Here is a 118861-nt window from a genome sequence, read left to right on the forward strand (position 1 = left end):
TTAAGCAGCCCTGTGAGCAGGGGTCAGGGTCCGAGTCAGACTATGCTTGTAACTGGAGGGTTGGGGGTTCAAGTCCCAGTTGTGCCACCCTGGTGTTGTACCCTTGAACAAGGTGCCTCTCTTGAATTGGTCTAGGAAAATACCCCCCTGTATGAACATATGCTGTTTCAAATAAATGATGAAGATGCTTGTCATTCGTCAGTGTTCTTTCAATTATTAAGATTTCCAAGAGCAATATTCCCAAACCAGCCTCAGTCCATTATACCACCTCAAGCTTGATAAACTTCTGAACAAACATTCACTGTTTGCTGTTCTATGGGCATAAATTCTACACACGAACCTCAAAAGTTCAGGCTTGATCAGCAATATGTGACACTTTCTCATAATCTCCTGCTGTTCATTTTCTAGGTTCTGTTTCTCATTTGAGCCTTTTTTGCTTTATTACCTTGCTAATTACCAGTTAATCTACCAATTAATAGCAATTACCATTGTTTTCAGGTCTTCACTCATTGATATTTATAGTCAGGTGTCTGAATCTGCTGTTAAACTGGGAATTTCCAGAGATGTTCAGCAGCTAAACTGACTGTGTGCTTACTAAGGGAGACAAATTATAAGGAAAATAAATTTGTTTAATAAAAAAGTTAGTTCAGTATTACAATAAATGTGAAATCCCAGCCCAAAACAAAAGATCTTGTTTAAAATATGGACATTTATTTGAGTAGTGGAATCTTCTATTGCTCTTCGATATACAGTACAAGTAAACGGGACATGTAACCTGTCTAAAATGTTCTTTGGGCAGAGTTCCCTATACTCTGTCTGTGATATAACTATTGTCATATCTTCCCATAATTAACCTTCACACCAGAATTTCTGAACTAGTGGTACATACAGTATAGGTATATAGTGTAATATGTATATATACTGTAGTAGTTCAGGTGGGGAGCTGCGTCAGCATGCGTAGTCTGTAAAGGAACAAGTAACAGGTTTATTCCATGCTGAAAAGAGAATAGAGAAAACACAACATTTCGGCTGGGAAGGCTTCACAGCCAAAACGTTGAATTTTCTCTCTTCTTCTATACTGTAGTATATGTACAGTATATTCGACATACAGTATATGAATTCATACAATTATATATAAAAGTCATTTTCTCAGGAACTGCAGTATTTGCCGATACTTTGTTAAATTTGTTCCCATCAAAAGGAATGCATGCCCCCAGTACATACAGTAATTCTGATAATTATACAGTATATGCCTTGACATCCATCCATTTTCTAACCGCTTCATCCAATATAGATGTCCTGACATGCAACCAAAGGATGGCTCAATTTAGCTGACCTTTATAAACTACAATACCCACAATTCTCCAACAGACGCAACTTATTGGACGATACTGTAGCCAGTCAGGATCAAGGGATGTGTGTACATGAGCATCTTTAAACATGGCGTCTGCAAAGCAAGGATGTTGTGTTCACCTGCTAATAACATGCCTCTTTTTCTTGATACTATGTGTTCATTTAGGAGGAGGACAGAAGAAGAAAGAGGTACAGACAGATGTTTTGTATTTCCGTATGTTTTAAAAATAATAAAAGGGAATAGCAAATAGCACCACCCTTATTCATTGTGATACTGATGCTGAGTGATATGCAATGACGGTGTTTTATTTTATTTCACTCCTTTATCGCCATTAATATGTCCACTGTTCTTCCACAAAATTGTTCGCTTCTGTTTCATTTTTAAACCTCCGTGTTGAAATCTTGGTGACACAAGTACTGCATTTTGTAAGCGTGTGCTGTATCTTCACACAGCAGTTGTGTTCGGAAAAACTGAAGATAAATCCACGAGCTTTATTACAAAACAAAGCCCTGTTTAAAGCATTGCATTAAATCTTTGGGTGGCAAAAAAAAAATATTAATCTCTAAGCATAACCAAAGCCTGAGGCCCATCATTGCTGATAAAATATTCATTTGCTAACTGCTAGACCTTGTGGGTTAACTTACTGTAAATATGGACGCTTTCCTAGTTTGCATTGAAATAAAAATCATAATTCCTGTGTGTGCAAAGGGAAAGAGAAATGAAGAATCTCACAGTGATGCTGACTAACGCAGTCTTAGGTGTTGGCAGCTTTTGTCAACATTTTGCTGGTGTACTGGAGTTTGAAGTTGGTCGTTTTTCAAGGATATTCGTGGTTGTGCTGTATGTAAAATGCTCCTTATTAACCATTTCATTAGAGAACGCTTTCCATGAAGCACTGTGCTTTTTTATGCTCTTATCCTTATAGCAAAGGTCCTGATGTTTCCAAATTTGTGTCCTCTTGCATTGTGGTCAAACCTGAAGGCTGGTGTATTCTACAGCCTTTGGTGTCAGCTGAATGACAATTGCAAGGACAAAACAAAAGACAATGATACATTTACTGTACGTACGTTGAACGTTCATTTTTTTTAAGAAGGCAAATAGGATAAAATAATCCATCCTTTTTAAAAAAAAACATATACAAATGTAAACATAAATTATGGCTATTATATTCATCTTAACATCCACAGGTAATGTGTGCAGTTGCCGTTTAATGTGATAAAGAAAACGGAATAGGGTGCATATCTTGTGTATTTTTTATTGTTGTCATTCTGTAAAGCGCTTTGAGAAGCCACCTTTAAAGGCGCTAGATAAAGTAAAGTTTATTATTATTATAATTGCATAGTTTTATCCATAAAAGCCTAATACGCCATAGCCCATATCACAAGTTAGGGATTTTAAAATGCACAGACGTTACAGTATTTCAGATCGTCAGAAGGTGCCTTTTCTATTTATCTGTGACTGATTCTGAAAACAAGGGGACTGGGAAGATAAGGGAGAAGGAAGGGATTTTTATCTTGGAATGTTGTGCATTTTAACAGGTTCATCCACATGCTTCGAGCGATGCTTGACAGTCCGAGTTATTTCCATATGGAACATGGCGGCCTATTGCACTACTTTCACCCGCTCCATCTTCTCATCTCTGCTACAGAGTTCTCCATGCTGAGAGCAGGCTCAGTGTTCAGACACCTGATATATTCCGTCTGACAGTTAAATACTGTCTTGAAAACACCTCCATGATTTATGTTTTAATTTAGAGCTTTTCCACGTGTAGTATGGTAAGCAGCAATTGAGAGAAGGCAATACATTTATTATTATGCTTTCCACTGAAGCAGTGGGGGTCTTGCAGAGGGAGTGATGAACCTTAATGGAAATTATTTGCGGCAGGTCTGTTTCCTTACACTTTCAACAGCTTTTTACTCAGTTCTCAAGACTCAAGTCGCAATATTCTTTCTGAAATAAGTAGAAATAACATGTGAAAGGCGTTATACCAATAAAAAATAACTTGAAGGGCAAATAGCATTCATCTGATATCATTTGATACAGTATTTTTGTTCCATTTGGCATTCTTAGTAGCACAGTTTCTCCTTGTCAAGAGATATTTTTTTTGGTTTGTCTGCTCAGTGAAGCCATGTATGCCTAAGCATATAAACTTTGGTTTGTCTTTTAGAATGCACTTTGTCATAGGCAGAGGGCTGCCTGAGTTCACTTTTCCAATGGGAAAAAAAATCCAACAACCCACTCTTTCCACACCATGTTCTTTGTGTCTTGAGGTATGTAAATTAGGACACAAAGTAAAAAAAAAACAACTCTTTACTGAACATCAGGGACTGAAAGGACAGTTCAATATCTGCTTCCAAGAAAATATAATCTTTTAGTGACCTCTGTAGAAGCCCCAAGTCTCTGCGGGGAAGTGGAGGGGCAGGATATTGAATTGAAATGTGATAAAGCAGTGAAGCAGCACTTTAAATTTTGCTTCTCCTTGGTTGCCATCACCTTTGTGAGTTCCCAATACTCATAACCGGAGAGCCCTGGGAGTCCTGGGACCTGCAGGATGAGAGACAGTCTCTTTGCATTAGAATGTTTTTGCTGTTTTCCATGAAGGGAGGTGTCAGCAATGGAGTAAAGTGCTTTTCATGGTGGGAAAAAATAATTTAGGCACCTTTAATTCTAGGCTTTTTAAAAAGTCAAGACAGTTGTGTACATGATTTGTATAAAAAAAGTTCCAGTAATTTACTAGGAAGCTTTTAGATGCAGCTTGTCGTTTATTCAAAAGAAGGATTTCTAATCAGTTATCTTGTCTCTGTTACGAAGTTTTACTTTTTTAATCAGCAACACTCGCCCCTTCTGCTAGTTTCAGAGACGTGTGATTGTGGTTTGAGTGAGTGGCAAGTGGTTTTATTTTGGTGCAGCAGACACAAATTTAAGAACATAATATGTGAAGATATTGTCGCTGGTATACTTCAATTGATTACATACTATTGCTATATAAATGTACAATAATTAATATTTCCTACTTCGATATCCCTAATTAATGTTGTGCTGCTACACCTTTGAGAACGTTTAAAGGGGTTAATTAATGTGTTGATCCCTAGGGAATTTTCATCATGTTTTGTTGTTTCAGAAAGGCACCAAACATCAGGATTAACATGTCTGCTTGTCTTGGACATTATTCATTGTAATGTACACCTTTGTTCTGTAGGGGAATTTTATTATTTCCAGTTCAGTAGTTTTCCCTCAGTAATAGCAGGTAAGTGTAGCTTTGGTAAGGCGTACTGACATCTTAGATTTCAGGTTTAAAATGCATGTTTGAGTGGAGATGACTGTATGATGAAGTCATCTGACCTTGAGGCTTGTTCAGTTTTCACCAGTGGTCCGCCTGTGACAGAAAAAAGACTAAAAGCTTCTTTGGTGTCTGCAAAATGGAATTATAGACAGATTGTTCTGATCTGAGCTTCTTTGTTTTCTGTAAATGGGATTTGTATTACTTGCAGTGCAGTTCCTTGTATAAAAGCAATTAATTTAGTTCAGAAATTGATGAATGCAATCTTTTCATCTGTATGGTCCAAAAAAAAACTCAGGAGTGTTTAAAAGAATTATAAGGTTGAAGATTCTAGTGAGCTGTCAAGCTTTATTTTCACCTGTACTGTATAGTTTTGTTAGAGAAATATTCTTACAAAAACAGTGATGCAGTGATGGTCTAAAATGCTGCTGATGAAATATAACCAGATTATGAGACCTTAAGATTTTCAGTGTCTGTGGGTTGCCAAAGCTGATAGGCTTTACTGCTTTATTAAAGGTGCTTCTCTTTCCTGTGTGAACAGTAAAAAGAGAGAATTTTCTCCCTTTTACCTGAAAGTCTCTGTTAAAGCATTTGCAAGCTGTTCTAATGTTTAATAGTTTCAGCCCTGGTTCTGTCTAAATCTATAAAGTTTTTATACAGCAAACAGAAAGCGGTAATTAGGAGGTAAACGAGAAGAGATTTTTTTTATGCTTTCCTTTTCTCTTGATTAATGCTTTTTATAATGGTAAAGTAAAAAAAAAAGGGTCAAAGGTCAACAGTTTTCTGAATTTCTGCTTTTTTTGCCGTTTTAATGTGTCAGATGATAGACTCGTGGAACTCTTATTTAGAGAGCTTACATCTTGTCTTTAGCTATTCTCATCCAACCTGCAGAAGCTTGCAAACCCATTTTTTTAACCAGTAAAGTAAATTAAAACTTTATATGGAGTGATAAGTCTTAGCATTTAATTTGTTGGGAATTTTCTCCCTCATTTACAGCAGTATACTACACACCCCCCAAATGTCTGTTTTGTCTTGTTAGACAAGCAAACAGATTGAAATAGTTTTGTAATCTGGGGTCTGGATCTGTTATTATGCACAAGTAGCCTTTGACCAATCACATTCACCTTAAAGCATTTGCTGTACTTCTCTGTGCTCATCACTGTTTCAGGTGACGTGTAATATCAAAACGTAAAACCATGAATAGGTTGAAGTGTGCCATTAACTCATGGGATGTGAGCTGATGTGCATTTTTCTTGCTCTGACACGTTAGCTGTAATCATTAATGATTTTTTTTTAGTTCAGGTAAGCTGTTGTGATTGTAGTTTCTAAAGGATTTGGTCTCATATAAGGTTTTTAATTATAGAATTATCACCCCTTATTTTTTTACATCTAGTTAATCTACACATTATATCAGCATTATAGTTCTGTTCCTGATGAAGAAAAACAAGAGTTGTGAACACATTGCTCACATTCACTAGGTCATTAAATATACATCCTTTCTTTATAATATTTTTATTTAGTATAAGACTTATCCTTATGAATTATATGAGTTCTTAAAATGAAGTAGCTGTTTGTTTCATTTAGAAACTGGCATTGTTAAGTTCTTCCTGCTAATTAACATGAAGGTGACTTGTCGCCATCGAGTTCTTCTCTGAGGTTGTATTTGATTGCTTTATGATGGTACATTGTGTTGGGGGCGTTTCAGACAAAATGTAATGCATGAAAAGTCTGCTTAAAAGTATTTGTTCAAAGGAGACAAAATTGCTTGCAGATAGTGAAATCTTTCTCTTTTGCCAAAAATGACTGTAACCTGCCTGTTTTTTTACCACTTTGATCTTGACTTCAGCTTGCAAAATCAATGTGTTTTAGGAATCCATCTGCGTTATTGTGCAAATATTTCCATGAAAGTAAAGATGTGTACAGAGCAGAAAATAGAAATGTGTGCTCTACCACCCAATGTGACTTATAAAACTCTACTTTTTCATCGAGATTGAAAATAACACAGGCACAGGGTTTTGATTAAGAAAATAATTACGTTATGTGGTATGTTGAAGTTTCCACCTTCTGGCCTGGTCAAGTCGCATCTCAGCAGCTAACTAAGAAACTGGTGTTTGTAAACCTGCTTGTGATGCTATTCCTTCCAGATCCGCGTTTCTGTGATCTATACGCTTTCACCCTGAGGTCCTTAAAGATCCTACAAGGATCTTTAAAGATCCTCCTGGTACTGTTTGGAAGAGTGGCGGTGTGAATCCCGGTCATCTGTTCCGCTGTTCTGGCCCTGCAATCAAACACTCTGGCCTTCATAACGATGAAAAGGTTCCACTTATCAATCTGGCCATAATTAAGTGGCCCCAATATTTAAATTATCGGGGAGACCTGCACTCCTCTAATGTACCTCCTGGTGCAGAATGGCTGCTGTGTGTCTCCTAAGTGGGGCTGTACTGCAGTGTTGGATGGCATTGGTCCCCTCCTGTGTGTGCAGCTCCTGAGATCTTTTTGGATGCAGGGTGTAATTAACAAATTCATACAGGTGGACAAATGTAATTAAAATAGGAAAGAAAAAATGCTCAGCTAAGTATAAATACTGCTCTAATAAACATCAATCATCTGAAGATGGCATCTGGTAAAATAGCTGATTTGACAATCTGAAGAAATTACTTTAATTAAAACTGTGATTGTGGATTAATTGTTATTTAACACATCATCTCAAGGCACTCTACGGTAAAACAAATTGCAAGCAAAAAAAAATAATTATATATATATATTTTAAGCAAAAGTGTGAAGGGAGGATGTGAAAGCGCTCACTGACTTGAAGATCAGATGTGAGCTGGGAGACTGCTCCACAGTCCTGAGGGAGCAGCATCAGGGAAGGGCAGCACTGACAGCCTTGTCAACACAAGGCCATGCTCTTAGTGCAGCTGTGGTGTGAAGGCAGCGATTCCTTCAGTCTCCTCCATAATGCATTCCTGTTCACCAGTACGTGCTTTTATGAAGCAAGTATTTCTTTGCTCCTTTTCAGCCAGATATTTGCATGTTAATGATCTCTTTATGCTAACTGTAGCTGGTTTGCCACTTTGGTTGAAAAGCCCCCCCCCCTCCTTTCATTAATCCTAATGAGACATAAGGTAGAACTAAGATATAATGGTGTTTTCAAAGTCTTTAAAGCTGTTTTCAGTTCCTGTACCACGAAAGAGTACAATTTAAATTACCCTTCCTGTAAACCGATTATTCAAAATATCAAAACAGCTGCATTTGTTTGAAAGCATGAATTTGTTACTGGACGATAATTACGATTTTTTCCAGGCTCTCATTTATTGCTTATTATTTTTATATGCGGTGCGGTGGCCTGCAGTATACCACATAACTTTTACTGCTAAACTGATCTTGCTTTAGATAAACTTAGGGCCCCCTTGGGATTTTATTAAACTTGTAGGATATATACCATCTGTCACACATGCATTGCAGAGTCCTGAACTGTGTGGGTAATAGATTTCTCACTGTCCAATTTAATAAGATAGAGAGCACTTCCTTCTACGGCTCTCCTGTTTCTGAAATTCCTGAATTTAGATCAGTTCGAGTGCTGGTTTACTGCATACATTGTCTACACTGTTTGGAGTTATGGTCTAATGGAATAAAAAACAAGATTGAGATTTTCTCCTCATAATTTTGCAAGTTTATTTTTTGGAAGACAATAACCTACGGAATGTATGCTTGATAGAAATACAAAATAGTAATCCTATAATAGTATAGGATATGGGCAGAGTGGTGGCACTGTGGCTCAGGATCTGTGTCTGTGGCTGAAAGGTTCCCGGTTCAAATCCCGCAGCAGGCAGAGGAATCCTACTCCGTTGGGCTAATGAAGTGATCTTATAGTGCTTTTCTGGACACTCCCCTCAAAGCGCCTTACAGGTAATGGGGATCCCCTCCACCAGCACCAGTGTGCAGCCACACCTGGATGATGCACCAGTACTCTCCCCACACACCAGCTCTCAGTGGGGAGGAGAGCAGAGTGATGAAGCCAGTTCAGAGATGGGGATTATAAGAAGGCCAGGACACCGGGATAACACCCTACTCTTTCCAAGAAATGTCCATGAATATTGGGGCCTACAGTTCCGAACACAGAAAGGTTATTTGTACCCTATTATTACTAGATGTGACGATGAACAAAGTACTATTTGAGAATATTCTTCGGTATGACATTGCTGTTTCTGAAACAAAGCAACTCTTGGTTAAACTGCCAAATTGAGGTGTTCAAAATGTGTTAATATTAAATATGTTAAATGTGTTTGGGGAATTTCGGGCCTAATCCGTTTCCTAAATGGCGGCCAGAATGGCGATTGTAGCTAAATCGTCCATTATCATTTATAAAAGAACCTGTAACTGTAGAAGGTTTTACTTCGATGCTCTCCAGGAACGGTAGGCTCCTACGCTGGGCTTTGAGTGCAGTACAGTTACAGCACCTCAGCTGGCAGTGCAACCCTGAGGCTGGGAGTGATCAGCTCGCAGATTGAAGGACCAATTAGCTTCTCATTCTGTTACATTTATTCTTCATTTCCAAGGAAGGTGATAAAGAATAGCGATCGTGTGTACTACCTCTAATTACTCTTGTCAAGGAACAGTATTGTTTGGGGGGGGAATGTTAAGAAAGCCAAACGCTGTGCATAACCGGACATACAGGGCTGTCAGCAGGGGAGAGAAAATATCACGTGTGTGCACCACTGAAGGAAAGAACAAAAGGGATTGGGTCGGAAAGGGAAAAGAAACAGCTGGAGGAGAAGACAGACTGACTGTTTGGGAAGTTCGTGCTTAATCAGGCACCCAGGTTGACGCAGTTTTCCACTCCACCTCACCTGGTCAGAGGAAGGAATAAAGAGCTGTCTTTGAAAAAGCAGCATGACTAGCTCAGGGCTGTCTCAGCGGCATCTAAACTTTCCAGTGGTCTTGTGAAAGGCTGGGGTTGTCATCTTTGAATTAGTGAGGTACTGTACTGTAGGAGCTAAAGAAGGGGTGTGCTTGAAGAAAGGTGGAGTTTTATTTTCAACAAAGAAAAAATCCAGAGTTATCCAGCTGCTGCCGAAATAATTTTGACCTCTCTGAGAGCAGCTGCTTGGAAGCATTGCACGATTGAGAGCCGTGAAACGAAAACATGTCTGTTCTCACTGCGGCACGTCACACAGCGATTGCTAGCAACAACACTTTCTAAAGCAAGAGGTGTTGTCTCTTCCACTCATACTGTCGCTCTATATTTGAGCCATACAAAGGTTGCAAATGCATCCAAAAATTATTGGTCGTGTAGTGAAGAAAACAAAACCAGAGTATCACCAGTGGCATGGTAAAACCAGAAGTGTTACCTCTGAACAGGAGTTCCCTCCTATGTGTGTAATGAAGTGATTTGAGATCCCCTGGGATGAGCGCTACTACACAGATCCAAGGAAATACTACTACCTTATTGACATCTAGGGCAAATCAGGCGTTAAACATGCAGTGCATTTCTACACAGTACTTATAAGGGTGCTCCATGCTTTCATCACTTGTATGTCCTTAAGCATGCTGTGCTGAGTCTGTGCAAACACATTCTGTGATCTCCCAGGTTTTGCCAATGGGGAAGAGACACTTGTTCTTCATCCACCTGTTGTGCCCAGTGGATGACAGAGCACATGGCAGGGCTGGGATCACACAGCTGTTCCCTCTCGGGACAGGCGCATTCTGTCTGACAGCTGTCACATTTCCCCTTTTAAGATTTTTCTCCAAAAGTAATACGTGCCTTCTGATTAATTAAGTAACTGCTCAGTTCCTTGAGAGGGCTATCTTGGAAGAGCTGCAGACTCATTGTTCACCTTGTGTTGACAGTATGGATTTAGCACGGTGTAAAAGGTTCTGCAAGATGTTGTCTGATAAATGCAATGGGTTCACTGACCAGAAATGGGATTCTATTATGTTGTAGGATATACAAAGACTTGCTTGGCACTTAAAAATGAGCATATGTCGATCTGATGGAAGAAAACAGGTACAGACTACGTGATGCATCCAGTAATGCATAAATATAATAAAGTATGTCTGGATTTTGTAGGTTCGCGAATAGCAGGTTTGTTGTTCTTTTTTAAATTAAGAATTTTCCATAATGCTCTTTAAAATATTCAGTGAGCATACAGTAAGTTATAATTGCACACTGATTTTTAGTTAGTCTTAAGATGCACAGCTTTTCATAACAGGCAAGAATAAGATTTAAAAAAAGCATGTTTGATGTGCAGTACTGCATATACTCAATACTATATGCTACATGCTATACTGTATTATGATATACAGTATGATGATGATGTTATCCGGTCAGTCGGATCCGACTCTCGGCGATTCTATAGGCCATCTCTCGCCACGCTTTCCGGTCTTGGACTTTCCCTTTCAGCTGTTCTATACCTAAGCCAGTGTCCGTTTTGATGGCGTCGAGATATACAGTATAACAATAATCTAAAATAATACAAGAGAGCATTGTTTGTACAGAAAGCAAACAGTACTTTTAGTTTTAGGAAGCTTGAAAAAGGTGTTAGTATTCTTTCATATTCATAAATAAAACAAATGTGTTTGCTTTTTTTCTTCTGAAGCATGGTTGAATTTGTAATAAGTAATAACTGTAGCAATGATTTGTAATAACATTTTGATAGATTTTTGAGTATGAGACATTATTGTATGTTTAGCCATGTGGACACAGCTGGAGCAGAACGATCAGTTATGCAGTGAGTAATTCTGCCAATGGCACTCCATGAAGATTTCCCAATGAAGTGAACTGTCTTTGACAGAATGGTGTTATATAACCTGTTTCTTTTATCCTGTCACACTATTTTGTTATTCCGGAGATATTTATTTGACATTGCCTGAAAGTAATAACTTCACTTTCGATTACAGGGATTTGCGGGAAAAACACACTCTTCATTAGCTAGTTAATGGATTAAATTAGTTTTGGCATAATTTCAGAGGCAACGAGAAAACCTTTGACTCAATGCAGCACAGAATATAAAAAGCAAATAGTTCATTTTCGCTTTAATTATCCCATCTAATGATGGGACGGTTTTGATTTTGGTGTTTCTACTGTTAAATGGAGCGGTTTCATAAGCAAACACAGCTCAGTGTGGCTGGAAAAAGGTTAAACCTCTTGTTCACGTTTCTTTAATAATATGTATTTGTTATGTTAATTTGTGAAGAGACTGGAATGGAATTCCCTACAGTAACAGCTTCTTTGTGACACAGGCAGAGATTCTGAAGAAATTTTCAGTGAGGGGGTGGGTGTACAGCACAACTGTGTACAGTAATAGTCACTTAGTCACTAGTTAAATGGTCTCCAAATGAAAAGGTGGGCCTTGCTTTTAACATGAATGATGTTTAATGTAGACAAGTGCAGGGTATTGCATGGAGGTAGTGAAAACACAAGTTATAAATACTAAATGGGAGCTGGGAGAGGCTGCTCATGGAAAAGGCTTAGGTTTTTATGTTGTTGTTGTTGTACATATGTTGTTTGTGAGGTTGACACATCTACACCTTCTAGACAATGAACGGAAGTGATAAAAAGGTGAACAAAACACAGGGATACATCGGTAAAAGCACAGGATTTAATCCAGTTATGTTAAAATTGTATAATTGTCTAACAAACTGGTAAGGCATCATCTACTGTATAATTATTGTGTACAGTTTTGGTCAGAGCATTAAAGAAGAGACATCGCTGCTCTGGAATTGTTTCAGAGAAGAGCGACCGGCTCTTGTTGCTCCTGACCGCAAGGAACCATCCCACACTTGCAGGCTGAAGGAACCGAGTTTGTTTTTAGTTTTGAACAGAAAAGACTTAAAAGTATTCAGAAGCCTCACAGGCACTGACAGTGTGCACCCCCGCCAGTGGGCTTCTTCCAAAAAAAACAGTGAAACACGAACCACAAGGGGCACAGGTGGAAAATAAGTTTTAAAGTTAAGAACAGGAGGCACTTCTTTACCCAAAGAGTAAAGAGTGGAACAAGGTGCCCAGTCATCTTGTTGAAGCTGGTTTCTTTCACAAAATGGTTGGATGAAATCCTTGGATCCATTAAATACTAACTCCCAAATGGGCCACATAGGCTGAGTGGCTCCTCTCGACTGTAATAATAATAATAATAATAATAATAATAATAATAATAATAAACTTTATTTTATATAGCGCCTTTAAAGGTGGCTTCTCAAAGCACTTTACAGGATGACAATAACAATAAATAAGAAGAATACAACAATAAATAAGAAGAATACACAAGATAAGACACAATTACAATATATAGTAGAGACCGTGGATGGTGGTACTAAGAAGAGCAGAGGGGTGAAGAATGGAACCAGTTCAGTAAAGGCTTTTCTGAAGCATAAGGTTTTGAGTCTGGATTTGAAAGAGTTTAGAGAAGGTGACTCTCTGATATCCTTGGGCAAAGAGTTCCAGAGCTTGGGGGCATAACAGGAGAAGGCCCTGTCACCCACAGAGTGTAGACGGGCTTGGGGGACAGTAAGGAGGGCAGAATTTGAAGAGCGGAGGTTGCGAGGTGGGGAGTAGGGCGATAATAGTTCAGACAGGTATTGAGGTGCCAAGCCATGTAGAGCCTTAAAGGTGAGCATGAGGATTTTAAAGTCTACGCGGAATTTGACCGGAAGCCAGTGCAAGGACTCCAGGATAGGAGTAATGTGAACACTTGCACTAGACCTGGTCAGGATTCTGGCTGCTGAATTTTGGACATACTGCAGTTTGTTCAGAGTAGATTTAGATACCCCAGCGAGTAGAGCATTGCAGTAGTCAATTCGAGAGAATAGAAATATGTTGATCGGCTTTTCAGCCACAGTTAATGATAGCATAGGGCGTAGTCTTGCGATATTTCTAAGGTGAAAAAAAGATGTTTTGACAATATGCTGCACATGTGGGTCAAATGTTAAGCCAGAATCGAATATAACCCCAAGGTTTTTCAATTTTGATTGAAGCTCAGGTACAGAGCCATCTACAGACAGGGTTACAGGACTGGCTTTACGAAGTTGATGGGGGGTACCAATAAGCATGACTTCAGTCTTGTCGCAGTTAAGATGAAGGAAGTTTTGAGTCATCCAAATTTTTATGTCAGAGATGCAATTAGATAGAATAGAGACAGCCACATCAGTGTCGGGTTTGGTATGGATGTATATTTGAGTATCGTCAGCGTAAAAATGAGAGCAGAGGCCATGTGATCTTAAAACCTGAACAAGTGGGAACATGTAAATGCTGAAGAGCAAGGGGCCCAGTATTGAGCCCTGGGGGACACCAGACTTGACAAGACCAATTTCAGACCTGTACCCATTGAGAGAGACAAAGTGACAGCGATCAGTGAGGTAAGACTTAAACCATTGTAACCTTACTCATGCTCTTTTGTTTTTATTTATGTGCCTTGCGATTGCATCTGAGTTCCATTTCTCGCAAATGGAGACTTGTGATCACCCGGTGTCCACTTGCCACTTGATATGTTTTAATGGTATGAGAAGAAATTGTTTCATGCTGATAAAGTAAAAATTCTCCATCAATTCATCGACCATTCATATAACCACATGAGCTCATAGTGCTCCCTGGATCCGATGCCAGACGTGAATGCAGATATACATCCTGAAGTGCCTTTATTAAATGGATCTTTTCCTTTTTTTCTTGTATGCTGTGTACTGAAAGATTTTCTTTAGTCTTACAATATGAAAACCTACAGTAAATGCTGTCCTTAAGAGTTTTTTACGAGATAATAATGTAATTCATGGATGTGAAGGTAAGTTCTGATTGCTTAATTAGATTTGCATTATTGATGCACAGGCTTCTTTGAAAAAGTAATTTGTATAAGGTATAAATCAGTACATTTGAAGGGTCTGCATTGCTTTAATCAGAGTTAATTATCTCATCATCAATGTCAAAGCAGACATTATTTCATTCCATATTCTCATGCTCAATTGTTAATTCCTCTGTTAACCCATCCAGTTAATGTAAAGGCTAACTATTACATAAGATATCTGAGTTTATTGTGACTAAATATAGATTAAATAGATGCTGTGATTTGCATAAGATTATGAGAGTAGATTCTTGGAAGACGAGCGTACTACATTCAGTTCTAGCCTTCATTGTGGAAGTAAACATTGGGTTTGATGTAAAGATCAATAAAAACAACACAAAATTGTCTTGGTTCTTACAACACTGAGCTCCACACTGAGCTTTTCTGTGTGACCTAGTTGATAATATTGCTGTATAGTTTTCATGTAATGAGTTGTAGTCCTGCACTTCCTTCAGCTGAAAACCCACAGGAAAAGCAGAAATTGACAAGGGTGCAGCTGGATTGTGAGAGAACATGTTGAAAAGGTTTTTTGTCTGCAGAACAGATCAATCCCACTCTGGTTTTCACCCTGTTCTCTGTTGAACCTGAGCTGTTTGTTGAATTATTGAAAATGATCTGGGTGGTTACTGAACCCCACTCCCCCCAGAAAGATACAGTATTATTCCCTTGTGCTTCATTTTTCCTCCCCTTTTTCAGATCTGGTGGTGTTTACTACCTGTGTTGTTGATGGTTCTTTATAATACATGCAAATGCTGTGGTCCTTAGGTAGGGACCTTGGCAATGACTAACAAAAAGCAAAACAAAAGGCACCTGATGAAATCCATCACTTCTGGAGATATTCTTTGTGTTGGGTGGAGATGGGCGATGGTGGAGACGCCCTGTGCCCCGCTCATACGCCGGGCTTATAGCAGCCCTATCCTGCATGGGGAGAGTGAGGAGACCGACAGGCGCGAGTAGGGGAGCCCCTGCTGTGGGCAGGGGTGTCCCTCACAGGAGCTCCCGGCTCTTTGCTCATTCAAGATCCCGGGACGCGCTTCGCAATGAACGCCAGTCTCTTTATCAGACCCCCCTCCGGGTTAGAGCAGTCAAGCAGTTTCTCACCCGAGCTGCTGCGTAGAACCCCGGCTGGAGGGACTGAATGTATGTATTCAGTCTTTTATTGTACGAGGTAAGTCAGTCGAGGGGAAAAAACACCCCACTTTTAATGATGAGATGAAGCCCCATGTTTTGCATCAGTGCCTTCCCTGTAGTAGTGTGGACTGGAGTCTCTTGCTCAAGGGGGCAAAAGCACTGTCCCACCTGGGGTTTGAACCCCCAGCCCCCCCTGTCCCAGGTCCAGAGCCCCGGTCTTTGCTCCACTGCAGCAGTGCTGTGCGCTCGGAGGTGGATGAAGGAGTCGCCCTCGTGCACGTAAAGCTTTTGGGATTCTTTGAGTTTTTACTCAAGAGGAATACAGTGAATTAGAATGTATGGACTGTTTCAGATGCAGCTTCCCAACAACAGCAACAATACCAGTTGTAGCAGCAATATCAAACACAGTCGTAAACGTGCCTTTTTAGGCACCCATGACAAAGCGGTGTCCAGAAGAGCCTATAAAAACAATCATTTGAAAAATACAAAAATGAGAATGTGTATGCAAACTTGAGTCATGTCTTCTTTGTGTGCTATGGAGAGCCATCAGTAGCCTAAAGCAAGCCGATATACTTTTTTGTATTCAAAATGCATGTGTGGAGTGAAAAAGACATTACATGGCAAATTGCTTTTTTATTGCTCATGTGTGCAGACTCCGTTTGGTTTTTAATTGCAGTGCAGCAGATCTGAGACATTTTTTAGAGCGTTCTTGTCAGAGCGCCTTACTTTCTAAAGATTTTCAGCTGCTGTGAATTAGAGTTCTTTTGACATGAGGAGCAAAGGACCTCAAATAAATTCACCATAGTTCTGTAGATTTCCCCGAGAAGGGTAATAATTCTGTGTTTGTGAAAGAAAGTGATATATTTAGCAATGGGCAACTGTTGTTTGTAATAAAAGGAACATGGTGATCGAGTTATCATATTGTACTGTCTCTGAATATCAAAACGTTTAACCATCCATAAGTAAGTGCAGTAACCACAGGTAGTATAACCTTACAAATAAAAAAAAAAACATATTGCAAGTGCTCATTCAGGCCACAGGTTACTGCATCATTATCAGATCTGAATTTTCTTCCCATAATACACGGTTCAAAATAGTTTTTTTTTTCAGATTTCAGACTGATGCCTTCCTTTTTCTTATCGGAGTTGTTAAAAAACATAACGTAAAATATTAGTTACGTCTGAGAGATGATTCAAACACTAATTACTATAGAAAATGGAACAAACACATTAAATATTACATCTGATGTCTGAGAGATTGGCTCACAGAATATTCTCAGGACTCAACTCAGATTAATACAGAGGTTTCAACTAGCATGAAAGGAATTAAAGATTGTGGCTAACATGGTTTCATATTGAATTTGAGAGCTTCATTTTTCTTGTGTGTGTCTCAGTATTTGTCTTTCCGTATTAATCATCTTTAAAATGTTAGTTACAGTGACTAAACTGTCTGCTTGCTTCTATTTGGAGCCTCGATCTTTCTGGGCTGTTGTAAGGAACTGAAGGATGCTCAGTGAGCGTGATGTGTCAGAGTACATCAGTACAAGTGCATGTCCTTCTCGCTGATTGGCAGTGTGGCAGGACAGAGAGATCTTGAAGTGTAGGGTTATTATGCAGCGACCTCGTATGTTCAGCAATGCTGTGTGGTGCAGTTATTTCATACAGAGGAGCAAGTTATGGAGTTATGGTTAACTTTATGCTGAAAAACAGAATGAAGAGACGCAACATTTCATCTGTTGAGCAAGGTGTAGCTTTCCACTTGAAAGTCATTCAGTGATTTTATTGTTTTCGACAAACTTTACCTTCTTATATTACTGATTTTGAGTGCTGAGTATTAGCCTAAGAGATTAAGATGTGTGTCTTTCTCATTCGTTCTTGGTCATCCTGTCTGAAAATGATCTCAGAAAGATGGATTTGTTGTTGTGAGATCAAGTCAACTCCAGTCAGTTGTAAATGTCCAACTGCTAGGAACTCTAAAGCCAGTCATTTTTAAATATTCTTGCAGGCCAGTTTGGGTCACTCCTGTTACATTAGCAACACAAAAACAGCAGGGTGTGCTGTTGTGTGATGTGACTGATGTCACATAAAGGACCATTTAAAGTGCCTTCCAGACCAGCACACTAAAAATGATCATATTTTTTAAGGTAATTCTTACCAGTGACAGCTTGATGCATTTTAGGAATGAATTTAGGATTTGTTTAAAATTAAAAAAGGAAGTCTCTTACGATTTTTAAGTCCCACAGTTCTGGACTAGAAAGATATCCTATTGGATAGGTTTCACAGTCAAGTATTTGGACATGACATAGCCAGGTGATTCCCCTGCTGTTGTTTCTGGCACTGAAAAAATATGAAACCAGGTAATGACATTCCAGACACAGCGTAGCAATCCCGCAGACATTCATTCAATCGAAAGAGGTTTATTAACAGGGTGAGCTTTCCCAGTATATCGCCGCGTCTGCGTTTTACATTTTACATGAAATCAGACGTACTTAATTGGACTTTGATCTTTCATTTTCAGAGAGTGATGGTGTCGTGGTTGAAACACTTCTACGTCTACTTGAGTTTGTCATATAAATTTGTGCGTGCATCTTAATCAGGGTTAGAAGCTTTATACAATAGGCTTGCCTGACTAGTGATAAACTGAAAGCTCCATCATAACACCTGGCAGCTTACATTTAATTGCATTCTCAGAACGCAATCAACTGAGCAAATGTAAATCCCACATAATCTGGTGTGTATCCCATTGTGCTTTTTTCTCAACAATAATAATTTCGCGTGAGGGAGTTTTTGAAACGCTTCTAAAACGAAGCGTAGTGTTTGATTTCTTTCTGGAGAGAAGTTCTGGAGCCTAAGTTTGAAGGCTGCCCGCTGTGTTTTTAACAGAACTAGTAGTTTTCATTTACTTTTTCTGGTTTTGTGTTCGTGCCGTCTCAGAATTTGCCCTTTCCACCTTTGCAACAGCTTTTTTCCTTTCTTGGAAAAGCAATTGAACTGTTCTTTGTTATAGAGTTATTTCAGATAGCCAACCTTGTAGCATAAAATGTGATGAAATATTCTGCTGAGTACAATTACTTTTGAGCCCAAAGCAGGAGAGGTGTAATAATTAATTTAATTCCTTCCACGTATGTAGCGCTTTTTTGGACTCTCCACTCAAAGCGCTTTACAGGTAATGGAGATCCCCTCCACCACCACCAGTGTGCAGCCACACCTGGATGATGTGACAGCAGCCACAGTGCGCCAGTACGCTCCCCACACACCAGCTCTCAGTGGGGAGGAGAGTAGAGTGATGGAGCCAGTTCAGAGATGGGGGTTATAAGGAGGCCATGACTGGTAAAGGCCAGGAGGAAATTTAGCCAGGGCACCGGGGTTACACCCCTACTCTTTTCGATAAACCCCCTGGGATTTTTAATGTCCACAGAGAGTCAGGACCTCGATTTTACATCTCATCCGCAGAACAGTGACTTTTTTACAGTATAGTGTCCCCGTCACTATACTGGGCCATTACAGTTGTGAGCTGCATGTGATATGGCTGCTGGTTTTCATAAAGGCACATTGTAACATTATTAGCAGCAAAACAGTCAGAAGGGCTACAACACATTTAACTACTAACTACAGATTTAAGAGGAGCAGTCTGGTTGTTTTAAAGATAAGTGTTCAATTATTTAAATTCCAGAGAGCTGTTCATGTTCTGTTCATCACAGAACCATGACTCATCATGGCCATTGACTAGGCTACACTGCCAGTGAGACCTCCGACCAGGTCTCTCAGTGCACTGATACCACAAAAGTGTTGTTCCCCTTGAGAAGTTGTTTTTTTCATATGTTTTTCTTTGTTGATTTTCACCAGGTTTGACACTCAGCAGGTTAAATCGGATCATCACCTGTGTCCCATTAACTCTGTCACCAGTGAGGTTGATTGAGTGCTTATGACAAAGTCGCTTCACTATTTCACTGTCTTGAATGATCAGGTAATCAGAATGATGCCAAAAAAACTCCAGTTCCATATGCGGTATTATTCTAAAAATATAGATGTATAAATACGGTGATAAGTACATGACTGGCAAGCAGACATTTATCAGCACAGGTTGTTCAGAGTAATGAGGCGATAATGGCGTTATGTAGATTTATTAATGGTGCTTGTGCAATGTTTTCACAGGTGTCCGTTAGACTGTCTTGATGGCTTTGTTGGGAGTAATTGGAGCTTTTATCACATTCGTCTGCCATTTGTTTCTCACCTCCTCTTACGCATGCTGCTTGGATTGGCTTTTTTATATGGATTGACACAGGCTGCATCATTACCGTGGTGATTCAGAATAGGGACAAACTGTTCTGTTGACCTTGGTCCTGGGCACACCTGAGATTCACTGTGCCTTTCATGTCTCTGAAACTGTAACAAGAAAGGATTTCTGTGGATTCATTTCCCTCTGTGGTTTAATATTAAAGGAAAACCGTACAGTACATTTCATGTAAGATCTATTAAAAGGATATTAGATTATGCAGAGATAATAGCCTTAAGTTAGTGGAGGAGTACAGTAAGTGTAATCCATTTTCGATGGGAAAATCTGTTATTCATAGTGACAGATTTGAAATGAAGTGAAATGTTTGTGTTTTTTCTACATTTGTAGCTATAGTGAAAATGTGGAGCCTGTGTACACCGCTTCTGAGGCAACATCTTCGGCCCTGCTGTTTGTTTCCAGGGAACTGAACTCACACCCTGATTGCAAGTTGTATTTTTTTCTTCCTCGGTGTAGGGCTTTAAAAGGAAATCAGTTTATACAAGCACACTTCAGTCGGCTCATGAATACTATTGGTAGCCTCAGGTGAGATTGAGACAGCACGGTGGCGGACAAAAATGATTTAGGCTGTTCTGAGTCATTTCCAGAGTTCTTCAAGAGGCTTGATGTAATCTTGGTAGTAGAGCATTTGCTGATTCTTGCTTTTTCATCCTGGAAAGGGACATAGTTTAAAATTTCCATTTGCGAGGTACTGTACCTTCAGTAGTCAGTTTATTTAAACCTGAGTGAGAACTGTACTCTGACTGTGTTCACTGTCTTAGAAATTAATACATGCATTTGCAAAGACACGTTTGTAAGTTTTGTTTGGAATGCACAGGTTTCCTTTTGTCTTGTGCATAAATATACATATCTTAACATCCTAGATGTCTGACTGCTCCAGATTAATTCTTCAATGTTTGCTTTCAAAGAATCTTTCAGGTCTGTGGACTCGGGTGTTTCTCCCGTTATATTAATAAAACACAAAGACTAGAGCCTTTGCTCTCAAGCGTGTGACACATCCGTGATGCATTTATGAAGCACAGTTTGGACTGACCATGTGGTGATCATAATGTCATTCTATCAGCATGTGTGTCATATGTCAGCTCATTGCTGTGGGCATTGTCGTGTTACCGTTCTCTGGGTTAGTGATCCGTGAGAGCTAAAGATCTATTTTTCTGGTTGAACTAATGTAAAGAATTATAAGATACAAACTGATGTACATCCTTTTATAAGTCAAACAACATCTTTGTGAGCTAGAAAACCCCTTTTAGTGTCTGGATCGCCTCTAATATATACTTCTTAGACGTGTAACATGATAACCTTAAAGGACAGGATTGGACGCCTCAGACCTACTCAAAATCTTAGTTCTGATCTGTGGTTCCTAGTGAATATTTTGTGCAATAGGAAACAATAGGTCATTCTTACACTCTTGAGTATGAGACATTGGTGCTTATTTCAGACACTGCCATTTAATTTTGATAAAAATAATAATAATAATAAATAGAGCTTTTCTGGACACTCCGCGCTTACACGCTTTACAGGTATTGGGGATCCCCTCCACCACCACCAAGGTGTCCCCCCTCCTGGATGATACGCCAGCAGCCAGAGTGCACCAGTACGCTCCCCACACACCAGCTCTCAGTGAGGAGGAGAGCAGAGGTGGTGGTGATGGGTAATGGCTGATCGGTAGTGTGTCTATTGGGTTTTTTCCACAACCCAGTTGTATTAGAATTCTGTTGCGTTAAGTTCAATTAGCTGGCGCTAAGAATGTTTAAGAACACATAGATAATGCAAATGCTTTTCAGTGTAAAAAAACAGATCTAACTTTTTTTTTCAGTCCTCTGTCAAGAGAGGGGCTCACAGTTTTTCCCATGTTTCAGTAGGTCACCAGTTCCACTAGGCCTCAAGGTTAGAAAGTCTGAGGATTTCTGCTGGGGCTCTCTCTAAAAATGCCAGAAATGTAAAAAGGATCTGTCAAAAAGACCTGAGGAAAGGGGTTAAACTGGGTGGATTAACATTTATTCAACCATTCTCCTCTTAAGTTTATGGTGATTTGATGAGACCAGGAAAACCTGGTAGATGGTGGTGCTGGAAGACTGGGGCTGCAGCCTTCTGTCTTTTACCATTAACAGTGCAATGTGTTTCGTCTTGTGGCTCAGTGCATTGACTTTTGAGTTAATTAGTAGTGCCTCTGTTGGACTTTGTTTTCCTCTGCAGGGTCAAGGAGGAATAATACCAAGTAACTTCCAGTTAGTACAATACAATAGAAGTTGCTTACAAATCCTTTCAGATCATTTTCCCTTTTAAATTACTAATCAGAGCAAAAAAATGACCACATGAATTAACCGGTATATAAAAAAAATCATTAGTGTTTTCAGAGTAGGGTGAGTTTGATACTTAAAGCTATTGCTGTGTATGATTAGGATTCAATTTTCTAAATGATCAATAGAAAATTTACATTTTAATGAAAGCTTCCTAGTGTTCTTTTTAATAAAACGCTTAGTGTGCTAAATTGCAAATGGAGGCCCTAGTTTATTGCATATAATTAGTGTGTTTCACATTGCTTCATTAGGTAGAAATGAACAGTGTTTAATCTGTTAGTGGGCAGTATTAAAGTCAGAATTCGTACAATAAGTAGAAAGATTGTACATTGATTTATCCTTATTGCAGACGATTTAGAGATATAAACTAAACTTATTACTACACAGAATAAAATATTGCACTGAGTTAATATTTTCTGTTGGTCCTTTTTGTTTTATTGTATCTGCAAGGAGGTATAACTGATACAACAGAGCATTGTGTTGAGAGTAATTGTTTTTGGGTGTTTGTGAAGGATCTGCATTTCATTTCTCACATCATTTACCTGCTCTGTTCTCTTATAAGAAGGACTGTCATGGTACTGTATACAGAAATAGAAAACTAAAGTAACCCTGACAAGAATGTTTCGCTGGGAATTGATGCATAAATGTTCACCTGAGGCATTACGTATCTTAGGCATGCATGCTCATCCAAAATTTATGCAGAGTCCAAAGCAAACGTGAGTTTTCAGCTGTGACGTATACTGCTGCTCTCGTAGCTGAAACATCTACATATAATTAAGAATAAAACAATTAGAGAGAACTAGAAACAAATCTTGCAATTTGTTGCAGTCCATGTGCGAGTTAGGATCATGAAAGTCGCATGATGGTTTGAAAGTAACCGAAATTGCCTTTTGTTTTGCAAGTGAAAATGACAGTATCTTGAACGTAAAGAGGACCTATTGTTAGTCACTGTGGCTTATTCTTGGTTTTAAAAACAAAGTTAAAAGTCTGGCTTGGACTCTTTAAAGCAGACATTGTAAAATGTCTGTCCTAGTGTACTTACATAAAGAACAATTATAATATTGTAAAAACATGTGAATGTCTTAAAATATTCCTGTCACCCCAGCTCCTTAGACCTAGAGTGTTTGTGTCCATTTCTATACTCTAGTGTGGTTTTTTGCAGATGTGCCAACATGCACAGCTGGGTGACAGATTGTGTGTCCATTTGTGTTTTGTTTATATATCTGTTTCTTTATATATCTAGAAATTTCTTGTGTCACCTTAATATGTTCACCCACATTTCATTGTTTGCTGTGCAGAGTACTGTTACAAATATTGGGGGTTAAGAAAATAGAGGATTACAGAAAATAGAAAATACCAAAACACCAAGCAGGATAATCATTACTTAAAATAAAAATTGTAACCCCAAAATTGTCAAGATATGTGAGGAATATCTTTGGTATAGCAGTTGGTATAGTTAGAGGCACTTGTGTTCTTTGTTCTCTGGCAAAGCTTTGGTGAAAGAGTAATAAATTACAGCTAAACTGGGATAAACACATTTATTAACAACGAAGGTAATACTCACTAAGAAACAGATAACAAAGTAATTCAAAGTATTAACAAATACAAACACAGAGACCTTAGTCCTGAGCAACCACAAAAACCCAGACTGCTAAGACATTCTACAGTATATAATGCCTACAAGCGATGAACCTGCCTTCTAAATAAACAGAATGTGACCTAAATCTCTATTCTTATAAGTACGGACCATCTAAAGTGACTGGGACCCTATCTCCGTACTCTAAAAATGTATCCACTAACCATTGGATAATGTGTTGAACGCAGGGATTCTTTATTAAGGAAATCTGAGTGTCCTTAAACACCAGAATGACAAGCTCTCTTAACAAGGTTCACATAGTGAACTCGAATCAGGTCTTTAAGGTTGATCTGAACAAGGTGCTCTCGCCTGGCTCACGCTTTCTCCTCTCTCCTTGTTGTTCATCTCTCTTTTTTGTCCCTTTCTGTCTCCTCCTGTGGCTCTGCCTGTCTTTTTATCCGGTGTTTCTGACTGTGTTGTTGACTCTTCGTGGTTTATCGAGAACTTAATTAGAGTCACAGTAAAGCAGATGATTCTTTTTGATCATCGTGTCCCACACCCCCTACAGATCAGCAAACACCTTGTCTTCCACACGCTGTTCTTACTCCCTTTGAAGCCCCGACAATTGCAAATGTGGACACAAGGTAGATGTTTACCATCGTCTCTAGATCCTGAGACGCCTCAATAGCTGTAGCACTGCGCTCGCTGTTCGCATGCGTGTTATGTCAACAGTGATGTGGGGAGTTTCTATACCGCTTGCTTTCCCAGCGGAAACATTCTGGCTCGTCGGCTTGAGAGTCATTTCCTACAGGAGGAGTTCAAGTGGGCAGCCGTGCCAGTGTGCGTTGACTGAACACGTATTAATAAGTAAGTTTCAGTCCGCTTGAAGAAGCTCAACAGCTGAAATGTTGCTTTTCCTCTCTCTACTTTTCAGTGTGGAATTAACCTCTGCCTGTTTCCTACAGTAGACTGCTTCTCACAGCTGTTTTAGTGCCTCACTAAAATAATAAGCATGGCTGCAGCAACATAAACTGAAAGATTTATGTTTTGTTATGGATTCCGGCTGTTTTGTATTCCTTATGTAAGGCATGCCTCTCGCAGAAAGATGCAGAGAATGTGAAGAAAGGAGAGGTGTGATCCAGCTTGCAACATCCAGTTAATATTGATTCCCCGGGAGCGTGTCAGGATCTTTTCTTTAAGACCTCCACCATCCTTCCATCTTCAAAACTGGAGCCTCTCCCTATAGGTAACGGGCAGAAGGCAGGAAACGCTCCAGTGTGGGACAGCAGGCTATCGAGAAGCTCGCTCTTATACACGCACACAGAGGCCCGTGTTTACTGTAGAGATGCCATTTAACCTAGACGACACGTCTGAGAACTGTTGCCAGAAACCACAGCAGCAGATGGCCCCCTATGTGGGAGTCGAACCCGGGACTTGAGAGCTATGAAGCAGCAGTACTAACTGCCATGCCGGTGTACTGCAAAGCTCTCGCCGTCCCCTCCTCAATTAAAAGTTCAGAATGGTTTCCATCAACTCCTCGGGAGAAATTCATTAATTTCATTTTTGCATAATTCATCAAATATTCATAAGATTAAAATCATCAGACATTAATAGTTTCATTTCAGGATCTGTTCATGCATTTTTCATGAAAACCCATGAAATCTTCATAAGCATTTGAGTTTCATGACATATATATAATTCACAACAAATAGTTCATGTCATTGATATGTTCATAATGATTTTGTTTACATAATGTCCTTATACATGATGTCTTACTGAAGGGGCATAGCACAGTACAAATAAAGACATGTTTTCATTATATGCAAAATGTATATGCTTTATAATTATGAATTTATTTTAAATTTAGAATATGCAAGTGCTCTAACCATTTCCGAAAGAATAAAATCACAGACTTTAAAAGATAAAATGAAATGACTATATTACAAAAATTACCATATTCAAATGAGTTCACTATTGTGTTAATCTATGTGTGTTAATCTGGCTTTTATATATAATATTTTATATATAATATTTCAGAGTTATATTTAGACTGATGCGTTTTCTCAGTTGTAATTGTACAACACTGAAGGATGCGTTATTTGGTCTGGTCTAGAACAAGGATATCAGAGTCCAATTTGAGGAAAACACTGACTGCTTAGTCGCAACTGTGTATAATCTGTGAATCAAATATCCCACTCATAATTTCTTATTGCTCTTATGCTCTACTTTGGGAGCTCGAAGAAGGCTCCACAGTCGAAACGTTGTGTTTCTTTTCTTCTCATGTCAGCAGGAATAAACCTTTACTTGTTCCTCTATCAACATTTTTGCTGATGTGAATACAATAGAATATGGAAAACAACAACTGACTGTGTATGATTTTAAATAAATATCGTATACATCTTTCCTAAATGACAGTGAAGAAGTCCATTTATTTCAGCTTGTGGTAGATTCAGTTTCTTGTATAGGCTGTAACATGTTCAGTTTTCTTCCTTTTAGTTTGGATCTTGTTTGGAACTCATAAGGTAATTTGTGGCCTAGCATAAAGTATATGGTGTCAACTGACATGAAATTATTTTGCAATTGTAGCAATTTGGTGTTGTCAGTATTCATAAAAGCCGTGGATATTGAAATTTGAAAAATATTGTAGAAAACATTCTCATCTGAATAATAAGAAACGACAGTTACACAGTAGTTGTGTCCACCTCAGATCACACTGTCAGTTTGTTTGGTCTCACTCTCATGCTAAGACATGAATCTTACCCCATGAGACCCCGTGAGACAAACTGCTGACAGAATGGCACAGTGGATCTCAATCTGCTTGTGTATATACTGTTTGCTGGCAGTCAACTGCACGTTTTATTGTAGCTGTTGTAACACTGTTTCCCAGCCCATCTTTGAACAAACAGACGCTATAACCAAACAGCTTAAACCTGGGCTCGACTGTAAAGAGCACGTTTCTCACGTTTGACCATTGTACCATTCAATGTTTTTTTCTTCCCAGCAAAGGATACAGTGCAGGTACATTCCCATTGAGATTGTTCTATGAAGGCTTAAAATAAAACAAGGAAATGGATTGGCACCAGTTTTAAAACTGTGAATTCCCTGTTTTCATTGGAAGATAAAGGCAATCTGCATGCATGACTATATTCTGTATGGATAACCTTTACTGTATGTACGTATCATGTTTTTAATATTTGCACACACGCTTACTTTGATGCACTAAAGTCTGGAAAAAGATCAGTAACAGCACCATCTGTCTTTGATGGGAAACTAGCTGATACTGTTAAAAGAATATGAAAGCAGAAAAGAGGGACAGATTCAGTCAGGATCCATACTTAAAAAATTAAATTCATCCGACAATGTAATGATCCTAATACTGCATGAAGCACTGCAAGATTAGAAGTCACTACTGCATATAGTTTTAAATACATGAGTCTACAAACTGCTCAGAAAGGTTTTGCTGCACAATGAGGTTTACCTTGCTCTCTGTGAGCCTATTAAAACTGCTTTCTGCATGTTCCTGCATTTGTTTTGCAATAACATACAGTGACAGGAGGCCTTCTGAAATACAGATTCTAGATATATTCTAGAAATTGAAAAATAGGTGTAAACACCTCAGACAATTAGGCATATGCTAGATGGAGCTGCTGAAGTAAATGGGAAAGTTCATAGGTGTTTGTGTTTCATTATAAAGGGTGTTATTTTTGTGTCCAACATTCTGTGCTATTAATGAACAAAATGACGGCACTTCATCATATTTTGCAGATCTGACCGCTTCATTTGTTTGCGGCTTGTTCCCTTAGAGTTGTTTTCTGGCACTCTTTAAACCCTGTACACAGGTAGTCAGGCATCCTGCTAGATCTATTGCCAGTGAATTGCTGCAAAAATATATTCTGCCTGTACTTTATTAGGATGAATAGGAAAGACCACAGCATAGAAGTAAAGCATAGTATTAAATTGCTTTTCATTCACAGACATACAGAAAAAAAGGATTTAAGCAGTATTTGTAAAGGTTTACTGTCTTTTTTTGGTTCAGAAAATGGCTTGTTTTCTCAGCATGAGAGGTTGGCAGAAGACCTGCCCAGTCTGGTTTGCAGCTCAGCGCCGTGAGAGCACTGAATAATGAAAGAGACTCTTTTGGCAAAGGTTTTAAGCCACATTATTGAATTAACAAAATGTGCTGCGGTGATTCACTACAGAGCAGACCTTTTTTACTGTGATTTCTGGAAAGCCACTGATAATGCCTTCAGTAGGTGCCCTTGAACACATGAGCAGCCACTATGAATGAAACTGGCCAGCTGGTTTCATTTGGCAGTATTAGAGCTGCGGTGTGGCATTGCTGAATGTTGATCTTACTTTCCATATGATATAGTGTGTACATAACTCAAAATAAAGACAAAAATTAGTACAGTGTTACTGTGCAGTGTCAGCCATTTATTTAATTGGGCTAACTGTATAACTGTCATTCGCTCTCTCTTCTTACACCAGATTACAAGAGGAGATGCATCCAGTTCTGAGTATATGTATTTATCCTGTTATTATGTTTTTAACTGATGTTCTTCCAAAAAACTATCCAGTTAAGGTCAACATAAGCTGTCGAGGAAAGAAATCAGGTCTCTTCACACAGCTACACAGCGGGAGTTGGAGAGCAGGGATAGTGTGCATGCAGTATAAAAGTATCTAAAGATATTGTGTACCAGTACATGTTTTACTTATTTGAAACAGTTAAAATTTCAGGTACTAATGTCCCATGTGTTAATTTAAATGCACACTGAGTATATTAAGTATAACTTAATTGCAATTAATTGTTTTTTAATCTATGTGAGATGCTGACGACCAGTGAGAAGTACTGAGGCCTGTAGAAGCAGGTGAAAAGGCAGCTGAGATTGTGGACAGAAACTCAGAACAAGAGCTGTGCTGACAAAGCTGTTATATAGTTATTAGTTTGCTTAACAGTGGTTTCACAGCTGTTCTCTGTTGCGTTCTTTTAATATCTCATCATTGTTTTGACTTTCTATTAAAGACAAGCAGAAGGATAGTTTAAGTATCACAGCGCTAGCCCAAGTATTTTCTAGTGCAAAATGCAAAACGAGGTAGCAAAAATGATGCACATTACTAAAGATTGTACTTAGAATATTGTTTAAAAGCTGTATAATGACATTTGATATGAACATTAAAAAATATAGCCGTATATGTAAATGTGTATGGGTAAAGTTGTATATAGATGATTACACGAACTCGAATCAAGTCTGAAAAAAAATAGGAAGAAAATTAGCATGAAGTACAAAATGATACCATATTGAGAGGCTGCTCTAAGTAGACATATTTTGCATCTTTTTCCAGTTGGAATTTAGTGTTCAACTTTCTTTGGATTGCTCATGGTTTTTTTTTGGCCATTTCAAGCGTTACATACTACAATACCTGACTGTTACGATCTATTTATAAAGTGCTATCAGCAAATAACTTGAGACCCTTCTCTTCCATGTGACTCTTACTCAGGTATGAAAGTGCGTTTTGTTTCTAAACAATTCTGTATTCTTGGTAACTGGTTTATCACTTTGAGGAACGTCATCCAAAACCAGTTAAAGGTGTTTAATATTGGTAACATTGGGTCATTTGTTTCCAAGACCTGAGAATGCAGATACATATTTCCAGTTATGCAAAAACAATCAAACCAAAAAAAAAAATCCAGTGCATGCTTTGGCATTCATGGGACAAAGTGGGTCTGTCTCCATTTGTTTTGGCACTCGATCATTAAATGTAGCAGCCCAGTCGAGTTAAAACTGCGCTAAAATGGACTCGAGGCTCTGCTAAGCAGGTGTATCTGTCTTGCTTTGGAAACCCATCGAGGCGGTTGATAAGCATGCAAGTACAGTGTGTGCTTATGGACTCATCGCAAGGCAAAGTCAGCGTTGATCGTTTCTAGATTTTCGCCGGAGGCCTTACACTTGCTCTTTTCTTTCCCATCTCGCGGACAGAACATGCTGGCTGAGAAGGTGGAGCAGCTGATGGAGTGGAGCTCCAGGCGCTCCGTGGTTCGCATGAATGGAGACAAGTTCAGGAGATTCGTGAAGGCGCCGCCCCGCAACTACTCCGTGGTCGTGATGTTCACCGCCCTCCAGCCTCAGAGGCAGTGCTCAGTGTGCAGGTACAGAGCATCCGCATTCGCACTGCGCTTTATAATACTCTATTCAAGGGTAGAATTGTGTTTGTTATTCTACATATAATAATGCTTCTTATGTCATGATATTATTAGCAACAGCAGTAGTCCAGCGCAATGGAAGAGAGCTAACACAGATGCAGGAATTTTTTTTCCCCACATAGAATGTTCTACCGCATTGCTTCTTACGAATCACTGTCTTCCTACTGTGCTGTTGCACGCTGTTCAGTTGCTCTGAAAGTTTTACTTGGTTTAATGAAGTTGGCTTTTTTTAATTCCATTTAAAGTAGCCTTGCTAACACATATTCACATGCTGATGTGAAGTCTGAAGTCACTAGGCTCTTGTCTGTGGAGGTGGCATTCCAGATAATGTGCTGTGTCTTGGTTAACCCACAGCAGGTCTGTTCAATGGAAACATTCGAGCTTGATCATTTAAAGAGGAAAAAAAAGTCCTGTGACTCTTACACATTGTCTGGCATTAGAAAAGAAGATGGACATTTTTTCAAATACAAAATATTTGGTTTGGTAGCTGTTTATCAAATGTGGAAACTTGAAATCTCTCTTTTTGAAAATGTTGTTCATTTCCTCTGTTTAATGTTATTCACGCAATCCACCAACTCTTATATTTCATATTTGACCTTCATCCGTGAACCGTAGAAGCACTGTATTGAAACTAAGGATGTTATAGGCACAATTTATCATGTGTTTAAATGTGCATGTTTTATTGGATAATTAACTGTAAAATCTGGAGAAATGGCACTTCGTCATTTATAAAAAAGCTTTTTAAATGGGTCATCATTTGTGAAGAGAAATGTATTTGCTTTTATGGCATTATGAATATTTAATTATTAGTAACAAAGATTTAATTTGCCTTTGATGTTCTACCTCACATGACAGTAAAGAAGTAAAGATCTTTACAGCTTGAGCACATTAAAAGCTCACTCTGAAATACTGCACATAAGTTAATGCCAAGGAATTCTGCGGTGAAATTCATTTATTTGCCTAAGTTATACGATTATGTTGTTAGCAATCAGGTGAGATGGATGTTGTGTCATGACCCAGGGTGGCAAGCACACTGGTGTTGTAAATCATGTTGTCTGTTCGGAGGTCTTTGGCTGTTATTAAAATGTGAAGTGTTCCGCTGACAGTTAAGAACTGTCTTTTAAAGGATAAGAGTGGTCCTGAATGTGTTTCTTGTGAGTCCTCATTCTAACACTATCTTCTGCACAAAAGCAGCAAATCATGAAACAAAACAACTTGTCTAATCTTTATAATGGTCGACGCACTCTGTCAGCAATCTTTATTACTCTCTAATAAGGCCTGAAAAGAGATCGTTAGAATTTCCATTCCATCATATTTTATAGTAATTTTTTAAAAATATGCTTGTAACAGGATGATCAAACAATGCTTTTGCATTTTCATTTATAGATGAATACATAGAGATGATGTTCTGCAGAGATTCAGGAACTCCCGGCACAATGTCATCTAGTTGTAATTTGCCTGTACACAGCTGCAGTTCTCTCAGAGTTTTTCCTAAAGGATGTCATCTAAATTTTGTAGGACCTACCGTAGGCGGTGGTAGCTGGTATACAGTATGTTACAGTTGTGAGACGAGGAAATATATTTAAAATAATGGCCAATGCAGTATTGATGGTTTCCAGAATCTGAGAAAATCATAAGGTTTTATATCAAAGCTAATTGGATAAACAGATAACATGATTATTTTAATTGTCCTTGACTAACTGTAGAGGCCTGTTGGTTTTGTTTTTTGTTTTCTGAAAATACATTCATTTCTAGAGTTATCATTCATTTGATTCAAAATTTGATTCAAACTTTAGATTCAGATGTAAAAACAAGGGTGTATAAAAACCTTGGAGGCTTTATTAACTTTCTAAACAAATCATCTAGAAAGTTGATAATGAATTAATATGTATTAAGCACTCATTTATGTAAAACGTTACCATTAATCCTATGCATTTCTGCTGCAATTGTGTTTTTGTGTGCTTCTTGTAGGTACTGTACTTGTACAGTGCTCTGTTTTTAATGCATGTCCTGTCATCTTAAGTAATTTCTGAATGAATTTTCCTGTGCTCATAATAAACAATACCTTATTAATGCAGAACCACCTGACAAAGAACTTGTTACCATCTGGAAAGGGAGATAAATTTAGAGCCGTAAAACTTCACGAGCAGCTTGTTAACTGTGTTTACAAGTGATTTGAGTGGTATTATTCCTGTGCTATTATTAGCTCTTCCTCTTTCATTGTTCTGCCTGAAGCAAACTCTGCCTTTCATCTTCTCTGTCCTAATAACAAGTCATGCTTTAAAATCATTGTCATCTTAATATTTTTTATGCCTTTCGTATTAATGCTTACGATTTGGGGACCAGAATTGGGTTCAGAAGCAAATACTGTGTACTGTCAACTTACAGCTAACTTTATTAAATACTTAAAGATTTTGAAGGAATTTCAGAAATTGTGTACACAGAAATGATTTGGATTTTTTTTTCATGATAACTCTTCTGATTAACAAAAATGGGGGCAAATGTGATAAGATATATCATGTGCATCTTATACACTCCGATGTCATGCATTATTTTGTGTGTTTCTTTGTTAACTTCAGTGCGGGGGGTTGTGTGAAGTCCACTGACACTTTCCATTAAGAAAGAAAGCTCTGAAAATGCGTGGTCCTCTGTCTTCTGTGTTGATGCTTTCCTGTTGCAGGGAGTGTTGCCCTTGGGACATAGTTCAGTATCTCCCCACTTCATTTGGTGGGTGAATTTGTTGATTTGTTTTTTTTTCATACATAAAAAAACACACACACGGCGAAAGGGAAGATGTGCTGCAATGGACTGATCAACTCTCTACCAGAGAATGAGGCTGTTGGCTTTATCTCTCATGCCTGTTATTATCTCACAGACCAGAAAGCTGCATGTTTTTGTCATTGGCATTGCACCCACCTCTCCTAGTGTGGTTAACTGGGCATCATGCAAGCATACAGTGACCTTGACAGGACATGTGCCTGTTGAGGCTTCTGTGGTAAAGTGTGCCGTACTCAAGTCAGTAAATATGGGGATACTTGCTTTGTACGTAATTCCTTCTCAGGCAGACACTATACTGATATGAAAGCCTGGCCTTTGTTCCTACATGTTAATAGCTGTATTATTATTCTTTATGAGTGCTTTAGGCATGGCTAAGTGACCCCAGGGTGCACTTTGGATAATGCGGAATACTACTACTACTACTACTTCATGAACAAAAATGAAAATGCAAGCAGTTCTGAAGTGACAGTGACAGTGACTGTAGACTGTGTGACTGTAGGCAGACAAATGTGATATTAACATATTACGTGTCGCAAATAGTTCAGGGTATCATCTGCTTAATTGGTTGTTTTTCAGTCTGCCATTGGTTTCTGTGAGAAGAGTCTCTAAAAGCTGGCTGCCTTCTTATTATTTCTGAAAGTCGAGTGGTATACAAGCCACACTTCTTCCCCTGCACTGCTCTGTTACCAACTCTGAATACTGATGATCTTTTCTATCTCTTTCATTTTGCTGCTTTCTTTAAAACAGACAGGCTAATGAAGAATACCAGGTGCTCGCTAACTCTTGGCGCTATTCGTCCGCCTTTTCTAACAAACTCTTCTTCACTGTGGTGGACTACGATGAGGGGGCGGATGTGTTCCAGCAGGTAATTCAGTCTGTCACTCCACACACGGGCTTTCCTCTGGGCTAATTAACATGTCCAGGGGCTCTGTCAAATGACGGCTCCCCTGAAAGAACAGATGCTAAAAGCACAGGCGCTGTTTGTGATCTGTTTTTGTCGCTTGTTACGAAACACCCATTTCAATTGTCTGCGTTTAGTTTTCAGCTCCCGCACAGACAGTTTCCTGGTGAATTATCACAGTGAGGGTTTTATTCTGAGGACACCTATTAGCAGATTGCATAGAGTTTCAAGGATCCAGGCACGGCCATTCTGTTACACTGTGCTTCTTAAGTACTTAGAGCAGAACCATGCAGAATATAACACCCTTAAATAGCATAATTCAGGCTTTAATAAGCTGCACAGATCTCTGTACAAAAGCACTAGGAGAAAGGGAATTCAGTTCCGGTACAGACTGCTTGCCAGAGGCAACTTTGTTCACTTTCTCAGCCTAAGACTGCGCAGATGTTAAAGATAGTGTAAGTCATTGTCTCTGTAAATGAGAGAGATTGTAGGCTGAACTATCCTTCATAAACAATGGACTTAGAATAGTTGGGAAGCTTGTGCTAACATTATTGTAAGATTGCTGATTTTATTGACTATTTTGCTTTAAAATATTTTTTATTACTGAAGGAGACAGGTTAAGACACCATAAACAAATGTTTCATAGTGACATTTAAAGGTTTACTGACTTACGTTTTCACGTTTTCTGCTTTTGTGTGTGTTGATTTTGAAACCAAAGACCAGTTGTCATCTTGTTTTTTTTTCTGCTAAAACAAATTAAATTTTCTGGACCTGCTTGAAAGGTTTGAAAAGCTTGAAAGTCTGTGCCAAGTATTTGAAAATAAACAGATGGGCCTCTGAACTTTTTCATTTTTAACAGGTTTTCTAAATGCCAGTCAGCTAAACATTAGTTTTACTTAACAGGTAATTTTTAATACATGGAAAATTATATTGTCAGGTCAGCTTTGTGTTTTTTGTTTCCTTGTGATATGATATCGTTTATTTCAATTTATTCTCTTTTTTAAATAGATAAGTTCTCTGAAAACATAAGAGATATGTTTTCTTGTGTTGAAGTAAAGATTATGCTGTTGCAAGAAAAAGAGATGTAGCTAACTGACAAGTGACAGTGCTTGTACAGTAAGTAACGTGCAGTGAAGATGTATTTTGGTCTTATTAGTTATAGCAAATAATTGTTGTAATTATTACTTGGAAAACTGTCGCAATTAAATCTGCGGCATGCCGTTAGCGAGTCCTTTTGACAATATCCCCGTCGCCACATGCAAGAAACTGCCGAAACGAAGAAACCAGCAGCTGTTTGGTATGCACGGTGTTGACTTGACTTAATTAACATTTAACGGCACCGTTTCTCTCCTTTGCAGCTGAACATGAACTCAGCCCCCACCTTCATGCATTTCCCTCCGAAAGGGAAGCCCAAGAGAGCTGACACGTTCGACCTGCAGCGAATCGGCTTCGCAGCAGAGCAGCTTGCTAAGTGGATAGCTGACAGGACCGATGTGCAAGTAAGTGACTCAAACATTTCTCCTGCTTTTTTTTATTGGGGTGTTTTTAAAACTCTTGGCTCGTTTAGTGTTCTGAGTGGAGCTGCATCAAGCTCTTCTAATTGCTAGAACTTCAAACTTCTCTGTTTTGGTTTCATTCAAACTCCAAATGAAAAGTGGTTCTGTACTACCTCACAAAGAGAGTTCTTGAGCAAATGTTTCCCCGTTATAACAGTTATGATTTGACATTTTGCTTCCATTTAACTTTCGTGTGTATTGGCATCACACATTGAAAACTAAACTGCAATGAATACATCATATTTCAAAACAGACATGGCCTTGATACTGTACGTTGCACGTGCTTTTGTTGACCTTTTCGCACAGCTGTGTCTGGGAAAACTCGGAAAGCATCAGCATTACCTATCTAGAATGTTTTGGAGGCAATGATGATGCTGTGAAACCCTGTTGTAAGCACAACAGCAAAACAAAAAGGTTCATTCAAGATGAGTAGAGCAACACCAAGCTGATACAGTGAGGCAGTATCACAAATGAGTGTCTGTTGACACCAAAAGCCAATAGCGGGAAACTCATGGGTTCTGGAGACAATCTTTATAGATAGGACCGTGAAGAAAGACAAGAAAAGAAGAAACTCTCATGGTGATTGACTCTGCCTGGATAACAAAAGTTTTTTTTTGACTACAGATGGTTTTCGTAGCACATGTGCTACTGCTCCTACTGCGTTTGCTGCCAAATTAATGACGGCAATAAATGTTCTTTGAATAAAGTGAAATCAAAATATTTATTAAATGTCTTTTCATTGCAGTAAATCCTTTGTGCAACTGTATGTGTGCATGTGTTAAAAACGGTTTGCCTTATTCTTTAAAGAATGTTTTTAGAAACCCTCATTAGTCCAATACAGGGATTGCAGTGAGACAGAGCCTAACCGGGCAGACAATGGGCACGGAGCAGGATACCAATCCAACACAGGGCACACACATACAAGCACTTATTACATCACACACATCCATACAGAAGGCAACGTAAACATGCCAGGTCACCTAGGCAGCATACAGTATCTCTGGACTAGAAAGCAAACTGGAGAACCTGGAGGAAACCCACTCAGAAACAGGGAGAACATTCCCATTCCTCACAGAAGGAGCCCCAGTCCAAAATCAAACCCTGGACATGAAAGCTGTGAGGCAGCTGAGCAAAATGCTACACTGCCTTACCTCACGGAATTTAATGAGATTAATAAAATGTAGGCGTCTCTACTCTGCTGTCCCCTTTCATCCTGAGATTTTAAAATAGGTTGTTTTTTTTGTGGTATACGTGACAGTGTATGTGAATGAAAGTGGAAGAATTATTTATTGTTCAGGAGAGTCCTGGCTCATGAAATATTACTTTGCAGAAACAGAAGATTACAGTTACGTTACATTATTTTTCTGGACCAAAACGAGATGACTGGTGTATTTAATATCCCTTCAGATTTAAATGTCTCATAAAACTCAAACTTCACTGCAAGCAAAGCGTCCCGTCTTTTTGGCTTTCAGGGCACAGGTTGGGTGCATGTAATGTAAGAAACGCTGAGCACCTGAGTAGAAGCTGCAGTAACAACTTTGGCCACGTGCAGTGGGAAGAGAAACACTCCATCATCCACTTGGGAGACAAATGACAGCCATTCTGTGCCAGCAGCCCCACTACATTACAGATTCACACAGGCCATAAAGAGTGGAACTAGCTGAGGCACACATTGTAATGTGTCAGTGGCTTGACTTTATCAAACTTTTTGAACTACTAAATTACTTCAATAAAAAGTCATATAATAAGTGAAGGAAGAAAATATCTCCTTGCTTTCTGCATCCAAAGGTCTGCTCACCTGAAAATGTCAGATCAACTCACTTTGAAGAAATTTATGTGATTTTACACTGCATACTCCCTTTCACCTTAAATTGGATTTCTGTGATTGTGATTGTCAGAGTTGTGCAGAAATTAGTGTTAGACTCATCCTGTCTGTGAATCACCAAACCCCATCAACCATTAGCCCCACACTGCTAATGTGTAATGTATATGAAGTGCTTTCATAACACAAATTGATAAGCCGCTAGCACAATCCTGAACTTTGTGTCATACGGTCTGTTTTTAGAGACACTGATCCGATATGATCACAGAGAGAATGGTGACACGCAATGATTACTCACTTTCTGGTGGTACAAGAGGAAGGTCTTCTACCGCCCTGCAGTCTGATCTAGTCAGAAGCTCAGCAAGGCTGGGCCTGGTCAGCACTGGGGTGAAAGACTCCTAAGGACAACCAGTTGCTGTTGTAAGTGGTAGTGGTGCTGGTCTCTCCTCTGGACCAGAATTTCCAATCCAGTGCCCCTGAGTGTTGACTGTGGACATTGTGTTATAAGACATACTGTCATTCAGATGAGATGTTAAACCAAGCTCCTGATGATCTGGTCATTAAAAGCCCTAATGCCACTGTTCAAAAGAGTAGAGATATTGCCCCTAGTGTCCTGGGTAGATGCCACTCTGGGCTTGGGCAGTCTGGCCTGTCTGAATCTGTTATGTAGTGGGGTTGCTGGCACAGAATGGCTGAAATTTGTCACCCAAGTGGATGCTGGAATGTGTCACCTCCTACATGTAAAGAGCTTTGTGGTTCTTTTGAATGAAAAGTGCTTTATAATTGCAAGGAAATATTGTTATGATTCTAACCTTTAGACTGCAGGACCGGTTAATCACAAAAAAGCTTTATAGAATTTAGGAAACTCGTCCGTAGCTGTCAAGGAACCCATAATTTACTGAGAAGCGGTAATAAGGAGAGCATCAGCAATGACCCACTGGAAGGACGTTGATAAAACGCTGTTATTTCAGGCTGCATCCTTCAGTGTTTTGTGTAGCTGTGTTTAGTCTGTGTAAGATCCCCCTGAGAGGTGGAATAGCAGCAGATATATGAGACGTAAGATGGACCCATGCAGTGGGCGAGACAGCTGACAGAACCACACACGGGGACCAGGCAGAGTGGGTAACACACACACACACACACACACACACACACACACACACACACACACAGGGACCAGGCAGAGTGGGTAGCACACACACAGGTATCAGGCAGAGTGGGTAGCACACACACAGGGACCAGGCAGAGTGGGTAGCACACACACACATACAGTACAGTAGCAGCACAACGCAGCAGGGTTCTCAGCCAGGGAGCAGGTAGACAGCAGAAGTACAGGGAAACAGCCAGGAGGACTAAACCAAAGCCCTTGCTGGTTCATAGCTGGGGAACAGCCATACTAGGCAACGAGGGCGCTCCAAGAAACAAAGTCAAGACGAAGCAGGGTGAAGGATCAAAAGCAAGCACCATGCAGGGAGCTAGGGAACGAGAGGACTTGGGACTTTCACAGAGCCTGACGATATACCAGAGCCCTGATGCCAATGTAGTAAAATGTTCACACTACTCTTTTTTCCCCCAGTGCAAGTTTAAGGTAGGCAGCACATGGACAGATAATCATGCATATATACTGTATGCACCCTGGGAGACGATCAGACTAAATTAATAAGTTGTGACACAGTGCCTGGTGTGTTTGCTGTTAGAAAGGATGGTTGGAACATTTGAAGTAGCCTGTTTGCTCTGTATTTCCACAGTCGTCCTCAGATTGGTTGTTCTGCCCTGAGAAGAGTAGTGCCATGATTACTTCTGCTTTTCTTCTTTTCAGATCCGGGTTTTTAGGCCCCCAAATTATTCGGGGACTATTGCACTGGCTCTTCTGGTGTCTCTGGTGGGAGGTTTGCTTTACTTGAGAAGAAATAACTTGGAGTTTATCTATAACAAGACGGGATGGGCCATGGCTGCTCTGGTAAGTGGGTGCTGTCCTTCACACTCCAAACAAAGCCAGCACTGAGCACAGGCTGAAAACCACTGTGAAAGCCATCCAGACATAACATAACATCACTTTATTAGCCCTATACAATTTCTTGCATTAGGAGTTCATCTTTTCGCAGACCCCAACTTGCTCTCCATGAGACACAGACAGGGAGAGAAGCTGGGGGTCAGAGCACAGAGTCAGCCGTTTATATGGTGCACCTGGAGCAGTTGGGGTTAAGGGCCTTGCTCAGAGGCCCAACGGAGTAGGATTTCTCTGCCAACTGCGGGTTTTGAACCAGCAATCTTCCAGCCACAGGCGCAGATCCTTAGCCACAGAGCCACCACTCCTGTCACCGCTTCAGTGTCTCCAGAGCGTAGGAATGTGGATCGGGTTAACATCCAATATCGAGTTTTCATCTGGAAGCTGACCTCTTGAATGACTTCCTGGTTCAATTCAATGGAGGGGAAACAGGGTTCAGCTCAGTGTTGAGAGCCAAGGACCTCAGCCATCCCTCGGTTCTGTACACTCGCAGGTTTCTGAATAGGTGTAAAAATAAGCAAGAAACTTTGACAACAAGAACTTTTCTTGCAGCATTTAGAACATAAATAAGCAAATGAAAGAAGAAACAACTGCTGTAGGAACCAGGTGGAATGTGTTGGTGAGTCACTGTTTCTTCTGTCTTCTTTTCCCAGTGTGTGGTTTTTGCTATGACATCTGGGCAGATGTGGAATCATATTCGTGGCCCGCCCTATGCACACAAGAACCCACAGAATGGACAAGTGGTGAGTGCGTTTGTCTTCCTTTCTCTGTTGCGTTTCTCTCTGTGGGAGCAACAGCTTTCAGTGTTGGCTTAAGGAAATATTTGGCTGTTTGCATACTGTTGTCATTTGTAAAACACAATACAATATAGCTTTATTCATGGATAAATCTTTTTTAATCAGCTCTGGGATGATTTTTTAAACACAAATGAAATGATGTGTTGTCTAAAAAGCTGTTTCCATTTTAAATCAGTTAATCTGTATAATTACTAAGGAATATGTTCACAGCAATACTTCAACCGTTAAATGATTTTTTTCACAAAGCAGTGCAACCCCTGCCTTCCTTAAATGAGGTCTAGGTATAATAATTAATAAAAATAATGCAATTCCCCTTCTCCTGTTAAACCTTTTCTAGGTACTTAGAGGTTAGGTCTTCTTAAAGTAGAATCATGTTAAATTTATAACACAATGCCAACTGAAGTTTGAGAAATACCACTGCCCAGAAGCACAGAAGATACACATGCTGTTACTGTTAGGATCCAGCTGTATTAGGAAGGTTTTGGATGGATCAAGACATTCACTGACCAAAGAACCAGATGTATCTGTTAAAAGTTACCCTATGCTGGAGAAGAACAAGGATGAATGAAAACAATTTATCAAAAGATTAATGCCAGCGATTTCTGACATGTTTAAGAAACAATAATGCAGATTTCAAATTTAGATACTGTAACAAGATGAGGCTTTTGGAGTTTTCGGAGGAGGGACACAAGTAGATAGAGTTGCATATGCAGAGGAAATTTAGCCCATTTGACTAATTTGGTTGCTTGTAACTTGTTGCTCCAAGGATTGTGTTCCAGCTGTTTTTGCGGGATCTTCAGCAAGATGGGTAGTTTGTTACAGACACCCACAACCCTTTGTGTAAAGAATACACAAACTGTGTCCCCCCAAGTAGTTGTTATGCTGTCGCCCCTGAAGTGGCCATCTGAGTTGACTTTATCCCCAATCTGTCAGGATTTCTCTCTCTAGTGTCAAGTCTCCTTGCGATGTTCTCTGCTCAGAAGAATCATTTCCTTTCGTCTGTCTGTCTACGACATTCATTTAAGGCCAGGAATTAACCCGGCTGATCCTCTTTGAGCTGGATCCAGAGCAGCAGTGTGGAAGCGTGATAGATTTCCTCAATGTGTGAAGAACTTGTATTCATTGGCATTTACTCTGTAGCAAGTTGGTTTAAATATAGATCATTAACCACCTTATGATTTTTATTAAAGCACTTAGGGTGATTTGCAAGGTGAATGTAATTTCAGAGGAGAGGAATTTGGCTTTCAGTGTTTACCTTAAAGTCCCTATCTGCTGGCCTGATTAATTTTAAATGTGCAGCTGTAAATTGAACTAAGGTTCTTTCTTCTGAATGATCTCTGGTTTTAAAACTCTCCATGCAAGGTGGGAAAGCAATCGAGCTGTGTTCTTCCTAATCAGTATAAAACGGTGAGTTGTAATTATACAGTCCCAGGCAAGGAATGAAGAAAAGGCGCTCCATCCCAGCAACCCTCCTCTGCCTTTATTCAAAGAGACATGGTCACACAGACAGGCACTGGAGATGTATCTGTTTTTGTTTGTAGCTGCCATATGGTGCATAGTGTCTTGACTGATGTCCAAGTTAAAATTATTTAGCTTACTCAGGGCAATTATCTTGTATTAGTTAATGGGATTCTGCAATGTGCCCCTTCCCCACAGTGCATATCCGTGGATTGCTTTTTTCCGCACTGAAAATGGCTGACGAGATTTTAAATTTCTTATCTCTACATTTTATGTCTTACAAAAGTCACAGTCGCATTTTGCAGCTGCAGTGAAATTAATTAATTATCTCTGTGCGTTTTGGAGATTGCATATAATTCTTCTGCTAATGGACAGACCTTTAGTTCTGTACTGTGCACACTAATAAGCTAACAGTCTGTAGCTGTCACCAGGCAGTGGCGTCCAGAAATAATTATACAAAAAGAAGAAACGGCTGCAAAATATTGTCACAGTTTAGATTAAAACCACAGGAATATGACCCTATCAGGCATCGGAATGACAGTAAATAACCATCACATCTTTGTTAAAATCAGCTGTAAAAGACTAAATTGTGTTTAGTGTGTCTTTGAATAGAGATTGTGCTTGTCTTATCTGTCATATTACATATATTGTAGTTCACAATATTGTGTAATATTGCTGTATAATATTAATACATTCATAGATCTGACATTATTTTGTATGTCTTGCATTACAAAATTTCGTTGTATTACCAACTCGCTTCACCTTACTGTATCTAACTACATCTGTTGTTTTCTGTACTTCATATAGTGAGGCTCTGAACTGTCAAAGACGTGTGATTTGTATAAGGTTTTTGTTGGGCTACAGCTATTTGTGGCTTTTGACACAACTCTTTCGACTCGGCCTCATTCATTTCATAACCTCAGTACAGTGTGTGATGGTTTCGTTTCTGTTCTTTCTTTTATTTCCTTTCTGTTCTCTTCCTTTCAAGTTTCTTTAAAGCCTCGTTTCAGTCTTGTAGCACAGAGTGTCAAAGCTATTAACTTTCTTTCATGAGAACTGTTGAAAACGAGAGGAGGCCATTTGACCTGTCTTACCCTTTTGGCAGTTAATAGTTAATTGATTTCAAGATCTTATTCAGCGGTTTCTTGAAAGACACCAGGATATCTGCTTCAACATCATGGCGTGAAAGCTTGTTCCACACTCCTACAACCCTTTGGGTAAACAAAAGCCTTTGCTCTCAGTTTTAAATGCACTTCCACATGTTCCACATTGCCTGTCGGGGGGGGGGGGTTCCTGTGTCTAGGCCAACATCCTCTTCTGAATGCCACTTGCTAGGCAGTCTTGTAAGAAGCCAGCCAATCAGCTCCCATGCCTGGCACAAGAAGAGCCCCGAGGATAGAGTACTCTTGCAGGAACATCTGTGCCATCCAGGGCCAGCTTCCCAGCCTGCTGGTGGCTGCTCTCTGGCTGAGCTCTAGGATTCTGCTTCTCGTATGCTCTTCCCAGCCTCGTGCATCACAGAGCAGCCGGCCTTCCCCAAGACTTGTTCAGCAGGCGATAGCGTTATCGTCCAAAATCTCCTCTGTCTGGAACAGAGACTGAGCGGTCATCTAAAAGGATGGGAAGAAGGACACCCAGAATCTATTTAAATAGAATTTATGAAACCAAGTAGTAGTAGTTAAACACCCCCGCTCAACGCCAACCACACTGTCCCACGGTCCGCGCCCTGCGGGGAATGAAAGTGCTCCTGAATTAGTCAAGCTCAGAAGTCAGTCTTCAAACTGAACAGTTTCTTGAATCCAAGATCGATGGCAATGTCGGTCTTACGTGAAGTGGCGTAGGCTGTGCTAAAACTGTTATGTGTCCTAAATCGTTTGCATTGTGTAAGGCAAGCGAGTGGGGCAAAGATGTCAAGTTATTATATAATGTGGCAGCTGCCTGGAGATGGTCCACTTCTATAGCATTTTATTAAAGTCCTTGTGTGCCTTAGAAAAGAGTTAAGGATACAGTGGTCTAGGTCAATAATTAATTAACACAGAATTGTTATTCAAGACTGTATTGTTTTGGTTAAATATGTAAATTTAGTTGCACTTTCAGTGTGAGTGTAACACTGAAAGTACGAAGGCCCAAAGTAGCTTCTTAAATTCATACCCATGTCTATCACTGAGCATTGTTTCTAAAGCAGTCTGAGCAAAGTGCCTTTGCTGGAACCCACAGCCTTCTGGGTATAACTGCAGGGACCTTAATCACTACATCACACAGCTGCCCAGCAATGGCTTATTTCTTCATTTACTCCCAGAGTTGTTACATGAGCTCTAAAACATGTCAGACTTTTAATACATCCTGCGTTCAGCATTTCCCTATCTCTCTATGGCTGTCGAGCTGGTTACATTGTACTTCAGACTGATGTACTCCTTCACTTGTTTTTCATTATTTATCTCGTTTCCTGAGATGCTGCAGATGCTGAGAGGTACGTCTTAAGGTTTTAACTCAGCAGGACAAATGTTTCTGTGAGCCGGTGTCTCAAAATGTGGTGAAATGCAGACATTCACCTTACTTGCCTCGAATCTTTCCAAGCATCGCCGAAAAGTGCCTAAACAGAGTTATACAAAACACTAGGGGTGCAGGGAAATGGGACCTTCTAAAAGCCTGTTTTGTCTAAACTATCATGCATTATGGTTTTATGATAATTTATGTCGGGAAATAATTTCATAAACAAAGACCCAGGCACCTCCTTTATATCTTCATTGAGCCTTAAGATACAGTATCTTGCCAAACTCTAGTCTACCAGCAGCAGTGCTGGCTGTGTTGTGTGCTCAAGGAATAAGTGGTGGAGGAAAAGTCACTTATGTTAACAAGGTCTTAAAATAATCTGGATTTCATCTTTGGCAAGCTGTGCATTTGAACTAGAGTGTGCCTAATATAATATTAGTCCTCTCTGCTGTTCTCTCACACTAATTATATAGTGCCCTAGCATTGTGTGCTGGAAGAAAAGCTATTTTCTATTACGCGTATAAGATAAAAATCACAGGGACATCCAAGACGTGAGCCATTCAGCTCAAGAGGAACTGTGGAGGCAGTGACAAATCTGGGATGTAAAGCAGTGAAAAGCTGTAAACTAAAAAAGGCCTTGAGCCGACACTTTGTGAATACGCACAAACTTTGATACTTTGTGATCTGCATTTAAGGAAGTGAATGGATATTGACACTGAAAGCATAGGCTTTATCACGTTACTATAGAGATATTTTAGACATGATATACCTTTTAAATGTCATCCAGACCTCTAAGGATCCCCCCCCCCAAAAGAAAACTAGCAAACCTGCTAATTGTAACTGTGACAGCTTCTCCTTGATGAAATATTTTACTGCAGTAAATTTTCAGGTAAACTGAAATGAAAAAAAAATAATATTATGAGCTATGAATACCTGTCATTTTAACACACCTTTGGAAATATTTTTTTGGTAACTTGTACGGGAGTTTACTTTGTCATGATCACTGTTCACTGTTGCTGATGCACAGTAATAATTCTACAGAGACATACAGTAGTAACACCCGTCACCGGTCTGTTGCTGAATGGACGCAGGTCTCGAATCCGGACCTGCTCTTTCTTCATCTCTCTGTTGGTTTCCCCTATTTTCCCTTTGCCCTTTCAGCCTCTTTTCCTCCTCTGCAGCTGAACACCTCGTGGCGCCTTTGGCTTCCTTTCCATCTCCCTGCACCTCACTTTCCGAACCTCTTAAAGATCCTCATTTCCTCTCAGCTCCTGGCCCAGACCCTTGTCCTTGCTAGGCTCGACTGTCCACCTCTGTCCTCACAGGCCTCCCTGTGTCTGCCCCCTGTCCTCTGCAGCTCACCTAGAATTGACCCATGGTTTTCAGTACACAAAATGACATAACACAATTACTGTAGCTACACAGTGAGCTGAATTGCCTCTATGTGCAATAGTAGAGGTTCTCATGATTTCAGACTAAAAACACCCGTCTCTGCAAGTATTTTTCATCAGGTAGTGAATTCCAAGCACTCAGCGATGAAGACTAAGGAACATTCAAAACAAGTCAGAAATAAAAGTAATTGAAAAGCACTGATTGGCATTTGAAGTCTCTGAATGTCCCTGTGAGCATAGTCTACTCCATTATGAAGACATGGATAATCTTACACCTAGACATTGCCTAGATCAGACCGTCCCTCAGACTGGGCTCACAGGCAAGGAAAGAACTGGTGAGGGAGGCCACTGCGAGGCCAGCAACAGATTGTAAAGAGGTACAGAGGTCCATGGCTGAGACGGGATAAAATGTGCATCAGCCAACAATATTCACAGCACAGAGCTAGCTTTTGGAAGGAAGACATTACTATAAATACTATATAAAGACATCTTAAAACCTGAGTAGAGTTTGCAGAGAAGCACCTGAGTGATCCTGTGAAAATGTGGCATGCCAAAGTCACCTAAATGTCAAGCTTTAAATTTGTCACAGACCCAACACAGTTAAAACCATCCCTACAAGCAAGCATAGTGGTGGCAGCATCATGCCATGGAGACAGTTCTTCTGAGCAGGGACTGGAACTGAAGGGGGAATGGGCGGAGCAAAGTACAGGTCCAAACTAGAGAGTTTCAGTCTGTCAACGAGAAAACGGGGGCAAACATTCACTTTTCAGCAGGACAAAGCAAAGCTACATTGGCGTGGTTTGAGAATAAAAATGGGAAAGTCCTTGATTGGCCCTTTTGTGAATCTTTTTCAAAGACAACTGTACAGAGTTTGAGCAAATCTGCAAATCAAGAAGAACGGACAAAAACTGTACCGACTCACAGTGTGCCAAGTTAGTGGAGGCTTCCCCAGCCAGTCTTGCAGCTGTTATTGTTGACATGACACAGATGCTTCCACCAAGTATTGAGTTAACCAGACTGAATACTCTTGCATTTAACATATTTCAGTTTCTCATCTTTAGTTTTTGCTGACATTTCCTGTGACTTACAGTATGTTCCGCTTAGTAAATGTCTGCAGTTTGGCACATTTGGCAAGTTTTAATATTGAGTTTAAATTTTATTTTTATAATTTCACTACATTTGACACCATAGGAAGGATCAGTCTCTTTGCAAGGCACAGCATTTAGAGTTTTCACACTATATGTTTTACAGTAGATATTTTTTTTTACATTTATTTTATTTATGGATTTTTTACTGATGGCAACAAAATCAAAATCGCCCTAAAAGCACAGCATGTTACATGGGAAGGATTCCTCTTCATTATTTATCTTTGTGCATTCGTCCATGAAATTGAAAAACATAACCTTGATTTCTAAACTAAAAAATACATTTGCTTGGGCTGATATTTCTCTTGTCAGTGTACAAAAATGCTCTTTCAGCATTTTTCTCTCTTGTTCATTTGAATAACTTAGCAATGTTTTAATAATTAAAGCAGCTGGAGGTAGAGCACCTTGCGTGATAATTTGATAAGATGGAATGCGAGGAGTCAGGACAGCAATTGCATTCTGCAGAAATACAACGATAAACTTGCTTTCATTTTCCAAAATGACATAATAGGCGTACTCTTTTGTCCCTCAGTTTTTGTTTCTGTGCATTTTGATTATTTAGAAGAATTTCCGCATCGGGCTGTGTTTTAGAAACTGCAGAAAGGGAACTTGGAAAGGACAGTGACGGTGAACAGGACTATCATGCTTGGCCTTCAGTGGGGATTGCTGGTGACAGGTTTTAATCTGAGACCTGCGAATGAGACCTGTGTGAAGGTGCATTGTAAAGCCCTACTACACCCTTTCTGACAATTACAAACATTGACCTTCAAAACTCTTTTTTTCAACTTTCTACCCCTTATCAACCATGCAAATGCGACAGCTGAAACTTAAATCTTTAATGAAGAACAGTACCTTAGTGAGGTCTTATTTTCCATATCAGAGCAGATAACACTGCTCAATCAAGACTTTGGTATTTCAGCACATTTCTAATTAAGGAACGCTGGCCTTTCTGCCTCTTATAAAATTATATAGAGATAGATTGGTATTGCATTTGAACTTATTCTGTTTTATTTCCCTCCCCCGAGAAGAAAATCATCTGTTCTTTAAAAAATGAAATGTATTTTTATCAGTGGGAGAACAAAGAGTTATGTTTTTTCAACATTTTCTTCTTAATAAAGCAGGAACAATTGTTTTAATGATTGGTTTTTGGTGATTGTTTTTAAATGCTTTGTTTTCATCTGTGTGACACTGCTTGTTTTTTGGCATTCACTGATTCACAATATGACAAACTATATTTTTCTCAATACTTTTGTTTCTTTAGCCAAAGGGATGTGAGAGTGTGTAACATGCTACTCAGCTATGTTTTTGGAGTCGATGCCCCGGCTTCTTACAGAAAATGGCTTAATGAGATCCTGGGATCAATCAGCCACTAATTACTTAATGGGCCAGAGGAGCTGAATGCTGCCTCATGTTTGTAACCATTCTTATGTCTTTATACTGCATGTACTGTACATACTTTCATGTTTCCAGTATATGGCCTTTTTTCCTGGTGCAAGTCTACAGATATACTCTGGTCCATTAAGACCTAGGGCCCTCAGCTGGTTTAAAATTCACACAGCTCATGTTAAATGTCAGCTTTTGATCCACGTTGTTGGATAAGTGTGTAACAATGCACTTTGAAACATGACTACGAGACATTCGCACCTCAGTTGATAGCAGTAAGCCTGTTCTCTTGCGTAACACAATCTGCTGTCCCGTTGTCTTTTGTCTTGTCACCAGATATCTGATTCTGCGACAGCTGACATCGGTGAAGGTGTTCCGCGATATCCTGTGACATTTGTGCTTCAGTGCCCAGTACAACATGACACTTTGTTGTATTGTTAAGTGTTGACTTTAAAAATCACACACTGAAGCCGTCTGAAGTGGCACTCCTAGTGGTGCCTTCACCTTTGACTGTAATATATTAATACACAATCTACTACTGGAGTGTGTAGTAATACAACATACTGTACTTTGGCCTAGTTTAAGTATTTAAAAATGTGGATTTGTTTAACCAAGGTAGGTATGGAAATATAGCATGTAGTTAATTCCAGGTCAAGGTACTGTGCTTTCTAATAATATAAAAAGTGAGATTTACATTCATCAGCAAACACTGAACTAGAACTAGAATGGAACTAATTCAGGAGTGTAATTATATGGCTTTAGAGTTTGACAATACATTAGGGTCTAAGAAAGTATTTCTGACATGAGAAATTGGGATTGCAAAATATTTGTTTACTGGAAGCTCCACACATATCCTGTATTACAAGTAAACTTAGCACCAGCATCATCTTTCTCAGGCATGATTTAAAGAACAACAAATAAGAACAAAAACACAGCTATTAACAAACCAATTTATTCTGCTGGGTTCAGAAATTCTGTTACATTGCGTTATGTGCTACATTATGTTTGGAATTAGTCCTTGCAGAACATTGCCTTTTTAAATTTATACTTTTTTTTCAATTTTTTTTTTTGCATGTGCTCAAAACTTGTGGAATGATTCTTTAAAGGAAAAGCCAGCTGTGAAGTGTCACATCATAACGTTTCTGTGCAGAGAAGAGCCGTGATTTATTATGCGCTGCTTGCTTGGCTTGACGTTCGCAGTAAGGCACTGCAGCTGATCTGTGCGCTGGAAGAGGAAGCTCCCCATGTGGCCCAGCCAGTGAACCCTTGGAGAACTTTGCAGAATGGCACATCGACAGGGGGTGGGATCAGCCTACTGGACTCTCCGAATAAAAATGCATGTTTTGCACACCTGAACTAGCAGGAGAGATCACCTTTCTGCTTTTTGAAGCAAATCGGTTCAGAGTATACAGTGTGCAGCAGAGCAGACCTCTAAAGGAAGATGTGGTTGCAAGCTTTAAATGGTTTTGGCAGACCAGTAAGTGCTGCCCTGCCCTCTAATGGTGAGGTGACCAGGACCACTGTGCTGCAGGATGTGCCGTTCTTCAGGAGAGATGCTGAGCCAAGGTCCTGACAACTTGGTCATTAAATAACACAGCTCACGTGTTGAAAGAGCAGGGAAGTCCACCCCGGTGTCCTGGCTGAGCTCCACTCTGGGCTTGAGGTCAGTCCCCTCCTGCGAGTGAAGGCCTTTAAGATCTTTAGGGGTGAAAAGCACTATGTATGTGCAGTCAACAATTATTATTAATAAAAGAACATTCAACTTAAATGTGAACTGCATTTGTTTTCATGCAAATGCTGTGTGTCCCGACATTTTGTCATCAACAAGCTTATTCTTTATGTCAGACAAGGATCATCTCTAGAGCTCCTGCAGATGCAGAAGGAATTTATTGTCTGCCTACAGTATATTGTAAGTCAGAGAGAAGATTTAAATTGCAAGCACTCGTATAACTAATATAATAGTCTTTTGTTGCTCTTTAGTTTGACAGTGTCATCACACAGCCCAACCCAGTGCTTTGTTTCTGTTGTAATGCATCGTACCCTTCCTTGAGTTTTCTTAGTTTCCTTTGATGCCGTTTCAACATGATTCTTTGTATTATAAAACAAATGCATATTTTCTCATGTACCGTGCATGTTTCTGTATGTGACAAAACAAATACGTATGTTCTAACCGCTTCAAACACAATCTGGGAAAATTTAATATCCACACGGGTGGCATAGCTAGGAACATAGTTCAAAACAAGTTTTCGAATATGAGGAGGTCCTTCAGTCCATCCAGCTCATTTGGTTACATTTGGCTTCAGTTTTCTGTCCATAGTTGCTTTTTCTGAAGATTTAGCACGGGGAGACTCCCAGAGGACAGTGAAAGATCAACCCCAGAAGGGGGCCAGTTGCAGCAGCAGCAGCCCCAGAGGAGGATTCTGCAGTACAGCCTGTTCTAGGGGAGAGACAGATCGGTGTCTGAGGGAATGGTCTGAGCAAGAGGCAGTCTCGCGGGGAGACTTCTGTTGATTGTCTGCTCAGGCCTGGGAGACATTTGTTTGGTGTTTCAGAGTAGAACTCGGTCTCACATGGGACTATCAGTGGAAGGGTCAAGGTTCATCAGGGTTTCAGGGTGGGTGGTCTAGGAGTCGGCGGACTCCTAAATGGATCGAGATCAGGGACAATTCTCATGGAATAGCAACCTTGGTCGTTTCCTGCTGCAGAGAAGATAGGAAGAGTGAGACCGGCCGAACAGAAATGACCAAGCTGAAGATATAAAGACGTGCGCTTGTCAAAATAAATTCAGGTCAGAAAGGTAATCAAGTAACAGCATTGCTCCTGTCACTGCCTAAACTGTTAAACAAAGCGGGGTAACGTGTACAGGTACCATGCTCAGGTACTTTCAACTGGGAACCGTCACATCATCTTAACAAGTGTCAAAGTTTCAGGGCTTGGAAAAGTATGCCTAAATTACCCTTGTTTAGCATATTTACCCAATAATACTTGATCTAACAGGCAGATGGCATTGGGCTTGGACGGGTACGATATTTAATGCATCACTCAATGCAGCTGGGCTACTGGGTGTTGCAGTGCCCCCGCCATTCCTGACAGGGGTCTGGGGCACAGATGAGCAGGCACTTCCACTGTGCGAATGATATCGGATGTCACGAGCCTCTGATCTAGCCGTCCTCGAGTTCGATGTGCCCAGTGCAGCTGGTGCCACCCTCTCCCTGCAAGGCGGCGGACTCCTCCACGGTGCCGCAGCGCGGACACATGGTCGCCTCGCTCCCCGGCGTCGCTCTTTCCCCGCGCCACGCTTGGCTCACGGTCCCTTCCGTCTCCTTCTTCAGAAGGATCACGTTCCGCCCCAGAGTCCCTCCCTTCGCCCTGGGCTCTGACCCGTTTCCCCATATCTGCTGCAGTTGCTGAGGCCATGTGGAATGGAGCTGGAATGACATTACTAGACGCTGTTGCCCACTCCCCACCCCCCACCTCCCTAGGAGGCAGACAGCTGGGGTGTGTGCAGTAAAACACAGCTACTAAGCACAACACAGCATTCTCTCCTGAACTAGCTCACCCTCTGATAAGCTGCCTCCCATCCTCCTCAAGGGCAGCCTTGTATTGTCAGTCCACTAAATCCACTTCTTTGCCATCTGCAGTAGCTTCTTACATTTAACAGTGCATGTAGGAGCTATTGTCCCAGGAGCCCCTTGCCTTTTGGGTGTCTTTTAGTCACCTTATAGAAAAATACACATATATTTTGGGTTTTAATGTGGGTTATACCACATTATTGAAATGCAAAACAGTGTAAGCGATAGGTTATTTTTGATCATGCAAACACGATCTGCAAACTGCAAACAGTTGTGCATGCTGCATTAAGCTGTATTTTCACGCAGTAAAGTCAGTTTGGTTTAACTTGAATATATTTCCTTATAAGTCCTTCACAGGAGATTTAATTAAATTAAGTTTCCAGATGCCGAACATATTTTTGGAGTTTGTCATATTCTTCATTCTGATCTGGGGCCGACGGATTTTGTAACTCAGAGTTATTGACACATTCAGTTACCCTTAGGGAGGGAATGTTCCATTTAGAAAATTAGTTTTGTGTCTGTTCTGCTAAATATTCATGATCGCATATTTCAGCCTAAAAATATTTGTACTCAGACTGCTGAGTGGAGAAGAGCCTTCAGCATTATCTTTCAAGGTGGATGATCTTGCCACATCAGCTTAGAAAGGGTGAGCACTTAATTGTGGGAAACCCGTTATCTTTTCATTATTGAAAATAGATTTGTCAGACTGGTGGAGGGCTCTAGTTGTTCTAGTAAGGGTTGGTCTTAATTTGGTTTCGTAGTCCGGTTAGTCAGAATTTAGTCAGTGATATAGGACTTTCAGCTGGAAAAGCTTAGGTGCACGCAAAAAACATAACTTGGTACATGGCTTGTGTTAGATGAGTAAATCATTTGCTGGTTCGATTTCGGGGTGCTTTGTGGTGGAAGAGCTCAGAAAGTCTTGTGTGACTCATTCACCTTGGCTGACAGCAAAGCTTCCTTAAGCTGTCAGCAGACGACTAATAATAAACCACCTATTGGTTCCCTTCTAGCAGAATCAAACAGCAATAACCACACGTGACCTTTTCACATGACTGGGGAGAGGCACCTGACATGTTTGATCATTGTGAGAACAAAGTTACTGGGGCTTTGCGTGATTTTCAGCTTCATCTTTTAATGTCATAGATATCAAGTTGTGAGGGTCCGCAGTCTGGGGCTGTGTGAGTTTCAGTGACATTGTTGGAGGGAATGGTGCACAAGAATGCTGCCGACAACACCTAAATGTTTAAGTTCTGCTCATGGGTGTTCCCCGGGAGTAACCAGCAGCCATATCACTCTGCAACTCACCACTGGCAACCCACTGAAGCTCAGCAGGTGTGAGCCTGGTCAGTACCTGGATGGGAGACATCCTGGAAAAAACTAAGGTTGCAGCTGGAAGAGGTGTTAGTGGGACCAGCAGGGGGTGATCACCCTGCGGTCCATGTGGGTCCTAATGCTCCAGTATTGTGACGGGGACACTATACTGTAAACAGGCGCCGTCCTTCGGATGAGACGTAAAACCGAGGTCCTGACTCTCTGTGGTCATTAAAAATCCCAGGGCGTTTCTCGAAAAGAGTAGGGGTGTAACCCCGGCATCCTGGCCAAATTTCCCTTTGGGCCTTACCAATCACGGCCTCCTAATAATCCCCCTCTATGAACTAGCTTCATTACTCTGCTCTCCTCCCCACTGAGAGCTGGTGTGTGGGGAGTGGACTGGTGCACTATGGCTGCCGTCGCATCATCCAGGTGGGGCTGCACATTGGTGGTGGTGGAAGGGAGTCCGCATTACCTGTAAAGCGCTTTGCGTGGAGTGTCCAGAAAGGGGCTTTATAAGTTTAAGCAATTATTATTATTATTATTATTATTATAGCCAATTCACTTCAGGCTTCTTTCTGCTGCTTTGTTGTCATCAAAATGGTCAAAATACAGTGATGCAGAAGAGGGGTGGTGCTTCAGGCTACCTCAGCCAGAGTCTCCCAGCTTCTTTCCTCACTGTCTGCACTCGAGTCAGCAGGTTTTCTGGCTCATCTGGGAGAAGAGGTGAACCGATTCAGTAAAGGTTAACAGGACCCATTTTCTCTTTTTCACAGAACTTTTAACTGAAGAGCTGTTGACAAATTAAAGAGAGAGAAAGTCTGCAGGATTTCAGACCCCGGTGCCAGGAGTTGGGGGACCCTGGTTCTAAACCTCTTGTTATATGGGAATGAATAACATTTCAGTTTAATGAGAATGCTGTTGAAATCGAACATGCTGCTCTTGACATGCTTATGAAGAAACCACTTAAATAATGACAAATGAATATGGTTTTTGTAGCGATAAATATGGAAATGTCCTTATGTAGACAACTTCAGAGCCCTCCTGTCATAATCAAAGGGCCTCCTACAGTACTTCAGCATAATATATGAATTAATGTTAATATTAATTCTCAGCCATTAATCTTAATAACTCTGCAAAAGTGTCTTCAGTGACGGAATCTATGTCATCACAAACCCAAATTTGACATGCTGTGTATAATCTTTTTACAGTAAGTTGTAAGGTACAAAAAACGTTTGCAAAAGGTCTCTAACATGAAACCACTTTAACAGTTAACCCTTTACTGTGCAAATGTCACATATAAAATGAAAATGCAAACAAAATGTTGGTAGAATGAATGGTGTTGGATTGTAGCTTGGCTGTCATTCCAGGCCATCAGTGCCAATGTCAGTGTGTGATTTTGAGGTGTAGATAAAGTGCGCTTCCTATGGACTTTAACAGTGAATCGGATTGGGCGTCTCATACCAGAGTGGTGGGTAATGTGGAACAGTACATACTCCAAATTCAGAAAAAGAACAAGTCTCATAGCTGCCTGCAAGCCTTGTAAGTTACTGTTTTGCCCGTGGGAAAGGCTACAACAGGATGACTGTAGATGGAGAGGTGCCTGAGAGTGCACAATGACGAGAAGCAACTCTCTACGGAAGGGGCTGTAATTAGACAGCAATAAACATGGAAAACTTCATGAAAATCTCCGGGTAATAAAGCAGAAAACAAGGAAGGCCAAACAGCACTTACAAACTAAAGTTTCCCACTGCTCTGTGTAATTAAATGCCCCCCGGTCTCCTGTTTCACTGCTGTTTCACATTGCTTCCTCTTGTTCTCTGATTCATGTTCCACTATCGATTTTGAAGAATTCCATTGGGTTCCTGATGTCAGGTTCGTCAACACAAGTGTTTGCTGAAAATTGCCAACGTTTTTGTTTTCAGCCGAGAAAGACATTGAATACTAAAATCAGGTCCCCCCTATAGTTACAGTTTCTCTGCTAAAGACTATCATGATTCAGGTCTTTTAATTTAATCAGTAGAAGAGTAGGAAATTCTTTTAATATCCTGGTGCTCTTCTTTGGAGAGATTCCAGAGCAGCAAGACGTTTTTTTTTAAATGCGGTGACCAACAATGTGTGCAGTATTCTAAATGAGGTCTTGCTAATGCATTGTGCGTTTTTAACTAACGTCCCTTGATTTACTGTATGTTTTTGACTTCCAACTATATAGCCTAACATTCTTTTGGCCCTTGGTAGGTTGTATAGTTAAATACTTTGGATTTGTATAGCTGGTGCGTAAGCCGTGATATACAGAGGTAGTGATACATGAAAGGACGTTTTTAAGTGGCACACAAGGCTTAAGTAAGTGATGAAAAAAAATCATTTGTTTCGGGATGAAAGAAAGAAATGTCACTGCAGTAATGATACGGTTCCCTTCAGTTCTCTGTTGTCTTTGGAAGGCGGCCTGTGGGTGAGGGCTTTGGTTTTCAGGGCGATGAACACACTGCCGGATTAAACCTAATTACTGAAATGAAAAAGAAAAGCAACCGCTCCAGAAACTGATGTGATGGTCATGCCAGGCTTGCAGTATGCCCTCAGCCCCCTGAAATTCTGTGGGGTGGTTTTGACAGGAGAGAGAAAGTAAAGGCTCTAACCACCATAAATGTGTTCTTGGAGATTATTACAACTGAATAGGCAGCAATAAATGACACTGGGTATTCAGAGTCCCTCTTTGTGGGACAGGATGCCAGAGTGTATACAGACGCTTGGTATTAAAAAGACTGTGCCCTTTCAGGAGAAAGGACTGAGCGTAAAGGGTATATAAAATATGTCCGTCTTGGCATTTCCTATGGCTGTTTCTAAAATAAATTCAATAACTTATTTCACATGGTCTTAGTTGTATTGCGATAAGTTGTATTGCAATGTTTTTCAGTTTTGTTTTGTTTGGCTCCAACTAGGAATACCAGGGTCGCTTCAGTCTTTGGAATCACCAGGTCAGCCACAATATTTTTCTTTTTGAGTCTGAGGCTTTGACATTCCAAATAAAACATTTCCTCTTGGTGTTGCCGAATTTTTGATTGAAATGCAGGGGTAGTCTCCAGAGTTCTTTTTGTCAGGTTTTAAAGTTTCACACTCTGACGTTTTCGGCACCTGACACAGGAGCATAGCTTAACACTTTCATTTCCTGTTAAAGTGCACTCGTTCTTGCATCTCTCCGGTTCAGAAATAAATGACTCTTATTATCAGCTGTAGCTGCAGTGACACGAGAAAATGAAGTAATAGCAATAAAAAGAGAGTTGGATCCTATAATGAGAGTGCCGTTATTTCATTCAGCTCTTCCTGCACTATAACATCCACCTCCGGTGCCTGTTATTGACATAGGTAGTTTATTCCAAAAGTAGAGTCAAAATATGTGCAAATGACAGTCTTATATTAAACACCAAGTGTGACTGTGTTTATTCTGCACGCACACCTGCCTGTAAGCGTACTAAGCAGTATGATATTGCTTATTCTGGATTCAGGCATCCTCACAAGCCCTCCAGCTAATGAACAGGACCGGATCCAGAATGCTAAGTGACAAACATAACAATTTCAATATAGCCTCAGGCCCCTAGGTTATGAAATTTAATATCAACTGTGATATTTATATTTTGTTAGAATATTCCAATTACCCTGGTTTATTTCACTTTATTAGTTTTTTTTTTCTTTGACTTCCAAGTTAAGATTCATTATCCATTTGAAGGTTGTGGCAAGAGACTGGAATCTCCGCTATGAACTGTTCTGTATGTGATCAAAACATTTAAAGACTATGTAATTACATTTTAATTGCTGATTGTGAAAGAACAGTCAATAGCAGCAGCGTGTTTTCTAATGTTGCAATTCTTTAGTAGTTCTAGCTCTCAAAACTTACTTTACTTGTCTTCTAAATATATTTGGACAATGGTAACAACTGCATTAAGAAAAGCTTCTCTGAGGTGGTTGCTGGGGACTGTATTGCTAAAAGTAAACAAACCTGGTGTTAAAGAACCTGGAAAAACTGAGTCCCGTTTCCCTGACAGAGGCAGTGGCTCTTTTCAGGCCGGTACAGTGTTAATTAGGGTAACATGAATTTGCTTCTCCTGTGTGAAGTTTCTTGCCTTCAGCATGGAAATGTTGGTCACAGAAGAGTCATGTAGTTGCTGTCTCCAGATAGGCATCAGACCTGAAACTAGAACAGGCTGCACAATAGCTTTTTTTTCCAGCCAAGAGAAGGTAAACTGTCCACCCTGAAGAAGCTTGACATTCAATAGTGTTTTAGAAACCCCAGGGCAATATGGCAATATAGCAAAGTGGCAAATACACTACATTTACTGGGTTTGATCTCTGGAAAACATCTGAAGGACTGTATTACTGATTCACACATGCTACCAACCAAATGTAGTACTTGTAAGGGACCACCTAGTGTCTTGAGATTCATTTGGCTTTCCAGACATTACTTAAAGGGCATTCCTTCCTCTCTTTTTACTGTATAAGCCCTTTGCACTGTGCTGCAAAATCTCAACGCACGCTTTTAAATGAAATGATTGCATGTATCAAACAGCTGGAACAGAGCTGTTTGACACTGCATTGCATTTAATTCTCTTTTGTTGTGAACCATGTTGTATTCTACACAGCATACCTGTATTCCCAACATGTAGGAGAGACACACATTCCCCACGCAGTCCTTTCTATCTATTCATGTTGTAACAGAACTCCAGTGGGAAGACAGCTTGCTCGGTGTACTGATAAAACTTTAAACACAAAAGGGAAATGTTGCGCTGCAAGAGGCTACTTATGAAAAACACTTAGGTGTTTATGTTGACAAATCATTTACATCTTCCAGACAATGAGAAAAAGCAATAAAAAAAGACAAACAAAATCTAGGAGGTACAGTTAATAGTGTAGAATTTAAATCGAGGGATGTTGTGTTAAAGTTGTTCAATGCACTAGTAAGGCCTCGTTTAGAAAATTGTGTATAATTGTGGTCACTAGTTTTGGAAACCCAGTAGATTTCTTCCAGACGAGCAGTGTAACATAAACCAATGGGCAGAAGGCATGTCTTTACCTAGAGGGTGGTTTGTGTGGGCAACAAGCTGCCCAACCCTGTTTCTACTCTGGAGCGAATAGGCGGATGGAGATTCTCTGTTCCCAGTATCCCTGCTGTATATACAGTAACACCTCACTGTTCATGAAATCGCAACATGGTCCTCCTCTGTTCCCCAAATCACGATCTGGCTCTTTTCTGTTTCACAGACCACAATATACCTCACCGGTATCATGACATTCCTTCCCTATAGGGTCATTCTGAAGCATCGACCTCTAGCCACCTGAACCTTGGGTGTATTTCTGCACTGACAGGCGGGATCGTTAAGGATGCTGCCCATTAGTCCAGTGTAGCCCTGAGTAAAGAAATCTCACTTAGCCTTTTCGCCCACGTGACAAGACGGATAATCGTCTGGGAAGCCTTATGCATGCTGGCTGAATTCCGGTTCCAGCAGCACTTGGTGCGCTGTTGTTCACGCGGTTCAATGGCTATCCATCACACATCCTTCCTGGCGCGTCTGCAGCCCAAGGCGGGCTCTAATGGCCCATTCCTGTTCTAGAAGAGGCGTTTGTGCTGTAAAATAAATGAAAACCTTAATAAAAACATGGTCTATTATTTGTGGCAATTGGAGATGGTATTGTGGAGAAGCTGAAGTACAGTCCGCATACCTCTTAAAACATATTAGGGCCTGTTCTTAATGATGTACTTACAAGACGTTATGTTAATGACAAGCGAACGGGCTTACAAGCAGAAATGGAGAAATAAAATGTAAGTTAATCTCACACTAGAGCTAAATATTAATGTTCCTTTTACATCTGTAGAAGTCCACTGAAACCTTGGGATGTGCAATACTGTCCATATTTAAAAGAGGCCTGTGTTCTGCACTGTGCTTTGGAGAATTCTGGTATTTTAATGCATCAGATACTATCACATGGTGTTTAAGCACTCCAGTTGTGACCTACTGCAAACAGTAAAATAAAGTGACGTTGTCTTGGACATAACTGCTTTCCATTACTGGTCAAATGCATAGTCCTTTTCAGACTATGTGCTTTGAGGGATAAGAAAGCACAGTACAATTTAAAAAATGAACAAACTGGAAAATAGGCCAACTGAAAAGTAACATGTGGTCACTCAAAGCATCATGGGTATTCCTTTTAGTGTATATATATAGTTTATTTGTCTACAAGATGAGATGTTAACTAGCTAACCACTCATTTTTATTTTCTCTGTTTTACCTTTATATTTTTTCTTTCTTTATCAGAATATGATTAAAGAGTTACGTGAGATTTCTTTCCATACCGAAGTAACACCTAGCATAGAGATGGTTGAGTTTTGTGTTTGATCTAGTTTTTATTTGCATTTGCAAACTTGCTAAGGGGATTCTGCAGTTCTCTAGCCAGAATACGGAATACAGCCGCTGTATTCTGTAGAGGCAGGCCATGCATAGCTAAGAATTGCGATGTTACTATTAAAAAAGTCTGATGGACACCCCCCAGATTCAATTCTTAGTGCCATTATTCCCATTATTAGAGAGCTGTTTGTTTCTGTGAAGGGCTGCAGCAACCTGGATCCTTTTCTGGAAGCAATGGCACAGGGCAGGACTGCACCCTGGATGGGACACCGTAGCAGAGAGCACGCACACACAAATACACAAGCTCAGGCGCGGGCACATAGTGACAATTTAGACACCTGGAGTGAACCTGCACATCCCACACCGAGGGGGCCCCTATCTGGAAGAGAACACAGAACCCAAGGGCTGTGAGGCCGTCGCTCTACCTGTCCTGTTAGCATGTTGTCCTGTTTGTAACCGTTTTACTGCCTTAAAAGTGAAAAGCAGGTGTTGCAGCTCTTAAAGAAATGTCGTGCTTGGTACAATAACACTGAAATCGGCTGTTCCTTTGCAGCGTTTGCATGGAGTGTCAGGTGGCTGTCAGAAACTCATCTAAGATAAGATCACTGTATGGGCCATATACAATTTCTTGCATTAGGAATTTGTTTTTTTGCATGCCCTAACTTGCTCTCCATGAGACACACAGACAGGGAGAGAAGCTTGGGGTCAGAGCGCAGGGTCAGCCATGTATACGGTGCCCCTGGAGCAGCTGGGGTTAAGAGCCTTGCTCAGGGGCCCAACGGAGTAGGATTCCTCTGCTGGCCACTGGATTTGAACCGGCAACCTTCCAGCCACAGGCGCAGATCCTTAGCCACAGTGCCACCGCTCGTCCTTATGTACAGGTATCTAGCTTACATAAGGACAAAAGAATCGTTCCAAATGGGAGAGGGCCATTCAGCATCATGTATCCCCTTTGGTGGTTAGTTGTTAATTTTTGTGAGTACATCATCCAGCTTTTCTTGAAAGGTGATGGCTTCTTCAGCATGGCTGGGTAGTTCGTTCCAGACTCCCGCAACTCTCTGGGTAAAGAAATGCCTCGGGTTCTCGGTTCTAAATGCACTTCCAAATAGTTTTTTCACCTGCGTCTTCACCTGTTTCTTTTGTCAGTATTTCAACAACATTACATTATGGTGAAAAATGAGTCCACAGGTAAAAATAAGAACAATTACAGCACCATCCTTCAGTCCCTGTTGAGTTTTTTCATGTGTGGCAAATATCAATGTAAACAAAATAGCATTTCTGTAACAGCTATGATGTCACTAACGTGACAGGAAGGTGACTTTTTGCTCATGATGTGGGAAGCACTCTCATTTGAATATGCCTTTCCTGTTCCACAGGTTGCTGTAAATGCCAGCTCCTGATAGGCTTTGGGTCTTGTGGTCAGGATCAGTAAGGATTCTGAACACTACATGCATTGCAGTACTGTAATAGAATATGCATATGAGTGCATTATGCAGATGAGAGAAAAAGTGCAGAAAAATTATGTTCATTGTATCCTCAAGGTATTTGTTAATTAAATATACTCTAGACGAATAATATGTTCTTTTTTGGCAAATATGTAAAATAGTTGTAATACAAAATGTTCCACACATGCCATTATCCCTTATGTGAGAGACCTGCTAATAGTACAGCCTTAAGAATGTCATTGCAATGCGCTGTTGTTATGGGACAGTTATCTACTGTACATAATTTGTAAAATAATGAGCTATAATTTGCAATAAATATTCAGGACACTCATTTATTGAACAAAATGCTCAATGGACATGTTCTGTCCTTTCTTTCTTCAAATGACAATAATGAGAGCTACATTTTGGGCAGCAGTGCTCAGTAAGATCTTTAACAAATGGAGTTTTAATAAAGGGAGTGTTTGCCATTCAAGTATGACAAGGCCTATAAAGATCACTTAATTCCAAAACCCGTTTTAGAGGGAAAACGCATTCTTCTGCTAGTTACATTTGGAATTTGTTTTTCTAATTGTAATTTTCTAATAAAAGGAAAACTACATTTTCTTCCAGTAACATACTGTGCAGTGTATTACCAGAACCTCTGGGATGCAGACAGCGCTGTTTTCCACTCACATCAGATGAGGTTTGTTTTGAAACGGACATTTTAAACTGTGTGTTTTAGCATAATGAGTTAGTATGAGGGTGTAATGACATTAATAATCCTATTAATAATCTTAATCCCTTTGAGCACCCAAAAGGAACCTGCAGGCACCTGCAGCTACTGTCTGCACCTGGTGGTTCGTGAGCAGATTGCGTCAAATGCTTTAATTTGGGCTTCATAATATCCTGGAACGTCTGTGGAATGAAAGCCTGGATTATTGGGCTTGAGAGGTCAGGGCTGCAGCTCTCTTGCGCTATTTAAATTCTCTTGCTATTAACTTCAAATTTTATATAAGCTGCAGGGTTTTTTTTTTGTTTGGATTTTTTTTCACAAGAAATAGATTAGGCTCAACAACCCGTCTGTAATAAGAAATAAAAAAATATATATTCCAGCCTTTACCATTTAATTTGGCCTTATAAACTTTGCCGGAGTGACAGTAGAAAGTATTATGCCAAGTTTCATAACACACAGAACTGGGGTTTAAACTGCTTGTATTGGACGCCAGCAGTATCTATGGTGAGCTTGACAGTTCTGAATGTTTTTTACTATGCACACTTTCTGTTATTCCAAAACAATATGCTGTTTCATATCTGTATATTGATGTGTAAAAATAATTTTATCATCATTATTGACCTTAGGCAGTAAGTATAACTTTGTAATAACATCCACCGATAACTTTCTTCATAAATTTTTACAGACCTGGAACATCTTTGAGGAGAAGCAACTAAGTTCATAATCAATGTACAAAGTTATATAACACCTGTTTCTTTTTTATGGGCGTAATGCACCACAATGCAGTTCAGAAGCTGAGATTTTGGAGGTTTTTAAAATAACATTTAAAAGGTGTTGTTTTAATTAACAATTTAATTTTTTAAATTACATTATGGGTTTGGTGAATGCAATTTCAAGTTCTTGTAGTTGCTATATTAATGAAAATATGTGTTATTCTGTGCAGTTAGAATCCAGAACTGAATGTCCTGTAACATATTTCAGTAAAGAACACTTGATTTATAGATTCACTATTAGATCCTTTTTGGGATGTACTTGTGGCTGTTTGCAGAAACAGATATACCACGTTTAAAATTTAATGTGGGCTGTTCTTGAAGCTAATTGAATTGCCTCTAGTGCTGGAAAATAACTCACTGAGACATTGTTCCCAATTACTGCAGTCCCAAATCACTTATATGGAATTTAACAGGAAAAGGAATGACTACAAGCTTCATTTAATGTAGGTGTCACAATCTTCTAGAACAACAATCAGTTCAGAGATCGCAGATACAGACAGCATGGGGCAATACAATAATAACGTTTTCATAAATTCATGGAGCTGGAGCTGAATGCACATAGCTATTTTATTTTTATATTTTAGCATATAGTTGAACTATTTAAAGTAGCTGGCGAGGAGCAGTTATCAGTAGCCATAGTTTCTCATACAAAGGAACATTAAACAACCTGTGCGCTGTAAAAACTGAGTATTTTAATTTTGCTTACAAGACACAATTACCTGACCCCTACTACGGTTAAGTATTCTTCCTGATAATAAGTCTAATTTATTATGATCGCAAACAAGGAAAACGAAAAACTCTTTCACTATTTTTGTCAGTGTACCTGTGTGCCAGTTAGGACCCACCAAAACACCTTATGTTGTAGTGCAATGTACTCAGTGCGTTAGAAATGTACCTAGTGTTTTTGGTATAGCAGTATTGGACAGTTGAATTTGGTGTTGTGTCTACTCTTTGGAGACCAGTATCTTTAAAATCAAAATACATTGCTTGTCCCTAAATGGTCAAGGCAAAACTTAGTATAGTGCCAGTGTTTCATTTGTGTCATGACAATTTCAACTGTAATGTGCAGTTCATTATTCCAACTGTACCATCACATTGCAAAACATGTATCATGCTTTTGGTGATTTATTCATTAATACCCGCTGTTTGACAACATTGTTTGTTGTGCTTGCTTCAGTCTTGTTAAATTCCTGGCCAAATTTCCCATTGGCCTTTACCAATCATGGCCTCCTAATAATCCCCATCTATGAATTGGCTACATCACTCTGCTCTCCTCCCCACTGAGAGCTGGTGTGTGGTGAGCGTTCTGGCACACTATGGCTGCCGTCGCATCATCCAGGTGGATGCTGCACATTGGTGGTGGTGGAGAGGAGTCCCCATTACCTGTAAAGCGCTTTGAGTGGACTGTCCAGAAAAGCGCTATATAAGTGTAAGCAATTAATTATTATTATTATTATTATTATTATTATTATAAATTAACACAGACTAAAAAATATCAACTACAGGTATTGAATCTGCTGAGAATCCTCTGAGACTCTTGCAGGTACCATTGTTCATCTGGTTTTGTCTTATTGCTTAAATATAACCTCACTGTCTGCCAGAGGAGTGTATCAGTTATCCGTCATGGGTGTCCCTTCTCGTTTTGGATACGCCTGTCACCAATTTTCATTTATTTTTCTGATGGGATAATGTTAAACAATGATGTCTAGTAATGTTTTTAATTTCATTTTAATCGTTTGTTTTTCCAGGCTGAGTGTTGAGTATTTGTGATAAAAAAAACAAATGGTCACAGGTTACTAACTGATACACCTGCTCCTGATGTGCTATGTCTTAAATATACTTAAATCTGTATATAAAATCCTGTATACTGTATATAAAATCCATAGTCTTGTGATCCACTGTTATTTATTAAATAACTTTATTGTATTACATTGGAGACAAAAATAGATATATTTCTCCCTCTCCTTATGGGCCTATAAGCCTGTACATATATGTCTGAGAATGTAGCTGAGGTATTTTTCCTTGCTGCTTAAGGTGATTAAAAAATGGAATAGGAATCATATTATACTGATATTTCAAGGTATATGTGTGTACTAGTCAATATGTGTCTGGATCACGAATTATGATCTTTGACACTGAAATTGAATGATCTGATTGAGACACCTGCCAATAGTTGTAGGTCCTTTCATGACATCGCTGGCACAAACCCCTTTTACCTCACAGTGATCACGCGCCGCACTGCCAGTGGTGCTGCCTACTGTTTCCAGGCAGGGCTGCTTGCTGTCTGTTGAAAAAGCTTTAAAATGAACATGTAAGGAATATACATTATACTGTAACACTGTAGGTATTATATGCAATTTCATGTTCTATTTAAAGCCTTTTAATTGTATTCCATTTAATCATTTTTTAAAAATATGGTATATTTTAAAGGCAGCGTTTCAGTTTTTTTTTCTGCTTCAATTTTCCTATCATGGTAGTTTAAAATAAGCGATTTTCACAGAAGAGGGGTTTCTTCAGATTTCCACCCTTATACTCCTGACCTGCTAAATATCTAGGGGCCCCTCCAAAGAGAAATGTCCCTCATTGTGTCTAAAAAGCATTCCAGCGAAAGCCCTTCTAGAGCCTTATAATTGTGCTGTGCATTTTTATTCATAAATTCATTGAGTGTGAAGGAGATTTGCACGCAACATTGCATAAATTACTTCAGAAGCCTGAAAAATGGAAGACAGTGCACTTACAAGCTTTTGAAAAACAGTTATGATATAATGAGCAGTATAATATTTATAGCACGTTGAATATTCAATAATGAGAATTTCTTGATTGGACATATCAGAATAGAACTTGTTGGCAGAAAATACTGTTGCATGCCTCTACTTTTCTTTTCTGCCATTTTGAGAAGCACATTCTCCACAGTATACTTTTATTTTTCTGAAGAGGGAAAATATTTGAACAAGCTTTCCTCTTCCTTTGCTCAAGGCCATCACGAATCCACCTGCCTCACCCCCACAGGTACCAAAACACAGCATCTACCCGTACATATTCGGTACCTGGCAGCAAGAAACAGTTTGACAAGACAATCCCTCATAATTAAATGCTGTAATTGGTATTTTAATCAGCATTGTAGCCAGGAAGATGGTGTGCTTATCAAATACATGTATAAAATATATAGACATTGTCACAATTCTTAGCCAAAGTGATGAAAGCCTATCTTTAAATTGGAACCCGGCTGTACTGTTCAAAAATGCAATCCTGACTTTATGAAGTCCTCTCCACAGTGATACAAGTGAAAGTAATATGCAGTAAAATCGGTAACAAAACATCCGTTTTGGTTTGAGATGCTTTGCACATGGAAAACTTCGGAACAGAAGGTGTTTCATGCTGAAGATAATTCTTAAAGATAATATTAACAAAAACGGGATATATAACACAGGTGGGTGAGGTTCAGTGCCTCACGTTCTGGGCGAATATTAACGTCCACTTCAGCGGCCAGGGAGACAGCAATGCAGTTAACATGCTGTAGGACAGGGGTTATATACCGATGCCGAATAGTTTTAATGTGCACACAAGATGCAGAGCCCGTGACACACTGAAGCCTGTGTGCTGTAGACACTTCAGTAAGGCCGCGCAGCAGCCTGGTCTTCACTACATAGAGCCATGCATCCGTTTCTGTATCAGCAGAGCAAGGAGTGTGACCTGGAAATGGCATGTTTATGAAGAAACATACCCTTGGGGTGCTTCTGCAGAGGGCTTTGAATAACCCCTGGGGGTTGAAAGCAACAGCAAGGTTTCGAATTTCGGTACTGCCAGTCTCAAGAAGCTGTTTTTAAGAGCGTGTGAGCCGTGATCCTCAGTCTTGTCCCGAGTTTAACTCGAGAAAGACCTGTCACATCTACATTGTAACAGTGCTTGGAGGAGCATGGTGAATAATGCGTGTGAAAATAATGCCCATTTCTAAAATGTTATCAACAAGTAGAACACAATGTGTTTTTATTACGGACATCAGCCTTTTCCCTTGATTTTGAAAGTGTCTTACATTTGCTTTTGTGTCTGAGGCTCATTTCCAAACATGCAGTTTCCATGGGTAGAGTCTGTGGCAGCTATTCTGCAGGTGTGTTGCACTTTACTTTTAGGAAATGTTTGAATGAAATACTGTCAGACTGTTTCAGTATGTTTCCAAATATGTCTGTGCTCTGGGTGAAATATTGAAATACTGTATCTCTCTTGAAGCAAGGCCGTGGTAAAAATGTGCAGTGCAATTAAGCAGTCATTAGCAGGGAGAATTTTTAGACTCCTCTGCCTCAGCTGTTGGTTTAAGGTTTGTTAATGTGGTGTGTTTTCTAAAGGAAGTGGTAAAGTCATTGCAAGAACAAATTAAAAATAATTAATAATGTGCACATGCCTTTTGGATACTGAAATATGCAATGTATGAAAAATAATTGGAAGTAATGTCAGTAATCTACTTAGAGTAACAATCAAGCTGTCTGGTATGCGTCGTTACCTTAGCAACGCAAATAATCTGAATACTCTGCTACAATTATTGTGGAACTGTACAGCATTTTCCTTTAATGTGTTTGGAGTTACAATTAACTTGTTTTTTTAATATACTTTGATAATAACCTCAGTTTTACTTGAACCCAGTCTTATTTGGCGGCTTGGTTATGAGAGAAGGGGAAATACCGAAGAGAGAGAAGCATCCTGACGAGGCCCACGATCCACAGTTATCCAGTTATCTCCAGGCAATGCTGGCCTGAGAAGGGAGGCTCCTACTGCTTTAAAGGGATTTGGGAATATTTGTCCCTTTAAATACATTTTAAACCACCAGAAATCAATTAACAAGGGAGAAACCTGTAAGAAAATTAATTGCAAGAAAAGATCCCTGACTTATTTCCTTCATTACAGCCGCATGGGGTTTTTATGCGTTATTGCTGATTGGAAAAGTGCATTTTAGTTATGCAAGAAATCGAGTGATCATCCATTTTACAACCTTTTCATTAGGAAAAGCTTTTTTCCTTTGTTTGAAAAGTGTCTTACATTTGTGTTCGTTTCTGAGGCTGAACTCCAAACGTGCAGCTTCTGTAGGTGCATCCAAGTTTCACGACTGTCTGTGAGATTGGCTGAAACAGAGAATTCGCAAATCAGTTTGTAATCTGTCTTCTTTTAGTTAGCATTATTCCTCAGCATTTAAGCTGCGATTGTCTTCTGTCAGCTCACAGTCTCCGTTTTCTGCAGCTGGCTCAAAGTCACTTTCCCCCTGGAGTCTGGGGCCTTGTTTCTCCTGCTTTTTATGTTTGGATTGTGTTGGCACCTCCAGTCCTGAGGCTAACATAACATGCTTTGGTACAGTTGACACTTTCAACTTTCACTGAGATACAGTTGGTACAGTTGACACTTTCAAGAGATGAGTCCATCTCTCCAGTCATCCATTCTCTAACCCCTTTATCCAGTTCAGGGCCACGGGGGAGCTGGAGCCTATCCGGGCAAGCAACAGGCGCAAGGCAGGATACACCCTGGATGGGACGCCAGGCCAACACAGGGCAGACATAGACATAGACGTGCACACACTCACACCACTGCCAGTTTTCAAAGAAGCCAATTAACCTACCAGCAAGTCTTTGGGCAGTGGGAGGAAACCGGAGCACCTGGAGGAAACATACAAACTCCATGCAGATGCCACTCCAGGTCCAGACGTGAGCCCAGAGCCCCAGCGCTGCGAGGCAGCAGTGCTAACTGCTGGACGATCGTGCAGCCCTCATGCAGCCCTGTTGATGGCAATTCAGTATCCTTGTTTCCAGAAAGAAGCGTTATGCTGTTACTGTAAGCGATGGCTTTCAAACAGCGCTATAGTCATTTACATTTATCCAAAGTGACAGGTAATTAATTTGAAAAAAAATCACGGTACTGAAATAGGATTAATACGTTACCATGTGGATAATTAAAATTGACCACGGTGTAGCTCTGTACACAGATGCAAGCTATTGCAGAACCGATTGAAAAATGGGCAATTTAGCCGTAGAGCAGTTGAGGTATCGGATCACCTGCAAAGAATATGCATGCTTACACACTCTCAGACACAGGCATGGTCATTTTCCTCTGCTCAACTAAAATCACTTTACATTAAATTACACTTAAGGAGATGTGGAATTTTTTGTTGTGTTTAATTTCTATAATTTCATCTCTCTCTCTCTCTCTCTGACAGAGCTACATTCATGGAAGCAGCCAAGCACAGTTTGTCGCTGAATCTCACATCATTCTTCTGCTGAGTATCCTTTTCATAAACACATCTCAAGGCCATAGACCTATACAGTGAAATGACTGTAGCTAATTAAAGAAGGTAAGTCTCTGTACTTTCACTTCAACAAGTAGCATACTGTAATAATAACTCGACAACATTGACAAACCACTTAGACACTTTTACCTAAACTATAATATATAGTTTAGGTAAATTAAACATTATTCATTCAGTGACTTGAGATAATCTGTTCCTTATATTTAAGAACAAACACTTATTTTAGCAGATAATTGTAGATCTCACGTTAGTTTTGCATCTACCCGGTGTTTGTTGATGTCTAGTGTATGTATTAAAGTTTACTAAGTAGAAAAATGCTCTGAGAAAAATCTGAGATTTAAAGTTTTGGAGAGCAATGATGCATCTCTAAACTCAGTTTTATTAAAGTGTTTGTGGAGTAATACATAGCATATTTAGAAGTGAAGTTCTATTCATTTTGTGATTGATTTCAGGAGTGTTCTGTTCTGGAGATACCTAGAAGCAATAAAAACAGCATTAAACTGCAAACACAAACACGTGGAATAAACAGTTTTGTCATGGATGAGATCCTAAAGGATGTAAAATGCCTAAGGGTTTAAAAGGTAATTTATGTTAATAATGATTTTCTGTTTGCATTGAATGAGTTCAGTTCTAGGAAATTCCACATTAATGAAAAGAAGTAAGGAAGGTATCTTAGCTCAGGTTTTGTGTCAAGCTTTGGAATGAAATCATATTTAAGAGCCTACTTCAGATCTGCAGTATGAATTGGCTGGGTTTACATGCAATAATAACTCAGTTACACTGTTTTCACCTGTTTACATTTGATGTGTGAGCTGTTGCCCCTTAGAAAACATTTTACTTGAGTGGAAAATATGCTGTTGATATATAAAGTCAAATTACTAAAACTCTCCAGGTCTGCTGCATGTGGCTTTTTTATTTGTTCAGTGACCAGGTACTGCATTTACAGGAAGATTTCTGTTGCAAACATGAAGGTGTGTAAAAATCCATCCAAACACAGAAATATCTCTGACCCTGCGCTTATATACTGTAGCTGCTCTTCTCCACACCAGTACACCACAAACTTGTTGTGACCTCCTCAATCAATTTTAACTCTGTGTGAAATACAGTACACTTTAATGAAAAGCTTAATGCCGTTTCTTGAGGACCAACAATACCCAACAGGAAAATGCATTAAGGATGTTTATGGAGACATCAGGTTTAAGAATCTTTGGGTTGACCCACTGGCTGAGATTCAGCCTCCTGGCCAGAGGACGAGGAAGTCAGGACCCCAGCTGAGGCATATTAACCATGGGAAGCTGCACAGGTGGAGAAGAGGTGTAGGAGAAGAGAGGGAGGCTTGCTATGTTATTTACAGCTTTCTGGCAAGCACCATCAGAGAGTATTATAAGTCTGAGCACCGGAGGAGAAGGCGAGCTTGGCTGCTTGCATTGCTCACACCAAAACTTTCGTTGAAAAAGCTCCCTTCAGTATCATTGCTGTCATTAACTTTATTGGCGCCTGTTTCTGCTGGAGCTAGTGCGCTCAGACAGCGAGGACTGTGAGGAGACCAACGCAGAGCGGCTCCATGGGGCAGCAGGTCCGCCGGGCAGGAATGAAGCACCTGCTGCCTTTGTGCACGGAGCTTTGCGCTCTGCTGACTGCTGGTCGCTGGGCACGGCGCACAAGCATGGAGGACGAGTATGAGAGCAGCATCATGCCGTTCGTCTTGTTTCAGTGATGCTATCCTGATTAACGGCGTATCTGAATTCTTGGGGTCGCGAGGTCGAGGTGGCGGCTGCTGGTCAGGAGCACAGCTGTGACACGTCTGCCCACAGCAGGTGGTTTTTGGCCCGTACGCGTTTTCATTTTCCAGCTGCGTCTCAAATCCAGCCCATCTGCAAAGTAAGATTTATCCAAAGCAACTTACTTGTTTGCACCCACTTATAAATTTGTCCGGGTTTTGTTTGCCTGAATTGATTCAGGTGAAGTTACGACAGTGCCGTGTCTCGCCTGGGATCTGAGCCCAAAACATGCTAGTGACAAGTCCAGAGCCCTGATGCTCCAACACACGCCCCAAGATTTATCTTAAGTGTGTCCGGTGTCGTACTGTCAGTCACGGGCACAGTTCATAATGCCTTCACACTATGTGAGGGTAGACAGGCTTTGTGCAGAATATTCCTTGCCTTTTATGTCCTTTAGTGCTAGAAAATTCCTCAATGCTTAAGACGTTTGTGCCAGGTGTACCTATGCTCAGCACAAAACCCATGATTTTCCATCAATTCGAGCAACTTTGTACCATGAAAATATTATTGAATCCTCTGGTAGACCAGCCCTTATATGTGTCATTTGTAAGTGGTGCTTTGTAGTCCCTTTACAGTGGTGAGAGAGACAGGAGTTTATCTCGTGTATGTAGACAAAGACACATGCTCAGTGTATGCGATGGGTTGCTAGACTGAAGTGTAGTTTATCTAGCAAGAATAATGCATATGGGTGTGCTCCTTTTAAATAGTATTTAAATTATATTTTGTGTCATGGGGATTATAAGATTTAGCAATAGAATATATGTGTTGTTACATTGAACATTCAGCTTCACAGAGTTAAGATACATTAATTATTCTTAATGTCCCAAGGAATTATTTTGTCAGGAGATTAATGTTATAATATATGCAAAATATAGATTACTAACAACTTAATTAGCTGCATCTTATCTATTACAACTGTGATTACTCTACAACAATACATGTAATTAAAGAGACAGGCACTCAGAGAGAGAGAAGGGTAACAAAAATAAAGGGAATTTGTGAGGCAATGGATTCTGAAAGAGAAAAAACGTGGAAACATTGTGAATTTTAGCATTTGTCATCTTCAGAACAGCAGTAGTAATTTATCAGGCTACACACCTTACCTGTGCTTTTTCAGGTGGTGGATTTCCATTTTAAAAAGCAGTTCTTGAGCTCCAACAAAAACATTGCAAAAAGTGCATTTTTTAGAGAAATGTGTTAGATGTATTCTTATCTTACCTCTTAAACATTTTTATTTTAAATATGTTTTTAAATTCATAATCTAAGCCATGCTAGTTTCAACATTTTTTTGTTATTTTGAATAGAAAAGGGTATTCGCTAAGTAATAATAACCCCCATACACTTCTTGCTTCTTGCTACAGTTTTACTCAAAAAGTCAATTAACACTTTGGCTATCAATGAACTCCGATCAATAAAGCGGGTTAAGTGAATATGAGTTAATTAGCAAAGCAGTTACCCTCACTGCCAAAGCTGCCTGAAGGCATATGTCACTTGTTAAGTTGCACAGAGATATGCTAGAGAAGAGAAAAAAGTCTTACAGTGACAGCAAGTATTTTATACACAAGCTGCTAACATACTGTATATGCAGCCACCTATAGCAGCAGTATAGGGTATTGCTTTATAAAATAATAATAAAGCCCAGTATTCAGGGAAATTAAGTCTTGCACTTTATTAAAAGTGATCAAATAAACCAAATATTCAAAGAAGGCAGAGGCAGTTAACAGAAAAATGGAAACACCGATGTAAAGTCACTAAAGGAGTTGAACCACCACGTGTAGCCTGTATGCGCCGTGGCCAGGGTCTGGAATTCTGCCGGAGGAATGTGACACTGTTCTTCCACAAGAAGAGTAAGACGTTGAGAAGTCGGTCAGTTCACCCCTGGATGATGGAGGTGGAAAATGCTGTCTTGGGCATTGTTCCAGGATATCCATTGGGTTCATCTGGTGACTGAGATGGCCGTGACATACAGATAACATCAACCTCACGTCAGTGTTCCTGCCGTCCCTGATTTGCCTAAATTCTTTGTGATCGTGATGTGTTTTCTTTAATCTTTACAAGAAGATGCAGTGTGACTGTTTGATTTAATGTTACAAGACACTAACCAGTTGAAAAACACAGGGGATAATTAATATGTGGTGTGCTGTCTACCTAAGTTATGAACAGAAGAGTTCATACAAAAAAAAACCCTTGAGACATTAAGATAGTAAAAACATCTCAGCTCCTCAACACGTCACTCACTGAGCTGCTCACTCTGTGTCCCAGAGGAACTCTGTGAAATGGCATCCCTTATTTTGGAGCTCTGGGACAATTCCAGGATTAGATTACAAAACAGAAACAGAGACAGAAAAGTAACACTACTGTCTCTGCTTCATAGCACTGCAGACCTGATCCCTTGGTGACTTCACTGTGCTTAGACGTCTTTCAGGAGAAACTCTTTCAATAACACGTTTCTGTATAGATATATAGATATAACTGGTTGGTCCTGGTTGCAGTCTGCAGATTGTCATTCCAACCCGGCCATCTACCAAGCCTCATCAGCCTGTTGAAAGCCCGCAGACACACTGGCCCTCCAGGATCCAGCAGAGTGGCCCTGGTGATGTTAGTGAGACAGGCAAGAGTTGATCATCAGGCATTAATCATTTTAGGTGGTTGGTGTGCCCTCCCCTTAGCCCACATGTTCTGGAAACTGGCAACAAACCTCAGATCCCAGTAATAAAGGATTTATGATAAAGCAGATTCATATTGGTTAACTGGATAACTTTTTATGGTTTATTTTTTTATCCCAATAGTCAGTTTAGATTAGTTGCCATTAATTTAATTTTTAAATATTTAATGGTCACTTTCATGACTGATTTTTGATCTTGACATATAACCAGCAATGAGGTGATTTGTAATCTGTCATTAGCAGAATAACTAGACAGATGATTTATCATGAAATATTAGAACGCTTTTAGCTTCTGAGCTGATTATAGTCGTATATTTTACCTGTGAATCGGTAGTCTTTAAAAAAAGCTGCACCTAAGGTTTTTAATATGATTAAAGTTGTGTGGGACTGAAATTAGGACAGATGTGAATTAAATAAGAATTTTAGAGGTTGATATTTGGCTATAGCTGAACAAGAATGTGAAAAACTCCTCCTCATCATCATCTGACAGTTTACTCCTGGTGAGGGTCGCTGTGGTAACAGGCTGAGCAGTAGATCAGGCTTCTGTTACCCCAGCAACAGTCCCCAGCTCCTCCTGGGGGATTCTCAGGGGCTCCCAGGCCAGCCGAGAGATACAGTATCATCCCTGCAGCATGTCCTGGGTCTGCCCTGGGGTCTCTTCCCAGTGGGAGGCGCCTGGCAGCATCCGCCTCCCTGTCCACACCTCAGCTGGCTTCTGCTCGATCCGACCGAGCAGTGACTCAACTACAAGTTCCTCACAGGCCGCCGAGAGTCTCAGCCTGTCGCGGAGAGTCCGCAGTCCGCCACTCGTACCTGCGATCTCATCCTGTCAGTCACTGCCCGGACCCTGCGTGCCACAGGTGAGGATGGGTGCGCAGATCAACCCAACAACCCAGAGCTTTGCCTGAAAACTCGGCTCCTGCTCCAGCAGCGCGGTAAGGTTCAGGAGTCCACCTTACTGTGGCCGCTGCAGCGATCCGCAGGCCAATCCCATGATCCCCTCCTGTCCTGTCACGCGTGAACAAGACCCCGAGTCATTACTCAGTTGTTAATAACTGTGAATAAAATGTTATTGAAAGTATTTCCCTGGGAGCTGAATATACAGTAAATCACTTTCACAGTTTTTGGCTAGGACGACATGAAAAGGACTGTGAAAATGTGCTCTGTGAACATTTTAACTGATAAATATCTTCATTTGTATGTGCTTATTTTTGGGTTTATTTTTCGGTTTTTAGTGAAACTATTTTTGCCATTGGTGTACTCGAACATGCTAAAAGTACTTGAGTCAGTTCACCATATTGTTGAATTATTTTGCTTTCTTGGGACCCTCTTTCCTTGGCATTGATTTCTGAGTGGGTGTCAACAAAAATGTGGTTTCCTAGCAACGTGAAACATTGAAATGCAAAAACACCTGAAAGTTTGAAACACTTGAAATCCAGTATTAAACCTGTTAAGTAATAGTTTAGACATTGTCTTCTAATACAGAGTACCACACTGAAACTGATCACAGAGTCAGGTGTCTTAGACGTTTGTGTACATGTACAGTACATTTGAAAAGCGCAGCACATGTGAAGCACAAGTTCACTGAAACAGGAAATCTGTTTCTGAAGATCCCGTTAGAAGGCACCGTTGTTTCCTTGACAACAGCTACAGATGCTGCAATCACCATGGGGATGGTTCTTCTGAATGAGGCTGCCACTTCGAAAGGGGATGTTGGCAAACGCAGAAGTATGTCACTTTTTTTTCAAGTCATTTGCAATTAAAATGTTTGTTTTGAGCAATAACAGTTATGTCGGTTAGCACCCAAGCGGGTGTTTAAAGGAGAAGCCAGAAGCAAACAAATGGTTATTAAAGTCGGCGAAGTATAGTTTTCTCAATGGCCCTCCAAACTGTAATTACGGTGTTGAATCTTGCCTGCAAGGAGAATGGGATTGGTAAATTTGTTTATCTTTTGATGGCGTAGTTATTTGGCCAGGCCTGCATGGGCAATGAGGAACACAGGCATTTTCCACAGCCCTCCTGCCACTGCCTTGAATGCCCTGGCAATGGCTCACACACTTAAAAGTGGTTTGAGTGGTAGGATACAGTTAAAAATGCATCTATTACAAGATGGAACTTCTGCGTTTATTGAACACTCATTCATCCTGGCAAGTAGTATTTCTGATTTTGAGTGAATTACAGTAACTATTTTAAGACGCACTGTTGTGAATACTTAATTCTGCATTTCTATAGACGACTGTGAAGCAGCGGAAATTAGGTATTCACACCCGTAATTGCCTCTTGCTAGGATGAATGAATGTTTAATCAACTTAGAAGAGATATATTTATCAAATAATTATAGTTTAACAATATTTTTTGCAGTCAATGCATTACACAATTGCTTAGTACAAGATGGAGTGTGCTAGTACTTACGTCTGTACATGTGGTTTCAATGCACAGCAATAAAAAGAACATTGCATTGCAAGGTACTACTGTGCATGGAATACTTCATTCTTGTAAGAATTTTAGATGCTAAAATATGAAATAAAAATTAATGAGCTCTGCTTGTTCTGTGAATGAGAGCTTGTTTTTGCCATTACCCATCTGAAGAGCTTTGAAACACCGACATCGGTAGAGAGGGAAATTGTTAGCAGGCCACAGCACAGCAGACATACATAAATGAAAGGTTTGTATATGAAGAGCCTGTGTGGTGAAAACACACCCGTCTCACTTTTGAACCCTGTTTCTTAATATGTTTCTTAATAATTTACACCTCCTTTAAGTGCAGTTCTTAATGGAGTCGCTGAAGTATCATTTTGGAGACCACCTGTACCAGGACTAAGAAACACCCGAAGAAGAAACCTCAACGACCAAAACGTTGTGTTTCTTCCTCCTGCTTTTACGTGTCGCATGAACCTTAATTTGTTATTTTGCAGGCAAAGCTTGTTGTTGCACTTAAACCAAGTTGTGTGTTTCCTGGTGTATGATGGCTGATGCGCAGATCTAATATATTTTGATTGTTAAGCCATGAAGACAGTACTGTTGTGGGCAAAACCATCACAGAACATGGCGTATAAGCTTTTGTCCTTTTCACCTACTACATGCAGTATAGAATTCTAAAAAAAACGTCACTTATAAAGGTTAATTTCTTCGCTTTAATTTTATAGCTGACTGAATATTTGGAACATTTTAGTACACATGATTGTGAGGACGTTTTTTCTCAAGAGCAATATCCTTTTCTTTCTTCACATACTGTTCTGTGGTTTTCTTCTATCAATATTGAATGTCTGTGTTGCATCCACCCACCCACGCACAATCACAAATGAAAGAAAATGAATATTGCTGTTTGCCTCTGTAAGCAGTGTGGCATAGCAAAAAACGGCTCAAACTTGTTAGGAGTCTGCCTGTAGGCTTCCACGTGACAATCATGTACAGTATGAAATAATTTATAGCCAATTTATAAGGCAAAATAATGTCATGATCAGTATAGAAGAAAGCTGTGTGAAATGGCTCAGGCTTTGAATGCCAATTTATCCCATTGTCTCGCAGTGAAACTTACAAAACTTCTCTTAAAAAAGTGTGGGAGAAAGAGTGGACCACAAAGTCCAAAGCAGGGCAAATTGCTTTCAAAGAAAAGAGAAGAGACAAAAAAGGGGATTTCATGGAAAACATTTGAAAAGTTATATACTGTATACTGTACAGACATACACAAGTAACACAAAGAAAGGTTTGTGAATGAAAAATCTGCATTCATTATGAAAACTCAAAATTGAATTTCCCTGCAAATTATGGTATAGTGTTGCCTGAAAATTACTAATGAGTGTTTTGCTTTTTTCGTACTTTATTCATTTGCCAGGTGCATGCCACTAGAGGTTTTCAGTGAATAAATATACCTTTCTATAATCTGATATCTGTATCAGCATATATAAACATTGTGATGTCCCATTTTGTTTAATTTCAAACGATTACAGTGCCAAGAATTAGATTGGTCCTTATTCTGGTACCTTTAAAGTATATCTTAACAAAAGTCTTAATCAAAGAGGAACAAATACACCTTAAATACACAACACGTAAGATATTGTTGAATTATTTTTCAAAACGGTCCAACAAAAATTATGTTAATGTAAATAAGTATGTAAACACTTAGATTCAGTAATCAGTGGTGCTTCCTGAGCTTGCATCAGCTTTCAGAAATGTTTGCTCATTTTTCCTTGCAGATCTTCAGATCAGTGATGTTTGAGGTTTTCCTTGTTTGAAGAGCTCTCTTCAGGTCCTACAATGACATGTCAATGGGATTTAAGTCCTGACTTTGATTTGGCCAATTGAAAATGTGAAATTTCTCCTTCAGCTGTTCTGTTGTAGATCTGCTGGTATGTTTAGGATCATTGTCTTCCTGCATGACCCACTTATAGCTGAGCTTCAGCCTAATTGATTGTTCTGTCAATGATGACAATCCATTCGGGTCTTTAGGCAGTAAAGCAGCCCCAATCCAAGTTCCAGGCTTTCCAATCCACCTCCAAGCTTGATTGATAAGATGAGGTTCGTCTTCTGGAAGTCAGTGTTTGGTTTTTGTCACACAAAACATTTCTTACAGTGACCAAGAAGTTCAACTTTTGATTAGTCTGTAAAGATTACATTCTTCCAGTAGTCTAGTGGATCATCCAGGTGCTACTTGGTGAACTTGAGAAGGACAGAAATGTTTTTTGAAAGCTCAGTGGTCTCTTCTTGATTATCCTCCATGAAAACCAGTGTTTGTGTCTTTTCCTCATGATTGAGGCATGAGAACTGTCATTAGATGCAGTGAGAGAGGCATGCAGATCCTGTTGCACTGTTGCATCAGGTTTCCTTGTGATTCCTGGGTGAGGTTCTGGGTTGCTTTTGGGGAGATCTTGGCAGACCATCCGGTCATGGATAGTCACCATGGTCTTCCCATCTGCAAACTGTTTATATCTGTCTGACACTGCAATGATGGAGATCGAAATGTTTCTTTTGTCCACAGCATTATCCCTTTTGGGTTCTGTGGCTGATACTTGAAAATGAACATTGCAAACTTTTAACATCACAGCATCTAACAGTGTTCGCTGTGGTCTGAGATCAGTAATTCTAGTGTACTTTATAATGAGTGTGTAGTGCTGTGAATAATCAATAGCATCAACTCTTTTGTCTTTGGTTTTTCAGTTATCTGCCTTGTGGGTCTCGGCTTAGTTGTGTTTTTCTTCAGTTTCCTGCTGTCGATTTTTCGATCGAAGTATCATGGTTATCCTTACAGGTGAGACAACATTTCTGTATCTTCACGTTTTATCAGTGTCATGAAGAACAACTGAAATGCTTTGAGCAAACGCTCGATTAATTTTAGTTCTTGAAAAACCTATTTTTATTCATTCACTGTCTCCTTGGAAACATTAAGGCTGTGTCTGTACCTAACGTTTATCCACATATATTTATACACAACTATAAATTACTTTTTTCATTCTTCTTCTTTTCAGCTTTCTAATTAAATGACCAGATTGAGGGGTTCTCCAGATAATTAAGAAGACAAGAAGTTAATGCCCATGCTTACTAGTTAAAAAAATGTTTGCATGTGTTTTGACAAGATGCAATAACTTTATGATCCTTAAAACAAATCCTTTCACAAAAGCAAAATAAGGAATTATAAATAGGTTTATTTCCGTTTCGAAGCACTGCAATGTAAAGAAAGTCAATTAATCCATCATGTAAAAGGAACGCTATTTAATACTGTAATAAACATTGTTTCTGGATTCCACATGATTTCTTTTTTGCTTTATATGTGGAGCCTTTGTCTTTCATTCATTTGTTAGGTTATTAAGCATTGGTACATGGAAAAGAAAAACTGATGTGTTTGTGGACACAGAAGGGGAAGAAGTGGGCCGAACCCCAGAATAATACAGAGCCCAAGCCTGTCCTGGCCCGCTCACCCTTGTCCAGCCTCGGTGGCCTCCTGGGTAGTTCAGGCCCAGATTTGACGCAGCAATTTCTAGTCTAATATCAGCTTTAAGATGAAGTCTGTTTCTACAGTAGTTGTGCCACATGGACAAACCCAGGCACAGGCTACTGTACTTGCATCTCCCTCTTAAACACCTTTAAGCTGAGAGTTATTAATGTTCCAGAATCCATTAAAATGTTAAATGCATGAAAAGATTCTCTGCTTTTTTCTTCATTTTCATTCAGTGTGCTGTTTGCAAGTCCAGTCTCTGATAATGGGGAACAGCACATTCTGACAGTCTGAAAAATAGAACTTCATGCATTTTAAGTAGGCTAATTGGTGATTAGGGCTCCAGCTCATTTGCTGTAGAGGCTGATATGGCACTAGCTTTGTGCTTGTAATAAGAAATATTTCAATCCTTTTAATTTTCTGATCCCATTAAATGCTGCCTTTTGTATATATAATTAAGGTGAATTGTACCTGCAAACATCTGTAGACACTAAGGTACTCATGTCTGAATATCCCTTGTTATGTGATAATATAATCAGGGCTTCTGCTTCTTGGTTTATACCAAAAAAACATGGAAAATACACCCACAGTGCCAGGGGTGTCAGAAATAAAATGGATGTTTGTCCAACATTGGAAACTCTATGAAGGCTTTATTTAGTTTACTTGCACTTAGCCCTGTTCTAATCTCCAAGGGAACTGTTCCTAACCAAACCTAAAAAATGTTCAAATCCATGTAGGGATAATGTTAACTTCATATCCACTGGGGATTCTATTGCTTGGAGCGTGCTGTATGTGTATCTGAGCAAAGAAAAGGCAATGCAGGAGAGAGACACAGATGTGATGTGTGTGAGTGTGAGTATTCTCAGCAATAGCATCACAAACACTCTTCTCCAGCACACCTCTACTGTAGGTAGAGTTCACTTTAGCTGTGTCCGGGGTTATAGAGTTAATATTTTTTATTCGGGGCCTTTTCTGAAATTGTGTCCCCACAATGAGCAATATAGCAAGCTATTTGCATAAAGTCGGTTTCTGGGCCCCTGAGCAAGGCCCTTAACCCCAACTGCTCCAGGGGCGCTGTATAAATGGCTGACTCTGCGCTCTGACCCCAAGCTTCTCTCCCCGCCTGCGTGTCTCATGGAGAGCAAGCTGGGGTAGGCTAAAAGACAAACTCCTAATCCAAGAAATTGTATATGGCCAATAAAGTGATCTTATCACATGACCGTGTATGTAGGCGAGCGATGGTGTATACCTGTCCCTTCACTTTTTACTTCCTAGCAGCTGTGCTTTAAACAGTTGTATCCATATTTGCCCGAAAGCAAAAAGAAGCACTTTAACGTACGATCAACTGTGCCAGTGTCTTGGGGTGTGTTTGCATATACGTATCTGATGGGCTGTATTTACTGTGGTTTCCTTCCCTAGTGTTAGGATAGTGTTCTGGGAGTGTTATCGGTGTTCAGTCCAGTGGCCTCTGTGCGCTCAGCAGACTGCAGTTTTACCCCTCTCAAGCCCAGCAGGCAGCCATGGTGACCAGACTTGGGGTATGAATATGTCAGGAGATGCTGATTGCTGTATGTGACAAGGAAAGTGCCAGATTCGAAGGTGAAAGACCGTAAGTACCCTGCCAAGGATAAAATTCTAGCTGGTTCCAGCTGCTTTAGACAACAGGAGTCTAAAGGTCATTAAATTTAAGGAGATTACCAGGGGCTTTGTAAAAGGCAATATAAATTATTTTGGCAAATGATATGGCACCCTTCACGCGGAGGACTCCTGGAGGGCTGTAGCAAATTAAAAACAAGACAACAGAGTCCGTGTGTATGATGCACTCCAGGTGCAGGCCTGCCGTACAAAAGTAAATCCAGATAGGTTTTCAGTCTCGATGTTAGATGTAATAGAATTCCACTGGCGGGGACAACAACTGAATATTTATACATCACTGTGCAATAGAGGCTTTAAAAAAAAACAATTCATAGGCTCTCAGGTAGGCAATGTAGGAACTTAATCACTGGAGTGATGTGTTCAGGGAAGAACCTTCAGCTATCTAGTGACCAAGATGCAAACAAGCAGGAGCTTTAATAGTTGATATTTGATGTCTGAATGAATGAAGAAATGCAATAAACTAGGCAAGAAGCTATAAGTGCAGAATGTCTAGGGGTCTCTACATTCAACTAAGGTGAAATATTTCAGAAGATAAAAGGCTTTTCTGTTAGAGGGGTTAAAGGGTTACTTAGAACTGTATTATAAAACCTTCAGCATTAACATCACCCACTCATCTTTATTATTAGTGTTGAAATCCTGTAGCGTTTGTTTGCTTAGAGTTGATCTCTTATAGCTTGTTTATCTCTCTACAAAACTGCTTCTGTCTGGTATGATCTTCATCTTAGACTTAGTCCTTTTCACAAATTAAAAATGAACAATTCTAATCTCCAACCAGTGCTGTAACCTCCACATGAGCAAAATGGACTGTCGATGAATAAAATTAATCAGTAAATATTTTCTTTTTAATTAATTTCATCAGGCGAATGGATCTCAACCTTGCTGGCCTGCCTGCATCCGAAACCTGTTCAGCATATCAATGTACTGTAAGATCATTTTTCCCCCCTAAAACATCAAGACAGTGTTTTATTTTCAGTAAATCGGCAAGGACAATCATTTTGATTGTAAAAAAAAATAGTATTTCTCATGTTTAATAACCTAGTTAATTCACTTAGATGTCTTAGACTGTATACTAACTACCAAATGAGTTTATAATAAAGGTATTGAAGTCCAGAAAGCTATGCAACCCATGTCGCTACCTTAGAATCACAAGGAAGGGTAAGTTTTACCCCCTGACTGAAGAGCATATCCTACAATGCCCATTGACAAATGGCATTGTCACTTTTAGTGTCCCTCCTGACCTAATGCTTAGGACCCTTAACATCCCCGGATATTAGGAGTATTGCAGTTAAGTCATTCCTTTGCTGAACCAATAGGAGGAGCATTTGGGGGGGTAAAAGTCCTGGCTGTCCACAGGTGCAGCACTTGCACTGCTAAAGGTAGGAAAAAGCAGGGTAAGAGAAATGGCTTTGCTTACAGAGGGGTATAGGGAGGAGAGGGAGGTGATGGGTTTAGAGACCAGGGATCTGTTGGGAACATCGGCTGCCGGAATTGGATGCGATCTTGCCTGGTTTGGAGCCAGATCATGGTGCTTCCATAGCAGGGGACTGGCCGCTGAGCCTGGGGCGCTTTCTGCTGGTGCAAAGGGACAGGGAGCAGACAAACCTGCACCACTAGGAAAGCAGCCAGAGGTACTGTACGTACAGGCTTCACGGAGCGTGTGCTGGACTTCTGCCATCAGCTCAGAGATGTGTTCAACCAAGGCTGCTGGACTTTCTTGACAGCCTTCACCTCCCCAGTGCCAGGGCCAGGTGCAGCCGTGTGGCTGGCAGTCGTACCCTCTCAGCCTCTGCCCACCCACGTCAGCGAGAAGTGCAGAGCTGGGACGGGCAGAGAGGCCCCTGGTTTGCCCCTGGGCCCTCGCTTTGTGATTTTTCATGCCTTTGCTCACACAGGCTCTCAGGCAGCCCCGGGTCCAGCTGAAGTTCTCCTAGGATGAGTCTTTGGCGTGCGTGCGTGCCGACCAAAATATCTCCTCCTCTCCTCCATCATCTGTTCCACGGTCCTCAGCTGCAGTGCCTGTGGCTCCTCTGTAGCAGCCAGCAGCTGTGTTACTGGAGAAGCTTTCAACACATCCTGTTAAAAAAAAGAAGTGAAAAAAGCTACCCTGCCCCGTTGAATTAGCCCTTCCTGGTCGCGGTCTAGCAGGACTAGAGACAAAATTAGTCCGCAAAGAGGTGGAGAAGAAATAATACTTAGACTTTCTTCATTAAACAAAATATCACTGGCCAAAGGGAAAGAGAGGAAAAGAAAGCTTAATCTCTCAGGAATGTCTTGAGTTAGACTTCCACTACAAATAAATAAGAAAACTAAAATAATGTTAAACTAAAAAACACAAATACTGGAGTTTGTCAGATTACTCTGGCGAACTTCCAGTCTACTTTGCAGGAGTTGGGTGACTACTGATATCAGAAGAGAAAGGGGTTTGAACAGAGGACAACAGGGAGAGCAAGTGGTATTACTGGTTATTAGGAGTCCTGCTGACAGCTGTGTGCAGTTAGGCTCTGTCCTGTCACAGACAGATTTGTTATCCAAAGCATAAGACCAGTTACTGCCTTCGGGTTTGTGATTCTATTTCAGTTCTCTTTATCCTGTAAAGAGAACAGAGGGAGAAAAAATAAAATAAATTCAAAACAGCATTGGCATTCATCACTGAAATACCTTTGTGATTGAATGGATTTTGTAGTGTGGAGTTTAAATTCCAAATCAATACTGAACTTAACATAATATTTAACTATCTGCAGAAAAAACAACCCCAGGGAGTACAAAATGTTTCAGACTTGCATCCCCTTTTCCTGTTTTAGATTAGTCTAATCCTTTAGTTTGTTTCCAACACTGCCTGTCTGCCAGGATTGTTGTATTTAATTCGCTCTTTTAAATGCTAGAGAGGCATTCAGAAATAGTTGCTGAATATGAAAAACAGACAGGTAGGAAAAGAAATTAACTAATTTAATTGAAATGTATTCAGTTATTCAACTCATGTCTATAATGGCTATGTGAATCAAACCAATGCATGTATTCTGATATGCAGCATATATTGATTATGTGTTCATAAATTATGGCAGAAACGATATCCTCAAGAATGACATAGCTCGCTGTAAATAAGAACTTACAAGCCTCAGAAAAGTTAAGGAGGTGAAGCTAGTCACTCCTCTTGCAGGGCGGTGCTGTTTCACCGAGTCAATCTCGCGAGGATGTCAAGACCTGAAGCCATTGTCTGGATGACATGAGGATAAATCACAGCAGCCCTGGAGGTCGACATTCAGCAGCACCTCAGTTTTTTCTTCTCATCAGGCTTAGAATTAAAAACAGATTGCTAAATATGGTACTGTATAAACTACAAGATGCTGACTTCACGAGAGAACACAAAGAAAAAAGCTTGATGCCAGGCGGACTGTGGCCTGACTTGAGCCTTCTCCTTGTACACGTCCATCTCCACTGATGTAACTTTTTTTTTTCTGAGGATGATGAAGCTGAACTAATGCATTGAGCATGGCTGTGACTGAGACCATCCATTGTGTGCATTTGTCCCTGTTTCTGTATAGTCCCTTCACCATTACCGGTTGTACTACGAACAAAGCCCCTAAGCATGAAATTCTCTCAAGCCCTCTGTCCTCGAAGGGGACAATTTAGAGTCTCCAACCACGCCTAAATTACATATCCTTGGGATGTGGGACGAAACCAGAGCACCTGGCGAAATCCGACGCAGACTTAGGCTGAACAGGCAGACTCAACACAGACAGGTGCCACAATCTGTAGCACCAGTGAAAACGCAAGAAAAATGAGTACTGCCTCATTATATGAATCTTCCCATTCTCCCCATGGGAAGGAAGGACTTCTGTTACTGAAGAATCTCAGGCAGGGGAAGACACAGTGGTCAGACGTTCAGGTTCTAGCTAAGGATGACAACAACAGCGTCATTTCAAGGGACAAGGCTGGCTCAGGTAAACATGAGATGTGGAGGTGTTGTAGGTATTTTAAAAGCATTGTGACGCAATGTCATCATGTCCTTTGGTTGTGTTTGAAAGTGATGAGAGCGTCACCCTGTATTCACCATTTAAGGAAGAAGTAACAACATGCCAGCCAATAGAATAAGATTAACAATAAAAATGAGATTAATTGATTTTTGTCTCCCTTTAAACAGCTGGGGTATTTTACTGACCCTATCTGAGAGGAGTCGCTTTCTCAAAGGGTGCTGCAACACCTGGTTTTGAATCCACAGCCTTCCACTTAGACATCCAGAGTATACACTACAGCCTAAGTACTGGTCTGCTGTACCTAATACAAGCATTACCTTACCTGAGATGAGTAAGAAGGCATCAATATTCATGTGGTCTTGTGTGAAACTGATCACCTGGACAACTGCTCCAATACTGGAAAAAGACTAAAATTCTTGTGGTTCTCTGAGACTAGAACTTTATATCCATGTACCGGAATGACATCAGGTTCATGTAAACATTGCTGTAAAAACGCTTTAAGAAATTCAAAATAACCAAACCATTCTTAATGCAAGGAAGAGAGAAAATCCTCCAGGTGTATCATTACAAAATGTGCTTCAAGCACAAACAGAAAGCTAAAGCACTATTTTTACAAAGGGTTTTTTGTGCATGACTGAAGCTACAGAATTTGTAGGATTAATCATAGCTAGTTCAATTTTAAAGTGGACAAAATACTATTGCAGAAACACGTGTATTCAGGCTTCTACAAAATGTTATACTAATACCTTATGGCCGAACCTGGGTGATTTACCAGTCTGCTGATAATAAGATACCTAAATCAACAGGATCATCTATTTGTGTCAAATATAGCTATACCTACAGTAGGTGTGAAATGCGTGTCAGGGAGGTGAGAGTAAAATATCCTCTCATTCATTTATATACACCTACAGTATATGGCTTATTTGGAATAATTTATGTTCTTTTCCAGCTAAATGACACTCCTTTGTGTTTGAGCATCTCTTGCCGAGACAAAGTCATTTTTGAAAGTGTTTTGTACGCCCCTTGTAGCATCAGTAGCACTGTGTTACTGTGAACATTGATCTCAGCCCAGTTCTCTTCTGAAAAGAGCTCAAACTCTCAAGCTTTGTGAAAGCTTGGGTTGGCCATCAACATGCATGAAGCTGTGTTCATCATAATGTTCGGATCATTGGCAGGACAGGGTTCCTAGACAGAGATGGAAAAAAATTATCTTCGTAGTTTTCGTAACTGTTCATTCAAGGCAAGGTCCCAGTTGCTTACCACCATATTCTGAGGTTGTAAATATTTTTGTTCTACACATACAGTGAAGTCTTGCAACATTGAAACTGTTAAATCTACTTACAGATCCTAGAATTTTGACTCTCACCAGCTTCTGCCCATCTCTCAATCAAAGCTAAGCTTGAGACTGACACAGCTTTTTCTGTTATCATGCATATCTAATCCAAAATTTGGCTTCAAAGTCGAAGCCTTAGCTGACTGAAGAGCACATAGTTACAGTCAATTCCTAGTTAATTCAGAGCTGTGACAGAACGGAATTTAAAGGCCACCTGGCTGAGGATATGACAGCCACTGCTATAAGGGTGACATAAGTGTAGCGGACCCGGTTGCAGCGCAGTGATGTCACCGCCCTCCCTGTGCATAACGGGGAACTCAGCTTCCCGGGCTAAGGGAGGTCTCCTTTAGCTCAGCCGGCTGGTTCTCTGATGCCTGATGCCGGAGACCCAGGTTCGTGCCCAGGTAGTGGGGGACTAACCCGCAGCGCGGAGCAGCGAGGGCATGGGCACGAGCCCTCGCTAAACCACAACCGTCACATAAGGTTGAGGCTGTACACCCAACTCAATTGCAAGGAATGAACCAGGGAGGCAGCTGCAAGGGTGTAGTTGGGGTGTGAGAATATATCCGCTCATAGGGTGAGATATTCATGTTTAAGACAGGACACGTGAAAGATTAAAATTTGACCTCCTCCCAAACGACTGTTTATAAATTAATGATAATTTCTTGCCCTTAACTTGGCTAGGTTTGTCCATATCTCTTAAAATGCTCTCTCCCAGTTATTCATTAGTTGTTTTACCCCATTTACCTGCACACCATGTGTGGAAAGTTCCAAGAGCCTCACGGGCTCCCAGAGATTTTAAATACTTTCATCATAGAACTATGTCCAAAAAACAAGAAAATGCATGAAGTAGGATGTCTGAAAATGAACATATTGATGTTTATTTTGAAAATCCAGCAAGAAAGTCCAGCAAGACTATTTTAGTCTGTTGCTTTCAGGGGTGCCAGCCAGCTAACATTAATTAATTGATTGATTATAAATTGTAATTGAGAAGCATCATTTGTGTTTTAAGCTATTGAAAGATACTGTAAATATCAAGAATGAGTTACACAGTTAATGAAAGGAAGTAAAGAGCTGAGGCCTTAGTCCCAGGGTCTGTTTTCTGTGCTGTAAGTGAGCACCCTAAGACTCAGGTGCAATACCAGATGTTAAATTTTATTTCCCTTTCAGTTTTAGCTCTGTCTCTTCTCCAAAATGTTTTTTTAGTGACTGCCAAAAAAGAAAAAAAATGGCAGTTGTGTTATTGTTTTACGTCAAAACTAATAGATGCAATAATTTGCAGAAAAGTATGAAAAGTTTGACAGAAAGAAAAGGCTGATTTCCATGCAATTCATGTTTGGCAACATGTACTGTAGTAGGTTTTTATTCGCTATATTATTCTGACTGTAGAAATCAACCACTATCCAAAGCAACAGTGCAATATAGCCTCTCAGTACTGGGGCTCTGGCTTCAATCCCAGACCTGGCACGTGTGGAGTATCTTAGTATGTTCTCCCCCTATTTGCATAACTTTCCTCCAGGTGCTGCAGTTTCCTCCCACAGTCCAAAAACATACTCTTGGGTTAATTGGCTTCTGGGAAAAATCTTAAAATTTAGCTCTTCTCCTGCAAAACATCTGTCCCTCTTTTTCATATTATTTGTCAGCAATATGTAGAATTTTTATTTCAAAGACACATGCTGGTTTAACAAATATTTACAGAGTTTAGTGCCACAAAGTAAACACGTGCTGAAAATACTAAAAACACGATGAATAATATTATTGTTACAGAAGAACTATGCATTCAGCTGGCCTTAATCTTCCAATTAAAATATGGAATTCAAAGTCTTAATTCTGGAGCCAATTAATCTGGTCACAACTGTTATTTTTTAAGTATTTTAACTCTGAAAATCAAATGTGCCAATATGAGAACTCTACAGTATGTGCTACTGCTAATTATTTGTGTGTAGACATCTGACAGGCCACTCTGAGCACCCTGATTATTCCAGTCCTGAATCCTCATGAAGCCACAGCTTCAGAACTCTTGGTGATGTTCATGTCAGGACTTTGCAAGGACCACAGTGTCTGTGTGGGTTCCATCAGCCTCTTATGTTTTCGTCACACTATCTCAGCTCGCTCACATACTGATGAATCCCTACCGATGAGACATGTTCCTGAGGGAATGACATAGTGAATTAGAAAGATTTTTATATTTGTTTTAAAGGAAGTGATCAAAACCATGCACTGTCAATCTCAGTAAGCAAGGTATACAGTTAGCAGGAACATTGATTTGGTTTATGTAATTCTGAAACACAAACAATATTGCTGTTTTCTGTTCTCATAGCCATTCATGACAATTATAAAACCACCGAGCTGTCAGGAAGAATCATACAAAGTCACATTAATTGTTTCTCTTTTTACCTGGTGAATAGCAAATAATATCGAAGTATTTAATAGATTTAAACACCTTTAAAACAATTGCTGTTTGCAACACCAGAGTCCAAAAATACAAAAAGCATCCCCCAGTATAATCCTCAAATCAACACTACAAGTCTCAATATTTATTTATAATGTAGGTATGCAATATCGTTAAATAAAGAAAACAGCCTTACCAGAGCACAATGCCTACAGTACCAGTATCTACAAAACAAATCCAAGTTACATAATGGTAAGTCCCAGGAAAACAGGATATATAATTTGCTGAAATAAGATATTTCTGTAAAATATTCTGTAAAAAAAATCTTCCTCCTTCTCATTCACATTACAATTGACTTTTCCCTACATGCTTCATGTCCAGGGAGTGTAATGAGGCTATTTAAAGGTTGCACAGAACTGTCTAAGACATTTTTTAAACAATGTCCACACATATTATATATGTATAACAAACTACCAGAAAAGACATTACCAAGCTTTACATAAAACGTCTTTTTTATTTGCTGGCTCAGCTCTGATGACAGGGTAGTAAAGCAGGCCCACACTTAGATAAAAATACTTATTAATTCATAAAGCCACCATACAGTAGTTAAACTATGACATACATGTGCAATCTTTGCGTTTTAGAGTCCTAATTACTATGGACCTAGAATATCTTATGGATCTAAATACACAGCAAAATACCTCAAACAGGCCAAAAAGAGAACACCTGCATCATTCCAAAAATGGATATTACCCAATAGTATATCACCCTCTACAAAACACAGATGCCCACAGGTAAGTGGGAACCAGTTTATCTGTATTCTAACTAAAAAAACAGAGAAGGTTTTTAGCCCGAGGATACTCCAGTATACAGAAGGGAATTGCCTAAAATAAGACAGCTAGGTCTCTCGTAGCAATGCTCAGGCTACCCAGCCAGAATCTGCTTCCACGACGGATTTGAGCAAAGATCTATCCCACAGTTCAAGCCCTGGAGGAAGAGGAGGGGAATGAAACTCAAATGACCTCCCTTTGGCCTCCCCTCAGTCAAAACAATATTCCTGTCTGCACAGCATCTGCATAAATCTCAATGACTGCTGTAGGATTGCCAGGTTTTAGCCCCAGTTAATTTCACTTTCGTTGGATTTTTGTACCAAGCAAGAAAAACCTCGGAAAGTTTTGTACTCAGCACGTACATCTGGCAAGGTTTCTTTCCCCCAAAGACATCAGCACACGCTTTGTCAAAGATTGTGAAATAATAAAAGCTTAAGTTTTTGATTGGACCTACAAATGCATTTTCTGAATCCCTCAAGGGTCCCCCCAAGATGTTTTAATTCTTTCCCTGAGCTCGAGTAGGCCACAGTAAAAGCAATTAAATGGAAACAATAAAAGAGTTTTCTTTATGGGCCCCTCAAATCTCATTTCCGCTTATCTTGTTTTTTAAAGGGTTTGGAACATTTTTTATGTGCTGCATTGAACTTTTAAAAAGTATATTATCAGTTTTCTAAATTATCTTCAGAGGTTTAACGTGGTTCTGTGTAGGTTCCCCGGTCCTTCTTTCCCAAAGAGATTGCATTTATACGTTTAACTTCTTTGTGTAGAAACTAAACGCTTTTGCAAATATTTCTTGTCTTACCCACCTCAAAAATGTGCAATTAAAATAATTCTGCTGTAAATGTGTACCCGTTAAACAGAATTTTCCCAGAACATTAACATGCAATACTTTCACTGATGTTCAAGAACATATCATTTTTTGTACTTATAGGATCATACAGTAATAATTCTAAACTCCCGATAGTTTGTGAGGATAAACAACAGCTACGATATTATATTCCTACCATGAAATCAAGGAAATCAATGTGTTTCTGTTTACTTGTCAGTAAACCTTCACCTTTGCAGAGGCATGCATTTCCAATCACTATGCCTTTCTGCCTGAGGGTTTGAATTTTTAACAGGGCTTTATGGAACAGGTGGGCATCTGGTCCAAAATAACAATGAAGGAATGGGATCTGGTCTCTGAGGACAGTTCTTCTGAAGACGTACAGCCCTAGCATATAAAATGTTGTAAGCTAATACAGTACCTAGTTTAACAATTAAAGGACTCATGTAAATAAGGTTGTTGAGCAAAGACCTTAAAAAAAGTTTGTTTGTTTGTTTGTTTTTTAATTGTGATGAAATATATATACATTTTTTACATTTTACCTGCAGACGTCTAACAGTTTGTAAAGTAGTATCCTGAACAGTTACATATCATCCATTGCTTGGAAACCTGAAGATACAGTAGCACGGAGACATACGTATGCTTCCTGGTGTTGTTTTAGCAGAAATATACTTCATATGAGTAGAAAAGAGAAATTCTAGGGCATTGTTTCTTGGGAATGTTGTTTCTGAGCAATAGTAAATACATGCATCTCTTCAGCAATATTCATAAAAGAATGTCCTGTTCAAATTAAGACTCTAAACATTCTGTCCCATTATGACAGTCCTGCATCCGTCAGAAAACTAGTTTATTTTAATATGCAGTATAAACCTATTTTCTTCTCAGATTCCTCAGTATAATTTCTTTTTGCACTGCTTCTGCAAATTTTTTAGTAGACTCCAATATGGCAACTCCCACCTCCATGCAGCAGAGCAGGAGCCTATCCTGGCGAGCAATGGGAGCAGGGCAGGCTACACCCAGGCAGGGACACCAGCCCATCACAGAGCAGACACGCACAGACACAAACGCACACTCACGCCCAGAAGCCAGTTAACTTATCAGTGTGTCTTTGGGCTGTGGGAGGAAACCACTGTCGCACTCCAGGTCTGTCTGGAATTGAACCTGGGAACCCTGTGCTGCCCACAGCTTTACCACTTATACCCAGGCACTATTTCAGCAGCAATACACAGGGCTTGGATTTTCAACCCCTCCTGTATTTTTGGAAATCTCCTCCCCATCAGAAACCAGAAACTAATCTGAGATTTTAAAAGTGCTTTATGTGCTCAGTCATAAATGGATTTGTTTTTGCATATACAGTACCCCTTGTTCTAATTTTTGTAAAGGCATTCTAGAGCTTGCAGAGCTGTGCCGATTACGATTTAAGAATACGATTTTTTTAATTAAATTTGACAAACATACTAGGGGGATGTGTTGAACAGAAGTCTCAGCACCTGATAGATTCCTTAAACTCCATTATTTATCTTTAATTGTACTGTTTCCAGCACAGCTGTGTAACATCCATAAAATAACAAAACTCACATTGCTGGGCCTGTCGTTTCACTTCAAGAACAAAAGAAATGTGAAAAAAAGTTAATTTGTCAAGGTTGTGCCAGACTATCCATAAATTTGGATATTGTAATTATATGGTTTGAATCTCGCGGGTGGTGCTATGACTTTTAAACCCCTTATTGACCTGGAAAAACTGTTAATGGTGTAAAGTTGTTTAAAATGCATTTTTGAAGAAGTTTGGAAAATCAAGCACAGGACATATACAGTAGGGACGTGACCCTCTGCCAGCACGCCCCACCGGGAAGAATGGAGATGGATGAAAAGATACATTGCTGGAGATTTTGTTTTTCCTTTTGTTTAAAGTTCTGTTTGACAAAGTGGTCACAGTAGGTTCAAAAAGACAGAGTCCAGATTTATTGCTTGAACTGCCACCTTCTTCTGTGGGGAAAAAGATTATGTGCTTCTGCCTGATATGTCACTGCCATAAACAGAGACTAGCAGAAAAGTGCAAAGTCCAGGAGCCCAAGGGATAAAGATAACTGAAAATAAATTATATGAAACAATAAGTAAAATAGAAGGGAAGCAAGGACAGCAATGCCCTAAGCACATCTAAGGCTTAACACAATATCCTGGAAAGTGCTGTGACAGTACTGTAGCAATTTATGGCTGATCCAGGCAGAAGAGAATGGCCTTTTCCAGGCCCCCAAGTGAAAGCACAGGGTAATCTAATCTGCTGAGGTATCACAGCAAACCTCTTAAGCATTTTAAGTTTCGCTAACTGCTCCTGTTGTTCTGAGATCCCAATGACAAACATTACATAAAACTGAGCAACATTGCTTAAAACAATTAAATCACCCTGCAGAACGCTTTGCATGTACTTTAGGATGCTGCAATCCGATCGATCTCACACTCTTGAATGAGAGGTTTGTAAGGAAGGTGAAAAGATAAAGAAAGAACAACTCCAAATTTTAAATTCACCTTTTTTTAAGAACAGAGGGTGGGTTACCAGGTCCAGACAGGCTTAATTCCATCCAGGCAAGTCAAGGTCGGAGATTTCGAACTCTTAACCCCCGACCTTCCATACAGTCCTTTCTAATCAAATAGTAGTCTTTCAATGCTGAAGTAAACAGAAGTCCAAGCTATACTAAATGTAAGAGAGCAAAAATCCCTGACTGAATCTTCATTAGAGTGTCGCAGTTAGTGCTGCTGTACACGAAGGTAGAAACACAACAGGCCATTAGCTTGTCATGATGCTCAGGCACACACTTCCTCAACCATCCAGAACCAACGCAGGGAATATCTAATGCTGGATCTCTGTCATTATCAGCATTATAATGTGTGCTTTACATTCTTTATATACTCATGAATCCATGTCTATGACAATGGTTTGTGTGCAAATAAAGCTACTGGAAGATCTTTAGTCTAAGCCTCATCTTCTCATAGGCCTTGCTAAATGTGTTGATATTCAATATACAGTACTAATATACCATCATCAGCATACTGCAGTTCAAGGATTAAAGCCAGGGTAGTTTAGTTTTGGACCGGAGACTTTTGAAAATTAAATAATTTTATGTCTACTCTGTTAGTCAGCTGCACTCCCGAAGGGAGCCTGTCTGTTCTCAAATGGAGCATGACACTCAGAAATATTGAAGATGGAGCTGGGATGATGACACTAGCTTGTCTGACTCCTGTCCAGATTTCAAAGGGCTCTGTAATGGATCCATTGATGATGTGGATTAGCGTACTGATATCATCTTAAAGCAGCTGAAGGTTGCTGACAAATTATGGAGGACATCCAAGTTAAAAATGATTTTAGCCCTTCCTATCACGGGTCTCGATCACACAAGAATTCTGAGAGAAGTTATTCAGCAAGAGGAACGAAACAGCTCAGGAGAAAAATATTAATGATCTTGCACACAATGGACAGCAGAAAGAGATTCCTCTATAATATTCCCTTACTGTCTCCTTTTTTTCGAAGATTGTCACAGACTTGTCATCCTTGAGATCATGAGGGATTGCCTTTTCACTCCAGGCCTGTATGATGAAGATTGTTGAGGTTTGGCACCAGCTCCAGTCCACTGCTCTTAAGAGTTTCAGCAAGATGTTCATTACCTGCTATGGGATGGCTGTCATCTCTTCCTTAAGTGTTAATAAATTAGTCATAATGCCTTCATGTTTAAAAGACAAACCACCTTGCTGCAGCTTTGGATCTGCATATAGACCTCTGTGAAATGTGCGACATTGCTGGGCAGTTGGACATTGAATTTGCCTACTGTGTGACATTTAAATGTAATCAGGCCAAGTGAAGGCTGAAGGCTGCTTGTAGCTTTGTCCAGCTGTAAAAATCACTTACAAATTATTGTTCTTTGGAGCTGAGGTTATGAAAGAATATTGGTATCTCTTGCTGGAACACTTTCTCATGAATTTTTCTTTCTTCTGTGAAATAGGTCCCTTCCAATAGTGAGTATTGCATCACAGCACACAGACAGAACTTAATGTGCAGAAGAGAAGAGAAAAGGCCAATGCTTTAGATCAGTCAGGGTTCTGGGCTGTCAGAGAGCTGGTCCCGCTTCGTAGTTATGTTAGAAAAGCTCCTCTAACTTCAGAATGAAGCCAGGATAAAATAGCCTGAAACCTGGCAGCAGCAAGAGTCGTCACAGAAAATCTGTACGAATTGGAGGGACTGTTTTGTTCCAAATGAAAGCGGTCTATTTGGGTAAAGAGTAAATGTTTGGAGTGATAAAAAGGACAGCGCGCTGGAACAGCTATAAAAATTTAAGCAGTGTAAGCAGTGTATCCAACGTTGCTAAATTTTGTGACTGATCAGCGAAATTTGGATAAGGCCCCCATGCGAAACCCGGATTCACGCACTCTAGCAGGGGATTAAACTTTGACTGAAGGGGATCTGTGGGGGAAGGAGTAACTGGGATTCGCAAATGTCTAAAACCATTTAACGAAGCCTTGAGGGTAAGTGCAGAAAGTTGATAGCTTGCTGAACTGATGGGGAAGAGTTACCTGCTTTGTATGTTGAGCTCGAAGGATCTGAAACTCAGGGAGGATCTTTTCTAAACAGGCCCTGATGACTAATGCAGTCTCTAAAAGAGGCAGTTTAACACAGAGTTTAAAAAAGAGACAAAGCCTCTTCCCACAGAGCATATAAACTAGGCCAGCTGTAGATAAGACAGCTGAGCTGTCAGGCTTTATCCACACTTTTTACATCTATGTTAGACTCAGAATAACTTAATTTTCCATACGGGTTATTTAATTTGTGTTGCCGGATACATTAAAAACACATCCTTCAAACATCAACATACAGTACATTGCAAACACACCTCTCACACATGTAGCATAAAACAAATCACAGAATATTAAAAAGACCAAGATCAACAAAAGATATCCAGTGTGATATGTCAAATTGGAGTAATGATGTCATGACTCAATTTGTATGAGTCACGCTACCCATGACATATCTTTAACAAGAATCAAATAATATCATGCTTTATCGGGGGCTTCTAATCAGTGGCAGGTTGCTTGTGATAACCCAGAAACAGTCTAATGCTTGGAATCGGAGAGATTCCTCTTTTTGTGACTAAAATCCAATTATCAGTGGTTGATTCTGGAAACAGTTTGTTCATTAAAGATGAAGGTGTGCACAGGAACTTCTGTTTTGCTGCAGTTGTAATAATTCCACCTTCTCTATTTATTTTAAAATATACAGCATACTGTATACCAGCTGCCTTCCCCTAAAACCACTACTGATTAAAATGCACACCCATGTTGTTTTCTTCGAAAATACTATACAGTCATGGTACTGAGTGGAAAAATATAATAAGATTTAATGTGGTCATTTTAAAAGTTATTGGTTTGTTAATAAAAATTGGATCATTCTAAGACAAAATACGCTGCACAATTTAATTTTTGTTTTTTGCTGTTGGGCCCTGGGTCTTTCCATTGTGCTGACTGATATATCTGAAAGCATACAGTGTTTGCTAAATAAGGCACTTCAGACTCAAGGGTTTATTTTTCAGAACACAGAGGCAAGTAATGAGCAGCAGAACAAATGTTTAAAATCAAGTGCCTAAGGCAGGTTACAGTAATTCAGGAATTCAGTCCATTCTCTTGCTTTACAAACTGCTATTTCAAGAGCAGAACATACCCCTTTGGGGTCTTGTAAATTTTTGTTTACCTTCGTTTTTCTTAACCCACATACTAACAATAGGCTGTTCTATAAACACAATGACTTCAGACATAACAGGCTTCATGGCTCTGGGGCACATTGGCTTGAATTTCATTTAAGAACAATAATAATAATACCACACCGTGCTCTGTAGATGTAAAGCACTTTATGGAAAAGGAAGCAAAAGGTATAAGCTATGTGAATTTTCACAGGTGCTTCTCTTTGAGAAGATAACTTTTAATTTACAACAAATACATTTCCAACATTTAAATATTAAATATGCAAATTTAACTTTCAGTCCAACTTTCTTTCTACAGATTGTAGCTACTGTATAAATATATGTATGATTTAGCCATATATCAGTTGAACAACTCCGAGATTTACTCTTTACTATATTTGTCAAACTTAATGGTTCACCGTAGACCTTAGTTCTGTATGAAATCTGCCTGACACTCTTTGTCGAGGGTGTGTCTCCTGGGCTGGACTGACAGTTGGGAAAAGTCACTTTCGAATGCATGATCATCCTTACACAAATAAAACGTGCTGTTCTTAACACATACAATACAGTTTCTTTGCATGCTAAAATTCAGCTCATTACCTTTCTTCATCACAGATTTAATTATCAATTAATATGAATGAACGAATATGAGATTTGTTAAGGTACCATGCTGTGCAGGGAACATTTTTCAAAGCAAAACCTCGCCTCCAGGTGCTGTAAATTCCAAATTTTTGTTTTATAATTTGTATGATGTTACAGGTTTTTAAACATAGAACAATTACAATCCACACTTGAGCGATACAGTTTGCCTTTACATCCTATTATTTTCACTATACTGTATATATGGTATATACTGTACAGTGATTAAAATGTCTCTGTATTTAATTATAGTTTCTTTATAGAGAAAGAAAAGTGAGCTAAAAAACTTGGATAAAGAGAGTTGTAGCTACAGAGACAGCTTCCTTGATGCTGTGTAAATGTAAAAGTAGTGCACAATTGTTTTTTGTGTGTTTAAAAACACAAATGTTTTTAAACACAGTTGCCTAGTTGCGTCTTCATAGAGCCCACTGGAGTTTTGGGTGTCTTTCCCAAACGAGGAACAGCAGCCCCCCAGTTGTTGCTGGGCTGGGTCACTGGGGGGCTGCGACATCATTGAGAACCTTTGCTTCGTTGGGGATGGAGGACGACTCCATGTGAAAAAGTTACGTTCCCCGCGTGGACGCCCTGACTGCAGAACCGCCACGCACTTGTGTTATTGCCAGATGCTCCTGCGATTTGCGATTTACTTCTGCGACTCCCTGGGAATGAGTAATGCATGTGGCGTGAGTGAACTGGACAATCTTGGTGCCTGTGTCATGAATGATCTTTCCGGGACTCCAGGACTGTACAAGCCACCCTTGCCAGCAGGGGGTGAACTAGCCTGGTCTAGCTTGTGCCACATGGCCGCTCGGTTAATGATGGGCGTTTCTGTTGCGGCAGTTCTGTGCGCTATCCACACGGTCTCTACTTTCCTGTGGAACGCAGACAAAGCTATAATACTGCTACTCGGTTTTGAGTAACTGCTGCTAATGGTGATTTGGCTTTTACTCATCATGCAATTCTGTGCGTTTTCAGACTTTTTTTTTAAAAGGTCGTTTTTAAAAGCTTATATCTGCCAGCTTTCTAGTTTTATGGTTTTGTAAATAAGTGTTATTATTGTAACGCAACGGGGGCTCAGGCGGGCGCCCTTGCCGCATCAGGTCGGCCCCACACCGTCCGGGGCTCGTACCCGGGACTTCCGCGTCTCTCTGCAGCGACCCAGCACCGTGAGCTAAAGAGAGATTGGGGACGGCGATTTAAGCGGGGGAGAGTGTAACGCTTACGGCCGTCAGGTACTGTGTAAGAGCCGGCGTACCAGAGCAGGTGACGTCACCGCCCTTCCCTATGATAGCAGGACTACAGCTACTGGGCTGGAAAGAGATCTCTCTTTAGCTCACGGTGCTGGGTCGCTGCAGAGAGACGCGGAAGTCCCGGGTTCGAGCCTCAGTCGGGATGGGGCCGACCAGATGCGGCAAGGGCGCCCGCCGGAGCCCCCGTTGCGTTACATTGGTGTCAGAAGTGGGGTGGGATAGCCCTTCGCCGGGGACGGCGATTTAAGCGGGGGAGAGTGTAACGCTTACGGCCATCAGGTACTGTGTAAGAGCCGGCGTACCAGAGCAGGTGACGTCACCGCCCTTCCCTATGATAGCAGGACTACAGCTACTGGGCTGGATAGAGATCTCTCTTTAGCTCACGGGGCTGGGTCGCTGCAGAGAGACGCGGAAGTCCCGGGTTCGAGCCTCAGTCGGGATGGGGCCGACCAGATGCGGCAAGGGCGCCCGCTGGAGCCCCCGTTGCGTTACATTATTAAAGAAAAGCACTAAACCATTACCCTCAGTATTGTTTTCATCATCATCATCATCATCACATATGCTATATGTTCTACAGGTACATCTATTGGTACAGTATATGCATGCTTTATATTCCATACAAGGTTACTGTATAAAAAATATTTTCTCATGGTTTCAAAAATCCTTGCTATATCAAACAAACACAATCATCTCCAAACATGTAAATGTTATCAATACACGTAAAACATGCCATTTTCTCCTTAAAAAGCATCACAACAGATGATTTCAGGATCTTAATTTCTTGTGGTCTAGTCAGACATTTAAAGAGACGTATTTTATATTTCCATACCAGGATATTTTGTTATATTTTTATCTTTTATATTCCCATACTTGAACAAACACATGCACCTAACATTAAAAAAATCAAAAGAGACACTTCTGCACTCTGTGTGCCCTTTACAAATCTCGCTGTATCAATGACAACATGACTTTCACCAGATCAGTCGATCCTCTTTCATAGAGTATGAACGGTGTCTTACAGGGCTCAAAGTGTCTTAATTACAGGGTACAAGAAGCCGCACCTTCATCAGTTCACACGAGCTGTGGCCCTGTAGGTTTTAAAGTCACCTGGGCAGCCGTGGGTCAGGACTGCAGCTTTAAGGAGACGGGGAAGCATGTGATCTGGAAACGGTAATCTCAGAAAAAGGAGGAGGAAAACATATAAAAACATGCAACAGTTTGAGCAAATCGCTTTGTTTATTTCTAATGATTATTTATTAGAGTTAATGGCAGCTTCATAAACAATACATCTCTAGATACAACTAAAATTAATTCCTGGCCAGATTAAATTATCTTGCGAAGGCAAAGAGTTAGAAAGATGTTTACGCTTTACAATGAAAAATCACCCAAACACACTGGTATTTAGGCACAATGATCTGCAGGTGTGATAAGAACTATTCCCACAATGATATTTAGATAAATGAGTGTACCAGTTTCTGAGGATGGCTTCATTAAGAATTCCAAAGACTGAACAACTAAACATCTAGCAAAGATACAGGCCTTCACTTATAAATGTAGCAGAAACAATTCTTCCGGTCAATATATAATATTTTAGTTGCTTTCTGAATAATACATTTTATTTGGCTACTGCAGCAGAAGCCTAAAATCTGAATTGATGTATTACAGAGAATATGCTGAGCAGGAACATCATCAGTGTATTGACGGACCTATGTCTGCATAAGGGCAGCGCTGTGACACAGTGATGAGTATTGGTCCAGGACCTGGGGTGCTGTCTGTGTGGAGTTTGCATGGTTTGCAACAGAGCAATTGATGGGGAGGCTCAAGATGACGGTCGGGGGAGGAATGTCTGGTCTCCACAGAACTCCACTTGCAGTAAATGATGGCCATGAATGTGTGGTGCTACATTGTTGCATGCAAGTTCCAGAGCCTCACTGGCTGTCCTTCCTACAGACTCTACTTGATCTGCAACATTCCAACTGGACACTACATCATTTTGGCTACAGGGAAGGTTATACCTCCTTCATTTCCCTAATACCTAAAACATTTTTATAGAGAAACTCGTTAAATATTGTATGATGATCTAAAATAGAATGCAAAATTTTTAGCCTAGAGTGCCAGCTGTTATGAAACACCACAATCTGTTTCTGCTGTGGTGCAACATTCCTCATGCTGTAATAAGATACAGTGTGATTGCAGGTTTAGTTTTTATGTAACAATTTGATTTAGGAACAAAACAGTGCCTAAACAGTAAAGGGTTAAATGGTATCTCAATAAATTTCTCAATGTTAAAAGAAGGTAAAATTGCATGTTTTTTCATTGTCTTGGTTGGAAAGAATGTAATGCTTATGCAAAAAAATGAGAAAGGGGTATTTAATGAAAAAGAAATGCTTGCTATAATTGCGTAATGTTCACACTTTATACTTTCTTGTAATGAGCACCCATTATTTTTTGTCTGAGTCATCTGAGCTGCCATCCGTCAGACACTCTGCATTATAAAGATCCGTTTCCCATTAACTCTACTCCTGTTGTGTGATTATAGGACTGGCTGTCATTTCTGTAATCCTATTTCAAAGGTTCCTTTCGGGAAAATCAAATGACATGTTTTCAAAATGTTAGCAGTTTTAGCCTATCATATTAAAATGTTTAAAAGCTCTGCTACCTCCTCTCCCCTACACCCGCCTCCCCCACCAGAAACAACACCATATTTTATTCAGATTTTTTTTTTATGGAATGTGCCACTATTGTCATTTTTAAATTCCTCCCTCCCTCTCAAGCAGACACAGCTGAGTTATTCCACATTGTTCACACTGCACTTCCCACGGTGCCTACAGGACACTCTCTGACAGCGCTCAGCCCAGCCCAGAGGCCACATCTATCACCTGACCTGGTGGAACTGCAACGGCAAATAACATACTAGAGGTACAGACAACAGGGCTCAGGCCTCTGCTCTGGACGGGCATGTGCAGAATGACAGAACTGACAGAAGGTCAGTTCTATCTACAGTACATGTCACAGTCATCCCGTTATGGATTTTTAAAGATGCTAGAAAAATGAGTCATTATGAAGCATCACTACTTGACAAAACTGGACAGTGTTTTACTATAATGAAATCATATTTTTCAATGCATGCAGATTAGAACTTAGAATTCAGAGAAAACCACTTCTGGTGATCGCACTTTAATACCTCTATGTAGACAGAATAAAGCTCTATGGTCAAATTTAAACTGAAGCTCAAAAGCAGAGCTAAGCTCGGTTACCGCTCACACAGGGTCAAGAACAAGACTGCGATCAAGAACAAGGCTGGTCTGTATTCTTGTATATTTTAGACATAAAATGTCATTAGATTTTCCTGAAAGTCTTTATAAAAGATGAATACTATCTGCTTAAATACATGACACAAAGATACAAAATATAATTGAATACTTTAATTAAATGATCCAACAGCAAATATCCTCAGGAGAATAAATATGTGAAGGCTTAGATTCAGTAACTGATCTTCATTCTGAGAATTACAACACTTCCAGATTCAATTCAATGGGTGACTCAAAAAAATAGCAAAAAAAAAACTTGTAGTAATTTTGAAGTACTGCACCATTAGAATCTTGTAAGAGCTTTATTAGAGAACTGTGTTTTTTATCTTGCGAGGAAATTGCAAGTGAAAATGAACATACATACTGCAGCAAGACTGTTGTGAATAGCCGCTGAAAAAAACTGCCTTTGATGTGATTGTTACTCCATATTAGAAGCACAGGCAGTTGTAGAGTTGAATTTTCACTGCTTTTTAAATTAGGTGTGCAAGTATTGGAAGCTTATAGTAATTGAGATTATATTGTAGCACTACAATATGTAATAATTGGATCTTCTTCTCCACATTTTTGAAAATGTGCATTTGAACTGAAACTGGGCAGCCCAGAAATGTCACAGTAGACAGGCACTCTACAACATTTAAGCAACTAAAACTGTGAACAAATTAAGGTTCTAAGATGGTGGCCTGACAAATATATTTGAAAACCAGTTCAAAATCTCCTTCTTTTGATCAGCTGCTCTGGTTAGCTTGAAACATTTGACATTTCATCACAGCATGATCTGCCTCATGAAGACACCTCACTGAATGTAGTGATACTGTATACAACAGATCCATATGAGGTCTTCACATGTCCCATAACATCTAGCTCCTCTTCTACAAAAGCTGTTTGGCTAATTAGCTCCAAACATGATAGGTACCGCTCTAGTAACAAAGCAATTACAATACAGTGAAATTGTGTACCTGCATTTGCCAGAACAGCTCCCTGGTTGTGTTGGTAATGCAAATAGCTTCTCTAATTCAGCCAATTAATTCCAAACATGGCACTACCCTACAGACAAGATGGTTAAAACAGGGCCTCTGCTTATGTTAACCACAAATTTCTTCCCTCAAGTTCAAGCTGCCATTGCTGTAGGAACTGCTACACTGACTGATCTCGAACTTGGCAGGATTCAGAAAATGTTGAAATCCGCTTTTGGACTTGGACCTCACATGTTACAATGGCCATCCACAACTGGTCATCACCTGCCTGGAGATGTGCCAGCTGCTACTTTTCCAACAGGGTTTGGCCAATACGCACAGTACGTTCCAGACGGACATAAGAAAGCTAACAACAGGAGGAGGCCATTAGACCTGTCTGGAGTGTTTGGTTGATAGGAGTTCATTCTTATGAGGATCTCATCCTGTCCTGAAGGATTCTTCCTGCTTGACACTGTTAGAATAAATGAGCAATATCTTGTCTTAGAAGCTGAGTTTTGATTATTGTAATTCCACACTGATATTTTGCATCACACTGTACTTTAATTGTGATATTTTGGAGGTTTTCCCCTGGGTGAGTGAAATGTTATGTGCCATTTTCTCAATCCAGTATATTGCTGTGGCCCAACATAAAAGAGATGACTTTGCTGGTCCTCAAATTCTTTTTGTGTAATTTGTCATCTTTGACCAAAATCCATTTAGGTTTGTTTTTCCTGTGTGCAGTGTAAGAGATAATACTTCAGAACATTCCTTTGTCTTCTTCTGATCAGTGGTATAGTTTTTGCAATTCCCATTATCCAAAATTGAATAAGTTGTGAACATTTACAGTATTTTACCCTGGTGAAAAATATAATAAATGCACTGTTAAGGGAAAATAGAGATAAGAGATGCGTGACATACCTTACTTCTATTGTAGCAGGCTAGTAGTTTTAAAAATTCTCTGCAAACTCATTAGAAAGAATTAAATGACTAATTATACTGTTTATTCCCCATATACTGTATATTTTTATATTTTAAACAAGGAATTCAATTTGAAATCCCTGGGGACGAGCACCACTGATGAATTATTTTGAAAACAACAGATGGGAGAGAAATAATGACGGACTCACCTTCACATTGAAGTGCTAGATTCTGGTCACATTACTGACTTCCTGTAACCTTAGTTATGCTCCCATGAATCTACAGCTACAACAGAAACTGATTCCCAGGTTGGATTCTGCGTGAGCCTCCTGACTGCCTTATTTCCTATAGCCTTTATTGTTCTTGTTGTTCTGTGATGCAGCATCATTTCACAACAAAATGTAAATATATTTTTCTCAAAGTAACTCAATACAAGAATGTCCCGTCAAGGACTATGGCCATTGGAAAAATATATAACACAAAAAACAGTATTACTACATTTCATCACGTGATTTTGTCTGCTTTGTGTACACGTACTTATAAATATGATATAATGTGTTACTTTTATACTATAGGTAATAATCACTGAATATACTGTACTACATGACAAAACACAAGAATTGTTAAGGTAATGTTAGAATGTATTTTTTTTTGCTGTAAATTGCTTTCATTGTTTCATTTATATATTATGATAATATATTATTAGATATTTAATTTTCTTTTATTGTGGTCATTCCAAAGGTTTGGGTGTGCAACTTATTTAAAAAACATGCTTTTGCAATTGTAAGGAAACAGGATTTCATGTTACCATGACACAGAAAAACAAAGGATATTTTTGTTACTGAAAACACATTTAACAATTCTTCACTGTCTATACGAGACTAATTTATTAGGATTGATAAAACATCAGCTCTTCTAAGAATGAGAAGAAACTACTTCAGATGTTAGATGTGTTTTTGATTGAATCAATGCAGTGCAATGTATTCTGTTAGCTGAGTCTGTTTTAATTTTGACAGTAATTTAAACAAGGTGTCTGAGCTCTCCAAATAAAGTGTAGTGGACACAAAACATTCAATTTACATCTGAATACTCTGCATGATGAAGCTCAAAAAACATAAAATGAATATAACTATTGCAAGAAAAAAACAAATGCATTGGAATTAAGATATAATTTGAAAAAAGAAAAGAATTTCAATCTGCAATTTTGCTACTGTAACATTTCTTTCCTCTCTCATTTTGAAAATTTTGCCATTTCAGAGGTCGGGCTTTTAAAGTTGAAACTTGTTATGTTTTGTCCAATAATAAAATGACACACTCTTTCCTCCACTGCTTTTATTTCTACAGATTTCTACTGTACGAGATATTTCTTTTGCATTTATGTTTGCAAAATTTGTAACTAAACACAATCTCAAACAATTTAAATTGAAACAATCAGTAGAGAAACAGAAACATGGCCTAAGATTAATAAAAGATGAAGAGAAAGCTACTGCATTAAAAAAAAGCTGTAGGTTGAAAGCTGGATTCCATTGTGTTCTGAAGTTCGGAAAAGGCATTTATTTTGAAATTTGTTTTTGCCTTTGGTTCTCCTGACATGTTTATTTTATTTCTTTTAAAGCTGATTCCCCAATGATAAGTTGATTTGCCTCTTCAATCAGACTCAGTGCCCTTAGCCAATGATGTTATTATGCCATTACTTAGGTTACTGTTATTAGGCTATTATTTATGTAACTGTATACTGCAGTGCTGACAGAGAAGTTTTAACCCTTTTCGGCATTTAATTGTTTGTGTTAAAAACAACAAAAACTCTTAACAAAGAAACAAAGATCTTCTAAGATAAATATATCCTAGAATAATCAAATTAAATAAAATAGCAGTGGTGCTAAAAATGTAGAAAAAATGTTTTTTTTTTACTTTGTGCATCTGATAAAACTAACTAATTTGCAATACCCTATAATTCAAGCAATGCACTGAGAACAACCACAAAGAAATATAGATATGAAGTAAATATATTTCTTGCTGCATGCTTTGCCCAGTTAAAAAAAGAAAAAAGGTACAATTTCCTTTAATGTACAGTGCCTTCAGAAAGTATTCAGACCCCTCCACTTTCTCCACACTTTGTTGTGTTGTAGACGTATTTCAAAGAGATTGAACTGATTCTTTTTTGCCATCAGTTGATACACAATACCCCATAATGACGAAGTGAAAACACATTCTTAGGAATTTTTACAAATTTATTAAAAATAAAAAACTGAAATCTCTCATTTACATTAGTATTAAGACACTTTACTATGACACTCCAAATCGAGCTCAGATGCATGCTATTTCTTTTGATCATCTTTGAGATGTCTCCAGAACTTGAACTTGTAGTCCACCTGTGGCGAATTCACTTGATTGGACATGATTTAGAAAGGCACACACCTGTCTTTATAAGGCCCCACAGCTCACAGTGCATGGCAGAGTACAAACCAAGCCATGAAGCCTAAAGAACTCTCCCTAGACCTCCGACATAGGATTGTGTCAATCCATAGATCTGGAAAAGGGTATAAAAAAAATTGCCAACACATTGAAGGTTCCCAGGAGCACAGTGGCCTCCATCACTGTCAAATGGAAGACGTTTGGGACCACCAAGACTCTTCCTAGAGCTGGCCGTCTGGCCAAATGGGGTATTCGGGCAAGAAGGGTCAGGGAGGTGACCAAAAACCCAATGGCCACTCTAACAGAGCTTCAGAGTTCCTGTTTAAAGATGGGAGAACCTGCTGGAAGGACAATCCTCTCTGCAGCACTCCATCAGTCAGGTCTCTGTGGCAGAGCGGCTAGATGGAAGCCACTCCTGAGTAAAAGGCATATGACAGCCTGCCTGGAGTTTGCCAAACGGCACATAAACGACTCTGGGTGCATGAAGAAAAAGATTCTCGGGTCTGATGAGACAAAAATTGAAACCATATCTGGTGAAAACCAGATACCGCTCATCACCTGGCAAATACCATCCCTACGGTGAAGCACGGTGGTGGCAGCACCATGCTGTGGGGATGGTTCTCAGCGGCAGGGACTGGGAAACTGGCTAGGATTGAGGGAAAGGTGAACGGAGACAAATACAGAGAGGTCCTTGAAGAAAACCTGCTCCACAGCGCACACAACCTTGGACTAGGGCAAAGATTCACCTTTCAGCATGACAACGATCCGAAGCACACAGCCAAGACAATGCTGGAGTGGCTTCGGAACAAGTTTCTGAATGTCCTTGAGTGGCCCAGTTAAAGCCCGGACCTGAAATCCCATAGAAACTCTGTGGACAGACCTGAAGATTGCAGTTCACCGACACCCCCCATCTAATCTGACAGAGTTTGAGAGGATCTGCAGGGAAGAATGAGAGAAACTGCCCAAATCCAGGTGTGCACAGCTGGTAGAAGCGTACCCAAGAAGACTAGCAGTTGTAATCGCTGCTAAAGGTAGCCCTACAAAGTACTGAATAAAGGGTCTTAATACTTATGTAAATGGGAGATTTCAGTTTTTTATTTTTAATAAATTAGCAAAACTTCCTAAAAATGTGTTTTCACTTTGTCATTATGGAGTATTGTGTGTCGATTGATGGCAAAAAAGAATCAATTCAATCCCTTTTGAAATAAGTCTACAACACAAAAAGTGTGGAAAAAGTAGAGGGGTCTGAATACTTTCTGAAGGCACTGTAATGCAAGTAAATGACTCTTCTAGCTTCAGACATCTGTCCATATGATCTGTATCGTCTCCCACACATAACATGGGTCCTCCAGCTCACTCCTACCCCAATACAAAGGCTTAGCTAAGTCTGACTAGAAATTGTTTCTTTCTCTATTTTTCTATACCCTAAACTCCAGCCCTTACAGAACCTCCACTGGGATAAGTGACCTTCTGATAATGGAAGGAAAAATTGGTTTTAATTTACTCTGGCAGTACATTGCCTTCTCAATGAAAGCAAATCATGTTTTCTGATGTTTTCTCTTCTTAGAGGGCAGTTTTCATCAGAAATAAAAACAGCTATTTGCACAGGAACAGCTCAGCAAAAAGCTCAAATTCTGTGAAATCAAAACACTTAGCAAACACAGAAAGATTGTGTCAATTCTGTCATTTTCAAAGCAAGGCTTTGGTGGACTAAAATTCATAAAACAAGACATGATTTTCATACAGACTAAAATATTTCCTAGTCATTATTATTCAATGTATTCTTTTCCAGAATTACACAAGTTCCAGACCTAGTATGATGACCAAACCAATAGGGCCTGCTTCGCTGAATGGCAGTTCTGTATCAACCTTGAAGATTTACTGAGGGAAGCCAATTACATCTGCTGTCCCATTTGCATTTCATCCTTGATGTGTTAGTATAAACCGAACAGAGTACTGATGAGAAGTCAGATAGAACGTATTCTCAACAGAAAGAAATAGTTGCTATTGAGTGTGGGATGTGAGAGGAGAGGAGCATCCTCAACAGTTGCAGGGCTACAGTATATTACAGTCTTGAAAATCTATGTAAAGTCATTATGACATGCTGCTATATGGTAAGTTATAGCTGTTAACAGTGTATTACTAGGAGAGCGAGCCAGCAGGGTTCAGCAATGGTATTTAGCAGTTATGAGGAACTGCTCCTTAACTCTTGACATATATGTGAACAAACATAGTGGATTCATCTGCAGTCAGCCTGGATGCTAGAATTGGACGCCTGTGAATAATGACTTCATCCTTGCTTGTTTTATCATATAAATAATATTATTTCTAGTATTATCTCTTTGATTGCCTTGCTACAAGATTTCATAGCTTTTGCTCAAGACTCTGTGACCTTGAAATCATTGCAGAATCTGATGATGTTGAAAAAAAATGTCCATTATGTTTACTCTTATTTAGACTCTTATTGTGCTGTCCTTCGGAAATTCCTAATACCTTGTTCAGCACAAACGTTAAGCATCGGACCTCTAATCTTTTAAGATCTATTATTCTCCACCACCGTTCTCAGACAAATTTATTAAATCTGAGACATAACAGTGTCTTAATTTTGATTTAAGCAAGTAAATTGTTTTTTTCTTGTTGCTTATAATGAATTTTTTTTTTAAAAGACGTGATGGGTGATGATGGCAATGCTGTTGTTGACCCTTTTTAATAACACCCGCATGCAAGTGTATTGCAAGCTAATCATCTGTGATCTGCAGCAGAAGTGTTAACTTGTTTGGCTCTTCGAAGCTGGTTGCTCTTACAGTCCTCTTTTCTAGCTTTCTTCAGGGAAGGGCACCGCCATGGCAGTTAGTGCTGCTGTCTCACCACCCTGGAGTCCTGGGTCCAGTTCCAGAGCAGGATGTGTACAGTAAGAGACACCAACTCACCTTGCCAGTGAGTCCATGGAAGGAGAGAAGTAAAGAACTAAGCTAAAGAACTTCATCCAAAGGATGCCTACATAACCATGTGGGGAATAATAATAATAATAAACTTTATTTTATATAGTGCCTTTAAAGGTGGCTTCTCAAAGCGCTTTACAGGATGACAACAACAATAGATAAGAAGAATACACAAGACAAAACACAATGACAATACACAGAGGAGACCGTGGATGCTGGTACTAAAAAAAGCAGAGGGGTGAAGAATGGAACCACTTAAGTAAAGGCTTTTCTGAAGAAGAGGGAAGATGCAACACAGATTCTCCAATCCGGAATGGAACCCGAGCTCAAAGGTCAAAGAGCTATGAGTCAGCAGCACTGACCTCCAAGCACCTGTGCCAGGCTATTAGTTGCAGCTGTTTAGTTGCCACTTGGTAAAAATAAAAATCAATCAGGCACAGAAGAGGTATCATCAGTCAAGAATATTGAGCAATAGCCCATTAAACAAATGTACAAATTAGTGAACAAAGTTGTTCTAGATACAGTGTCAATGTCTACATCCAAAACATTTTTTGTGGTTTTGAAACAGTTGCCACTTTCTACATTTTTTTCCAATGGTTTTGATAAATGTCAACTTTGTTGAATTTCAGTAAATGTAGTTTTCAATTCAGTTCAATTTAGGGCCATTTAATTACAGTTCTTGAAAAAAATGTTTTGGTTATAGCTTTTAAGTTAGAATAGAATTTTCATTTCTTTACAGAGCAATATTTCTATCAGCTTACTGTATGTAGACATCCAAAACAATTAGAAATAAAATGTAATTGCTGCTTACTCTATATATTCTTATATTATTCCAAGTTGGGAAAGAGTTTAATGAAAACAGATATGGTATAACATGTTTTTTTGTCTTGGAAAGATCGTGTCCCAGTCTGAAAACAGATTGTGTTCTGCAGCAGTATTTGCAGTATTTTTTTTCTTTCTGAAACATCTTAAATTGCTTCAAACCTCTGAAAACTCGTCCGTGAAACCAGGAGAAGAAATCTAATATTGGAGGAATAGAGATCATCTAAAAACGAAAGCAGGGCCCAAATGTTATCCGAAATCTTTTGCAATCTTCATTAACCGGTGCTGACTGCACCTTATAAATCGTTCCAATTACCCTAATGGGCAATTGAATGGGAAATTGAATGCACTCATGCGAGTGCAAGAGTTTCTTGTAGGTACATTTGTTCCTGGTCTTAGGAATTTTCCTTTAATGTAGCGCAGGCACTTTTTTCTCACTTGTGTGAGACAGCACTGACTGTGGTTATAATGAAGCTTTAGTTTTCTAATTATTTGATTTGCCCACAAGGGTAATTTGAACAATTTATTAGAAGACTTTTTCTGCCAGTCGATAAAGATTTACAAACTTTTATACAGTATAATGTTATGGCTGGTCTGCTCACGTTTTGTCGTATGTCAAGGGTTTTTTAAATGTACTGTAGCTTGACCCTTACATGAACTAACAGTAATGATAATAGGGTATTTCCAACGGGTGGACAAACAGGACAAAGGGACACTATGCAAATACTCTCAAAGCCTTGTTTTACCTAGCAGAATAGGGGGCTTTTGATACTTACGATATCCCTAACACACAACAACATTTTAAAATATTTTGAAGGCAATAGCAGCAGGAACATGAGGACAGCAATGTTAAAGGAGGCATAAACTCTATACTGTACTTTCAGCTTTCACGTGTCCCACAGCAGCTTTGCTGGATGCAAGCTCATTGATTGAGGCTGCCCTCCATTTCCAGCCCAGAACACCATCTCTGGTAATTGTCTTTTCATTCCTACGTTGGTGTTTCTTTGACTTTCTTGTCGACGAACAGTATTAGTTTTGTTATATGTGTATTTCAGATTTCCCAGCTTTGGTGACCTTCTCCAATTTTATCCAGAATGCAAGGCAACTAGTAAAGCTTCTGTATCATGTATTGTGTTGGTCAGGCTTAATTCCCCACTGCTATGAATTTACACACAGCGATGTGGATTTGATATTCGCCACACAACTGCCTTTATGGGCTTTGTAAGGAGCCAAAAGCCACACCGGTGCCCTTATGTTATAGGGTTGTATTTTCTGTGTGCCTCTCTGCTTGAAAAGGGGAGCTGCAAGCTTTGAAGAACAAGAAGTGAAGGAAACAGAAAGGGCACCACAGCTTTGGAATCAGTTCAAAGAAGAGAGGCAAGGATCATCTCTGAACCCAGTCACTCCTCACATGCAGACAGATTAATGGAACTGAAGTTTTTTTGCCCTTGAGCACAGTAGATTATGAGGACACTTGATAGCATTAAAATTCCCAAACAGTATCAATATCACGACTTCTGGACACATTCTATAACAAGAACCAGGAGACAAATAAAGGAAATGAAGGGGATTTGTACATTATTTAAGGCTGAAAAGAAGTGGGTGTTCGCTAGCCTAAATAACCAAATTTCAACTAAATGAACTTAACCAAATTCCGTTCCTCAAGAAAAAGCTTGTGTGAGATTCTCAGAATCATAGGTTGGTAGCAACTTAATGAGCAACTTGACCCCTGCCGTTGTAACCTGTTTTATGATTTTATGCTTTGGAATGACACTCAGTCTGCTGTGATGGACTGTTAGTGCATTTTTCCTAAAGTGTCTCTGAATATGGTAGTTCAATTTTTTGTCTCGAAAAAGGCTGTTTACAGGACCTTGTTTCCAAAGGTCAAATGAAAATGACATCATACCTTCTGTTAAACTGAAAAAAAAAAAACGTATTCCTGCAGAGGGACACAGTCTTTCTTATTATTGTGCTTTTTCATTTAGCACCAGCTCAGAATGGTGTTGTCCCCTGGTTCACCAGCATGCTGAGGTTTAAATTAAACTTGGTCCTTGCTTTGAAAACATACATCAAGTTGGTATTATCCTGCTTAAAGCATTCTGCAGCTCTTTTATAATAAATCCTCATATACTCACACTACAGACAGTTTTATGATAGGTGAATAAGTGGACTTGGTTTCAGGTTGGACAGACCTGCATCACTGCCTGGGGGTGGACAATATTTTCAGAAGGAATGACTTTAATGTTTGTTTTCTGAAGAGCTCATCAATTTTGACCTTAAGGCACCTTAATCCGTAACCTTTATGAAATGTTATTTTCTGCAGGAATATTATTCACCCAAAGTTCATAAAGCATTGTTCCCTAGCCAACAAAAGGTTGTTGAAACTTCATTTTAGTCTACAGAAGGTTGGTAAAAACTGCTAAAAACTTGCTGATGTTAGACTAAAACCACTGACAATAATACAACTAACGAGTATACAGAGAATAATAATCTATTGCATTTAAAATGATCCCACACTGAAAATGAGACAATAAGAGCTAGGGCAAACAATACTGAAATCCTGTTAAAGTTGTAGAGGTTATCAGTGGATGAGTAGGAAGATACTCTAATGCAGACATTGAGGTTCTCTGGAAGACGATGCAACATACTGTACAAGCATTCTGTTGTGTGTTCAGTGTGAAGAAACCAGTAGAAACAGCACAAGTGACAATTTGTCTTGCATTCTGTGATGTGAAAACATCAACACAATCAATAATCTGAAAATGCGTGCAATGTATTTCAATTGAATTCCAACCAGGGTCAACCGAAAACCATCTGGTCACGCACCATTAATCCAATATGTAATTTCATCACAAATTTAATTATATTTAATAACCATATGGGAACAACTAAATACCCAAAGTATGGGTGTAAAGAATATTATTAAGCAACACAGAAGGTAAAGCAATCAATTATTCCTTGACAGACTGAAGTTAAAGAACAAGGCCTCACCACAAGAGTGCACTTCTCCAGGAATCCACTGACACAAAATGGATTTATATTCCCATTCTCTTTAATGTGCAGCTCAGGATATGCTTATTTCATATTATTTGCCCATTTCTCCTTATTTTAATAACATTTTGAAAACAAAAAATCTTAATTTATTTTGATCTGTTGAACAGTCTTCTGTTTTATCAGCTGTAAATTCACACCTATAGTATAAATGTCATAAAACTATACATTTTTACACATTATTAAAATAATCCTGAAAAAAACATCAGACAATACACCAACAACCACTACAGTTAGTAGTGTTAGTACAGTTATGGCAGGAGGAAACTCCTATAAACTGAGCAAAACACCCATTGGTGGTTGCAGTGGGATAAGCAAAGATGCACTAAAACAAGGAACTCGAGGAAGACCTGGTGATTCCTGGTTCTCAACTCCGGTAAAAATCATAAGGTTTAATATTAGTTACACAAGGCACTGATATCTCAGGCCTGTCGCATACATGGCCAAACTCCTTGGACTCCAATTCGTATTGACAATACCACTGACAATGACCCTTATTCAAAAAGACAGCTCCTCTAATGAATAAGTTTGAGTAATACCCTTCTATATGCCAAAGAATTTAATTCATATATAGTAATTTGCCAAAATACATCCAAGCAAACTCCTGGACCTCCGATTCACTTTACAGATAATCATTAGTCTTAGACTGTGTTAATGAAATGCCAACTTTTCCATGAATTGTCTTCAGAATGTGAGATATTGGGCACTTTCCACACATAACCTCTTAAGTCATGAATGGGTGCAATATGGCTTGCTCAAATCAGGTGCATACACTCCTGAACAAATCTAAGTTTTGTTTATAAGAGTAAGAAAATAAGCATTTTCTTGCTTATTTGAAAATAAATCTTTAAATTATCAATCTGGTGTCTGTGATATGCTGTCAGATGTTAGATGTCATGCTACATTGATTCTGTTGTGTGGTGGTCATACTATCTTTTTTTACCCTTGCAAATCCTCTGCTGGCTGCCTGAGAATTCCTGTAGCCCTTTTGTTGCAAACAAAAGCGCATACAGTACCTGCAAGTCCAAAAATAACGTCTGAATATACTCCCCATACACCACCTTTACCTGGCCTGGTCTCAGAAACAACGCAAGGCTGGGCCTTATCTGTACTGGGGTGTGACAGTTTTCAGGAAGGCCGTTGCTTGTGTAAGAGGTGTTGGAAGACAAGTATGTGGCTCTTTTGCCTATGGGCCAGGATTTCCACACCAGTGTAGCAGTATGGTGACAGGGAACACCATACTGTAGGAGAGGCTGTCCTTAGAATGATAAACCGCCTAGGTCTGGACAACTCAGTCATTAAAGATCCTAGGGCACTGTTTGTAAGAGTGGGGTTATCAATCTGATCAGTCCACCTGATGGCACAGAATGGCTGGCCATTGTACTTCAGTGGGGGGTGACTACTCTCTTGGATGAAAAGCACTCTATAAACACGCAGTACTGAAACAGAGCTGTTCATCAAGGTGATGGGGAAGAGCCACCTTATATAGGGAATGTCATGATGGAACACATCTGCATTATGCAGTTGTGCCTAGTGAGGGAGGGAACCTGACAGCCAAAAGGGACTGTGATTGGCCCTCCACTTAAACAGGTTTTAGACTGTGAGCCATCACTACAAATGGAGAAGAAGTGGTTAAAATCAGAGAAGGTCCTCTAGTTTATGTGCTTGTTTCAGTACAGTGCATGGAAGCTGCAGTGAAACCTGACAAGCTGAAATTAACGGGATAAAAAAAAATATTTCCTCTATGCTAATGTCTGTTGTGATTGTTTACTTTTAGTTTAATTAAGAGTTTAATATTATATTCATCTTAACATCCACAAATAATGTGTGCAGTTACCGTTTAATGTGATAAAGAAAACTGAATAGGATTGTAATTGCATAGCTTGATCCATAAAAACCTAATACGCCATAGCCCATATCACAAGTTAGGGATTTTAAAATGCACAGATGTTACTGTATTTCAGATTGTCAGAAGGTGCTTTTCTATTTATCTGTGACTGATTCTGAAAACAAGGGGACTGGAAAAAAGAAGGCAGGAATTTCCATCTTGATGTGTTGTGCCTTTTAGGTTCATCCACATGTTTCAAGTGATGCGTGACAGTCTGGGTTCGGAATAGTTCTTTCCATATGGAACATCCCATCCCATCGAAACAGACAACATATACAATCCGCAATGAAAAAGATCTAACCTTTACATGCTGATTTTTTGTGTCTGTGTCGTTTTTTGTGGTCTATTTAAATGCATGCCATTTTCCCTTGGCTACTGGGCATCTTAGAAATAAATTAATCATGTCAGCATCACCATATGTAAAAGATAAATGTAGCACAAAATGTCTCTTGCTTAAGGCTTCTATCAATAATTAAGCATTTTATTGAATCTGGAAAATAAACATGTAAGGCTGAGCCCAAGAGCCTTGCGGAGGATGTCTGCTGCAGTCCCACGAGGAATGTAAGACAGATACTTTGTTCAGCACAGTTTTGGAGACCTGGGGTGAAACGCCCATATGGTAGACCATATGGGATAAGCAAAGTTCTGTTGGAGTAACATCTTCAAGGGTGATTGTTTTAAGTTATTTTTAGAAAAGTAAAACAATATAATTGTACTGTACACTGAACTGTTAATGACTAGGTCATCCCATCATTATTATGTTAATGATCCATTCAGAAAGCTCCTTTGCTTCATGTCAGATGTGTTTGAAAGAGCACAGATATTTTCTCATGTTACTCTGTATTGTGGTATGGAGATTCTCACAGCAAATCACTGAAGGCGCACTGTACTTGCGCCTGTAGCTTCAATTTTCACATTCATTTGTTTCAGACACACCTGTATGAAACAAAACATGCCTTAGAGTTTCATTGTGGTCCCCACTAGAAATGTCCTCGGTTTCTAAATGTTGGGACACTTCCAGCTCATTTTTTGGTATTCTGCTTCAGAAATTGAGACACCATGAAGAAGGCCCCACAGCCGAAATGTTGTGTCTCCTTTCAGCACGGAATAAACCTTTACCTTCACCGTTGAGCCACCATGTCTGACTCAAGCCCTTCAGTTTTAGAATATGAGGGATCAGGGGGGAAAGGAGTCAATGTCTCTCTTGCTCGGGGTGGGGAATCTTTCAGAAGGAGCATTCCACAGTTAAGTCTTTCACTTCTCGCATTCTGTTTATGGATCTGTGACCCGTTGATACTTTTTAACATCAGTACTAGCCTTGCTTAAAATTTGATTAAAAATGAAAAATTACATAATGTTAAAATATAATATCTAACGGATACATTAAGACGCAGATCTTGCTGATTAGAGTGATCTTTTCCCTGCCTTTCCCCGGCTCATCTCAGGCTTCTGAAGCTTGATCCACAAGCCTCTGTGTGTTGAATTGTTTACCGATTATGGGAGGGAGAAAGGGCTGACTACATACAGTACATGCAAATATCTGTATGAATCAGTATAATTCAAATTATACTGAGAGCAGTGAAACCATCAAATTTCACATGCAGGGACTTTCATCTGTCAAGACAGATGCCCTGTTATCAATCCAAGTAGCTTCAAGTGCGTCCCACAGATCCCTAAACTTCAAGGCCCATAATTCTGAGAAGAGAACTGTAATGAGTTTAATGAGCTGCATTTCAAACTTCTCAAAATCCATCTACTGAAAGACTGTCAAATCCATGTCACTGTTACCCACGATCAGTAAAAAAAACACTGGGACAAATATAAATCTGACACAAAATTCTGATGTGATTACTTGCATGTACACTCCAGTCTCAATGACGATGCAATGTTCCAAATAGCAGAAAGACAAGGCGTTGAAGTCCTGAGAAAAAACTGAAACATTTTACAAGAAATGCAAAATGTTTCAAAAACCTTTAACAGCTTGGACACACAGAGATTAAGATCAACAAATAATAAGAGTGAGCAGCAAATATAATAATTGAATATTAAAAGATTACAAATTAAAATACGTAAACTTCAATCTCAAACCTCATATCTTTGAATTTTTCATTTTAGTGTCATCAGCTCTAATACATAATGTGTCAATTAAAATCAATTAAAAATGCAATCAAACTAGTATGGTATTGTTTCTGTAATAACATGCATAAAGGCAAGAAAGCCCAACCCAATATATGTTTACCCTGATCTATATCGAAACTACACTTCTTTGACGGAGAAGAAATGCTTTTCCAAAAGGAATTCTTAAAACGTTTCTTTTGGATTATCATTCATTAACCACTGTACTCTTTTTTCTTCACTGTCTTAACTGTCCGAACAGTTTTGGATAAAACAGAAAACCCCTCGGGACTTCAGCATCTCTGACTACCCTCAAGGACCACTTTAAACTCCCAGCTTGTCAGGGTGCACTTGAACACCACATACTCCTCGGCCTCACAGTCTGTAAACTGTCACGTGTTCCCTGCTTCCTCCAGCTGAATCACGTAATCTCTGCTGTGGCCATCTGTACTGTATCTGGCCCTATGGCTTCTTCATGAAACCTGCACCATTAAGAATGTACAACATATTGTGATACGTTAAAACATTAGAGTACTCTACGTTACTGCTTTTGTTATCTGCATTTACAATTTCCCATCATAAATAATGAGTGTATTTTTAATGGTAAACTACACAAGACACACATATGTCACACCAATGAATCAAACAAACAAGAAATAAATGAATAAAACAAGTCAATGCCTGCAATGAAGTCTTTCATATTTGACGATTCAAATACCAGGCAAATGTCCCTGCTGCGAGGATTTGCTAGGTGAACTCTGACAAGCTCCTACACAATTCTTGCTTCTTTGATATTACTTTCCTTGCAGTTCTAATAGACTTGGCTCTATGGGGAGCACAAAGAGACGCCCTGTTATTGGGAGATGAAAGGTTCATTGAGACCCTCAGCATGCAGAATGAATAAGAAGAGCCAGTAATTGTTTCAACTAATTAACTTGCGTTATTCGACTTTAAATAAAATATATTTTGCGTGCGACCACACTATTTAACGTCCTCAGCGGGATTTGCTCAAGATCAAAAGCTCTAATAAACGTGCCTAGCAGTTAAGAGACACTATTGCACTATTGCTCCGACAGAAATCACTTCACGTCACGTTACGAATTGTATCATATTTTTACTCATAATGCACAAGTTCGTTTTTAAGCCGTTTTCTTTTTTTCACGCGTCGGCATGAAACCGTGAAGTTTAATGAAGTTTTAACTAAATTTAGGACGAATGCCAGCAATCGGCGCCCCCTCACCTCTGCTATTCCGGTATTGTCCAAGACGTCACTTCCCGACAAACTATAGGTACCTTCTCCATACATGGAGCGCATGAAAACACATGCTGTTGCAATGGATTACTTTCTACCTGCTCTTCCCCGCCTTGTTTTTTCAGCATCCTTTTTGGTATAGCAAAATATCAAAAACAGCAATGAGACTTTTTTTTATTATTTTTGCATTGCTGTCCTGCTGGTCAGAGTGTGAGAAAAAGATTTATAGCATGGAAAACAGGATGCAGATTGGGGGAACAAAATGAAGGCTGTGACAGTGTGTCTTTAAAATTTTGCAATACGTGAAATCTGATGCCTTTTAATTTATTTTAAGAGGCAATATTTAAGAATTGCTGCCCGCCTTTAATAATAAGCTGCCCCTTTTTCACAGTTTACTCTCTCCACTGCTCTTATAAATGAGAAGGAATAGTAGATCTGTCATTATTTTTTGCAAATATCTGGTAATTTTTTTTGCATCATTCCAAAAGGCTCCAAGTGAAATTCTATGCATTTAATACATCTATATTTGATATATACATTCCAGTGCTACAGCTGCCTTTTCAAAAAACTAAAAAAAAAATCATTTTGTTTCACCCATCTGATTTGATATCAGATGGTAATTTTTTGGGAATTGCAGTTTGGGCTTATTTAGGCCCCTCTACACAAGAATTCCTACACAAGAAAAATGTTCTTGTTTTCACTTTGACAAGTGTATTCCCCAAAATGCAGGTAGTGTAATATCTCTGTGAACGGTATATCTTTTTTCTTTCTGAGATGATTTGTCTAAATAAATGTATACTATATATAGATTTTGATTTTATTGTGCCCTCATTCATGCAAGAAACGTTTTATAATTGTTACAGTCTGTGCTCTAACAACTTAATCATTCACCAAATCAATTTACTGTGGCAACTTGGCCTACTTAACTGTGCGGATTAGCTGCTGACATAAGCCCCTGTGGGCAGTAAATGGCAGCCAAGTCAGTTCTAGCAAAGTCCCCGCTGAAATGCTGCAAGTTAAAGAGCCCCATTATTGTCCTGCTTTTTCAAATTATGGCCACATCTCAGGGTGACGTATCTAAACATAGTCTTAAACCAAATTATCCGTTAGTTTTTGTTTGCCCAAATTATCAGACAAACAAAAAACGGTTTGAAAGAGTGAAAATGTGTTATCGGCTGTAAGCAACAGTCGCCGTATACAGTACATTTTTACACCAGGAATGTCCAGCATCAACATGCAGAACCTTTGAATCTAAGCAGGAACACTACAGGGGTTAATGGGTTGAAGGTTTCCTGGCAGAAAGCTTTCATGCACAGAGCCCTTGTAGATACAGAGTAAAATAAAATGGAAAAAATCAGTAAATATTCCTTAGAAAACATTTAATAAGGTTAGTGTGTCAAAATGCAGAGGATAGAACAAGCCAAATACATTATCTCCTACTAATGCTTTCACTATGTGATCTTTGGATTGTTGTTATATGTTCAATGTCAATCTGCATTATGAAGTTGTAGGTCTAATATACAGTACTATATAAAACTCTTTGTGTCATGTGGCCATTTAATTTACACTAGAAAGAAAGCAATTATTTTTCATGTTACACCTTCAATAACACCTGAATTAAAGGTTTCCAGTATTCGAAAGTTGAATTATTTCAATGTTTTCTTTTTTTAAAACAACTTTTTTTTTTTTTTACTGTGCACAGGTTGACATATTTCCATGCCCTTTTTCATATCTGTTTCAATATTTTAGATAGAAAAGCTACAGAAATTGAAAACATTGTAATGTTTTGTCTCTTTTGTCTGGGTTGAATTGAATAGTATGTTTAAGCCACGCAGGAGGTTTGTTTTTAACAGGTTTGCTCTGGAAGCGGTAAAGGCAGATGTAGAAAACAGTGTCCAGCTGAATCAGTACAGGGCCGCTCGCCGCAGGTGAGCGCCGCACTGCTGAAGAGACGCTGCTCGGGTGCTGAAACGTCGTTTGCAGATACACTGCTTGTCTGAG

The 118861-nt window shown here is 39.7% G+C and overlaps 2 protein-coding genes across 2 annotated transcripts; both read left to right on the forward strand.

Annotated features, from left to right (window-relative positions):
- Nucleotides 1–1420: 1420 nt before the first annotated feature.
- Nucleotides 1421–78376, forward strand: tusc3 (tumor suppressor candidate 3). Its single transcript, XM_088932913.1, has 10 exons — nt 1421–1542; nt 29743–29912; nt 33492–33609; nt 35004–35144; nt 38843–38983; nt 39685–39774; nt 68103–68166; nt 74292–74366; nt 77796–77886; nt 78104–78376. The coding sequence occupies exons 1-10, from the start codon at nt 1441–1443 to the stop codon at nt 78117–78119; spliced, it is 1008 nt and encodes a 335-aa protein (XP_088789039.1). The 5' UTR covers nt 1421–1440; the 3' UTR covers nt 78120–78376.
- Nucleotides 78377–84004: 5628 nt separating this feature from the next.
- Nucleotides 84005–105440, forward strand: LOC148840384 (uncharacterized). The gene is made up of 3 exons (XM_088926500.1): nt 84005–84167; nt 104904–105267; nt 105302–105440. Exons 1-3 carry the CDS (start codon nt 84005–84007, stop codon nt 105438–105440), a joined length of 666 nt encoding a protein of 221 aa, XP_088782626.1.
- Nucleotides 105441–118861: the final 13421 nt, after the last annotated feature.

Source organism: Atractosteus spatula, chromosome 1 (genome assembly GCF_055471065.1).
Source record: "Atractosteus spatula isolate fAtrSpa1 chromosome 1, fAtrSpa1.hap1, whole genome shotgun sequence".
Classification (NCBI taxonomy): domain Eukaryota; kingdom Metazoa; phylum Chordata; class Actinopteri; order Semionotiformes; family Lepisosteidae; genus Atractosteus; species Atractosteus spatula.

What these genes read in the sequence shown, in the direction of transcription:
- tusc3 (XM_088932913.1), top strand. Translation starts at nt 1,441, where the DNA reads ATGGCGTCTGCAAAGCAAGGATGTTGTGTTCACCTGCTAATAACATGC. An exon ending in ACCCACAGAATGGACAAGTG is followed by an intron (nt 39,775 to 68,102) that starts GTGAGTGCGTTT and finishes TCTCTCTGACAG; the next exon opens with AGCTACATTCATGGAAGCAG. An exon ending in GGATGTTGGCAAACGCAGAA is followed by an intron (nt 74,367 to 77,795) that starts GTATGTCACTTT and finishes TTGGTTTTTCAG; the next exon opens with TTATCTGCCTTGTGGGTCTC.
- LOC148840384 (XM_088926500.1), top strand. Translation starts at nt 84,005, where the DNA reads ATGAGTACTGCCTCATTATATGAATCTTCCCATTCTCCCCATGGGAAG. An exon ending in AAGGGACAAGGCTGGCTCAG is followed by an intron (nt 84,168 to 104,903) that starts GTAAACATGAGA and finishes GTCAATCCATAG; the next exon opens with ATCTGGAAAAGGGTATAAAA. An exon ending in CGGCACATAAACGACTCTGG is followed by an intron (nt 105,268 to 105,301) that starts GTGCATGAAGAA and finishes GGGTCTGATGAG; the next exon opens with ACAAAAATTGAAACCATATC.